General features: G+C 33.6%; 8 protein-coding genes and 1 long non-coding RNA gene across 15 annotated transcripts in view; 4 read left to right on the top strand and 5 right to left on the bottom strand.

Moving 5' to 3' along the window:
• The window catches only part of LOC108993230 (amino acid permease 6-like), a 7445-nt gene extending 1719 nt beyond the window's left edge, over positions 1-5726 (bottom strand). The window contains exons 1-6 of the mRNA XM_018968067.2: positions 5397-5726; positions 5048-5281; positions 4814-4907; positions 4515-4729; positions 4258-4400; positions 965-1192 (exon numbers count right to left, since the gene is read on the bottom strand). Coding sequence (XP_018823612.1) covers positions 965-1192; positions 4258-4400; positions 4515-4729; positions 4814-4907; positions 5048-5281; positions 5397-5514 — 1032 coding nt within the window. The 5' untranslated portion in view covers positions 5515-5726. The remainder of the gene's footprint in view (positions 1-964; positions 1193-4257; positions 4401-4514; positions 4730-4813; positions 4908-5047; positions 5282-5396) is intronic.
• A 39859-nt stretch (positions 5727-45585) lies between these two features.
• LOC108993254 (receptor protein-tyrosine kinase CEPR1-like) lies at positions 45586-49172 on the bottom strand. Its single transcript, XM_018968109.2, has 2 exons — positions 46601-49172; positions 45586-46143 (listed from the first exon to the last, which is right to left on the bottom strand). The coding sequence occupies exons 1-2, from the start codon at positions 49077-49079 to the stop codon at positions 45788-45790; spliced, it is 2835 nt and encodes a 944-aa protein (XP_018823654.1). The 5' UTR covers positions 49080-49172; the 3' UTR covers positions 45586-45787.
• Positions 49173-54937: 5765 nt separating this feature from the next.
• LOC108993071 (receptor-like protein kinase 7) lies at positions 54938-58736 on the bottom strand. Its single transcript, XM_018967836.2, has 2 exons — positions 56041-58736; positions 54938-55690 (listed from the first exon to the last, which is right to left on the bottom strand). Exons 1-2 carry the CDS (start codon positions 58616-58618, stop codon positions 55287-55289), a joined length of 2982 nt encoding a protein of 993 aa, XP_018823381.2. The 5' UTR covers positions 58619-58736; the 3' UTR covers positions 54938-55286.
• Positions 58737-60363: 1627 nt separating this feature from the next.
• LOC108993070 (protein FAR-RED IMPAIRED RESPONSE 1-like) lies at positions 60364-63501 on the top strand. Its single transcript, XM_035685821.1, has 7 exons — positions 60364-60432; positions 60544-60636; positions 60717-60806; positions 60903-61029; positions 61151-62127; positions 62287-63255; positions 63352-63501. Exons 1-7 carry the CDS (start codon positions 60364-60366, stop codon positions 63499-63501), a joined length of 2475 nt encoding a protein of 824 aa, XP_035541714.1.
• Positions 63502-77258: 13757 nt separating this feature from the next.
• Positions 77259-78558, bottom strand: LOC118344751. The gene is made up of 2 exons (XR_004798503.1): positions 77623-78558; positions 77259-77521 (listed from the first exon to the last, which is right to left on the bottom strand). It is a non-coding gene; the product is annotated as an uncharacterized LOC118344751 (long non-coding RNA).
• A 5946-nt stretch (positions 78559-84504) lies between these two features.
• Positions 84505-91919, top strand: LOC108993167 (sucrose transport protein SUC4-like). Of its 2 annotated transcripts, none has more exons than XM_018967960.2 (6): positions 84505-85117; positions 86069-86814; positions 88364-88427; positions 88509-88552; positions 90662-90821; positions 91575-91919. In XM_018967960.2, exons 1-5 carry the CDS (start codon positions 84634-84636, stop codon positions 90818-90820), a joined length of 1497 nt encoding a protein of 498 aa, XP_018823505.1. In that variant the 5' UTR covers positions 84505-84633; the 3' UTR covers position 90821; positions 91575-91919. The 2 variants fall into 2 exon arrangements, with proteins under 2 accessions (XP_018823505.1, XP_018823504.1); XM_018967959.2 differs by having other exon boundaries at positions 84506-85117; positions 91213-91919.
• Positions 91920-95459: 3540 nt separating this feature from the next.
• On the top strand, positions 95460-97653 carry LOC108993036 (protein DETOXIFICATION 48-like). The gene is made up of 2 exons (XM_018967799.2): positions 95460-95742; positions 95926-97653. Exons 1-2 carry the CDS (start codon positions 95653-95655, stop codon positions 97477-97479), a joined length of 1644 nt encoding a protein of 547 aa, XP_018823344.1. The 5' UTR covers positions 95460-95652; the 3' UTR covers positions 97480-97653.
• A 13086-nt stretch (positions 97654-110739) lies between these two features.
• On the top strand, positions 110740-114648 carry LOC108993133 (probable beta-1,4-xylosyltransferase IRX9H). Of its 4 annotated transcripts, none has more exons than XR_001996455.2 (4): positions 110740-112039; positions 113335-113584; positions 113705-114027; positions 114330-114442. XR_001996455.2 is itself a non-coding variant. In XM_018967900.2 (4 exons), the coding sequence occupies exons 1-4, from the start codon at positions 111204-111206 to the stop codon at positions 114440-114442; spliced, it is 1248 nt and encodes a 415-aa protein (XP_018823445.1). In that variant the 5' UTR covers positions 110740-111203; the 3' UTR covers positions 114443-114648. The 4 variants fall into 4 exon arrangements, 3 of the variants coding, with proteins under 3 accessions (XP_018823445.1, XP_018823444.1, XP_018823443.1); XM_018967900.2 differs by having other exon boundaries at positions 113705-113753; positions 114330-114648; XM_018967899.2 differs by having other exon boundaries at positions 113705-113918; positions 114330-114408.
• Positions 114649-115259: 611 nt separating this feature from the next.
• On the bottom strand, positions 115260-143853 carry LOC108993132. 3 transcript variants are annotated; one of them, XM_018967895.2, is made up of 27 exons: positions 143432-143835; positions 143138-143297; positions 142936-143028; positions 141686-141788; positions 141370-141535; positions 132729-132903; positions 132022-132150; positions 131367-131936; positions 130623-131240; positions 128944-129012; positions 127822-127935; positions 127464-127709; positions 126623-126670; positions 126062-126205; positions 125547-125711; positions 125390-125452; positions 121520-121630; positions 121322-121405; positions 121184-121231; positions 120815-120889; positions 120000-120095; positions 118940-119020; positions 118791-118862; positions 117953-117997; positions 117735-117818; positions 117545-117648; positions 115260-115876 (listed from the first exon to the last, which is right to left on the bottom strand). In XM_018967895.2, the coding sequence occupies exons 1-27, from the start codon at positions 143632-143634 to the stop codon at positions 115768-115770; spliced, it is 3975 nt and encodes a 1324-aa protein (XP_018823440.1). In that variant the 5' UTR covers positions 143635-143835; the 3' UTR covers positions 115260-115767. The 3 variants fall into 3 exon arrangements, with proteins under 3 accessions (XP_018823440.1, XP_018823441.1, XP_035541608.1); XM_018967896.2 differs by having other exon boundaries at positions 141370-141532; XM_035685715.1 differs by lacking the exons at positions 115260-115876; positions 117545-117648; positions 117735-117818; ... (17 more) ...; positions 132022-132150; positions 132729-132903 and adding an exon at positions 138771-139159 and having other exon boundaries at positions 141370-141532; positions 143432-143853.
• Positions 143854-144179: the final 326 nt, after the last annotated feature.

The raw sequence follows: 144179 nt of genomic DNA, 5'->3' as shown, positions 1-144179 counted from the left end.
GATTAAGAACTTATTTACAAGTATGGTAGTTGTAATTTTTTTTTTTGATATGATGTTTATTGTAACTTAAAACTTAAGACTTGTATTGAGAAGTATTGAGTCTATGACTTATTTTATTGTTATTTTAGAATTCAGTTAATGTTTGTATATATATAATTTATCCAGGTATAAACTATTCTAAAACCGGTATCGGTACCAAAATATAATTCTGGAACGGTATATGAAATGGTACAAGTACTGAAATATTTTGTTCTAATACCTTGACCAGTACGGGATTCAAAATTTTACTTCTTATAAACATGCGTTTAGAAGGTGATTCCACGAGTTTGAGAGCAGTATTACAGAACCAACTTTTATTTAATCAAACATACAAATAACATGACAAGTTTGGCACATAATTTATTTTCCTAATAAATGGGTAGAAAGCTTAGCAAAGAAAGGTATTAAAAAAAAAAAAAAGATACATATTAAGTGGCGAGTATAGCGATAGACACTCCATTTGATCAATTGTTGCGGTAATATTGATGATTATATAAGTAATTTTAATGATAGTTGTAACGTTAGAATAAAAGGCCCAAATCATATAGTATATTCTAAAAAAATTATTCAATGATATATCTGGAGTATCATTAAAATCTTATAAAGAGTAAAAAAATTTCCTTTCCAAACAGTGTGAGATCTCATTCACTACCTTCTCTTATCCTTATTATATGGAATACTACAATAATATATCCATATTTTTAAAAGCGAGAAATAATTTGTACAATTCTTAAATAGATAAATTTTGCATAATTTCTTTGTAAAAAAAAGTAGATGAAACAATGAGAAAATATAAAAGAAAAATATTATCTTTTTTAGTGGGATCCGTATTTTTATAAAAAATGAACTTGTCTATTTGAAATTTTATTCTTAATATTACTCTTTAAAAGCATTCAATAATAAAAAGAAAAGAAAAAATTGAAACCTGGTAAGCGCCAACGAGATGGACAACAATGCAAACGTTGGCGAAGTCGATGAGCCAAAAAGGTTCGTAGAAGCCAAAGCCAGTGAGGAAATTTCCGGGTGCGCGATTCCCAAATGCAGCGTAACCAACACAACCGCATAAGATGTAGAACATGGTTGTGGTTGAAACCCCCACAAGACTTGCCTTCTTCATCACCTTGTTCTCAGCTGGCCTTGATTTCAGTGTGTCCTGTACACGTATATATACATAGTTTCATTGGGTTTCAGTGCTAATTTGTTTTCAAAAACACATAAATCTTAGTCCAAATTAACTGCATTGGATGAAACTTTGTAATCATTCTTTTTCTTATAATTTAGGCAGGCTTCGTTTAGATAGTGAGATGAAATGAAATAAGATGATTTTATATGAAAATTAAATAAAATATTATTTTTTAATATTAATATTATTTTAAGATTTAAAAAATTTGAATTATTTATTATATTTTATGTAAGAATTTGAGAAAGTTGTAACGATAAGATGAAATGAAACTATTTCTATATCCAAATGGGGCCTTAGCATCACTTAACAGTTTATTCAACAACTATGGAAAAAAAGATGATCATGAGTAGATACAAGTATGAGTCGGGCTACTCTGTCACCCAGATAAGTAGCAAGCTCAATTTGACCGCCAGGCCAAATGAGTATTTTTATTTTTTTCTTTTTTTTTTCATATTTTTTTAACATATTTAAATATTTTTAAAAAATAAAAAAAAAATATACCAATACACTAAAAAGCACTTTCTTAATCATTAATTAAAAAAAATTAAATATATAAGCGGTCAAAGTGAGGAGATAAACTAACATTTTCCATGCAAATATAGAATCATGGGTGCCCAAGTATTACCATCACCTGTAGTTTAAGTACGTTCTCAATAGGTTATGTATTTTTTATCTCAATTATTATATTTTCAAACTGTTGTGTAGAGAATATTATTCACATCACTTAAATGATAAGCTGATATGATCTGTAAGATTCAAAATTTAAAATTGATATATCAAATCAAATTATATCATGTAAATATTTTATTAAATGTATTATACATATCAACTTGAGAATATAATTTTTCTTTTCATCTATGCGTAAAATGGTAAGAAAAACCTCATCACCACTAGATTATGCAAAGGACATGCATGTAGAATACATGAATGCATGCTTCAATAGTACCAATTCAAATGAAGCTTGGTGCTATTCATCAGTACGTAGTTTTTGAAAACAATTTGAGACAATATATGTAAACAGAAGTGCAGTCTGGACCATGCAATAAAGCGACAACTCTGTGTTTGAGGGAAAAAAGAACAAAGCAAAACAAAAACAGTAAGTAAAATATTCTAGCACGTAAATAATTTTATAAAAATTATGTTAATTTATTTTTATTATAAAATAGATTAAATAAATCAGATAAAATTATGTTAATTTATAAAATTATTTTTATCTAATTGATATAACCGTACTTAAACAGTAAACATGGTCTACTATCACAGAGGAGACGTGACAACCAGAAATTACTGTCTCGAATAAGAACAAATAATTAAAAGGGATGGAGGACAACTAAAGATTTCAACTGACAAAACATAAAGTTGAATTTCTCTTCTTTTTGGAGAAAGAAAAGGCCAACACATTCGGTGGCCCAAAAGTTATGAATTCTGATCCATCCATTAAGATGGTCCACTGGGAATCTTATGCTCTTTCCATTTTTTTCCTAGAAAATGCACAATTGAGTTTTCATTTTTTCTTGGTTAGGTTATTACATGGTATATAATTAAATCTTGAAAAGAAAAAATCTATTATAAAGTCGGTGTATAGAACACATTTAATAAAGTGTTTACGTGACGTCATATCGATTCTATCGTGATGAAACGACATTACTCAGTATTAAATATTATCTTAACTCTTTATTTTATAACAAATTGCATATTAATCACATAGAATATGGTTTTAGTGATTATCAAGTACTTGTAGTTTTGCCAGATAGAATTAATCAGATGGCGTCAAAAGTGGCTTTCTATTTGGTTTTTTTTTTTTTTGGGTGTAGTCAGCTTGTAGTCTGAAGTCCTTATCACTGCTCTTAAAACAAAAAACTGCACTGAAAACAAAAGAAAGTCCCTATCAATATCAGTGTAACCAGGTGGACCTAAAGCTCGATAGGAATAGGCAACTTGCCCACCGGCCTCACTACCCTTCAGTTTGAGGACCCCCCACCCTAAACAATTACAAACCCACTGGCAAAAATCATCCTCAAATGCTCACCCATATGTCACTAAAGTAATAATTGATATAATTATGTGTTGTGTAAGTTTTGTATAGTTATTTTTAAAAATGAGTGAAATATATTATTAAAAAATTAATTTTTTTTATGTAAATTATAAATCATGTTAATTTATTTAATTTTTTTTTTTAAAAATCATGTTAATTTATTTTTTTATTTTTTTTAAAAGGAGTACTTTGTGACGCTTATAGGCTCTATAATTGTAAATATCATTTTCTTCTTTGATATATATATATATATATAAATACTTAAGACAAAATATTATACAAAAGTAAATAGATAAATTAACATGATTTGATGTACGTAGTATATATGTTAGATTGAAAATTATTTTTATTGTAAAATAGATCTAATGAATCACATGAATTTACTTCAATTTATGAATTTATTTTTATATAATCTTATATATATTTACGAGTTATTCTATTATCAAGTCGAGATATAAAGTATACTATCTACGTAATATAAATGATAAGATTTGATTGATAATATTCAAATTTTAAAATTATTCTTACGAATCAGATTATCACATGGAAGCATGTTCTCCTCTCCTATTTATAAATAGTTTTTTTCTTTATTTTTTTTCTTTTATTTTTTTTTAAAGATAAAGATGATGTTCATGTGGCCAATTTGACATCTGCCAAACCAAGCTATATAAGCTTGTTAGAATGGCATGTCATGCCACCAGGCACGCATTTCAAGTACTTCCAAACATGCCTGCATCAAGTTATCATATAGTACGATTTTATTTGTTTCAGATATATATCATGCCATGCAGTACGCATACGCATGACTGTCGTGCCTAAATGTCGACCACGACATTACTAGGCTGTACGTGAGTATAGATCATGCAATTATAAATTATAACAAATATAGAAAAAAATTGACATCAATATATTTTGTATTTTATTGTTTTTAGAACTCAGTTTTTAATAAATATTTTATGAAATATTAATGTTACTCTTTTAAAACATTTAAATTACTTGCCTGTATCTCAATGAGGACGGTGGAGTAAGCATAAGCGAAAGCAATGTCACCGATAGCTTGGAAGGTCCTCCAGACTTTCTCTTCACCCGACACGTCAACCCCAACCGTCACCCCCGTCAAGCTTGTCCGGACATGTACCCCACCTATACATATACATGATATATACATATATAGTTTCATTAATATTAATCATGCATCGATCATGTTCTTACTTCAGCTTAGAGTTACCGATAATCACTAACGTAATTAATTCTTACCAGCAACTTTGGCTATGGAGAGGCCGAGGCCTATAGATGCATAGGTGAAGGACATTACGGCAGCAAGGATTGAAAGCCAGGAGAGCTTGTGAAAGTTTGGTATTTGGCTAAGCACGATTTGGACGCAGGCATACATGATCATGAATGGGTAGTTTGATGTGTGGCACTTGGCATCATGTCCATGTTTGTGGAAACAATTTGACCTCTTTACAGCCCTGCATGCAGCAGAGTATATATAATGTATATAAACCATACATGCATACATACATGTATGTGTAATGTATATTATCGAAACTTACACCATGCTAATAGATGCTGTGATAGTGTAACCGATGGTAACCCCTATGAGATTTCCATACTGAGCCAATCCGCAAAGCATAACCTTCCTACCTCCTGCAAACACAAAAAAGCCAAACCCATTCTTGGTATGTGAAACCGAGGTAGTAGCACTTCAGTTTCAGCGATGTTTTGTCTTGGAACACTCGATCGCTAAAAACATTATATATAATCAACCTTGACAGTAGTAATAGTACCTAAATTAGCTCTCACAACGTCCATGTAGGTGTAGTTTCTCTTGCCGGTGACAGGGTCCGGCGACCTGTAGCTGTCGGCGAGGAGAGTGGAAGTGAAATAGGTGATGAAAGAGAAAGCCGTGAGAACAGCTGGTCCGGCAACCCAACCCAACTGTGCTATTGCCCATGCCAAAGACAGCACTCCCGACCCAATAACGGCAGTTATGATATGGGCACTTGCGGTTATCCATGTCCCTAATTTTATCAAATTATAAAAACAGACCAAAAACCTATGTATGTCAGAAAAGGGAAAAGTAGAAAGAAAGTATAGATTCAGCAGAAAGTTGTGTGATAATTATCTAGTACGTGCCAGTTCTTTTGCTTCGGCCATCATCATCAACGTTCTTCCGAATATCTCCGACGTTGTCATATGATTCTGGGTAATTTTCTATGAACATGCTGTTGTTGATCTGCGTCTCTCTTTCCATGTCTGTCTCTGTCTTCCTCTGAATTAGTTCGTGTACGTGTGCTTGAGCTAGTTTGGTAGTGGAAATGGTTAACGACTACAGAACGCTTGAATCAAGAGTGAAAGGAGAGGATATTAGGGGGGGATATTGAAAAGGAAAGAAGTGATGGCCAGCAGATAAATGATGCTGAGTAGCAAGTCAAATGGAAGAGACAGGGTTTGTATATATTGAGTACTTACTACTGGAGTATATATATATATATATGTTGGGAAAAAGAATCCATTTTTCCTTAAATATATATATATATATATATATATATATGAATAATGTTAAAATGTGCAAATTTTACGAATTCTCTTTGAAATATAAATTAAGACTTGGTAAATTAAATAGCAAATGATTTTCATATAATTTTATTTTTTTTCAAAATTTCTGTACAAAATTTGCATATCATAGACCTAATCCTATATGGCTCGTTTGGATAGTGAAATAAGATGAAATGAAATGAGATAATTTTAGATGAGTTGAATAAAATATTTTTAGAATATTATTATTATTATTTTAGGATTTGAAAAAATTGAATTGTTTATTATATTTTATATGAAAATTTAAAAAAATTATAATAATAAGATGTGATGAAATGAGATGACTTGAGAGTGTTTCTGTATCTAAACGAGATTTAATCATTTACCGACTATTGAATGTTAGAAAATGAACAATTTGCAACTCTTTTAAAATCATGTTATAATTCATTTTACAATCGACTAACGCAATTAAACCATTAAAAATAAATTTTATTATTATAAAATTATCCTCTATTTAATATGTAGTTGTAAAATAATTAAAAGTATATATATTACTATCAATAATGTTAAATATTATTTTTTACATGGAATTTATACTCTTGGAAAAATTAACATTAAATATTATATATAATAGAGCTTAGAGGATATATTTATTCATGTTTACAAATTATAAATCATTGAATTTCATCAGAAAATTGAAAAAGAAATTAGAAAGTAATAGAGTTTTTGACTTAAGAGAATAGGTTTGTCAGGAGTGGAATTATTGACAGAAATTTGAACCATCCATGGTGGTGAAAGAGTTCTGGTTTTCTCGGCCACCAGGGTCGTCCCCACACTTGGGAGTCTAGGGTTTGGTCCGTCCACTTGGAGACTTTTAGGGCAGCCATTGATTGTCGATATTGAAAATTTTGAGACAGAAAATCGTCTTAAATTGGTGCACATGTCTTCGCTCTTTCTCATGGGCGGTCCCTTTTTGGTCGCTGGTGGGTCTCAGAAGCTCCGCCAGTCAACCTCATGATGCTCAGATGTCAGTTCATACAGTGCTCGTTTATTTTTATGGATGAAATTAGATAAGATTAAAATTAAAAGATTAAATAAAATATTATTAAAATATATATTTTAATATTATTTTTATTTTAAAATTTAAAAAAATTAAATTATTTATTTTATTTTATATTAAAATTTTAAAAATTATAATGATTAAATGAAATAAGACGAAATAAAATGAGATATTTTTTAAAAACAAATAAAACTTTAATTTCCAAAAAAAGAAAATAAAAAAATATGATAAATTATATATTTTAAGATGGTTCTACAGTCACGACGATATAAAAGTGTCGTAGATTTTGTTTTTTGTTTATATTAAAGTATTTTTTTGTGTTTTTTTAATATAAAAAAATAAAAAATACAATATCAAAATATAAACAAACGCAAATAAAAAATAAATTAAATTTCGATATAAATAATCGAATAAAAACCAATTAACAAATAACAAATAACAGGAAGGAATTAAGCACAACATGATCAGAATAAATTAAGATATTGCACATATTTTAATATGATAGATTGATCTGATTGTATCTCTATTATTTTTGGGGAGGAATAAAGCTAGTCAGCCGTCCCATTTGACGGTTCAATAAAATTATTTATTTATTTTTATTTAATAATAAAGAAAATAATTTTAAAAATATTGATATATATTTTTTATTTTTTTAAATATATTTAAATATATTAAAAAAATAAAAAAAATTACTTTTTCAATTATCGGTCAAGTAGAGCAGACTATTCTAAACGACAGAATAAGCCGACTTTTTAGAGAGATATATATAAATATGACCACCTTAGTTATTATTTGCATATTACGTGCAAGAAAATAATACACATTATTATAGAAAATAATACACATTAGTTATTATCGACAAAAATAATAATTTTTTATTAAAATGAGTTCATTCTCATAGTAAATAGTCATTTTTATCATAAACAACTAGTCACAATAATATTTTTTTAGTAGTGACATACATAATTATTAATCTATAATTTCTGACAACTCTTTAATAAAATACTTTTATTTTATTGAATTTATTTAAACAATAGTATTGACCTGTCTAAATTTTTTTAATTTTTTAGTTGAAACTGTTGCTTTGATCAATTTTGATCTCATCCATATGCTAGAGAATTGTAGCAATTAATTGAAGATAAATGATCACGAGTACAAGTCTTAAGAGATAAGTTCCGCGTAAATTTATTGTAAAAAAAATAAATAATATTTTAGTGAAATTCATATTTTTATAAAAGAGATTTATCTATATAAAGTTGTTCACGAGATTACTATTGATTGAATTTCTTGGCTAGCATGCACTAGTTGTTTATGTTGACACCATTAATTACGTTAGTCATCTTTGCTTGTAATTTATCATAAAAATTTGAATATAACGCGGCGGATGCAAAGAAAAAACAGACATATATAATTAATTAATTAACAAAGTGACAGCCTCATGGTCTATAATATTCTAGCCGCTAGATGATGACAGCTTGCTCTCTACTTCTCTTTGACTACTTTGTCATCAATCACAGCTCATGTCCAAGCTCATGTCAATTATTTTAGTTGTTGCGAATCGTAGCCGTTTGGATATGCTTGAAGATTATGGTATTAAATGGTGGCTGAATTTCCATTCTCGTCAAATTCCCCTGCTTTTTATATACATGTTTGGTGAGATGTATATATACCGCTATTAATAAAAAGAAAAAGTCTATTTACACTCAAAGGAGTATCCCTGCGTACACAGGTCTCCACGTGGATAAATGAAACACTACGTTTCAATTGCGAATTCCCTTCCCTTTGTTTCAACTGCAAATTCCCTTCCCTTCGACACAACACAAAGCACATCTTTGCTTCTATCTCTTTGCATTCATTTTTACGGGCAAAGAATGTACCCTCCCAAGTGAAGAAGCTTCGCCACCAGAACCAAAGCCAAATACCAAACCAGTACCACCATAAAAAAATCTAGAAAAAAAAAATTGCATAAACAGAGCTGCTCATACCCAGGACGAGGAGGAAAATGAAGAGGATGAAGACGAGATAGGGGTTTGATGGCACAACGGCTTCTGGCGCAGCAGCGCAGTTTCAACAACACGAAGACGAGATGGTTGATGTCCGTTGCTCAGATGGCCAAGGAATGAAGAGGATGAAGATGAGATGCAAAACAAGGATGAGTTTGGCAAATGGGAATTGGGGAAAACCTACGAGAAGTTCCAACGGGAATACTAGAACAAAGAAAAACCTGATCTTGAAGCTGACATAACCTACTTTCTGGTATTTTACAGCTTCTGTAAGAGCCAAACTGATTTAAGATTCTCTGAAAATAACATAAATTTTCGATCAAGATGGAAACTTTTGCAAGGGGCTAGAATTTGAGGTTGGTGAAAGCGTGCCTGGCAGAGAAAGTGTTGGGAAAAATATGATTTGCAGGAACAGTGGATCGAGAGAAATATATAATGGTTTTTCAAGACACGCTTTGTTTGTAGATTAGTTGTCGAGTTTTTTTTAAATTAAAATAATAATATAAAGGTGACGTGGCATTAACCACGTCACACAATTCCGCAACAGGTACCCAACGGCGGGTACCTATAGAAGAATTGTTAAAAAAAATGTATAATGTTAAATACAGTTTTAGGGTATATAAGTCATGTGCAATATTGTACTCTTTTAAAAAAAATTAAAATCACTATTAAAATGAGTTTTTATTTTATATGAATCTTAGATTTGTCTAATTTCTTAAAAATGAGTGTGCGAAACTTATGTATCTGAAAACTGTACAAATTATATAATTATCTGCTTTTTACATACATGGTTTATTTGAGATTTATAATTCTATAAAAAAATGAGTAATGATAGATCCATTTTTAAGCTATGTAAGAGCATTGGCAATGACCTAGCCATTGCCAAGTCTAAAATTTGGCTATAGTATTAACTTTTGACTAGTTGAGTCTACATTGAACTAGCTATCTTAAAGTGAAAATAATAATATAATATTATATACTTTAATAATATTTTATAATTTTTTTTTATATTTTACAAATACACTTCATATATTAATTAATAATTTATATTTTACTTAAAATTATTATTTCTCAACTATTTGTTTCCTCAACCTAATATTAATATTAACATTTCATACTAATAAAAATGGAGATAGAGACCTGAGCATAAAAATGGAGAAGTTACAACAAAGCATGGTTGAAAGTATTGAAAAACCCAAAAATAAAGTTGATTTCAAGTAAGATAAGTAAAGAAATACACTAAAAACACCAGAACACTAGAAATGGAAATTATTGTACATAATATATATTGTAAGAATTTTAGAGGAAATCAAAAGACAAAAGGAATTGAGATAAAACTCTATTCTCATTCATAAAAAGAATAAAAAATATAAATGCAGACCTACTAAAATTCAGACCTTCTGATTTGTCCACTACAGTAAAATTCAAACCTACTAAAAATACTAAGGACACTATATCAGAAATTTATTTACAAGCAACAAGCCAAAATTGAGTCCACAGTCCACAAATAAATACCAACACATTCCTTTTAGGCACCAACACGATCCACAGTCCAACATATATAAAATGAACATTAGTATTGAGCTAGACAGTACACAAATAAATACGAACACATTCCTTTTAGGCACCAACACGGTCCACAGTCTAACAAAATAATGAAGACACACAATTGTGTTTAATAAAAGATATTCTCAACAAAATAATATATATACAGATTTGGTAACAGTTCAAGCATTTAGTTAGTACCTAGACACATATTTATCTAGCCCACATGTGGCTGGGCAGCCACTAAATTCCCAAAACATTTAGTACTACCAACACTAGAAGTTAGACACCTCCATAAGGTGTCAAAGGAGATATAGATGTACCTCCGGAATGAGACTTCAAATCTTCAAAAATTGCTAGTTGAATATTACGGAAATATTCTTGTTGCATGGCATTCATACCACGTACATCTAGCATCATCATCTTTAGTTCAAAATTCTTTTTCTCTAGTTCAAAATTCGTCTCACCTAGTTCAAACTTCTTCTTCTTTAGTTTAAATACTTTCTCGCTTTTTTGGTCTGCCTTCAACATAGCATTTCTCTGCTTTTTCATAGTCGTTGCTTTATTCTCGGTCATTTTAGCTAACGCAATTTTGATCTCTACCTCTTTGTCTTCCATCGACTTCCTCTTCCTCTCCCTTTCTTTCTCAGTTTTTTTGCTTGGAGGTCTCAAAGTAAGAATCTCCAGGTCCTCCTCAGCTAAATCAACATCAACTTCACAAACATATTTTTCTTGTGGCTTTCTTTTCTTACCGAAGGTGGATATGTGTTGCTGCCATTTTGGTTGGTGTCTCAAAAGACAACAATAGTACTCCATTGTGAAATTAGACCCTACCACCTCTTTGTACAACATCTTTGTCTTCTCAATCTACAAAGGTGAAGGAATATTTGTTAGTTCATAAATAAGTCGAACATAAATTCATGATTAAAACAAAATAGTACATACCTTGGTTTGCTCGATTGCACCACTTGGGTGCAATGAAATGACTCTACCTGTGCTATATATGCACAGAACTTATTTGTCAATTTTTAAATTGTGGACTATCGATTCATCAATGAGCCCTTAGAACGGTCAACAATGTTTGATTTTTTATATTCATGACAAAATGTGGTAATTCTTTCCCACATTTGAGTGGACTTTTGATCAGTACCCCTTATCGCATCGATGCTAATGTTGAGCCAAGTTGAGACGAGGAGGTTATCCTCCTCTACAGTGAAAGATGCATATCTTTGAACTTTTTTTGTAGGATGCCTCTTTTCACCATCATTGGGGTTGCTTGGATCACAACATTAGAATGTTGCGTTGGAGTGCTATTACAACCTCCTCTTCCACTTTGTAAGTGAGTGGTGAAGAATGGGTTATCATTAAAATTTGTGTCCATCATTGAAAAAGATTAAATTTTCAAGGAGTCAGAAAAGTTACCTAATATAAGTCCATATTCACAAGCTTTCAGCACATTCACGGGATTCCAACTTCAATTGCCTTGGTTTTTAAAAGTAATTTGTTTTTAAAAGTTAAGTGAGAAGATAAATACAAAGCAAATATAAATGCATACCTGTTGCCTTGGAAACCAACAAAAACTGCAAGGACTAACTGCAACCAAATGATAGATATCACTTTTAAAGCATGACTAAATGCATGTTTAATGTGGGTTCTGCTCCTAGTTTGTGCCTTTGCAGTTTGTAAGCCAACAAATAGTTTGCATGACACTGCTTGTGGTCCTGAAACTATTTGTTCTCTTACAATATTAGAAGTTTATGGTCCTGCAGTTTGTAAGCCAACAAATAATTTGTTCTCTTACTATTTGTTCTATAAGTCCAACATAAATTTAGGAGGTTGATAGATTTTAGGAATTAGAAGAGGAGTTGAAGCTAAAGGGGTAAAATGGCATTTGGAAGGTGCATTTTTCCTGTATTTCTTTACATATCCATAGCAAATGCACATCAGAGTGAGAGAAACCCACGAAGCAAATACAATGCCATTGCATAGTTTGGGGATGGAAACATGACAATATGTTAGCATGCAAGGAATTACGAAGTTATAGATTTGGTTATTGTCTGCCTCTCTCTGTCAATGAAGTATCATCTAAAACTGTCTCAAATATAGTGTGAAGATAATAGTTACCACAATTCTAATATTCCAAGTAAACTTTTTTAACACCATGACGAGATACAATTTGAATTATAGCACGTAAACGAACCATATGTGTACCAAATAGATCTATAATCTATATCATACAGACCAGTAGTCTTGGAAAAATTTCAATGAGATTTTACAATGCTTACTAAGTTTAGTTTTGAAAACCAATGTCAACCTCTTGCCTAATTTCCTAAACCTTGCATATAAAGAACATATAATTGTGCCTAGTTTCACAAAATGCCATTGTAATTCCTCACAATGAACCAAATGCATAGTATGAGGATAATTGCAAATCAAGAAACAAATGCATAGCAAAATGCATAGCAAAAAATAGAGTTCCAACAGAGTTCCAAGTTGCGATTTTCACAATCCAAAATACCGAAATCACAAATCAATTACATGGAAATACCCAAATCGTGATTTTCAAGTTCAATTTGTGGAGGAAATGTGCAACCTTTTGGACGACGATTCACCGGCAAGGAAACCTTGTGACAGAGTGGTCCTTGCAAACCCTAACATAGAAAAATCACTTAATGAAATGAAAAAATAGAAAGAGAAGAGGGAGAGGAAATCTAAGTAGAGAAGAGGGGGAAAGGAGCGAGAAAGAGAAATTACTTTTGGGCTGGAAGATGACGGCTACGTGGACTCACGACAGAGAGAATGCGTCTTGCGGTTGAAGAAGACGCAGCAACAGTAGGTGCTTACGGTTGAAGAAGACGAAGGACTCAAGACGGGTGTTCGCACATTTTGGGATGAAGAAATGAAAAACGAGGAAAATTAGATGAAGAAAGAGAAATGAAGGAGGAAAAGTAGATGAAATAATAAAATATTGGTTGCAATGATGAATAGTAACTCGCTATGTTTGGAGATGAGTCTGATTTTGCTGTAGTTGAAGTCTTAAACTTTGGACTTTCAGCTAGTCCAATGTAGATTTTTTTTTTACATATAGTCAAATTATGGACTTGCATTGGCATTTGGCTATGCTATTACCAATGCTCTAAGTCATGCACACTTAATTTAAAAAAAAAGTAACTTTTTTTATATAAATTTTTAATTTATTCATTGTTTTAAAAAAGAAGTATGCGAAACTTCTTCACTTTAAGTCTGTATAATTTATTTTCTTAAAATTAAAGAATGTCAAAGATAAATTGATTGTTATAGTGTGAAGGTCAGATTTTATGGCATGTTTTGGTGGGGTTGGAGTTTCTGGTATCCAATTATTGGTATGTATATTCTATAAAAATAAATAAAAGTCTTTTATTCTTAGTTAATTGTTTCTGATTCATCAACTCTTATTTTTTTTAAAGGAGTCAGTGAATAAAAAAAATTAAGATAACATATGTAAAACTAAAATAAATATTTTTTATTCTTAATTATTCTAAATCTTTTCCAAATACTTCAAACAAAAAAAAATATTTCAAATCAAGAAGTTAGAATTGGTCAAATGAGATGACCAAATTACCATTGAAAAATAAAAACTTATTTTTTTTAAGATTTTATGAAACTACAAAATAAAAAAATACACACACACACTAGCACTGGTTTAATGTTCAAAGCATGTTTGCCACATTTGCCTAATTGGAAGAAAAAAATAAAATTCCTGAACATAATGTGTTCAAACAACAAATAAAGTATAAGTCCTTACATGCATCACAAACTCTTGAATAATTGAATTAGTTGTTAGTTCACAATCATCAAGATTGAAAGTGTACATAAGATTGATTAGTAAATAGCCTAATACATAGGAGCATAAAAGCTAATATAAGCAAGCATCTATGAATTTTCATCTTTCTCTAGTTTAACAAGAAGAGTTTGTTCCAACCGCAGTATCTCCAGACATTTCCATTGGGTTGATCATCTGTATGTGAAAGATCAATCATGATCACGTGTTAAAGTTTTGCATGGAAGTTTCAGCTTTACAAATTAACCATATTCAATGGTAGAGATCAATGCATGCATGTCATGTTACCTCCAACCATGCAGAAGATGTAGTGAGCTCGTATGAAGTAAATCCACCCTCCTTGTTTCTGCATTTTCAAGAATAAAAAAATATACTCAAATTATGGCAAGAGAAGATGTTTTCCAAAATTTGATCACATGAACAAAAAATTATCTCGCGATTAATAAAATTTCAACCAAACTACCCGATGACCCAGGGAGCACAGAAAAAATACAGAGTCTTTTATTCCTATGTTGCTCTCACGTTCTTTTATTATTAAAGTGAGCCTATTATATTTTTGAAACCCCAAAAATATTATAATTGTAGAAAATCATTTTATCTAAATGATTTTAGTTAATTAAGAATATTATGATATTGAAATTATGTTAAAAACTCTAATTATTTAGATGGTTTACTCTCTTAAAAATATTTAGCAAAACTTTATCATTTTTTTAATGATGAAATATTAGTATTTTATAAACTAAAATTGATTTTAAATGTGTGATATGATATTTATATGATATTTATATTATAATTAACTATTTTAATTTAGTTTATATTCAGTGTTTTAACCTTCACTATTGGATAAAATCTGGAGACTCAAGATGAAGGGTTGGGATTTAAAGCCCCAAACCCTAGCTTTTTTCCTCTCTCTCTCTCTCTCTCTCTCTCTCTCTCTCTCTCTCTCTCTCTCTCTCTCTCTCTCTCTCGCAATAGGCCAAAGCCTGTAGCCCCCTCTCTTCCTCTACCTTTGATTTCCCTCCATTGCGCCGCAGTGAGCTCCCACAAGCTTCGACGACCACCTTTTCCCCACGACGTAGCTCCCTTATTTGCCTCCCTATCTCACGAAGCCTTTCTCTAACTCACGGATTCTTGCTATCGTACATCCTAGATCTGCCGCCTATAGCCCAGGACACCACCAACAGCCCTCCACGGCACCTCCCGTGCTCCTCCATGCTCAGCCGAGTCTACCTCTCCCTTGCTCTGTTGTAACCCATGGCCCATCCCTTGGAAACCCAGAGCCGTCGTGCTCCTCCCCTTACAGCCACGACAGGCTCACCACGAGGATTTATGTGTGGTCTGAAATTCTTCAAAACCAGATGGACAAAAACGTAATGAGACCAAGCAAGACAGGGGCATAAATGGAAAGAGTGGGATAAAAAGTGTCAAACACGAATTACTATTCATTCTTGTTCATCTCATATAGACACTTTTAAGATATAAGTGATATATATATATATATATATATAAAGTGTCTATCAAACGGCAAATCTTGTTTTAATGATTTTTGTTGTTTTCTTGTTGAAGTTAATGTCTTTCTTCTAAATTCGTCTGTGTACTATGAATGTAAAGGACGTATGAAAGTTATTATGGATCGACCATCATGTTTGAATTAAACTTCATTAAATACTGCATTTTGATTGATAATGCAAGGGTGTTTTTCACAAGCTTGAACCCAAAATACTAAGGGAACGACGGAGAGAGAGTGACAAGCATGGAGGCTCAGCTATGCTCACGATTTGGGGTTAAAACAGGGCACGGGTTGGGGCCAAAAAACAGAGCATGGGATGGGGGAGAAATGGAGGTGAGGGCAAATGGTAGTTCTCACTGCGGAGCACGGGGTACGGAGGAGAAATGGTAGAGAGAGAGAAAGGCGAGCAATGAGGCTCACAGATAAGGCCTGCAATGGAGAAAAACAGAGGAAATCGAGAAAATGAAGAAGAAGGAAGGCAATGGCGAACAAGAGAAGAAGAAAAGAACAAAAAAACCCTAAGGGATGGTCAAAATGGCGTCGTTTGAGGAATAGAGGGTTGGGCTGAAAACATGCCCACGAGTTGGGCTTCACAAAGCCAAACGGGTTGGGCCCAAAACAGAGAAAACCCACTAAAACAAGCCCTATCCGAAAAATATAGGCCTAATAAAATAAAAAGACATAAAAAAGCCAAAACGGTGCCGTTTGAGTAAGAGAGGATTGGGCTGAAAACAAGCCCATGGGCTAGGCTTCACAAAGCCAAACGAGCTGGGCCCAAAATAGAGAAAATCCACTAAAAACAAGCCCTATCCGAAAAATATGGGCCCAATAAAATAAAAAGACACAAAAAAAGCCAAAATGGTGCCGTTAGAGGAAGAGAGGGTTGGGCTGAAAACAAGCCCACGGGCTGGGCCCAAAATAGAGAAAACCCACTAAAAACAAGTCATATCCAAAAAATACAAGCCCAATAAAATAAAAAGACACAAAAAAATAGAAAAAAGGCAAATAAAAACACTACAACTCAAAATTAATAAATTAAAACAATAAAACCCAACAATTAAATAAATTAAAATAGAGAACAAAAACATTACATCCTTATTAATAAAGAATTAGTTCTTAAAAAAAATTAAATATAAAATAAGTATACGTGCATTGCACGTTGCTTTCACCTAGTTTGTTTGTGTGTGTGTATATTATTGAGTCAAAATTGAAGTTTTTCTTTACAGAAATGCTTTGGGTTCCAATTTATGTCCCGAATGAATTTTTTTTTTTACTTAGTGATTAATGAAGTGTTTTTTTAATAATATTGTGAATTTTTTATTTTTTAAAAAAATATTTATGATAATTTATAAAAATACATAAAAAAAAATAAAATATACTATTCGGGACACTTCTTCAGACACAAGTTCAATGGCCGTAGCATTGCTCTTTTCTTTATGGTATGATGGCAGTTGGTACCCTTTATGCTGAGGAAAGTCAAGCACCTCAATTTTGACCTAGAACTGAGATTACCGCATTTTCAAAATACATCACTACTTATTACAGCTACCACAACATGATTGATGAAACTTGCACTTAAAATATTATACGGAAAAATATTTTAGTTATTAAGATATTTTATCAAATTAAATTCAAGAATTGATGTAATTTAAAATTGTATGTCAGATTATAAAATAATTTTTATTATAAAGTATGTTTAATGTATCACATGAAATCACGTCAGTTTATAAATTTATTTTTATGAATTCTCTTGATGGTTGTAGCATGACTCATTATGGAGTGGTTTCACCTATGTTCTGTTTACACACAACTTTCATGTGGCAGTTAGGGGTGTAATCGGTATTTTTTAGAACCTAACCAGTATACACCAATTTTGAAAATTTAAGAACTGATACCGGACTGATTCATAGCCTACCGAAATAGGAAGTTCCGGTTTTGGTTTGGTCCGGTCCCCTTTTTCCAATTTTATGGATAAGCAAAATTATACTCCAACAAAACTTTATCAAGTGATTGACCAATATCCGTCATTTAATGTTATATTAATTTTATATTATAAAATTAAAATTTATATGTTATGTCAAAATTCAAATGTTATATTAAAAATTTTAAGATCAATTTATATTATATCATAATCAAGTGTTGTTATATTAAGATTTATAAAATTAATTTTATGTTATATCCAATGTAATATTAATTTTATGTTATAAGATAAATATACATGACTAATAAGATTTTCAAATTTCATATTATATTAATTAGTAATTTAGCATATAAGATGATATAAAAAATCACATAAAAAATTAAAAATAATATATATGTACCGGTTCGGTTCGGTTTAAACCGGTGTTCTAGAAGCCAAAATTGGAGTTGGACCGGTTTTCAACCAGTTTTGCTAAATAAAACCGGTACTAGACAGGACCAGTTCACTAGTTTCCGCAGTTTTTTTTCATCCTTAGTGGGAGTTCTTTCTTCTTCATCATCTTCTTCTTCTAGTTGAATTAGTGGCTTGAAACAATTTCTTTTGTTAGATATATTGCACACAGCTACTATTTTACAAATGAACAAATTGTATTAATAAAATTAAAAAGATACAATAGTAATTAGTAAGGGCTCGAAACCCCCAACAAACATCTCAAATAAGGCATTATAGAGGAAAAAAAAAAAAAAAACAAATAGAGAAATGAAGTCTCACGATTTCAGTCTTATAATTGCTTGACTCGCTGTATATCTAAAAGGAATAATGATATATACAAATATCAAATAGAAAAGTCTCGCACATATATGTCTTTCATAAAAAATGGATACCACCATAAATGAGATGGAGGAAGTCACGCCAAGATGGGAAGCCACGTCATATTTAATGTGTCTCGGGACTCAGCACGGTACAACGTGAACCCTAAGTGTCAGATGCAGTCGCCATTAGGTCTGACTAATTTGCGGTGTAGCAGGTGAGTGGCAAGGACACCCAACTCCATACTGAACGACACACCCACTACCCCACCATGAGGGTCTGCCAGCTAGGTATAAATACCCCCCTCCCACAACTAGGGAGAGGGTTCTGATTCTTGAATACTTCTACTCTCATTTTCCTTAAAGCTATTTATTCCATTCATCTCCTACACTGAAACTAATTTGAGTGTCGGAGGTATCATGGCCCTCGAGCCCCCAATTCTCCATCTTAGTAGAAACCAGACCCGAGCCCAACAGCGTGGAGTTGCCCAGGTCACGAAACACGACATCAACAAAGATAATCCTACTATCAACTTTATCAAATCCCCAATTTTATCATACGCCTCCCCTTCCCAAGCAATTGTTCTACTTATTTTTAATATTTTAAAAATATATTCATGGTAGTGGGATCCACCACTTTATCAAATCTCTAAAAATCTAAAATCATTATATTTTATCTCATATCATCTCCTCTCTCTATCCAAATATATATTTTTTTACAAATCATCTCATCTCATCTTAATTAAAAAATTTTATTACTATTTAAAATATTTTATCTCATTTTATCTTATCTGAATTGTTTAACCAAACGAGAACTAAGTGTTAGACAATTTACACAAGTTTTTTATGGCATTGAATAATATTGCATCTCGCAAATTTATTTTAAAGTGATCGTAAAGCGCGGTATCGAAGACACAAGCCAAACATATTCTAGAGAGGGTTAAAGGGAAGTGAAGACGGTGACGCAAGGGGCCCCCCCTTTACGGCCATAGAAGGCCGGAAGGTCAAGGCTCACGTGTTCACATTGCAGCCCAAGGTGCATCATGAATTCAAATTATTAAAGCAGATATCGAGACAACTCCTTTAATTGTTTTACTTTGCACGGATTTCTGTCAACTTTTCATTTTTCCTTCTTTCAGACAACTTTTCAGTTTGTTTTTCCATTGCTTTATGTTACCTTTTCACGTAATTAAGATTGAGTAATACTATATATAATTATATAATTATTATAATAAAAATAAATAATTATAACAGATTATTTATAATAAAAATAGATTTATTTTAATAAAAAATAATTATTTTATAGTAAATAATTATTCATAAATAAATAATTTTTTTATAATGAATATGCAAACGCTGCATAATCGTTTTAAAAAATAGTAAAATTTATTATTAAAAAATTAATTTTTTTTATGTGAGTCTCGTGTTTATTCAATTTTTTTAAAGAGATTGTATAATACTTACACACTCTACAACTACAAATATCATTTCTCATTAAGATATGCATATTTAGCGTAAGATATGCATGATAATGCTTTGATGTGTTGTTTCAAAAGCTTAAGCTAGCTAGATTAAGAATCCATGAATTAACTAAATATTTCACTTAATCGCATATGTCATGCTACTAGAGCCAAACCAAGAAAATGGGCAAAAAAGAGGGCAACATATAACGGCTGATCCGTGAAGATTTTCTTGATCAATTTTGCCAAGTCATGTAAATCTCGAGAGAAATATTCTTCTTTCATCCCACGTTTTATTATCCCAAATCACTCTTATTACGTGCTACATTTTAAAATATACCATATTAACAAGTACTCTCATGTGATTAGAGATGACAATATTTAGAATCAAAATTAAGAATATTACTTAAAACTCAATTGAGAGAAACAATTACTATTTGACAGATGAATGTAAAAACCAAAGAGTGATGATAGGCTGCCGTCTAGCAGTGTCGACCGTCGGGCAGCTGTCAACCGCTGAGCGTGTTGCCTAGGCAAAATCTCTTTTTCTTTTTTTTCCTTTTTTTACATTTTTAAATATTTTTAAAAAATAAAAAAATATCAATACAATAATAATCACTTTCTTAATTAAGTAGTAAACAAATTTAAAAAAATAAATACATAAATGATCAAAATGAAGAAATAAAATGAGAGGAGATACTATCATTATTCAAAACCAAAAGATTAGAACTCACATTCTTTATTTATTTATTTTTTTTAATCTGTTTGTTTTGTTTTAGGCATCTTACATTAGGGCCTCCTTTTAGACTGAGAGGCATTTTTCTGAATGGATGTCATTATCGATCTGTGGGTTTAGCCTTTTCTTCTTCGTAAAAGGAAGAAAGTTTAGTGTCGGTTGGGGGTGAGAGTAGACCTCATGAAAAGAAATATATATTTTCTTTTCTTTTTCTTTCTTTCTCAGCAGGAGAATATAATACATTTCCTTATAAAGAAAATACAAGTCTTCCATCCTGAGTTACTCCCTAAATTTAATTCCACATATATAGCTCATGATTCCCTAAATTTATTTATTTTTAATTGATTACTCAGTTAATTCTTACCCTTAAATTGGAAGAAATTATATGAATTTTACTCCAATATCTTTTCTTTAAAGAATAGTAAATTAGGTTTAGCAAGTATCTATAAACCCGAATTACCCCATAAAATTAAGATTTAATTTTCAGGTCAAATACATAATCATGTAAACGAACCATCTATAGTAAGAAACTTAATTTGTATACGATTAGGATATGCAAATTTCGCACCAATCATTTTTTTTTTTTTTTAAAAAGTGAAATCTATATAAAATATTTTATTCTTGATGATATATGTATATATCCTATTTTTTTAGAGTTTTGCTACATATAGTCATTTTTGTTTAATCATTACGTATTCTACTGATATGATTGATCAAAACAGTTATTTTATATTTAAAAAAAATGACGTAACTAATTACATTAATAGAGTGTGCAAAAAATACATAAAAGTGACTGCACATAAAATTTTGTATTTTTCTTTAAGAATTTACGCATAATTTATGAGTTCAAAACATGTATCTAATATTATTCTTAAACCAAAAAAAAAAACTCGTAGTCTTTTCTTTGATGTAGGGCATGGGATTGGGGCTACTTTAAGATTTAAAAAGTTTTGGAAGTTCCTACTTTTTGGACTTGCATGAACATTAAAGTAATTGAAGGTCGAATAATGGCAATCCCTCTTCCTTTCCCAACTAATAATGCTTGCAACATATATATCAATAATGGCCCTCCAATCCCATATTTCATCTTTTGTCCTTTGCACCCAAGTTGGCCGTAAATAAAAATCCTGCTTCCGCACCTGCTTTCATTGTACTTCACTCGTGTCCAAAAACATTAATAATAATATGGAAGTTTTAAGAAGACCTATATATAAAGTCAACTTTATCATTTCTCCTTTTTTTTTTTCTTTTTTTTTTTAAGCAAGATTATATTGAAGTAGAAATAACATTACAAAGTAGTCTAGGTAACTAGAAATTAACAAAATACATCATTGTTAGGAGGATCATTCCCACTATGGAATTTGAGAAGTGATGGCGGAATTTAGATATGGGAAATATTGCCAAAGGCTTGCGCTGTCGCTGCCCAATGCGCTAAGTTATGCAAGCATCGATTTTGAAATCGATGAATTTTCCTTACCTTCCAATCCTTGAAAGGGTCGAGGTTGTATCTGATGTCGTTGATTATTGGACTCATAATCCATTCTTGAATTGCCGAGGCATTGGAGATTGATTGGATAGTGACTTTTGAGTCACCTTCTAAGATTATTTTGTCAAGTTTCAATTTTTTTGCTTCTTTTACAGCCATTAAAGCTGCAGATGCTTCTCCAACATTTGCGCTTACCTTGCTAATAAGATCTGTTTTTGCAAAAATTAACTCCCCGTTGTTCGCCCAACAAAGAGCTGCAAGAATAGATCCTTCTTTCCTCGTGGCTACATCGAAAGTGATGAGATAAAATCCATCAGGTTGTCTTTCCTCATATTCCTCAATTTGGTTTTCTTGTCCTACCCATGCTCTTGAGTGTTGTTTAAAGGACTTAAAAACAGTTTCAACATACATAGAAATTGAGGGAATTGCAACTTTATGTTCAAGCTTATCCCTCAGGAACCAAATATGATCCATTGCCACTGTTGCAAAAATCTGGAAGTCATGTATCTCTTCTTCAAGAATTTTTAGACTGTCAGAAGGGTTAATGATGATGTTGATCCAGTTTGATATCGGTTGACATGTAAAGAGGGAGGTATCAATCGGCCACTTTGATTGTCTCCACATTACTCTAGAGAACATGCAATTAAGAAAGAGATGAGGGAGATCTTTAGGTTCTGTTTTGCAAAGAGGACAACAGATTTGATCTTCATCAAGAGGAATTACATTATTGACCTTGGTTTTTATTGGGAGAATGTTATGACTAATTTTCCAAAGGAGCAATTTTAATCTATCCTGAATCTTCATCTTCCAGAGGGATTTCCAATTGATGGGCAAATTCCTAGTAGAAGGAGCATCATTCTGATGAATTAAGGCTGCATAGGCTGACTTAACAGAAAATTTTCCAGAAGCATGATGAATCCAATTGATTTTATCAGAAATGTACTGGAAATTGTGGTCTGCTAATGGAATTTTTTGGATTTCTCTGATGGTGTTTTCTGAGAATAGGGTATTCAGGAGAATGGTATTCCAAAGTCTTGGCTGTTCTAAGATGAGCTCCGAAACAGTCATGGAATGATTAATAAAAGTATTAGCAGGATGAGATTGAGGGATATTAGTTGAAAGAGTGGGAATCCAAGGATCAATCCAAACTCTTGCAGTAGCTCCATTGTTGATCTGATAACAAAAACTAGACTTTAAGAAATCCCTTTGCTTTAGAAGACTTCTCCAGAACCTGGAATCCGAAGACTTTGGGGCGACCTCGAGGAAATTAGATTATCAATATGTTCGAGGCTACAAGCCTTCAACTTAAAAGAAGGAAAAAAAATTACTGTTTATCTTTCCTTTTCTAAATATATATATATATATATATATATATATATAACTGTTGTTTATCATAAATTAAGAAAAAAGAGTTCATCTGATGTAATTGCAAACTGATGTGAAGGATCTAGATTGATCAGATTCTACATTGATTGTGCTGAACTACCTTAAGAATGTGAATATATGCAAATATGTCAAGAAAAGTTTAATCTTTCTTGAATTTGGACAATATTAGTTCTTTTTTTTTTAAATCTTTTCAGTTTTGCCTTTTTAAGAAATATTTCATTACAAGTTTTGGAAATAATTCTAATTTTGATTTTGGCCAATTTTTTTTGTAGGATTCTTGTTCACTTACTTATTTAATTTTCATGCAATAACTTGGATTTTTCTTTTTCAGAAAAATTCTCATAATTTTGAATTTTGAAACTATTTAAACTCGGCTTGTAGGTTTCATGAAATAATTTCGAATTTTATCATTAATCAATATTTTCCAAAGTTTTATCTTTGTTTTCCATCTTTTCTCAATTTCAATCCCTAATTTATGTGGATTAACTAGTTGTCAGAATAACTTTTATTTTGTTTTGCATCCTTTCTCAATTTCAATCTCTTAAGTGTAAGGTCCACGCATTGTTTTTTTAAATAGTAGGGTCTATTATTAAAAAAATTAATTTTTTTTATTGGGTCTCATATTTACACTTTTTTTTTCAAAAAAAAGTAAGACTTGCACACCCTAAAAAAATTATAAATATCATTTCTCATAAAAAAAAAAAAATTCCGAGTAACATCAAGTGACTCAATTCTATATTTTAGTGAAAGCCAAGAAATCAACACTATTAAGAGCATTGGCACTGCCAAATCTAAAATTTAGCTAAAATGTTAGATTTTGGCCATAACATGGACTTATAGCTAGATTAGTCCACATTGGACTAGCTATCTTAAAATCTAAATAATAATAAAATATTTTTTAATAATATATAATTTTTTTAATATTTTACAAATAAACTTCATATATTAATTAATAACTTTATTAATAAATAAAATTATTATTTTTCTACTATTTTTTCCCTCAACATAATTATTCAATAAATATATTTTACCAACCATTTACCCAACAATCACATATACAAGCATACCAACATTTCTTTTACCCAACATTTACATTTAGAATTGTGGTTGAAGCCAACAAACATGCCAACAACTTATTATACCAACCAATCACTATCTACAATTCTTGAATGAACTAATTTGTAGCCAACCCTTATTCTTTTACCAATTTTTTTAGTTGTAACTAGTAGTTGATGATCAAACCCTATAAATAGACCCATCCTCTAACTACACTCATCAAAAACCAAACTTCATTCCTCCAATTCTTCTAGTTTTTTTCCATCAATTTGCTATGGATCCCTCTTCAAATTTTGATGATGATTATTCTGATCATGAGTTAGATATGATGCAAGCAATTGCAATGATATCCGAGGGAACATCTTCTACACTTCGTCGTACTCCTCAATGTCATAGGTTCATCAGACGTTATTCAATTGAAGGTCATCAATGTCTTTGGAATGATTACTTTGCTGAAACACCACTATATCCACCATATCTTTTTAGGAGAAGGTTTCGAATGAGTCGTGATCTTTTTTTACGCATACATGATACAGTAGTTTCCCACGATGATTATTTTGTCCAAAAGAGATATGCCAGTGAGAGACTTGGATTGTCTTCCTTTCAAAAGATGATTGCGGCAATTAGGATGCTAGCATATATGGTCACCGCAGATCTAATGGACGAGTACATAAGAATCGGAGAAAGCACTGTGCACAAAACATGAAAAAATTTGTTAAGGCAATTGTCTCAATTTTTGGGGTTGAGTATTTGAGATCTCCGAACAATAGTGATATAGTGAGGTTACTAGATGCCGAACAAAGACGTGGATTCCCAGGTATGTTGGGTAGCATTAATTGTATGCATTGAAAATTGAAGAATTGTCTCACTGCATGGAAATGTATGTATTTTGGTCACGTGAATGAATCTACTATTATTTTAGAAGCTGTTGCATCTTATGATCTTTGGATATGGCATGTTTTTTTTTATTTGCCTGGTCGCATAACGATATCAACGTACTTGATCGATCTTCTGTTTTTGCTGCGTTGGCCGAAGGTCGTGCTCCTCCGTGCAATTATACAATCAATGATCATGAATATATAATGAGATATCATATTGCAGATGGTATATATGCTTCGTGGGCAACATTAGTGAAAACAATTCCATCTCCTCAAGGAAATAAGAAAAAATATTTTGCTGCTTGCTAAGAGTCTACAAGGAAAGATGTGGAGCGTGCATTCAGAGTACTCCAAGGTAGATTTGTACTTGTGCGTGGACCTGCGAGGTTTTTTCGTCCTAAAGTACTAAAATACATTATGTATGGATGCATTATCATATATAATATGATCGTTGAAGAAGAGCGACATCTATATCTCGAGGTTGAGCAATTCATTTATGAACAAACGGAAGAGACTCAAAATGAGCCAATTTCGTGCGATGATATACTTGAATTCATAGAATTCATTGCACAACATCATCGAATTAGAGATAGAGGCACTCATAGTCAACTCCAGACCGACCTTATCGATCATTTGAGATAGAGGCACTCGTTTGAGTTCCTATTTTTCTATCCCACAATTGTAAATACCAACAAAATCAAAAGTACCCCAAAACAGTCTACAAAAACAGTACACTAATTACAAAAAAAGTCCACTAATTACAAAAACAGTCCACTAACATGCAGTAGCAATTTCCTAAAAAAACCAAACCTGTATAATGATTTACAAATTCATTACACAAAAAGCAAGTGATTCCATCAAAATTTATCCTGCAAAGTACAATATATAGCAGGTGCCCAGCCATAGCATCATACTCTTCAAACTATACTTTTCTTGAAAAACATATGGTAAAGAATCTAAATTAGTCGAGGAAAAGTACCATACATTGCATCATATTTCACTATCCATGCACACACACTTTTCAAACTATTGCCTCACACACTCTTAAGACTACTGTGGGTGCTTGCTGCCTTTTATTAGACTTAACAAATTAGTGTGATTTTCTAGTTACCTTTAGTTAGTTAGAGTTAGTTAGCTCTTAATGCTATATTAATAATTTAATACACCTTCATATGTACAGACCATACGTTGCAATAATATCTTCTAACTTCAACACATTCTCATTCATTTCTCTGTTTTTCATTTGTTGAGTTACCGATTGTTTTGTGATTTGCCAAACCCCTTGCATTTGATAGCACCACAAGTGAGATCTTGGATTATATGGTAGTTAATTTCTGTGTTTTGAAGTTATATGAACAATCTTGTTTTTCATTTGGCAAAGTACCAATATATTTGAAGAGCAGGAATAGGTTGATCACAAAGTGGGATAAGACTAATCACAATCACATAGTTGCAATAACAGAATATCAATTACAGGAATTCCAATCACAGAATACCAATCAACACCTTTCAATAACCAACAACATTGCACAAACTTTGAATCCAATTAATAAAATCCTCATAAATCTCCAGCAATCATGGCTATATATGCATCCCCCAAATAAATATTGTATAAATTGCACACACTCGGCAAAATAGATTTTCCATTCCTAAACCTGGACATGGAGTTCGATTGGTTTCACGAGCGTGGCATACGTTCCAATGATGAAAATCGCCTCCAACTATGGTATTCTAAAACCCAAAAATTTCCTCATGTGAAAGCAAATAAATGAGGAAGAGAAATCTGAGTGTGTGCGCGTTTAAACAATTAGGGTTGTGAGACCCTGTGAGTAAGACGGAGAGTGACTGAGAAAACTTACTACCAGTCAACACTTCTAGTGAGGAGAAGGTGGAGAAGACCTGCTATGTTTCTGGAGAAAGAAAGAAAATGGCGAAGAAGAGAATGGAGTTTCGGGATAAAGAAAGAGAAGGGCGAAGAAAAAAGGGTTTTGGGAAGAAGACAGAGAAAAACCGAGAGAAAGAGTGAGCGGAAGGCAACGAAATGATAAAATAAGAATTTGGCCCGTGTGCAATAGCTCGCCAAGTCTGGCGAGGAGTGAAGAATTACTGTAGCATAAATGTCAAACTTAGGATGTTTAGCTAGGCCAATGTGGATTTTTTTTTTCACATTTACTTTTAATTTAGACTTATATTGGCAAATAGCTAGTCCATTGCCAATACTCTAAGGTAATATTTCTTTACAACAACCCCCAAAGATGTGACTTTTGTGTCTTCCACTACAATCACTAGAAGTCTATCTTGAAGACTGGGGTAGGAAAACTGCACATCCTATTGCAGTTTTTGGGATTCAAAAAAGTTGATTTGAGATTTGAAAAAAGTACTCTACCAAATTAGTACACCTTTAGAGTAATTTATTATTCTTTATTTGATTTGTTCTATTTGATTTATCTTCGAGATAGAAAAAATACATTATTTATTATATTTTGTATAGAAGTTTGAAAAAATTGAAATGATGAGATGAGATCAGATGATAATTTTTTGTCTCATCCCATGCCCCAAACAAAGATTGGAGAAAAGATAATTAGGTTGTTAAATTGGCACATTCAATGGCAATGCGTGTCGTTAGTGGTTACTAATTGAGAGATGGTGGAATATAAGGAGATTGGGATAAGGGAGATATCTACAGGGTGAGTCAACTGAATGCAAAATAGACTGTGTTGGTTAGTGAATTATTCACATGCAAGCCGCTTACAAACAATTTATTACTATTTACAAAATATTAACTATTTTTTTATTACAATTTATAAATAATTTAAAATTATCTCAACATTCAAACGTATGCTCTAAATTGAAATGAGAATAGAAAAACATAAAAGGTACGGACAAAGTTGAAACAATAGACCATAAAAACTCAACTTTTTTGTAGAATTATTTTACCAGACTTCTTTAAATGAAATGCATTTTTGTTAAATAAGGTTGTAGAAGTATTGTTATTTTAAAAATAATAATATTATACACAGTCTTGAGGTATATAAATTCCGTGCATTTTTTTTTTTAAAAAGTAGAATCAATTTATTATGAAAAAATTAATTTTTTTTATATGAATCTCGTATTCTTTTTATTTATTTTGAAGAAAATATACGAAATTTGTATATTCTAAAATTACATAAATCACTTTACTTCTTCAAAATGCCATTAATTTTAAAAGTAAGTTGTGAAAACATTGTATAAAAGACTTGTATCCCTACTGCTACACGTGGACGATATCTTAATAGGCTAGCGAAGCGGATATTGGCAAATAAAAAATCTCAATTCAATTCAGTTTAACTTTTTACCCAATAAGTTTTGTTTGGTGGTTGATCCAATCTCAACTCATGTGTAAAGCACTTCATTAATATTGTTGACATTATAAAACTTAATTTGTAAGAGATTTAAATTTTAAAATTTTATTACAAATCGAATATTACCATGTCAAACGCACTGATGATGTCCAGTTTAAAATAAATTTTCCTAAATTAGATTTAACATAGAGAAATGATAGATTTACTAGTGTATAAAATTTTTTTACAATTATGTAATAAAATAATATTATTTTAAATTTTATTTTTACTTTTCTTTTTGATTTGATGGGATTAAATTTAATAAAAAAATATTATTATATCTAAAGTCGTATATAAATTATAAATAAATTTACAGACTGATTAAATTTCATAAAATCAAATTATCTCATCTCATATAATCATTATAAATTTTATAAATTTTATAAATTTTAATATAAAATATAATAAATAATTTAATTTTTTTAATTTAATAATTATATTATATTAAAAAATATTTTATTTAATTTTTAATAAAATATACCATCCCATCTTATTTAAACTGTTTAATCAAACGAAACTATCATTACTCTTAACTATGTGAGTTGACCGTGGTTAAATAAGGATTTGTTTGCAGCGAGTTCACGTGGCATGCTCGTCACTGATTACCCCTGGTTAACAGCCAATCAAGTTTTGAATTTGAATTTCTGTTCTTAAAGGGGCCTGGGTTTTCATTATATTGCGAAGGTGCCATTAAGTACAGCCTTCGGGTTAGGTAGCGTTTCGTGGAGGGGTAATGACGACATTTAGATGTGGTGATGGAACCTTTGAGTTTGGCAGGTCAGACACAGATGTGGTGTGAATGACAAATGTAAATCCTACTTTTATGTCGTTTAGCCCCGCTTACAATGATTGCATCAAACGGGGAATTTTATTTATTTAAAAAATATCAAGACTACGACAATAATAAATAAGAGGAGTGCTATTCTGCCTCTCAAAATTCACTATTTTATTTTATACTAATTCATTTTTTTTAATTTTTTAATTTTTTAATTTATATTTTTTTTATCATTTTAAAATATTTTTAAAAATATATAAAAAAATATCAATACATTAATAATTATTTTCTTAATTATTAAATAAAAAAAATTAAAATATATAAAATATCAAAATGAGAAGGCAAATGAAGTGACCAAAGTAGTATTTTTATAATACGAAAATTAAAAAAAATATAATAAACAATACAACTTTGATAAATCTTAAAATAATAATAATAATATTAAAATATAATATTTTATCAATATTTTATTCAACTTTCATCTCAAATCATATTATCTCAACTCACTATTCAAATGACACCTAAATCACACCAATTTATAAATAATATTTATATTTTTTTATAAATATAATATTATTTTGTGTTTAAAGTCTGAAGAATTTAGTGTTTCTTTGGTATTACAGTAGAAGTCTTAAAAAGTGTTTAAATAGTCTTAAAAATCATTTTTAATGAAAAAATTAGGTTATTTCAGTGTTATATATTAAAACATTTTTAATCCAAATAAGCTAAAAAATACATTTGAAAAAAATCATCATTTTCTCAAATGTGTTTTTCCAGATAATGCAGAACATAATTCGAATTTTAAAAAGATTGTCAATGAACGAAAATACCCATACAACTTCAATATAATTACAATTTTAAAACTTTCAAGAATATGACCATAATCTTTAAAAACTCAAATAATCATAATCTTTACTTCATAAAGCATTTTTTTAATTTTTTTTTTTACAAATAAACGTAACATGTTTGAAAGTGTTTTAAACATATGGTTGCCAAACAGTAAATAATTTTTTAATAGTAGAACTTATTACTTAAGTTATAAATTATAAACCTTAAAGCTATAAACTATATTTTTCACCACAATTCCAAATATGCACTTATATGAAATAATCTGCCAACACTTGTTTTCATTGCTCTTTGAGCTTTAAAGATCTCGAAATAGGCTCAGGTAAAGTCCAATTGATCTTTATAAATTTAGAAAAATGATACACATATAATTCTTTATATAATTATATATTTTAAATGATGAGTATTTTTATATAATAATTTATAAAAGTAATATCGCTTTACAGAAATATCCTCAATTTAAAACATGATGGTATAAAAGATTTTATTTGTATCATTACTCATATATTTATAATTTTTTTCTACACTCATCTCATTTTTCTTTTCTTATGTTTTATTTTAATGAAAATGATATAGAGATGAGAAATTCGGATGGATATGTAAGATTTTTGTAGCAATCATGATCCTCCAATAGTTTTAATTGATGGAAGCCAGCTAAATTGCGCCCCCCCACCCACCCAAGTCAACCTGTGGAAGTTCAAGAACTGCCTTCCATGACTGTTGTTGGGTGGTTGACTTCCTAGCCATGTTGTATTTGCACTGGTTGCATAACTTCATAATCAGAGCAAGAAAATATACTCTTTCTTTCTTTGCATTTAATATTTCAGAGCAAAGATCATGAGGAAATGAGCATTCAGACTTACCAGTATTAGCCTACTGCCAAAATGAGAGGGATATATCAATCCATTTGGAACAAGCTTGGCTTATCAAAGCACAAAAATGCTAAGAATCTCAGTTTGGTTTGCCTTTTGCCAAGAAGGAGATGAGAAAGGAAAAAGAAGAGAACATGGACTAGAAGAGAGAAACCAGGTATTCTGTTTGTGCTTGCAGTACTTAATTATTGGCTTTGAAAAGACTCGCTGAAATTTGGATCGAGAGCTTCTAATTGAAACTCTACCATGAACTTTGAACAAACATGAAACACGAGATCTCATCTCAGTTCCCTGTGAAGGCCAATCAGTGTGTCACTTTTTCTTGAGAAATTCAAGCAGATCATTGGGGGAAAAAACTTATCTTGAGTTGAAGGTTCAGCTGGCTTTTATGGAGTTTTGGATACTGTGTTTATCTCTTTCCAAATTGAATTACACAATTCATGGATAGGATCTCTATTCATCCATCAAAGTTGGAACTCTAAGACAGTAGTACTATGACACAAGGACAAAATCAAATCCCAATCTCTGTGCTAATTAGACCGGGATCATACTCTGCAAATACAAGCACTGAACTGAATATTGTGAGACCATTGATCATATCAAATGATTGTAGGGCTAATATAACAAACCCTTGACTAAGATTTTACAAGATCGGAGTAAGCAACTTTAGTTGACACAATCAACTACTAAAACATTCAGACAACAAAGTAGAAGTCAAGGATATAGATATTAGACAGAACTAACTTTAGCTTGAGAGAGAATTTTTCAGAAAGACTATGAGTCGTGGAAAAGCTCATGCACAATCATCATCAAGATGCCTACAAGGAATATTCCATGATAATCGACAAGTTCAGTTAGAATGTGCATAAAGTTTAGAGCCACTATAATATAATGATATGATTTTGTATAATGCTAGATATTTTCTGTTTCCTGACATATTAAGAGAAGGATCTCACGGAAGCAAGGTCTATGAGCTCGAGGAAAATCCGAGCACCGTGAAATGGAGGCACAAATTCTAATAAAACTAAGGATCTAAAAGGCAAACAGATATAATGCAGAAAGATAAGATGAGAAAATTATTAAGAATAAATGACATTCATAGAAATTAAAGCTACCATCAAGTTGCTAGATGGAGAGCCACTGAATTAGCTGTTATACTGTCCATAAACAAAGCGCACATTCTTTCTTGGCAGACAAGATGCTAGAAGATGCTTTAAAACTGGCCACAATTGAAATAGGTGCATTTCCTCATGCCAGACAAAATGGTGGGTACAAATCCTTTCAGAATCTAAAGTTAGTTTTCCACTAACAGTGCAGAAACAAGCACCATGCAGAAAATGACCCTTTTTTTTACTAAAAAACTAGTCCGTTTTATTTGCAACTGCCAGCTGATGTTCATGAAATTAAGCAGGAATTTCTTTTGATAAGGAGAGAAAATTATAAAATTAAAAAGCCATTTAGTTTTATTTGAAACTGCCAGCTGATTTTCATGAAATCAAATAGGATCAACATGAGACTCAGTTAGAGGTAGCCAGGAAGGTATGATGTGGCCACACAAGGGGTCCATTGCAGCCGGTGGAGGATTAAAATGTGAAGTATGCCAACACAGCAAGTCCCATCCAAACATATTCCTCGGCCAAAGTTTAGTTGAAATGAGATAAGCTGAAAGGTGAAGTGAATATACAGTGTCTTCAGTTAGGGCTTTATCTCAAAATTAAAATCACTGAAAAAAAGTAATAGTCTGGTATTTATATAGATAATTTCATGCCAAAAAACAAGGCGATAAAATCATAAAAATAATTTAGTTTTATTTGGTAGAATTTAGAAGAAACAAAAGCATGTGAAATGAAACCGAACATCATCAATTAAGTACAGAAATGACCTCTACATGCAAGCATGTTTTTATACTTATTTTCAGCTAAAATCAAGGCATTGGAAGCAAAAGCACTCCAATTTGAAGCATTCCTTGGGGTGTGGCTTTTAACTCATAAATACCACAAAAGATGCACAGTATCCTAACAAAACATCAGTTTGACGGCCACAAGATTTGAACTAGTACAATTTCCATAATTAAAATTGGCTGGTGGGACTTTCTGTATAAGTAAGGAAGTTGCATTGTTCAACAAGCAGACATTAGGCAAATGGCAAGATTTTGCACAATCTGAAATGCAAGCATGTGTGGGTGAGTAACAATGGCAATTGCAATGCAAATATAATTTTGGATGAAGTGTCCAATGTCACTTGTGACCTTTTCAATAGTCAGCCAAAATCAGATTGTTGTTGCAGGAATGATTCATTTAGCACCAGGATAGGGATTAGAGATGAAGTTATTTGACCAAATATTTACACATTCATTTTTATTAAGAAATGGTGTGTAGATCTTCTTGCATAGAGAATGGTGATATTAAAATACAAGACGACAACAAAAGTAACCTTGAAGGTAATAATGATAGGCCACTGTCAAGCTTTATGATTGGAAAAGCTTTCCACCTCATGCCTAAAACATTAATTCATGTAGATTATAAGGATATTATGGCAAAAATGCTCAAGTTCCTAACTTGAAAGATACAACACAGGTAATATTATGACACTGCCCTGCTGACATTCCTTGCTGAAACTAGTAATAGAACCTCTACAACATGTCGATAGTAGACATATAGAATAGATTATACCAGAATGAAAACAGCATTGTAAAGATAGTCTAACCCCTTTTTCCAGGATCATTTATGGGACACATTAAATTAGAGAGTGACTCTTCAATCCCATCTTATTAGAGGACGATGGATAACATGTTACATATAGAATCAGCTAAAATGCTAGAACAAATGCAATACACTAATTTGAAAGGTAAAAAGGGAGTCTGCTACAAACTTTCAGAGCCAGCTATTTGCTTTGACGGATTTAAGAGCATATTCAAGAAACTTCATTTTTCACCCCAAACGTAAAAAGAAAACAGAGGTTATCTTGGAAACAAATCATGAAAGCCGCAAACCGCAAATGAACGAACTATAACATTATATCAACTAAATAAATTAAGTCAGTCTATGAAAGATTCGGAAAAACATACATCATCATCAAGAGCACTAAATATGTAAAGATTGACACAACATCCCGCGTACATTCACGTGAAAAAGACATATACTTTTAGTCTTCTTTGACATTTCGGACTATGATAATGAATACCCATGATTGATGACGAATCGTATGCTCCTCATTTCTCCTTCTTCTTCTTCTCGTCCTTCTCCTTTAAAATCCAAGGTAAAAAAAAAAACTAGACCCAAAAACAAAACAAGAAAAAAATAAAAACTAAAAAACAGGTATGAAATATTTCAAAGAAGCTATATTTATATTTATGTTTATAGAGATAATATATATTGCCTGGCTTCATCCTGTCTGCCTTTTTCCACGCAGCAAGAAGAGCTACATTGTCCAGCTCTCATCTATGAAAGCCCAGAAAGGACCTTCGATTCAGAGATGCATGGGGAGAATATACCTCTTTGAGACTGAGGGAAGCCTGGCTATAGCATGAAGGGGGAGAGAAATACAAGCCCTCCATAGCCATAGCAGAACAGAAAAAAAAAGAAACAAACAAACAAACAACAAAGAAGAGGTGGCCAAGCCCAGCACAAAGCTTAAAGCTCGCTCAGTAATGTCTGAGTTTTTTCTTTAGAGAGAGAGAGAGAGGGAGTTTCAGTGTGAGGAGAAATGGCGTGCCGTGCTCGATTGGTTGTCGAGGAAGCAAGTATTTTTTTTTTCGGAGATGCATTAAGCATTTAGGATTTGGGTCGGCCTGTGAAAAGCCATTTTCAACTTTCTCTTTGTTTCTCTTCTGCTCAGACTCTCCCGTTTTTTGTGCAGAAAATAGTATAAAAAATGCACGATTTATAGGCATCTCAATAGAATAAAACGGAAACGCTAGTGTTACGGTGCTACTTTGTGCGTCGACGACATGAAAACCTCAAAAAGTGAAAAGCCTCAACTTGCGTTTTTTTTTTCCTTCTGTCTTTCCTTTCTGTTAGGGCTCGTTTAAATATATAAATTATTTCAATTCATCTCATCTTATTATTATAATTTTTTTTAATTTTTATATAAAATATAATAAATAATTTAATTTTTTTAAATCTCAAAATAATAATATTAAAAATAATATTTTAACAATATTTTATTCAATTCACTTAAATTTATTTCATCTCACTATTCAAACTAAAAACAATTAATTTTAGATATCACAATGACAATATTTATGTAACAAAATTAACTCAGATATTTTCTTGGATACTCCGGGCAGATATCCGATCCGAATTTATATATTGGGATGGGGATTTGGATATAACCGAATACTCAAAATCTGGATTTTGGTGAACAATCTTATTAGAATGTACTAAATGTTATCGTTGATGTGGGAGTATACCATATTAATTAGTCTCTTTTAGGCATATTGTTATCTCTTTAGCGTTTATCTGTATTAATAGTAATAAAATTCAGACCAGTTCAATAGTGTACTAGTTGAATTCTAAATAATTTCCCATGTATCCGGTAATTAATAAATATTTTTCTTGATAAATGAATGAATATTGACGTTTTTTTTAAAAAATATACCATATCAATTAGTATAAAAGAATATTAGCGTTTTAGAATTTTTATAAATGTTGCCGTCCCATAATAAACAATATATTTATACGCTATCTTGCAAATAGTAGAACTTAAAAAATATATTTAACTAAAAGCTCTATTTTTTAAAAAATTATTTTAACTAATTCGCATTCATGAAAGAATAGCTACCTTTTAGCAAGAGGAGAAAGAGAGAGAGTAAAAATTGTTTAGCAAATTCTTTAGAGATGTAATTATAAATATTTCTTTTTTTTTTTTTTTTTTTTTAGGGGAGAGCATTGAGAAAATAATTGGACATATGTAAAGGACATTGCCATTAACTTGATACACTCCATTGAAGGCAAAAAGAAGTATGTGGTCCATAGGCTCTTTAAAAAAAATTGATAGGAGTTGGACTGAGAAAAAAATAAGAAAAAAGGTTTTCATTTAATGTTTGAAAATTTTCTGCAGATTGCAGCTTCAACTTTATTACCTGCATATTGGATAAAGGGAAACCATTAAAAACTCTGCCAAAATAAAAGATGAGAGCTGTGAATTGTAATGGTGCATGCATGCAGTATTCCCACCATGGCTCTTCATTGTATCCATTTGTGTGTCGGCAGATATATATATATATTATTCAAAAGAGTTAATGGAGTAGAAAAATGTTGTCTGTCGTTTCAAGTTTTGTCATTTTTGTTCGGTTTAAATTTTTGGGATAAATAATAATTTTACATAATATTATAGTAGATGTTTTAAGTTTGAACTCTAAAAAGGTATTTGGAGAAGAGTTTTGCTATGTACAAATAAGTTTACGTACCAATCTGCATATTAATGTTGTTGCCTTCATATTCTAAATTTAAATTAATATTGTTTTTAATAAAATCTACTTTCTGACCAATCATATTGATTGGGTGAGCATATTAGTGCGCAGAATCGCTTACAATTAGATTTTTCTTTTGGGAATAAATGAGATGAGAATTTTGTGGATAGTAGTGAGATAATTTGAGTTAAGTATTTTTTAGGTTTTGGAAAATGAGAGAAAAAAAAGTTGAATAAAAAATATTATAAAATTAAAATATTTTTAAAGTATAATATTTTAATATTATTTTTATTTTAGAATTCGAAACGTTAAATTATTTTTTATTTTTTATTTAAAAATTTAAAAAAGTTATAATGATTATTAGTTTGAAAAAGTTGTCTGAATATTGTTTGGGAAAAGAAATAAGATGAGATGAGATATAATGAGATGAAACATATTTCTAAACATCCTCGACTCTACACTCTAAATAATTTTAATTAAATATTTCATGTTGTCTAAGATGGAAAATAATATTAAGGGTTTATAATTAATTAAGTAATATAGATCTTTAGGAACTATAATTTATAAAACTTGTAAAAGACATTTGCATGGGTCCAAAATACCAAAGGTTGAAAGAGTACAATTAATTCAGTAACGGCTGCCTATATTTGTTTTGTCTTTTGGTCTTTTCACAGATTAGGGGAAAAAAAACATCTAATTTTTTCAGATTGAGTAATTTAATTCATTCATTTTCTTGATAAAAGCATCGTCTGGTTGTCTTTTCAGTTTTGTTAAAGTCAAACGGCTAATTCTAAAAAGAGTAATGTTAGAGCCACTGCGAGTGGCTGGTGGCCATCGCTGGCTCTAATATTTATTTTTTGATATTTTTTTGATAATTATTTTTTATAAAATAAATTTTAATATTTTAAAAAATAAAATAAATTTATAATATTATTAAAAAATATTTCTTTAACCATGAAGTAAAAAAATTATTAAAAAATACTTCTTTAATCACGAAGTAAAATAAAAAAATAATTTTTTTTTACTTTATGATTAAAGAAATATTTTTTAATAATATTATAATTTTTTATTTTTTTAAAATATTTAAAATTGTTAACAAAATCTTTATAAAAATAATTGTAAAAAAAAATACATCAAAAAACATATAATAAAGCCAACGGTGACTCCCAGAGGGAGCCACCAACAATGGCTCTATCATTTTCCTTCACTAAAAATCTTTGGAATTTTCAGTTTCTAGAAAATTGCTATATTAAACAAGTAGTACTAATTTAGTGAGTTAGTTTATTTTATTATAGTTTAAAGAAGAAAGGATTTATTTTTAATTTTATTTTTTATTCTCTCAATTATTTTTAATTTTCACTCTCCTTCACGTGTGGATCGGATTCTCTCTTATTGAGGATGCAATGTGTAGAATATCTAATTAAATAAGATAAAGTATAAAGTCAGAGTTAAAACTTAAAATCTCTATTTTGATACCAAATTAAGCTAATAAAAATATATTAATTTAATTATTTATTTTATATAGAAAAATACACTTTAATCTTGAATTACTATGATTTTTAAACATTTTCATCCAACTTAACAATAGATTAGATTTGGAAAATGGTGCACATTACAACTTTATGGTAATTTAAGGATGCAAATATAAATTTTGATAAATTATGACTGGAAATCAATTAAAAGTTACAAAATATATATTTTCCCAAATAACAAGTAATTGGGATAATTAATATTCTTTGGTTAGATCTATTTTTCATAAACTTAGTACTAAAAGTTTAAGAACATAACTTTCCTATCTCTAAAAACCCTCTCTAAACCCATATTTGATGCCAACTTTTGTGCCCATCTAAGTTGGGTAGGAGCTCAAGTTCTTCTTCCATGGCTATCCTCTCCTCTTTTCAAGGCTTATCAAAACCATATATGCTAACAAAGTTTTTATTTGTGTTATTACTCCTATGGTGGGAAATATTTAATCTATTGCCTTCTAGCCATCTTCTTGACACTCATGCATGCAAAGTCGTACCTTCATATTCATAGGTCATTGATCTACAAGCTCGACCAAAGTAGCATGTCAAAATAATCAACATGCAAGTATTATGTAGAGCCATGTTTTCAAGTGTTCTTAAATAGAGAAATGATAGTTCCAGTCGTAAGTGCGTAAGTGCAGCATAATTACTTTGAAAAAAAAATGAATAAATACAGGATCCACATAAAAAAAAAAATAATAATAGTGAATCTTATTTTTTTTAAATGATTACATAACGCTTACATATTCTACGACTACATGTAGCATTACTCTTAAGAATAATTTTAATTTATTGGGATCCTCCATCCAATTGGAAACCAAACTTATTTTCTCCCAATAAATATTCCAAAGCAAGCCCAAAATAATAATACCATGCCAAAAGTGACAAATCAATTCAAGGAATTAAAACTCATGAGCAATAATTCATCTTTTATCAACATCACATATTCATTAAATGATGATCAATATTCGCCGTCTCCTGCCTTATACTATGATGTTTTTTTTTTTAAATTCTATCCCATCAAATCTTTCTACCATTTTTTCTTGACAAAAAAGAAGAAGAAAATCCAAGACAGGCAGACCGGGTGGGGCCAGAAAAAACACAGATAACATGCCCCACAGAATTGTTTTTCCAAACATGGAGGTTCTATTGTTTGTGTTTGTCCAATATATGGACGACAATATATAGCACACCTATCCATGTATTATTATGTATTCACTTGACTATAAATATATTTTAGTTACAAAAGTTTTTTTTATAAAAATATATTCATAAATTGATATGATTTAATATGATACATTAAAATTTGATCATAAATAATGAATGAATCTTGTAGAATTCCCAATATAGATATTGTAAGAGGGACAAGTTAAAACCTACATTTTGAATTTGAGAAGGTGTTGTTTTTATTTAAAATTTACTAATGTGTGTAAAATTAAGTCATGATAATTCGAAGAGTCAGAAATTCTATATTTGATTTTATTGAAAAAAAAACCAATATTTGTTAAGAAAATATGGATGATTAAAAAAGGAAAAACTAAGTGGCAACTCTAAGAGCATTGGCAATGGCCTAGCCATTGCCAAAGCCAAGTGCAAATTTTACTTTTTTTTATCACAAAATTCCTACATTGAACTAGCTATAGCCATATATTTTAGTTTTGAGCTACAGTAACTTTCCCCACCTAGCTATATTTGGCTATACACTATTGAAGGACCAAATGAGTTTTTTATTATTTTTTCTTAATTTCCCTCCCTTTTCCTCCCTTTTTGGTAATTTTTCTTGCCAAATTACTTTTCTTTTATGATAAAGTTTCTAATTGAGGGTACATTTATTTTCTATCATTATTAGCTTAATACACAATATAAAAATATAAATAGCAAAAAAAAAGGTTAGCAAAAATTAATTTGTTGGTTTCAAGAATTGTTGTATAATTTTTTTTATCAAATATTATTAAAATATATGAAGTATATTTACAAAATATGAAAAAAAAAATTTGTCAAATATTATTAAAATATATAATATAATAATATTATTTTAATTTTAAAATAGCTAGCCCAATGTGGACTTAGATAGTCAAAAGTTAATACAATAGCCAAAATATAAGATTTTAGCCAAATTTTAGACTTGGCAATGGCTAGTCCATTGCCAATGCTCTAACTTTTGTAAAAGGTGACTCTACACTCTACAGCCACCACTCACAGTCCCGTTGGAAGCCACACATAGTGTAAAATATAGTATTTTTTATTTTATTTTTCTATACATATATTTTTTTAACACTATAAAATATTTTTAAAAAAAATAAAAAAATTATAATATCATTAAAAAACACTTCTTAATCACTAAATAAAAAAATATTAAAAATATTAAAAAAATATATAGAGGGATCGGACCGAGACCGGGAGCGGTTAGAGTAGCATTATTTTTTGTAAAATACTATAGATCATCAATAATTCAAAATCCTGCTTGTCTATAATTCATATAGACCATCTGAAGATATGACGTGACCTAATGTTTATGAAGATGCTAGCACCACATGATATATCAAAAGAAATAAAAAATATATATATTATCAAATATGTAGAACATATTTAATAAAGTGATTATATGATATAATTTAGTTTAAAAAATAAATTTTAAAATTTAAATTTTACGAATCAAATTTTAATATTTAAATCTTCCCTACCAATTTAAAAATAGATATCTCAAGAAAATATATATAATTACTGAAAACTATTATGGATTTAAAATATATTATTTTTTAAATGTTGATAATAAGCGAGAGGTATACGTGGTTTTGGAGGCTTTTAAGTTATAAAAAAAAATGGTACCGTTATGCTTTGAATATCACAGAAGTTTTGTTTCCAATAATGGACAGGCTGCCAGGCAGGTCAACATAAAAAACAGGGGAAAAAAGGGGGACATAAGAGTCTCTAGACATCTCTAGTCTAGACGCTACAACATCTTTTTCATTATTATAATTTTTTTAAATTTTTATATAAAATATAATAAATAATTTAACTTTTTCAAATCTCAAATCAATTTTTTAAAATTTTAAAATAATAATAATATTAAAAAATAATATTGTAACAATATTTTTTTTAACTTTCACTTTTCATCTAATCATCTTATCTTATTTCTGAATCCAAATCAATCTTAAGATAAAAACGAAAAAACACAATCAATCACACATGAGTTATGATATAAGGTTTATTTGATTCAACAATATACCTACGTCCACCGAATTGTAGAGAATTTTATTTCAAATGATAACAAAAATATTGTGGGTTAAAATTTTTTCTTAATATCTGGTAAGGCTTGTCCACAACTGCTCTATATTAGGCCTATCAACCCAAGCTTTTGTTGTATGGCCTAAGCCTCATTAAAAATCTACCACTAATCCGCAATGAATCACTCTCAACTCCGGTCATCAATGGGGCTACCCACAAATAAAATTAGACTCCACAAAAAAGCCCAACATTACAGAGTCCATTGATATCTGACTATGAAGATTATATTAAATTATTAATCGAGGACTGTATTCTGTCGACATTGATTGTTTAGGTACACATGCATCATAAATTGCATATCATTTTTTTTTTCTAAGCAAGTGTATAGTTCATTAGAAAAGATGATACAAGAAGAAGGGATGTGGTTCTCCAAAAAAAAACTTCAGAATAATAACAACAGTACAAAATAGTGGATAAAAAAAAAAAGAAGTGTTTTTACGATCAATTTATTGGTCATCACTCATGTCCTACAAAGAGGACGTCATCTTAAAATATGAAAATAAGCTATTCGTAAAAAATTGCGAACAATGGAACCACCATTAGTAGTGGTAGAACCTCTGTTGAAAGCGGTGAGAGTGGCGGGTGCAATGTTACTTGTTGTCTTGAGATGATTTTTGAAGAGATCTGCAATCCCTTCTTCAAGATCACGATTTAGGAAAAGCGATAACACAGTAAAAAATCGGGTGAATTGATCTGCGGCTAGTAATCATCTGCATTCTCGCACTTCTATGATGGCGTGTGGCAACCACACGCCAGTGCGATGGAGACGGGGTGGCCCAGATCTGGAATATCTCAATGAGACGAAGCTACTGGTACGACACGTGTAGCCGTCATAAGCGTTGGTCTGCAGCGGCGCGTGTTCCTCATGCGCCGAGCTTTTTAGCGCGACTCCACTCCACCCTAGTAGATCAATGGCTGTAGGATGGGGTCGTTTGGTGCGTGTAGGCGAATGGCGGCCGGAGAGCAGCAGATCTAACCAAAATCAAACCGGTGGAGGGAGGAGAGAAAAAACACTACCTTGAAAGTGTATACACAGTATGGAAATAGAAAGGAGAATGAGAGGAGGGTGAGAGGCACAGCTCCACCCTTCTCTCCAGCAGCGACTTTCACAGAAATAAAGTTTTCTAGAGAGAAGGCAAAGGTTCTCTCTAAGTTAACAAGTAGTAGGATATATTGCATTGCATATCATTTTAGGAAGTAAAAATTATTTTTTCCAAATTATTATATCATGCAATATATGGTAAGAAAAGTAATTAAACAATATAATAGCCAATTTTTTTTTTCCCCAAATTATATCATGCAAACGAGAGTTCATTAATAGCCAACTTTTTTTTTTTTCAACCCTGATCCCTGATCTACATCTGGTTAGGTTTTCATGGCCATTTATGGTAGAGTTTGGCCAATTGTTGAGAGAAAATAAAACTGTTATAATTCATTTTTGAGTAATCTAAGATACAGTCGAATGTGTAAGGCTTGTGTACTTATTTTATGAAAAAAAAAAAGCATTGTCTACTATAAAAAATATGTATATTTTTTTTTTGTAAATTCTAAATTTACTAACTTTAAAAGAAAAGAATATGCGAAAATTGCGCTCCTAAAACTGTATGTATAATTTTCTCATTTATTTTGCGGTTTCTTAGGCTTAAAATTGAAATTAATAGTTTTGAATCACGCAAGTACATTGACATGTAATAATTGTATATGTTTATTTCTTGGGATATTTTTATTTTTCTGAAATCATATTACTAAGTAATGAGGGATCAATGATAGTGAGTTTTTTATTCAACATAAACTATAAATGACATCATTATGGCTACAAAACCTAACCGGATGAACACCCAATCCATAAAAACAGGACTCATTTTGTATTTCGAACATTCCAAAAAATTGGGTGAAAAATATTTAAAAGGAAGGTTATTTTATTTTAAAAACTGAATTATGAACAATACCAAAAATATGTGTGTTAAGGCCTAATTTACTCTTAAAGGACCCAAAAGCAAAAAAAGAAAAAAGAAAAATTTCAGTAGAATCCAAAAATAATTTATAAATAAATAATCGCTTTTTCACTTTTAATTGTATAGGCTGGGCATAATAATAATAATAATAAGTTTTATGAAAAATGCTAAACTTATCACCAATTTTACTCTAATGTCTTTACAAACTCATGAGTTAATATCCCAAGCAGATATTATTAGGTTAATAACTTAAAAAACTTTCATCCCATGCTAGATTTTTTATTTAAAAATAAATAAAAATGGTCATGCATTTTGATTGGTAGGGAAAAAAACTCCATTTTTTTAAAGATTGTTGCTCAAATGAGGGATGTTTAAGCAACTTGTTTGAGGGCGAGTAGACCTAGTTTGCAATTCAACTTTTTAAATCTCAAAAAAAAAAAAAAAAATTCTAATAATACTTTATTGAACTTTTAACTTTAATCTCATCTCATCACATCTCATTTCATTTACGAAAACAAACGCGGATTGGCTGATTGTAAAAAGTCGAAAGTCTGTCTGATATCACTTGTAATGGAAATGATTTTCAAATTCTATTTCTACATGGGTAGAGCTAGTCCGTCGCTCCGAATTTATCACTGGATGTACCGCTAGTGCAAATTATTTTTTTCATTTTCTCTTAAATATTTTTTTAACATCTTTAATCATTAAGAAAAATAAAATAATATATATAATTTTACTAATAGTCACTTCCTTAATCTTTAATAAAATAAAATAAAATAAAATATTTGAATTGTAACTTTGAGAGGATCAAGTAGCATTTTCCTTTCTATATATATCTCGTTAAGATCAAGTCCATATATATATATATATATATATATATATTAATAACTGTAAATAAAAAAAATTAGTCAATTTTTAAGACTTTGATTGGGTTAAGATTAATGATCTTTTTTATACATTCATTGGTGTTTAGTTTTTAAGAAACAATATCAATGCATGTTTAAGGAACCACGACTGTGATTGCCACCAGACTACTTGAGAGATAAAAAAAAAAAAAAGAGTTCAAATCAATTAAATAGCTCAATGAAATGCATTGTAGACAAGCACCAGAGGAACTTAAAGCTTTTAATTACATGAGCTAGCTATTACAACATATATATATATATATATATATATATATAAGCCTTATTTTTTACATACACAGTATACTGCTGATGTGGAAACTTTCTACATCAACAATGCAAAAAAATGATTAGTGTTCTAGTTTTTTTAAGGTTATAGTTAATAAACCGGCTTATCTGTAGCAAAACTCATATATATATATGTATATGTATACACACAAATACATATATATAATATATATGTATACATATACATATATATTATATATAGTTGAGATGCATTAATTTGTAGAAAAATGAAAGAATCCCATGTCTCATTCAAAACACAATTTGGGGAGAAAAAGATGTTCTCCAACTTGTAAGTGGAGGCTCATTATCTATAGTACTGAAACAAAAGTGGTTTATGCCTGTGCATCGATCCATACACCTCATCTATTCCTACATATATAAAACAATCAAACCCACATTTGAAAAAGGAAGAAACAGATGCTTATGGTCAATCAGTACTGAAGTCTCCACATGCCAATGATGCTTTTATTTTAAAAGTCAGAATTCGAGCCACTTTGGTGCATGCATGCCTAAAATATACCCCTAATTCCATGCAATGCATACGAATCACACGTACACCCCCCCTCCTGACCAATATGTCATCTTCTTTTCTTCTTGTCTCTTCCCTTAGGAACACTCCCATGAAATAAAAGAACAAACAAATCAAAAACAAACAAACAAACTTAGTATATAAATGCTAGCTGGTAATGCTTTCATTAATATTGGTGTGTCTTCAAAATATAGATAGATGCTTTGCGTTGTTATAAAGCATTTAGAGCATGCAATTGATTCACCAAACATTTTTTTTTTTAAAAAAAAAAATTAAATTAAATATTAAAAATTTATCAGAAATTAGAGAGGACGATCTTAGAAGGCAAGAAGTCACAGTGTAAAAAATAAAACTGTCAAAATCTACAAACTAATGTTGTTAAAAATTACAAAGACAATATCATAGTAAGTTGCTCTTTATGATGGTGAGTCTCCCATTCACTTTGAGAGAGAGAGAGAGAGAGAGAGTTTATATATATATATATATATATATATATATATATACAGATGCCAAGTCCTCATGATGTACTCATAAATCAAAATTGTTTATTCTTTAATCTTATTTGAAGATTTGCAGCAATCGAATGCACAGGGGTCAGCGTCAATCAGCAACTGAACAACTTCCTTCATGGTTGGGCGAAGGGCTGCGGCTTTGTAGGTACAACGAATGGCAATGAGAAGAACCTTGATCATCTCGTCCTGGAACAACTCTGATAATCTCTTGTCTAAGACCTCCAAAGCTCCTTCTTTTGTGTCCACGTTTTTTGAGACCCAATAGATGATATTCTTGCTCTCTCCAAACTCTGGCTCTACTGGCTTCTTCCCAGTTATCAGTTCCATTAGAACTACTCCAAAACTGTACACATCACACTTGGTTGTTGCCTTTGATGTATATGCATATTCTGTCACAAAAATCAATTAAGTTGAAATGAAACATTAGGTGATAAATTTGTAATGAAGTTTGAATAATGATATATACTAGTCCCAAATGTACAAGTCTTGCACATGTTTTTTATTAAAAAAAAATAGACCACAATATGAAAAAGTGTTAAAAACCAGTTTTTACAAAAAAATTTGCGCAAAATTTGTGTATCTGAGACTCGTACTTAACATTACTCGTAAAGTTTTTATATTTGTAAGTTTCGTCTGTAAATATATTACTTCTTATGAGACCCAAGATGATGTTAAAAAAAAAAAAATGCTTTTTCATCATTCCTGGACCCACTCCAGTGGTTTGTTAAATGTGTCAAACAACTACAACATTGGAAGCAATAGATTTTGAGTTGCAAGTTGAAAATTTCCCTTTGAGTTCTAAATATGTGATTGAATCCCAGTTTTCCCAAGTGGCAAGAAAATTACCTGGTGCCAAGTAACCAAAAGTCCCTGCAACTACTGTAGTGAATGAATCCTTCCCTCCTCTTGCTTGTAAAACCTTGGCTATGCCAAAATCTGCGACTTTGGGCTGGTAATTAACATCTAAAAGGATATTGGTTGACTTGATGTCTCTGTGAATGATTGGATGGAGTAGATCATGGTGGAGATATGCTAAACCTTGTGCAATGCCTAATGCAATCTGATGGCGAGTAGGCCAATCCAAATGAATGCAACCTTTGTGAAGAACATCCCAAAGGTTGCCATTCGGCATATACTCATAAACAAGCATGCTGCAATCTAAACTTGAGAAGTAGCAGTACAATTTGACTATGTTTCTGTGCCTTATACTTCCCAGAGTTTCCACCTCTGTTTTTAACTCCTTGTCTATGAACAATTGACCCGCTGAAGTAGTTTGTTTTATTCTTTGATTCCATAACTTTTTCACAGCAAAAATTTCCCCATTGCTCAACTCAATTTTGTACACCGTCCCAGATCCTCCATGCGCCACGATGTTCTTGTCCACCATGGCATCGATCACCTCGCGTTGATCGAAACTTGTTCGATGGAAGCTTTTTACATCATATGAATAGAAAGATGAAGACAATGTCTCCTCATGTTCTATCACAGCTCTTTCTTTACTAAACCGGCGCTTTAAGAAAAGGAGAGCTCCCAGAAGGATGAGAACAACAGAAACTCCAATTGCCCAGATGGAATTTAGTTTCTTTCGGTTGTGAGTTTTTGAACAAATGGGAAACTTTTGATCAAAGGAATTAACATAGACCAACACACAAAGTTCTGGGTTGCCAAAGAAGTTTTCTACCAACCCTCCTTTTATTAATGAGAGAGGAATTGGACCAGAAAGCAAATTGTTTGAAAAGTTGACAGAGTTAGGCAACAATTCAGATAGGCTTTCTGGGATACTTCCGGTCAACTGGTTGTATGAGAGATCAAGAACATTGAGAGATTTTAGCATAGAAAGTGAATCAGGGATGGGAGATGTGAACTTGTTGATTTGTAGCAGCAGCAGATTTAGCTTTCTCAACTTGCCAATTTCTGAAGGTATTGGACCAGACAACAAATTATTACTAAGATCAATCTTCACCAAATTGGTAGCACCGGAGATATCAGGTGGTAAAACACCTGAAATCCTATTACTCTGTATGAACAGTTCTGATAAATTTCTAGCATTTCCAATTGTGTCAACAAGGTTTCCAGTCAAATTATTGTAGCCCAAGTCAATGATTGCGGCATGGGGAAGACTCAAAAGTCCTTTAGGTATGGGTCCCTCTAAACGATTATGACTAACTCGAAACCGTAGTAAAGTCTCACATTTTTCATATGTGTATGGTAAATTTCCAGAGAACATGTTATCAAGTACAAGAAAGTAAAGCAGTCTACCTCCCTTGCAAACCTCTGCTGGCAATGGACCCGACAGATAGTTTTCTGATAAATCTAGAACAATCAAATGTGATGAATGTCCTAGATTTCGTGGAACTCCTCCTGTCAAAAAATTGTCATAAAGTGATAAAATTGTCAAGGTCGTTGAATTTTCAATTGCACTTGGGATTTCTCCTGTAAGGCTGTTGTTGTAAAGCTGTAGGACTTGGAGCTTGGGAAGACGACAAATGGATTCTGGGATATTGCCCGTCAACCTATTGACAGACATGTCCAGGTCTATGAGCTCCGTTAGATTTCCAAGCTCCTCAGGTATGTTGCCAACAAGTTGGTTGTAGTAGAGTTCAAGCTGTTTTAAGTTCCTCAACAACCCAATCTCTGCTGGAATTCTACCAACAAGGTAATTTCCACTTAATTCAAGATCAACAAGAGATGTCATATCTCCTATTGTTGTAGGGATCGTACCCTGCACCATGCACGTTGTCAAGATCATAGACTTGAGCTTTGTCAACCTGGAAATGTTCTCTGGGAGTTCCCATATGTTGAAAGCATGGTTTTCATTGAAGTTAAGCACCTCCAGATTGGTGAGATTGATGATTGACATGGGGAAGTTGCCCACAAAGTGATTGTATGACAAATCAAGTATCCTCAGAGACTTCATAGACGAGAAATCAGGAAGAGTTCCTGATTGATACAATCGACTCATGTTCAGCTCTTCCAAGAAGCTGCAGTTGACGATACTGACAGGAAAGTTGCCACTGAAATTGTTGCGGCTAAGGCGGAGCACTCGCAATTTTGGCAGGTAAGAGCACACATTTTCGGGGAAGTCACCTGAAAGTGACCAACTGGAGACATCGATTTTAACAACATCACCTTGATCATCGCAGCTAACTCCATTGAACATGCAATAAGGCTTCCCTCCCGAGACATCCCAGCTAGACAAGGAGTTCCCCAAGGCAGTCTTTTTCATCAAGGTGAAGAACTCAGATTGGTTTTTATTGATTGCATGAGAAAGACAAGAGAGTGACAAAAGTAACCCAAAAAGGAATGTAAGAGACCTAAGAGCCATTTGCGAGAGTAAGAGGCTTTAAGATGGTTGTTGTAAGGAAGGAGAAGAGGAAGAGAAGAAGTATATAAGTGGAATGATTTGAGGGATCATTGGGTGCCGTGGCAATAGGCTTGATGATGAAAAGGAGGTACTTGTAGTAGTAGTGATGAGAGAGAGAGAGGAAAGTGCCTATCTTTGCATAAAGGGTCTTTTTGTTTATACGCCACTAATTTATTCCAAAATGCAATAGATACAATTACATTATAGAAGTTTGATATATAAATTGTATCTGATTCTAATCACCATTCATTTTCTTGATGAGGACATCGACTCAATCTGATCTATCTCTTTACAATGGATGGCCACAACCCCAAACTCAATTGATTTGACCATCAATTATCATTTCAGCTAACTTCAATATTGGAATGTTGGTCTTATCATACACTTGACTGACAGCGTTTTGTTCTTTTGGCAGGACTATGTACACAAGGTTTTTATTGCAGCTTTCTCTCCTAAAGTCTTGTAAAAACTCCCAACTCTAAGACCCATTAGTACATGAAACATAATCGATTAAAACGAAGTGAAGGCTATTAATAAAATTGTAGGAAACCGTCCTCTTAAAAAAAAAAAAATTGTAGGATACCGTCCTCTTTAGAAAAAAAATTATATAAAATGTTTAATGCAAGTTCTTGCTAGGAACATGAAGTTGGGTATCTTAAATTGCATGTTTTGGATGATTTGCTATTGTCTTGATAAATATTGCATGTGTTAGCTGGTAAAAGTAATATCATTAATAATATCATACAAAAAAGGGTGGAAATTAAACTCCCACACAACAAAGTATAGTGATAGAGTAAATACACCCCCTAGCTAGGTCATTTTTAACATATTCTAAAGTTTTATTCTATAGAACAAAATACAAAGAGTTAGATATTATAATAATATTGTAACGCTAAGAGAAGATAAAGATGAACAAGAAGTATGGTCATTAATTAATGACTACCACTTCTTAAAGTATACATATTTATTGATTAGATAACCCTTTTTTTTTTTTTAATTCTCTCACATGACACGTGTTACTCATGTAACAGGTGAAAAATGTTTTAACAATTAAAGAAATTTTATAAAAATAAACTTATAAAGAAATATTAGATTTATAAAATTAATAAAAATAATTTTATAAATTTATTTTTTTATACAATATTTAAAAGTTGCAGTGGTGTCTGTTTGGTGGATGGCCTGCACAGGGAAGTCAGGATTATATTCCTAAGGGTCCCAGAACTTGCCAGATGTCATGTTTTATGGTAGCAGCAGTAGTACTGTGAGAACATCCTTAATGTAAGCATCATGAAAAAGCCAAACAAAAGGGTTGTCAATTCAGCTTAACCCATAAAAAAGCTGTTCTGTTATTTGTCTTAATTGATCTGCTAATGGGAATCTTGCACTTGCACTTACACACGCACACTAGTTTGAAGTTTCCATCAATTTTAGGATATAATGCACTAATCTTAATGGGAATTTTGTTGGATATGAGTGAAGTGCAAAGCAAAAGATGCTGATTGATATGCACTTGCAATTTGATTTGACAATTTGAATGGGGATATGGCACTCCTCATATATCAATTTTTGCTCAATTTACAAGCAATTAGTTCATGGGGGCAATAGAATAATTCTTTTATAATTTTGGTCAAGTAATTTAAGCATGTGATATGGGCGAGGTTATGCAACTAAGTTAATTAGAAACATTACATTTTGTTAAAAGAGAAATTATATTTACAGTTATAGGTTATGCAAATTTCACGTATACACTTTTAAAAAAATGAGTAAATATGTGACTTATATAAAAAAAAAATTATTTTTATAATAATGGGTCTCACTTTTTTTAGAAAAATTGCACAGGACTTACACATTTTAAGACTGTATCTAACATTATTATTTGTTACGTGTCCTTCTAATAAAAAGGTTAAAAAAATAAATTAAATGGATTATTTCTGAAAAAGAATATTACCCATCACCTTAAAATTAAATATCCAATAATATGGGGGTGTTTGTCCAATATTTATTAATTATTTTCAGCTCCAAAAAAAGTTCTAAAGATAAACTCAAAATTGGAATTTGGGGGCATCTTAAGCTCCTTTCATGCCTGCTAGTGGCCGCGTCCCAACACATTATGACAGATTATTCTCTACATATAAAAACAAAAAACCAAAAATCAATCACATTTAGATATAGAAATGATTTTATTTTATTTTATTATTATAATTTTTTTTTAATTTTTATATAAAATATAATAAATAATTTAATTTTTTAAAATTTTAAAATAATAATAATATTAAAAAATAATATTTTATTCAACTATCTAAACGAGTCCTTAAATAGAATAAACTCCTTGTCACAGTATGGAAAAAAAGATTTTCTTATGAGATTCTACTCCAATTAATTAATCATATTTTTTTTTTTTAGATGCAATATCCAAATAATTTAGAATATTATTTTGCATTTTCTCTCTACGAATATATGTTATGCATATTTATATAATAATTTATTCAAAGGGTTGATCATGATTTCCAATTCTAACTGGGGAGAATCTCAAAAGTGGGAAACAAAGATCAATTTTGTCGGAATTAAATTATTTATAACTTGGTAATTATATATTATTGGTTCATCTATGGCATTATTACCTCCTCCATTCTGATAAACATCACAGATATGATGGTGCCGCTGCCACAATATTAGATTTTTTTGGGTTAATTCTCAACCTTAATTATCAAGAAAAAAAAGGTTATGAGTAAATAGTTTTAGATCTAAGGCTGGTTTGGATAGTAAGATGAGATGGAATGAAATGGTCTTAAATGAATAGAATAAAATATTATTAGAATATTATTTATTAATATTATTATTGTTTTAGAATTTAAAAATATTAAATTATTTATTATATTTTATGTGAGAATTTGAGAAAGTTGTAATGATGAAATCAGATCAGATCAGATAAAGGTGTAATGAAGTGGCTGATTTTTAAGTTTTTACATGTAAGATGCATATGAAATCATGGAATTGACATCCTCTCTCTCTCTATTTAGCTCAGCAAAATTAGAGAGAATTAGAACAAAAAGAGTCAATAGTTTTAGAATGGGATGAACCAAGGATTATAACTTTGGAAGGACAAAGAATTTTAGGTTGGGATAAATAGTTAAATTGGATTTTTTAAGTAGCACCACTAACAAAATGATAATAAATAAGAAATTGATTATGATAATAAATAAAAATTTGATTAAAGAGTAAGAAATAAAAAGTAATTTCAAAACCTAAAGAAATAATGTGTTTAAAAGTAAATATTAATTTTATAATAAATCTCTCTAAGAATTGAGATTGTCTCTATTAAAATATTATATGAAATAAAATTAAATGGAAAATAATATAGCTGAATGAAAAATGCTATTTATTCTTACGATTTTACTTATGTAACCTCAAGCGTTGATGTATCAGCGATTGAAAAATTATAAAAATTTTAAAATTTTAAATTTTAAATTCAAATTAGAAAAGAAAATACTAATAAAATTAGGCTTCCACTCAATACAGATAATATTGTGAGTAAAGTTGTGTGAATGTGTAGCACTACTCTAGCTGAATTATTAAAGCCTCATTTGGTTACATATACGAGATAAAATGATATAACAAATCTATAAATATTAGTGAGATATTTTGGGAATAGAAATAAAATGGTTTGAATTAAGATTTTTATGGAGTTTGAGAGAGAAAAAGTTGAAGAAAAAAATTATACAGTTATAAGTGTTAAAATATTATTTTTTAATATTATTTTTGTTTTACGATTTGAAAATATTGAATTTTTTTAAGTTTGAGAAAATTGTAATAATTAGGTAATGATTAAATAAAAAATTTGAAAATTTGAAACTGAAAAATGTTTATATTTGAATGGTATTTGAATGTTGAGATAAAATGAGATGGGATGAGATGATTTGAAGGTTGTGAAACCAAATGATGCCTAAGGTCTGGTTTGTTTTCATAAAGCATCTCATCTCATATAATCATTACAATTTTCCTAAAATCCTAAACAAAATACAAAAAAAATAATTAACTTTTTCAAATTTTTAAAAAGAAATAATATTAAAAAATTATATTCTAACAATATTTTATTCAATTTTAAACTTTTATCTCATCTCATCCGTGTAATCAAACGAGACATTTAGTTTGTTTAGAATAAAACAGTATGGTAAAAAGTTTCATGGGCAAAACCACCCGGTCAAAGCAAATTTTGTTCAGAGCCTTGTCGTTGCCGTCATCCCTACCTTGCCGGCAGGGGTTCGACCCTGCTCCCAAAATTAAAAAGCATGTTAGAGCATCCTTATTGACTTAGCCAAAGTTGAAGGATGGCTAAAATTTAGATAATCTATGTAAAAAAGACCTCACATTGGATTAGGCATCTCTAAAACAATTTGGATTTCAGTTACAGTGTTTCACCAAGTATAGATAACTACAATTGCTTCATCAAATATTAAAATATTAGTTTCTCACTCCAAGCAAACAAATTAAATTAATTAGAATATAATTAACATTTAACATTTAGAATATAATTATTATTAACATTTAATTAGTAGAACTACAAAATGTGATAAAAATAAATTTAATTAATTAATTATTAAAGTAATAATATTTTATTATTATATATAGAGTAAATGGATAATCCAATGTGGAGATTGAATTTAAATGAAATATACAAATGTAAATTTATATGATATTAGCTAAAATTTGAATATGTATTGGGCCAATCTAATGAGAATGCACTTCACAAATGCAGTCTTTTTGAATATTTGGGCTAGTGTAGGGTCCAGTGGGTCATGCCCATGTTATGAGTTCTGTAGTTCAGACCGAATGGATCAGATATTCTCCAAACTTGAGCCCTGTAAGCAGGCCCATTTGATAAGGAAAGTGACACATCTCCAAAATCAACTTGGGCCGAAAGGTACTTTTTGTGTGTGCGGTCTGGGTTTGTTCCTACTCTTTTCCTAATTCTAGATCTTTGATCCTTGCGACTAATTAAATATTTTCTTGGAAAATTATTAAATATTTAAAAGTGGAAAAATTGGTAAAAATATGCTTTACTTGAGTAATTTTCCCAGATATACTTTTTTATTGAGGATGTAAAAAAGTTGAGGCTCATTAGATATAGAGAAATACTCTAACCAGAAAATGATTACATAAACATAATTTTACAAATTTACGTGTCATTATGTGGTTTATTAGATTGTAAAGTTATTTTTATTGTAAAGTAGATCTAACGAATCACATGAACCTATATCAGTTTGTGGGATTATTTTTGTTTAATCCTTTTTTAGGAAAGAATTTTCTATTTGGTGTTTAAAATGTTTTTTCTAATTTTCTGGAATATTTTTTGGTGTTCTATTTCTAATAAATCAAACCCCAAAAAAACAAGGAAATATGGGTTTTGATCCAAAACCCAATACAAAAACTCAATATTACCATCTAAGTGACTTTGTGACCCATAATTATCCAGTCATATATGTGATTATTGAAAATTTTATGTTACTTTTCTCTTTATTAGTTTTAGGGTTATGCTAAATTTGGTAAAGGCTCAAACTTATGAATGGAAACAAAAGTTAACCTTAAACTCATTCACATAAGATAAAAAGATTTGGTCCACAAAGAGAATTGCAAAATATCACTTTAAAATGAGTCGTGTTACACCCACCGAGAGTGTAACCCGATAAATTCTCCCGAGAAGGCCGAATGCTTCTTTTTTTATATATATATATATATATTGTTAAATATTTTTTCAAAACTCACAATATCATTAAAAATATTTATTTAATTATTGAATAAAAAAAAGTAGACACTCTCGGGATCCAGTCTTGGACTCCAAGCATTTATGCTTTAAAATACGCTGGATTTGATGTGATACATGATATTATACAACTTATATTATTACAGGGATGACATAACTTTATTGAACGAAACTGTGGATTAGTTTCGTTTTCCACACATCTATGTTACATTCTCATTTTACAAATATGAAAAATACATACACGCTCTAACTACTATTTTACAAAGAGAAATGTTTGATTTTCAAACATATATATATATATGTCAGAAAAGTAAACTCATGAACTGATATAATTTGTTATAATATATATTAGATTATAAACTTAATTTTTTATTTAAAATAGTTTTAACGTATTACGTTAAGTCACATCATGTAATAAACTTTATTTTTTTTGTGTCTATCACTTCCTTTTTGTTACTCTCACCACCATCTTTGGTGATGATAATTTTTACCAATTTGCAAGGCTCAGCTTCCTCGAGCATTTGGACAACACTTCTCATTGTGGGCCGAAGAGCTGGAAGTGCTGATGTGCAAAGAATTGCAATTCTCAGTACCTTGATAACATCTTCCTCGAAAGCCTTTGGAATTTGAGAGTCCAACACACTTAGTACACTCTCTTTGTTCTTTAGATTGTCAGATACCCAATTCACTATGTCTTTGTTCTCCCCGAACTCCGGCTCCATCGGTCTTTTTCCGGTCACCAGCTCCATCAGAACTACTCCAAAACTGTACACGTCACTCTTCTCATTCACTCTGCATGTGTACCCATATTCTGCACAACCAAGAAGAGTTCATGAACATTAAGGAATGGATATATATATATATATATATATATATATATATATTCTTGGATATTCATAATTCAGCTAGCATTCTCAACTGCCAACACTGAGAGTTTAATATTAAAAAAATTAAATATAGTTTTTTAATATTATTTCTTTTTTAAAATTTGAAAAATTAGTATTATTTTTTGTGTTTTATTTGATAGTTTAGAAAAGCTGTAAAGATTAGAAAAAAAAGTTAAAGATATAGAATTGAAATATGTTGTGTTTGAATAATGTTTGAAAATGAAATATACAGAATACTTGAGATATGTTGTGTTGAATGGATATGATCACTAACCAGGAGCAATATAGCCATGTGTTCCTGCAATGACATGGGTGGAATCCTTGCCACCATTGGCCTGAACAATCTTAGCAAGTCCAAAATCAGCAATCCTTGGCTTCAAGAACTCATCCAGAAGTATATTGCTGGACTTCACATCCCTGTGAATCACGGGCCTTTCACACCCATGATGCAGATACTCCAACCCTTTGGCCGCGCCGACGGCGATCTCGTACCTCGTCTCCCAATCGAGCTGCTTCTTATGGTGGCCCATGTGCAGCATATCCCACAAACTTCCATTCGGTAAATATTCATACACCAACAAGCTCGAGTCCTCGCTCGTAATGCTGCAATACAGCTTTACCACATTCACATGCCTTATTGAGCTCAATGTCTGCACCTCGCTGTCGAATTCCTTTGACTTTCCGGCAGAGTGCTTCCCGAGCATCGGCGTGGCGCTGCTCCGAATCTTTCTCCAACGATTGGGACTTGAACCTGCATTCCATATGTGCTTGACTGCAAGCTCCTTGCCGTTGGGAAGTAGCACTCTGTATACACTCCCGGAGCCACCTTTTCCTATCACATTCTCCGGCTTGATGGCACCAAGAATCTCGCCCTCCGTGAAGCTCAACACGTGGAAGGACTTCAGGTCCCAGGATTCGTTCTTCAACGAACGGTCTTGATCTTTTTCCTCCTTCTTTGAGGAGACGAAGCATACCAAACACACAAGCAGGATGGCCAAACCTACTGCGAAGCAAATGATGAGTGTCCGGATGTCTCTGGGAATGCCGGAACTGGAGGGACAGCGTGTGAACACGGAGGTGATGCCCAGGATGCAGAGGCCTCGGTTACCAGAAAAGCTACCGTTGTACGCTTCGATTGACAGAGCTTGCGGTATGGGACCGGTCAAGCTGTTGTGTGAAAGATCGAGAAAGCTTAGCCGGAGAGAAGAAAAGCTCTCCGGAATTGTCCCGGAAAGTTGGTTGTCGGAGAGATCCAGAGAGTTAAGAGTCAGTAGACGTCCTAGAGAGGATGGGATTTGACCCGAAAGTGAATTGTTTGCCATGTTTACGTCACTGAGAGAGCCACAAGAGCCTAATGTCGCTGGCACTGAACCAGTGAACCTGTTGTTCTGCAGATGAAAAACGTTCAAATGCTCCAGTTCACCGATACCTGAAGGAATGTTTCCTGATAACTGATTGTCGTTCAGCTGAATCGACACCAGTGAGGTAGCGCCAGAGATTTCGGCAGGTATTACACCTGATAAGCTGTTGTTTCCGGCGAACAGCTGCCCAAGAGACTTGGCGTTCTCGATATCGGACGTGATCGGGCCCTGGAGATTATTGGACTCGATGTCGATTATTTTCACGTTAGGTAGTCCCCAGATTCCGGCGGGAACGGTACCCGTAAGCGCGTTCTTGCTGACCCTGAAACGAGTTAGAGTGGAACAGCTGGCGTAGGTTGCGGGAATTTCGCCGGTGAGTTTGTTGTCAAGCATGAGAAGCTCCTTCATGCTGCCCTGCTTGCACATTTCGGGTGGGATTGGACCACTCAAGAAATTCTCAGACACGTCGATGAAATCGAACTGCGCCCAAGATCCAAGCTTCTCAGGCAGAGGACCCATCAACCTGTTCGAATACAGCGAAAGATTCACCAGTTTCTTAAACTCACCGAACTCGGCCGGCACTCGCCCACTAAGGTTGTTATAGAATAGTTGCAGACTAACCAGATTGATCGAAAACCTCAGCTCCGACAAATCTCCTTCGAGATAATTCATAGAAGCGTCAAACATCTCAAGCTTCGTGAGGTTTCCTAGACCAACCGGAAGTTTTCCCGTAAAGGAATTGTTGTAGAGCTCAAGCTGCCAGAGGTTCACGAGGTTTCCTATCTCTTCGAGAATCTCTCCGGTCATGTTATTGTCTGCAAATTCCAAATTTATTAGCTCTCTGAGATTTCCAATCCCAGCTGGGATTGTTCCTTGGATGTTGCAGTTGGAGAGGTAAAGCCATTCCAGTTTAGTAAGCTTCACCACCATTGTTGGAATTGGACTAGGATCGAAGGGATTGTCCCCGAGGCTGAGCCGGACCAGACCCGTCATGTTTTGGAGCGAATTCCACGGAAAAGTGCCGGAGAATCCGCTGTTATTCAGATGAAGTTGCTGTAATTTGCTGAGAGAAGATATGTCTGGAACCGCTCCCGTGAAGAAATTGTTTCCCAAATCCAAGTACTGCAATTTCACACAATTCTTCAAGTCCTCCGTGATGGGACCGGTGAAGCGGTTGAAACCCAACGAGAGCTTTTCCAGCGAATGGAGCTCGCATATAGAATCCAAGGGAAGAATCCCAGGTAAGTTCTGTTTAGAAAGTTCTATTTCTATAACGGAGCCGTTTGAGTTGCAGGTGATTCCGGCGAAATCGCAAACAGAATTGGTGGACTTCCATGAACTGAAGACGTCGGAATTCGATCCTTGGAGCACGGATTTTACCTTCAATAGAATTTTAAGCTCGTCGGAATGGATACCGGAGAAAAGGGAGAGGAAACAGAGGAGGTAGAACGAAGAATAGAGGCATGGCCGGGAAATTTTTGCCGGCGACATTTGGTTTGGTGCTTGGAATTTGGCAAAATCTTTTTCTTTCCGATTAAGCAAAGAAGAATGGAAGTAGAAAGACGGAGAGAGGATAGGAGAGTGCCATTTTTAATCACTTGGGAAGGTGGGAAGTCACAGTAGTTTCTTTCTTTTTCCATCCTTATTTTTTTCGAAATCACACTCACTGTACAAAAATCATTGTCGTGAAACAGAAGATTGAACTCACTTCTGTTCTAGACAGTTAGTACGGCTGTAATATTAGTAACATTGAATTTAAAAATTAAATTATTTTTATTATATAATATATCTAACCGTATATAATATAAAATTATCACAGTTTATAAATTTATTTTAATGATATATTTTTACATGTATATCATTTTTCATTTTTTTTATTAAAAAATATATATAACATTAAAATTAAAAAAAATTTTGTATTTTTTTTTTTGTACAAAGCCAACACACTATTAAAGATAAAAGAAATTATTTGTATTCAAAGGTTTTTATAACTATAATGAATATCACGGCAACAGGTGCATTGACACAATAGAATATCTTTAATGGATTAATTAAAGAGTCGTTCTATACAACTACCCGTTTCCCTCATACGGCACACGAAATGTGATCTGGCATTTCCTCCTTTTTTTTTTTTATGTTAAACATTGCGTTTAGTTAAACCTAAAATTATACCCAATTTCGAATCTATTTTCCCTCTCCACCCACATGCCCACGTTCTTCCTCTTCCTCTGTTCTCCCTCCCGCCAGCAGCGCCTAGCCTGTTCTTCCTCCGACAGCGACCATTTCATCTTTGACACCGTCTGAAACTGCCGACGAGAACGTAGCACGACAGACCCACCGCCAACTTCAGCTTGCATCGACGAGTCTGCAGCTCCACATTCAACGTAAAATCTGGTTTTGGTTTTTTTTCTTCTTTTTTTTTTTTCCCTGTTTTATAATGTTTGAGCCATTTTCTCTTTCTTATGAAATCTAGTTTTTAATGTTTTTATTCTAACTCACACAGACATTCAGCTCGCCCAACAGATCAGTTGCTTGTTCCATTCTGCGTGGAGCTCTCATTTGATGGTCTACCCGTGTCAACGCAAAGAAAACAGAGCACCGAAAATCACAGTAGATAAAGTTTGGATTTTTCTTTGCTTTTGTTATTTTTTTTCTACTATTGCCCGAAAATCACAGTATATTTGTTAGGTTTCATTTCTCTTGTTAGGTTTCATTTCTCAATCTGTTTGTGAACTTGAAACTTGGGGTGGGTGTTAGTGTAGGTTAATTTTGTGTTTTATATGCCTTGTGTAAGAGTGGGAATTGCACATGAGTGTCATTGCAGGATGTTTTTATTTTTATTTTTGATGTAACAAAGTTGATGAAGTATGAGAAAATTGCATTAAAATTCAATTATTTTTTGAGCATTAGTTTTCAAATGTATGTTGTTTGTAATTTAAATGTACAAGTAATCATTTTTTTGTTGTTGCTCCAGCTACATTTATGAACAAGAAAAAAATATTATTCAAAACTATGATTCCTTTATACTTGCTTTTTTTTTAATGGGAAATTTACATGATGATTGTCTATTGATTCACTAAAGTAGAATCTATCAAGATTCATAAAAGTATTTAAATTCTAGATTTAAGTTGAAGATTTATGTTTAACCACTATGCTTTTTAGTGTACTCAATTGTGGAATGATTTATGTTTTTTTGTTTAGTAACTTTATCCTAAAAACTTAGTTGAAATAGCGGGATGGATAAAGAGAAAGATGAAACAATACCTACGCCATCTACGCCTTCTACATCGATTTTACCAACTCAGGTATGAAACATATTGATCATTTGGAAATGTTGTTGCGTCCGATATTATCATTTAGTTTAATGTATTTTTTTTTATACATAGTTAAACGTATTTTTTATTTGTGTATTATAGGAATATTATGGTTCAGGAAACCCGTACTACCTATCATTTATGTTGCCTCAAAATACATATCCAAATCCATATACATGCACTTGGGGTAGTCAGGTAACTTATTTTTAAACGTTTTTAAGTTTTTTTTTTCCTTATACGCATTTCGGATGTTCTAACACCATGCCTAACTACAGCTTTCATCGATGCCATTTTTTGGACCAATGATGCCCTACCCTCCATCGAGTAATCCGGAGGAGTCCACACGAGTTCAACATGCCTATCAGGTATACTCTTTTTAATCGTTTTTAGGTTTTTAGGTTTATTGATTTATTTTTTTTAATATATGTATTGAATTTATTTGAACACCGTGCTCATTACAGCATCCATCGATGCCACCATTGAGTAATTCGGAGGAGTCTACAAGATCTAAAAAGACTCTCCAACTAGCAAGTGAATCATCAACCGTGCCATTGTCATTGGGTGTTAAAAGTGAAAAGAATTTTGGAGGTACATCACACACGACTGATAAGAGTTGTCACCTGACAAACGGTATTAGACTCTTAACCCAATTAGTAAACATACAGTGTTATAATATAACTAGTTATATGATATACATTTTCATTTTCAGAAACTTCGTCCGACGTAAATAAAGTGGCAGAGGTCGAGGAAACTAATGAAATATCTGATGATGATGAACGAATTGAGGATCCAAAACCTGGTATGGAGTTCGCCACTGCTAAAGAGCTTCTTGCATATTATAAGCGATATGCCAAGCAACAAGGTTTTGGTGTTATCACACAGAGGACGAAAAGAGATGCGTCTGGGAAACCGAAGTATGTGACAATTGGGTGTGCACGTGGAGGCAAGTACCATCCGAGTCACAGTAATATTTCGAAGCCGCGACCAACAATTAAAACAGACTGTAAGGCAAAGTTAAACGCTCACTTGGATAAAAAGGGTGTATGGGTTTTGACCACTGCTGAGAATACTCACAATCATGGTACTGTGAGCCCACAAAAGTCTAGATTTTTTAGAAGTCACAAGTGTTTGGATGAATACAGTAAAAGAATGCTCGATCTAAATGACAGGGCAGGTATTCGAATGAACAAAAATTTTGGAGCACTTGTTGTTGATGCGGGCGGGTTCGAGAATCTTGAATTTCAAGAGAAAGATTGTCGGAATTATATTGACAAAGCCAGACACTTGAGGCTGGGTAAAGTAGGTGGCGAAGCACTTAGTGATTACTTTAAGAGGATGAGGAAGATGAATGATGAATTTATTTCTGTGATTGATGTGGATGATGAGTTGCGACTCAGAAATGTGTTCTGGGTTGATGCACGTAGTCGACCCGCTTACGAGTGTTTCGGAGATGTGATCACCTTCGATACGACGTATCTAACAAATAGATACGGTATGCCTTTTGTTCCTTTTGTTGGGGTAAACCATCATGGGCAGTCCATACTGTTAGGGGCTGGATTGATTTCAAGTGAGGATACAAGTACTTTTGTGTGGTTGTTCCGAGCATGGTTGGAATGCATGAATGGTCAGGCTCCAAAAGCAATCATAACAGACCAAGATCGGGCAATGAAGAGTGCCATTGCGATGGTATTCCCAGAAACTCGCCATAGATATTGTCTATGGCATATCATGCGGAAACTACCTGAGAAATTGGGATCCCACTCCCAATTCAATGCAGGGTTGAAGACTGACATTCAGACTGCCCTATATGATTCGCATACCTGTGAAGAATTTGATGCCAAATAGGGGGAACTTATTCAGAAATATGACCTTGGTGATAACACGTGGCTGGAGGGGTTGTATACTGAGAGATCATTTTGGGTTCCAGTTTACTTGAATGATGTATTTTGGGCTGGCATGAGCACTACACAACGGTCTGAAAGCATGAATGCATTTTTCGACGGATATGTTCATTCTGGTACAACGTTAAAGGAATTTGTGGATCAATTTGACAATGCTCTAAGGAAGAAGGTGGAAGTAGAGACGACAGCTGATTTCAATTCATGCAACCAAACCATCCCATGTGTGACTCCATTCCACTTTGAGAAGCAGTTCCAAGCGGTGTATACAAATGCAAAGTTTAAAGAAATCCAAGGGGAGGTGTGGGGGATGATTTGTTGTAATTGCATACATGTTAGCAAACAGGGTTGTATTTCCACTTTTGATGTGTTGGATGAAATTTCCACGGGTGACCATGTTAAGACCGTCCATTACATAGTTTACTATAACGATGAGGAATGTGATATGAAATGCACGTGTGCACTGTTTCAGATGAGAGGCATTATTTGTAGGCATGTGTTTAAAGTTTGTCAAATGAAAAAGATTCATGTGTTGCCAGAGAAGTACATCTTGGATTGGTGGAGGAAAGACTTAAAGAGAAGATATACACTTGTCAAAAGTAGCTACGATGATTTGCGAGATAATGCGGATGCTCGAAGGTATGAACTTGTGGTTAAAAGATGTATGAAATTAGCGACGCGTGTATCTCCAAGTGACAACCATGTCAATGCATTCATGAGGATATTGGATGAGTTTGAGCATAATTTTAAAGGATTACCACTTGAGTCTGGTTCAACCAAGGTCAATGAGAGCGACGTCGTGGATAAGGGTAAGAAAATATTAAGCCCTAACGTTGTTCGAGGGAAAGGAAGACCTCCAACGAAGAGAAAGGTTCCACCTGTAGAGAAGGTTGCAATCAAGAGAAAGAAGAAACAGGTACCCGGTTTTTTTGTTTCTATTAATTATATATTTTGGACTATTATTTTTTTTCCTTTCTAATGGATGTGTATTTTCTGGCATTTTGGAAATTAGACTTGCAGGAAAATATTTGATGACGAACAAGTTGGAGTTGGTGAGGTCCCAGCCCCCCAAGTTGGTACTAACGTTGAAGATGTTGTTGTTGGAACCCAATATAGTACTGTCACACAACAAGCACCATCGAGCAATGATGAGAATTTGTGAAACATTGTTCATGGGTTTCAGGAAGTATTTTTTGTGGAAGTATTTTTTGTGGGTGGTTATTATATAACCCAAGTTGATGGGTTATTAGAAAGATTTTGTGAAAATCTGGAGCCTTTTTGTTGGTGGTTATGGTTGTAAAGAATGTATTTGTAGTCGAATGCAGTACTTGTATAAAAATCATTATTATATAAATCATAGAAATCTTGAAGTATATAGTGCACATTCTACTTGAATTCTGGTTGTATTTGTGGATCATTATTGTGTATGGGTCTTTCTCGTATATGCCACCTTTTGGTACATAAAATAACTAGTTATTTTGTTTAAAAAAAAACAAAATAAGGTTGGTAGATGTACAGGTTGCTGCATGTATATACAATCTCTCCTTGCAGCATTAATTTGTACAGGATTCTTCGTAATTAATTTTGTACATGATTCTTCTTAATTAAGTCTATGGCATATTCTTGCCTGCAATGATATTAATTTGTTGATGCATTTTGCACTAGCAAGAGAGAGAGAGAGAGTGAGAGAGAGAGTGAAAAGGCTCATGTGTCAAAACATGTCCATAACATTCTAAAACATTGACAAAAGCCTACTCATTACATCACATGTCCATTACATTTACTAAACACGACTAATTACATCACATGTTCATTACAATCAGTTGCCCAAAACTAAAACAGCTTACATGAGTTGAAGCACTGCCCGACATACATAAATGTTTTTGGGATACATAGCGATTACAGCAAAAATCGCAATAAACAACAACCACGATGTCAACAACATTTTTAAGGTACTGTTATACTTCTTCTCCATTGCTTTATATTTGGCAGTTTCGATCGTTACATGTTCATGAAATAATCTCTCATTCCTTCGTTGAGCTAACTCTAACGTCATCTTGCAGCATGGATTTTGTTGACTTTCATGATCAATCCATTCAAAATATTCACATTGTTTATTGATCTTATAGTTTGGGCAGTTGTAAAATCTTCTGCCAAAACTATTACCCTTCCCAGATATACGAAGTTTCGATGGAATGCCACAGTAGCAAAGTGGCCTGTCCAAACTTGGTTTGTCTTTTCCTCTTGAAGTCCACGAACTTGAACCGGTATTGGTACTTGAACTTGTCATTTGCTGAAAAATAGATAAACATTGTCATTGGAAAATAGATAAACATAGGTTGATGTGTCATTGGTAAATGGATACCTTGGGTGCAATATAGATAGGAATTCAAGAATCCAAACTCTATTTACCACATAGTCTATTTACCAAACTGCAGCTCACGCATGCATGCAACTTGTGGTTATTTCACTTTATTTATGTCTGAAGTATCCTGAGTATATTATCAAATAATGGTCTACCATTATTGGAATTTGTAGTACTGAAGGCAAACACAATAATAACAGCCTATGTCATTGCCTTTGGTACTACAAATTCCTAATAATAACAGTTTATGTCATTGCCTTAATTTGGAGTCATTTAAAGCTTCTAATATTATCTACCAAATCATCTAAAAATAAACCAATTAGCTTACAATTGCAACAAACGGATGAGGTATGAGGTATGTAAATATATATATATATACACACACACATATATATATATGTATACATACATATATATACCCATAAATCGGCTATTAGATATTTAGAATGAAGGAATGTGCAGTAGGTGGGGTACTATTGTCGGTAAAATTTCTGGCTAGTGGTGTATACAACTCGCATGTGCATGATACACTTACACACAGACACTTCATGCAATTGTTTCATCACACAGTCATGCATTACAGTACAGCCAATTTCTTGGTTTCGTTGGGATACTCATACTCCAATCAAAATATACACCTGAACTTGATCATCATTCAGTTGTTACTAATCTAAAAAAATCAAAGCACAGAACTAACTCAACCAAGAAATTGGCTAGCCAAACATCATGATGGTAGAGGTAAGCGAATCATAGTAAAAGCTAATGCTCTCACCATATAAAAAACTAGCTCAAACCATTAGGAACACCAGACAAATATTTTATATCAGCATGAGAAGAATGCAATATGAATTTTAGAAACAAAAACATGCCATAAAAATAACAAAAAATTTGGATCATTTGTATGCATATAATCAAAAGGATCAATCCCACCAATCCGTAACTAACATGGCTTGATGAACATAAATGTAATTACTTACTCCAGTAAAACTTTAATCCATATAGATAAATGATAGTAAGGTAATAACTATGGATCAGAGTGGACTCCAAATCCTCACTGTACCTCCTTCCACCGTAATTTATATAATAGCTCTCTCAAGTATATAAAAAAAAATCTCATAAAACCCCCACGACATCAAAGTTCTATAATTGTTTATCCATCCAGAAAATTTTCTACATGGGGTCCAAGTCAAGCCTGATAGAGAATTTTCCCAAGGTCCAAACAAGTGTAACAGAGTTGATCAACCAAAATTGCATTAAAAGCCAATTATTTCAGTTGTTTTTACAATCTATCAACTTCATATCCCTTCCCATCTACTCACTATTTTTACAAATTACTTCAGCTGAAAGAGCTTCAATATTCCAAGCCAATATTTTCTTTGAGTCGTTTTAACAAACACTTGCTATTCATTTCTCCCAGTGGCATTATCAATCCATATCACTCCATATTTTCACAGCCCAGATTACATTATAATCACCATAACAATGAGATACAAACACAAAAATAAATTTACACGACATTTGAAACAATTACCCAACAGTAGCAGGGAGCTTATCTTGGGGTCGAGATATGTGATTTCTCTGGGGGTCACGCTGAATCCCTCGTCGCGGCTTTGGGAGTCGATCTCCTCTGTTCTCCCTTCGTGGTAGTGGTAGTCAAGGGAGGAAGAAATTGATTCGAAGAAGTTTTCAGGGAGGGAGAGGCGAGAGCGGGAGTGTCGCGGAGGGGAAGAGTTTCGGGGATTTCAAGAGAGGGAAATGAGTTTCCAACGTAGCGAGAGAGGGAAATTCGTTTCGGGGAGCTCTGTCGCGTTTCCTTGAGAGCGGAAGAAGTTGAGTTTCAGGAAGGGAGACGCGAGAGAAGTCGTCTCGGGGGGGAGGGTTTTACAGGAAGAAAATAGACCCGGAATGCGATTTCACATTGGACCATTAAACCGGATGATGTTTTGAACCGGTTTGCCAGGTGGAAGTTCGTGTGGAGTATGAGAAGCTGGACCGGACTATGAGTAGAATATTTCTTAATTAAAAGTTAAATTCATCATATATTTAGCTATTAGATAATAAAAATTGATTGCAATGGATTACCTAAAGCCAAAAAAATTAGACATTAGTTAGAGTAACTTTCAAAATAAACTCTAAATTTGATGATTACTATACATAGATTAAATTTATATTTTATTATTATTTCTCTTTCTTCTTCTCATCACAACTACCTTCAAGCAAGTACTTTCTATGAAAGATTTTGTGCATGAATGTTTTTCTTTCCTTTTTAATAATGCACGGCTTCATTTGTCTAGATAAAATTAAATATGATAAAGTTAAATAAATTAATAATTAAAAAATTAAATATTTTTTAAATTAATATTATTTTATTACTATATAATGAATAAATGGATAATCTAATGTGAAGATTTTATGTGAATAAAATAGCCAAAACTAAATTCAATTCATATTATTTTATTGTTATATAATGAAAAAAATAGTTATTCCAATGTGGGGAGTTAATGTGAATAGAATATGCAAAAGTAAATTTGTCTCACGTTAGCTAAAAATGTACATTTAGCTTTGTCTAATGTATTGAAAGTGCTCTATAGTAAAACTCTATAATTAAATGTGTGTTTTGTTGTTGAGTTTGAGAATTTTAACAATTTATAAACTCTTTTTAAAAAATAATGTGTTATAAATTTATGAAGGGTACGTTTGGAAATTCAACTCAAGTTATTCAATTCATCTCAACTCATCATTATAATTTTTTCAAAGTTCAACATAAAATATAATAAACAATTTAATTTTTTCAAATATCAAAATAATAATAATATTAAAAAATAATATTCTAACAATATTTTATCATCTCAACTCAATTCAACTCAATTTAATATCCAAATATCGTAAAAAAGTTCTTTAAATGCCTAAAAAAATGCTATTCACACTTTTTTTTTTTAAAAAAAAAAATCTCAAATTGAAACTTTTATTAAAGAGTAATGCTATATAATTGTCAAACACTCAATTAAAAAAAAAAAAAAAGATTTTATAATTTCGACTTCACCCTCGACTAGCTTGTTGTGAAGGCGTGACCCACCATGTCAGCAAATGAGTGGCCATTGTCACTGAAAAATGAGGTAAGAGCCAACAAAGGAAGACCATTGACTCGGAATGCAAATTTCCAAGAAAAACGACAACCAAGAGGATTATAAACTACAAAAAATTCAAAGTATAGAGATATTTTTGTCCCCATAAAAAAACAGAAAATGGATCATTAGCACTATTAGCATGACCAAAATTAAAGTATAAACAAAAAGCATTCAAACAAAAAGCATTCAAAAGTGGCCAATTCAATTTTGTTTGTTTGAAAAGACCCAAAGAAAGGTTACAACAGCTTACATTAACCACTTATCTAAGTGATAATAAGGTCCCCACTTGCCTTTTTTTTCTTCGCTAGAGTGTACTTACAATGACGTTGTTTTCATTGCAAAATAGAAATTCTAGCATATCCAGATATTCTAATATTCAAATATAATTATTCAATGATTTTATTTTTTTTCTATTCAAAAAGATGAGAAAATTATCATATCTAAGCTTGCATTGAGATGGGAGCAACAATTTAGTGTGAATAACACATTTCTTTTGTGATTAGAAGTGTTATAGTTACGAAAGAGAACGAATCTATAAAATTAAGATTTAAGGTAAAATTTAAGTGAGTCATTCGTAATTATAATACAATAAAATATAAATTATTATATAAAATATTTTTAAACTTTTCAATAAAATGAGATTTTATTTAAAATCTTTAAATATAATTTTTGTGAATTTATATTTACAGCATCAACTTAAAACGATGCCTCAATGAAGATTTTGTACCCTCAATTTAGCAATATCTCATTTTTATTTTTGGTGGCCTTACATAGAGTGTGGGCCTTTGGCAATGACCTAAATGACCTTATCATTGAGTTGATCCTAGAATTTATAAATTGACATGATTTTATATGATACATTAGATTTAATTTACAATAAAAGTAAGTTTACATTCTAATATACTATATCAAGACACATTAATTTATAAATTTATTTTTATAAAATCTCTTTATGGTTAAAGTATTTATCTTAAATCTTGTCATGTCAATTTTTTTTATTTTAAGTGAATTTATATGTCAAGTACTGAATTAAATTTTATTGACAAAATCTGATTATTATTATTATTTAAAAATATAATAATAGAAAATAAATATAAATTGAATCTATGCAACAATAATTGCTTGAATAAAAAATATCGATTTTTTTTTCTTTAAAAAAAAAAAAAAAAAAGAAATATTATGGTGAACATGTGGTGTGGGTGGACTGGTGGACAGTCGTCGGCTAAGGCACTAAAAAATCATCAAGCCGCCGAAGTTGACTAAATGGATCCACCCCGTGAAACCGTTCACTCTCTCCAAGGAGCACGTGATCATTCTTCCCTCGCATTTCTAAGAAGATTCGACGAAATGAGTGGAGGATGGGTTGAGCTTCTGGAAGAGGTGGAACGCCACGCGCGAGGTGGGTTTTGGGATTTGATTGGTGTGGGAAAGTGACGCATGTGTGGAAGATGTTTCTCTCCACATGTATATTGTCACCTTTTATCTCCAGAAAGAAAAAAGTGTCGAATGCCAAGACCAACCGTGTGAAACATTTTTCATTCTACACGACTCTGGTACCTTTCTAGTGGGTCACAATCCTAATATTTAAGTCATGATAAATATTCATTCTAGATTCTTTATATCTATTATTGAGATGTGTATTTTTTTTATGATATTATTATATTAGTTATGCCCATGTCACGTCCTAAATGAATAAATTTTGCATAAATTTTTTATAAAAAAATAGATGTCACTAAGTTTTTTTTAGTATTTTTTTAGAGTAAAATTAACTTTTCTATAAAAAGTCTGTACGAGATTTATATATATCATTATTCTTATTATATATTGTAAAGTTAATAATTATGTCTATTTTTTAATTATAAGAAATATCTAGAATATATAATTACGAAGATAAGTACTACAAACACAAAAATATTTTACAAAAATAAATACACATTGAAATAGCTTAATGTGATACATTAATCAATTTTACAATAAAAGTAATTTTATAATCTGACGTTTCATATCAAACTATGCTAATTTATAGGTTTACTATTATGTTTTCTTTAAAAAAAATAAATAAATACGAAATTTACATGAAAAAAAAATTAATTTTTTAATAATAAACCTCACTATTTTTTAAAGCGACTGCACGATACTTGTACACTCCACGATTGTATATAACATTACTCCTTAATTATAATTGGATTGTTGTTGATAGGTGTTTCTTTTGCATATACTTAATTATGATTGACGTATGCATTAATAAGGTAATCATTGAGTTTTGGTAATCTTATAGTCTCCACTATGTTATTCCAATTTGTAATGAGGTGTAAAGTACGAAAAATTATGCCCATCATTCTCACATCATTTACTATATATAATTTTTTAATTTTTAATTTCTTTTCTGAAGGAATTCCAGGCAGAGTGGATAAGCCAGCCACCGATTTCTCTCTCACCAAACCAATTAATTAATTAAGAGCAATATTATACCATCTCCACAATCTCTATATACTATATTTTTTTAAAAATTTTTAAATTTTTTAATATTGTTTTTAACATTTTTTTTAGTTTAATATTTTTAAACTAATTCAATTCTTCTATTCATTATTCATATATTAAATATTGTATAAAAGAAAAAAATAATAAAAATTAAAAAAAATGTAATATGTAAAAGTTGTGTGAATATTAAGAGGTTGTGTAGATTTTTCATTAATTAATGCTAGGGATAAATTCTAAGGAAAAATGCTAATTTGCCCCCGGATATCCTCTCTAGATTTGACCGCTAGTGTATTTTATTTTATTTGTTTTTTTTAAATATTTTAAAAAAAATTATCAATAGTGATTTGTATATTTTTTTTAAATGTTTGAAAAACGTTAGAAAAATGTTTGAAAAAAAAATTGATTGCACTAGGAGCATGCCCAACGACAAAAGCTAAGCGGCACAGTAACATGGTCTAATCCCATAGGAGATTATACAAAAAGTAATCTTACAAATTGACATAATTTCATGTGATCCGTTAGATCTACTTTATAATAAATGTAATTTTACAATCTGATAAATCATATAAAGTTATATCAGTTTGTGAGATTATTTTTATGTAATTTATTTGTGACTAAAGTATTTCTCATAATATCACTCACACACACATATATATATATATATATATATATAAAAGGAGGCCCTAAAATATTCAACGTGAACCCACATCAGAATTTAATGTTTTATTTTATTATTGAATAGAGATTTTAATAATAGAAAATAAATACGGTGGTTTTTTTAAATTAATAAAAAAACCGGTACCGTCCTTTTTTAAAAAAAGAAATAAATATAGATGGCAAATCATGACATAGAATTCTCATGCTACTCAACTATAATTAACTTTATGTTAAATTGTTAATGGATAACTTGTGAATATAATATGTTTATATAAAAGTTCCAAAATTAACACTAGATGTACTTTACTAGGGAAAATTGAATTACTTTTATGAGCGATGCCAAGAATCTAATTACAATAATGTTATACACAATTCTAAAATATGCAAGTCTCATTAAAAAAAAATAGCTTTTATATAGATCTTAAATTTATTTTTTTATTTTTTTAAATATGAATTACTTAAAATTATAAATATCATTTATCGTTTTATAAATATTATTTATCATCTAATAATTAATTGGAACATATATCTGGAACTAATGATCTATGTAGAACATGAATGCTACTACTACACTTTTTCCTGGACAGCTGACAGAAACCACGTCACTCGTCAGGAAATTTTCTGTTCCATGATGTTTCAGCTCGAGCAACATCAATGCATGGTTGGATGCACAAAATATATGAGCTGTAGTGTGGGAAAAATAATGTTTAAAGAATAATGTTATATATAATTATGAAATGCGTAAATATTGTATAATTATTTTGAAAAAGAGTGAATTTTATTATTAAAAAATTAATTTTTTTTTTATATGAATCTCATATTTATTCATTTTTTTTAAAATGATTGCATGACGCTTGTATACTCACGATTGTAAGTATTATTTTCTATATTTAAAAGTGGGGGGCTTTGAGTACATGAGCAAAGTGTCGGTGAAAGTGTCAGTGTGTATATAAAACACCAAATTACTACATGCATGCGTGTACCTAATTCCAGATGCTGTTCTTGTCAAATTTCATTCTTTCAGGCCTCCATGATTTGAAAAGGCCAAATCCACGAAACAGCTGAAACCATGTGCCTGACTAAAAGCACAAAAAAATGGAGTCTGATCTGTGTCTGTGTCTCAGCATCTTTATCTCTCTCTTTATCACTGCCTAATTGGAATTAAAAGGTGTTGATAGTGTATGGTACTTTATTTTTAAAAAACAGGTGATATTTTTCCATCTTTTAACCATCATGATCTTATGATATAGATCAAATGTTTGATTGATGAGTAAAAAAAAAAAAAAACAGATAATCTTTTTATCGATCGTATGATGTCGTAAGAGAAATGTTCTTCTTTAATCTAGATTTTTTTTTTTCAATTTTAGTTGTACACATTTTGTGTTGTCCATTTAAGATATGATATATTCACAAGGGTAACTAGTGATGACAAGATTTAAAATAAAAAATAATTATCGTTCTTGAAAAAGTACATGAGAAAGCGCTAAGGGAATCATTTGTTGTGAGTGAAGAATGGAGGTTATGGGCAAACGATAAAAGGGAAAAGATCCACAAGTACTTGAATCATGGCAAAGTAGATACAGAACTGTTACAAACATAAAAAGATTACATTAAATAAAATCATAAACTGATATGATTTTATAGAATCTATTAAATCTATTTTATAATAAAAGTAACTTTACAATCTGACGTACCACATCAAATCACATCAATTTGTGTGTTTACTTCTATATAATACATATGTGGCTAAAGTATTTTTCAAGTAGATAAATTGTTTCGAAAAGAACTTTCACATAGAGAGAGAGAGAGAGAGAGATCCAAGACCATGAATTTGTGTAAGGCTTTTGTGCATGCATTTATTTTGCTTATACATTTATTTTGCTTTGATAATTTGTACCCAAGTTAGGATAAATGGGGAAAGGATTGGTAAGGGCCAAGGGATTAAGTTTTTTTTTTTTTTTTAATTATTATTATTATAATTTTGTTCAAAATTAGCAATGATATATCATGTTTCTAAGAAAATAAAATATATTTCAAAAGGGAAAGTGAAATACAAGAATATCAATATATTTCAGCTGGCCCAATCTATGTGCTATAATTGGAAGGTTTGAAAACGATGCCATTTCTAGAAGCTACATATGGGGTGACCTGTCTCCAACATGTTTATGAGTCTTTCTCGAAAATTTGGTCGATATTTCAAAGCAATCAATTTTAGTGCATCATTTTCCAATATGACAAGAAACACCTAATATGACAAGCACAATTATCTTGTGTTAGGTACGTAGGAGGACTGTAACCGGTCCAATTCAATCCGATTTTATACATTTTTTAGAACCGTCGCTAGGGGATTATAATAAGAGAATTACTGTGTATTTAATGTTGATGCTCATGACATTATCCACAAGCAGCATCTAATACAATGAGATTCTCTCGCTTTAATATATTAGAAAGTGTTTGGATAAAAAGGATCTCATTTTGTTTGTTTTGCTAAGGGGAGAGTGAGAGGAAAAAAGAAGACAAAAAGTAAGAGAAGTGCATGTCTGCTTGGCATTAGATCCATCAATCTCTCATGTTTGGTACTATTTCACATAACCAAACAAAACAATGTTTTTTTTTTTTTTTTTTTTTTTTGAAAATCAAACAAAACAATGTTTGTTGGCCATTCATGCCCACTTAATTAGCCTTATAAATAATTGTTCATGAGTGTAGGTTGTGTCACAGCCCACTGTTGACCAATCTTCACCAATCAGATTGTGCCGTTTACTAACTCACTTCCTCATGAAAAGTACTGCACTCTACACACCTTATCCCTAAACACTTGCTTTTCCTCGCTTTCTAAAACCAAAAGGGGGCTTTTAAAGGCATGTTTCGAAATTACTTACTCTATAATAATTTTATAAATAGTAACAAAATAATTTGAACGAGAATATTTTATTCCAAAAGGGGGCTTTTAAAGGCATGTTTCGAAATTACTTACTCTATAATAATTTTATAAATAGTAACAAAATAATTTGAACGAGAATATTTTATTGATGCTTAGAGACTCCAAGAAAAAAAATTGAAAAAATATAATTTTGTAAATAACAGCGAAATGATTTGAATGAGAATGTTTTATTGATTTTTAAAAAATGAGAGAATAAAATGAATAAAGATATTATAAAATTAAAAAAAATGTTTGAATATAAAGTTTGAATATTATTTTTTTTAGAAATTTGTAAAATTTGTAATGATTTTTATGTTTTGCTTTGAAGTTTATAAAAAATGTATTGATTTTTGTGCTTGGATAAAGATTAGAGAATAATTAGATGAAAATTTGAAATTGAAAATTATTTTATATTTGAGTAATGTTTGAAAATGAAAATTTAAAATTGAAAAGTATTTTTTGTTTGAATAATTCTGAAAATTCTTTGCCCGTACAAACATGCCCTTAAAATTTAAACACTTTGATCAGTGTAGATCTATTCCGGTGTCTCGGTCGTCACGATACAGAATGATCAATGAAAACAGGATAAATTCCACTTATTATAGGATTGATCATTACATCGGATTGATCATTACATCGATGGAAAAATTAAAATATTGATATTTTTTATACCATCTAAGACGAAATAGTATCTATATAATGATGTGTTAGGCGTCAATAAGCGAGTTATAAATAAATATTTTCTTATAAAAAATAATAGCCTTAATGCATGTTGGATGGGAGAATTTTCGAAGTTTTTGATGAATAGTGAAGTAATGGAGATAATGAGATTAAGAGTAATGCTACATGTAGTAGTAGAGTGCACAAGTACCGTACAGTCGCTTTGAAAAAGAGTGAGGTCTACTATTAAAAAATTAATTTTTTTTCATTTAAGTCCCGTATATATATATTCACTTTTTTCAAAGTGATTACGCGATGCTTGCGCACTGACAACTACAACTATCATTTCTCTAAGATTAAAGATTATGGTAGCGTTTGGATGTTGAAGTGAGTTGAGTTGAGATGATAAAATATTGTTAGAATATTATTTTTTAATATTATTATTATTTTGAAATTTAAAAAAGTTGAATTGTTTATTATATTTTATATTGGAATTTGAAAAAGTTATAATGATGAGTTGAGATGAGTTGAGAGATGTTTAGGAACCAAACGAAGCTATAGGTTTTCGTTATGTGTAGATCCCACCTTTAAACATATTTATAAAACGAATTTGTAAGTTTTTTTTAAAAAATTCTAAATAGAAAACAATTTTTTAAAAAAAAAAAAATTTAGGTCACCATATGATCTGGACCACCCCTCAAGCAGCTAAAATCGAGAGTGGCCACCTCGTGGGTGGGTGAGCACCATCAACCACCTCATGGGTGGAGAGTGGCCACCTCGTGGGTGGGTGAGCACTGTCAACCACCTTGTGGGTGGCCACGCCATCCCGGTCTTTACCTTTTTTTTTTGAGAAAAAAAAAATCAATTTTTGTTTGTATTAAAGTAATATATTTTATGTTTGGAGAAAATATAGAAGGAAAATTTATTAGTGTAGATGAAAATTATCTGCTATATTGTAGACAAATTTAGAAGAATTTTACTTGTTGGCAAGTCCAAAGATCTTAAACAGATCTTAAAAGAGTTTGATTTGGCCCATTGATGTCTATAGGTACGATGTATATCGGTATTCGACAGTCCATCCTCGTGACTTCGAACTTGCTTATGTATCTAAACGACAGGCATATTAATTTTGTGGCCCTTAATTAGTAATTACGTAATGCTCTACCATGGTATTGCATTGGTCAAATTCATTTGAATCCCTTCACTAATCCGCTGCAAAAGAAATTTAATAAATTATGAAAAATCTATTTCATAAGGATGTTTATAACATATTTGTTGATTTCGTGTTTCGTGGGCCAGGGTAACTCTACCCCGACAGTGCTTCAATATGTGTTATTTGGAGCTCCCGACAGTGTTCCAGTAAGGCTGTATAGTGGCAGTTTGTATGTCTATGACAGTGAATAAGTGCAGGAAAGTAAAAAGAGATGGATACCAACATTTACGTGATTCGGCAATAGGCCTACGTCCACATGGGGTTTGAGGAGGAGAGTTTCCACTATAATATATATATTTACAGTCACCCATGGATCCTCATATCTCATTGTATAGAGATGGTTGTAGCTCTTTCTATTGGAGGCGTTGTCTTCCTCGAAAGGCTGCTGAATAAGAAGATCTGATTAAGGAAGCGTTCAGTCGGTGTGAGGAGTAAAAAAGATCTCTTTGATGTTGTATGGGCTCCCCTTTTTATACGTTGTTTGACCCTTTATTGCAGATGTCAGACTGTCATAATGTGGCATGTCTCTCTTGCGTGAACTCTTTACTTTTTTTTCCTGACCCTATGACATTTTATAGCCCTTATATCCCTCTTGTCTCCCTCTTATCTATTTTCTTGTCTCTCTTTTGTCTCTAGTGATAGATTGGTAGGCTGGATCCAATTTATGGGATGTAGGCATTTTACCCCTTCACAATATTACACACATCATTGATGTAGAAGTCTCACATACAAAAAAATAATATATATATATATATATATTATAACTTGTAGCACCCTCGACCCCCACGTGTGATTTGATAAGAGTTGCGATATTGGAGTGATGGCCACTTGGGTCACGCACTCCAACGCGGCTACATTTGGGTAGCGAAAATATCTCAACACTTTTCAAATATTCTCGTACGAATGAAAATACTCCACATGCCAAACATAGTGAACCATCTTCGTACTAAAGTCTCTCCAAAAATCACTATAATATTTATCACTATAATATTTATTACTATTATATATAAATAAAATCATCATTAAAAAAAATCAATCATTGATTGGACCCACACATTTTTCAATTATCTATAAAAAAGTCAATAACTTAACATACTTCATACATCTAAACAATTCAAAATATTCTCAATGGGACCCACAAACCCACTTCAATATCTACTCATAACTATTCACAAACATTCTCAAAAATAAATTCACTATAATATTTATCACTATTAAATATAAATAAAAAATAAAATCACTATAATATTTATCACTATTAAATATAAATAAAAAATAAAATTACTATAATATTTATCACTATTAAATATAAATAAAAAATAAAATCATTATAATATTTATCACTATTATAAGAACAAGTTTCTTTGTTGATTGCTTGGTCACGTACTCTCGATCTCAGGGTTTGTCTTGTTGTTTTTGTTGTATCGATTAATTCATTTAATGTTGGAAGACAACATGTAATTACTTTAGCGTGTAGTTACTTTGCTGAGAATGGAAGACCAAGAAATGGGTTCAAATTTTCATATCTTTGATGACTTGATCAAAAGGAAACTCATGGACTGGTCTTTTCATTCTTTAATGATAGAAGACAGTCATAGGTCAATCAACCACCTCTATCTCTCAAACTATTTCCTCGAGACTGCAAACATATATGGCAGAAGAAATCAAGAAAAGGTTCTGCTTCCCAGTTCCCTTTTAGTGCCAGCCAACAGTTGTAGCCCCGTAGCATAGAGAATGTGGATGCACCTTCCTAGCCTACAATAATTGGCGTACAAAAAAGAAACAACAAAACATTCAAACTAAAGGAGGAGGATGAGGAGGAAAAGAAAACCGAGTACCGGGTTGTAAACTCGAACCTAGTGTATCTAGATTTTGCAACCCGGGTTCTGGCCTTGAATTGTTCCAGGCCTGAACTCGAAACAAAAATTTGATTTTTCGGGTTCCAAACCAAGTCGGGGAAATACGCAGCCTGAATGAACAGTCCTAACTTCGTAACGAGTGATGCCCAGCTCCACGCCCAACGCGTAAGTAACCAGACATCCTTTAACCCACGCCAACAAAGGGGCCATGAAGTTGTACCAAGAATTTTATCGTCTTGGCCAAGCCTGCTATCATCCGATGACAGCTCAAGAGACGTCACTCAATTTAACACACTCTCAAGTGACTAAAGGAACTCCACCAAGATAATACTCCATCTCGACTTGGGGTTGTGATACACACGTACCCATAAAATCATTTTATTTTTTTTGTTATAACACCAAAAATCCCAATTTTTCCAATTTTATAGCATAACCACATGACATAGCACAATTAATATAATCATGACAAGCAATAACAATAAAAATCCAGATGCATGACTAGCAGTTATTGGATGGCATGACATAGTACAAATAAAACAACATACAGTTCATCACATAGACATCACAGTTGTCACAGCTCCAATAATTTCACAATTTTTCAAGCTACATGCGATTCTCAATGCTCCACTAAGCCCTTGGCCGACATTCATCACCAACTACAATAATATAACCTAACGCTCCACAAGGACCCCGACCTTTTTCCTTCACAACCAGACTGCATCAACGTTCAGTGTCATTTTTTTCAAGTTAGAAATTCAATGGTTGATTTAAAAATTTACTTACCACGCAGAACGAAAATTATATATGATCGCGCATGCCATCTAAGAGACCCCGTGAGTGTGCTTGCATAAGCATCAATGTGAGTGGGAAAAATATGCCAATAACTAATAATGCCAACTATAAAATTTAAAAAAAAAAAAAAAAAAAAAAAACACTTACGGACACACAGCTTACAAAGGTAGCGATGCGGTGGAGGTAGTGGCAGACCTTGACAAGACAGAGAGATCTACAACTGAGGAAAACTAAAGGGTGGCAAATCCGACGTAAATGTATGGTGGAGGAAGGGAAACTCGTGGCGAAAGGTGGTGGAGCACGGTGGAGTAGTGGCTAGAGTGAGCTTTAGCTCACGGGGCTTGGTGAAATCAAGGGAGGAAGAAGTCAGGAATGGGAAGGGGAAGGCCAGGGGGTGGTCAACCGACCGCTTGAACATGACTAGGAGTGGTGGCTCGTGGCGGTGCTGGAAAAAACTTCTCTTAAAGCTACATGAAGGCAGATCTAGAGTTGAGGAAGATGATGAGACAATATTTGAGAGGAGGAGAGGGTGTTTTTGGGTTGCTTTCGAAGGGGAAGAGGCTCGGCCTATAAATAGGCCGAATGACCCACTCGCGACAAACCTCACCATCGGCGGTGATTGGGCACACCAGGTGGTGCGCATGCCACAGAAGAGGGGCTCTTGGTGTCCAGACTAGATAACGACGGGGGACGATAGGCAGTGGTCTAATGGTGGCACGGAAAGCACAAACCATGTCAACACGTGGAGTCGACATGGTGGTGGATTCGGGTGGTGGCGTAGCTACTACCTACTAGAGGGAAGAGAAACGAAAAAAAAAAATTAGAAAGGGAGGCAGAGAAGGGTTGTGCGATGCTAGGGGTGGGGATGGGGGAAAGAAAGAGATGAAGACTAGGGTTAAAACCCTAGTCCCAAAATGCTGCCGTTTTGCAAGAGAGGAGGGGCTGGGTTTGCTTCCAGATCTTGGGCTCACATGCACACGGGCTGGGCCCGAATTTTGCACCCATGTCACACCAAAAATAAAAACCCACTTATAAAACCACTTAGACTTCTCAAAGGAAAACACACACACAATAGCAAACTTGGGTCCTCACATAACCTTTGTCTAATTTGTATAATATCTCCCTTAGTTTTTTATACTTTTGTTTTTGTTCTTGTCCACTAGTCAAATGCTCTTAAATGGCCAGTCTTAAGGGGTGCCATGCAAATTGTCAACAATTTATTAATAGATCTTTCTTACATCTAATCAAATTAGGATTTGGTCTCATTTAAAATTTTATGGTTACTACATTTTGTTTTTCTGTTTTATTTCAAGTAATTGAATTAGAATATAACATTCACATTAGATTATTTCTCTTTTAAAGTTTATAATTAACTGGGTGAAACATATTTAATAAAAAACCTCACGTTCACCGGAAAGTTGGCTATACAATATGTAATTGCGCTACTTAAAAACTTTAAATATTTGACGTTACTTATATACATTATTCAACAAAATAAAAAACTTAGTTCATAGTTTACATATATTACCCCTTTTTTTTTTTTATAATTCCTATATAGATCATTTCCGGTTCAACCTCTTTTCTTAATTGCAACATATGAAAAGTTTAAATGTAAAACTATTGATATTTTATGGAAGAATGCAAGTTTGAAATTTATTTTTTTCCTTATTTTTTACTTGATTTTTTTTTATCAATTTGTTAAAGGTGTTTCTAAATATTTTCAATTCAACTATTTATTCTAACCCTAAAAGTATCCGGCTTCTCCAAACTTATAATCCGGGCTTCGTCCCTAATTACATCTATAGTTTTTCCTCTAATGCCATGGCTGTCAATGTCATTAGTGCAATATTTTGGGAGTCAAATTCGAATAAGAAATACTTGATTTATTCTGAAATTTTATAAGAGTAAACTTATAAATTGACATGTCTTGATATAATACGTCAAATTATAAAGCATTATCTATTGTAAAGTAGATCAGCATATCAAACAACATCATTGTATAAATTTGTTTTTAGATGATCTTCATCTAGATCTAGTACTTCTCAATGCAAGTATGGTAAACAAGCCCTTGGGTTAAGTTGATTGGACTAGCTTCCTATTCACAAAAAAAAATGACATGGATTTTTGCGTATTGGCAAAGCCCAAACAAGTTAGTTCCTAGGCCTGTTTTATTCTGTTTTGAATGAAAGCCTGTGATGCTTTAAGTACACCAAACTTTCCACGCGTAAATCCTCATAAAAACCTCCTTCCTCTTTTAATGTGTACAGTGTGTACCTAATAGTTAAAAGTCAATATGTTTGCAAATTCAACATAAATTTAAAATATTTAACGTGTTTAATTAAAGAGGAGTGCCATTGTTTTATAATATAACATATAATATCAAATTACGTTAGTTTGAAAATTTATTTTTGTGAAATTTTTTTATAATTAAAAAATTTCTCTTAATTAAATAAATTGAATTAGTTAGGATCGATTTATTTACGAACCAAACTCGATTGGCCGCCACACTCTTAGCATGACGCATGTCCCTCACATGCCACTACAGTATCTTTATTTCTTGCATTTTGTTTTCTTTTAAGTTGAAAATTTAGATCTACAGTTGTAATTCATCATTTTCACATCTATTTTTATGTCTATTGTTATTTCTTTTTGTTTAGGTAAAAATAAAAAAGAAATAGTCACATGGACATTTTGTTCAGAGAGTGAAAGTCCTCTCCTCCTCTAGAGGTGAGATTTGAAATCTCTGTTTTAGGCAGAGTGTAATCTCTCAGACAGTTTGTCTGTAGAGAGTTATAAAAGTTAAGACCATACCAGTTACAATAAAATTTGTGTACTGGTCGAGCCCTAATTGTGAGTAGTTGCCTTGTAATCTGAGATTTTTTCTGTATGTATCAAGTCACACCTGTAACTTTGCTTTCACGAATGAATGAAGTATATATTCTATTAAAAAAAAAAAAACTTACAATTTTGTTACAATACGCAAACTTGATACAATCTCATACAAAGTTAATGAATTAGAATAGAAAAATGTAGCCCACTTATTAATCCTATCATACGTAGATGTTGTGCTCGACGTCTACTGATAATACTATTTTTATAGACTTGAATAATGCTATGAAAACTATAGATTATATGATTTATAGATATTATTTTAGGATCATATATCCTCATGTGTCGGCTAGTCAATTAATCTAATAAGAGGCAATCGGAAACAAACAATGGCCCACTAAAAAAACAAAAACAAATGATTCCAAAACATGGTTCTATCTATTTCAACTAGAATGGGAAAGGTCACCAAGATATATAGATATGTTAATAATCATTAAAAGACAACCTTTCCAATTTCCATACTTACTAACTTAATTATTATTCGGTTTGATAACCTGCTACTAATTCTTCTTCTGCTTCTGGTAAATCAAAAGGTAATCTCTCACATTCTGCTAGGGAAGAAATTAGAAAAACGATAAACTCTATAGGTTGACGCCACAAATTCCACCCCAAAAAATCATATTTTGATTGAGCCTCAACTATATCAACTGTACTTAAACTGTTAGATAATCATAGTCGGTGATAACATCACTGTTACCATCGCTATTACAGAACCGTACATGAGATTTTCACCTCATACGGCTCCCTTAGGGCATAAATAAATTTAAGGACCGAGTCGGTATTATTTATCTTGATATATTTATAGGATAGATAGGTTCCAAATTTAACAAAGGCCCTGAATTAGACCGCTTAAATTCTGTCTGTTATATAATAATAATAATAATAAAAACTACGTCTGAATTGATCTTATCCTTTATTTAATGAATAATTTTTAAGATTTTAATAAATAATTTAAAATTTTATTTGTTGAGTAATAACTTTAAGTCTTCAATAAAATACTGCTTGTAGAAATATCAATAACCCGTCATTTTTAATTATGAAAAAAAAATGAGATATTCTATTAGTTTAGTTGATAAATTATGACACTAATTCTATCTCTATGACTATCCATATACGAAAGAAAAAAAAATAGATCTTTTTTTTTTTAATTGTATTCTTTCTATTTTTTTTTTTCATTCCTATTCTTCTTTCTTTTCTGAAAAAAAAAGGGGGGAGCTTACAAAATAAAGGATTATTTCGTTTCCAATAGTCATTTATTTGAATCAGTGGATAGGAGTATACTCTGGATCGGAATCGTGGGGAGTACTGCTTAATCATTTCTACTAACTTAAAGCCCCAATTAGTATTCTTGTTATATTATGTGTAAATGTCATTTGGGATAAATTACACAATTTCTATTACTAATCCTTTGCGTACTTTGGCGTTTCTAACCGTCCACTCATTTTTGCTAAAACCCCCGCTTTAGGGTAATACATACAAACTCTAGTGAAAACTGAATAGGTTGATTTTTTGAACCCACTTCAAGCTAGGATGACATGACTAATCAACCAATCTTGGGGTAAACGGTCTCTTCTTCTGTTTATTTATGTTCAACTCTTTAATTCTTCTTATACATTGAAGACGAGACTCAAAAATTTTACTGTGAATATATATATTATATAGCTATAGCTGTTTTTTTTTTCACTCATATAACTATCTAATTTAATTCATTAATCCGAATAATGAATAAAAAATGAAGATATGCATGCAATTTTTTCCCCCTCTTTTTCTATAAAGACTAGAAAGAAAGAAATAGGAAAAAGTTTATGTTTCAACTAATCGCACGTAGAGATATTGATAATACACGTAGAGTTAATGGTATTTCATAACTAATCGATTGAGCATATCCTGACATAAGAAGTCTAATGGAAGCAATACTTGAAACCGCAATCCATAAAAAAACTTCAATATTGAGATCGGTTAAAACAAGACGATAGTCAAAAGGAATTACTAAATAATTTAGCAAAATGGATACGACGGTTGGTAACTTCGTTCCGACCAATCACGGGGATACACCTCTTCCGTGAATTTTGTAAAAGAATATTTATATATGTCTGTTCATCTGTCGTCAGACTAGAAGATGTGCCGACAACTATATGCATGGATGCATCCCCCTTGAACAAAATGTCAGCATGCTCTCTATACTTTCAGGGTGGATAAGAGACACAAGTCCCAGGTTTTGTGTCATGGGACTGGGTTAGATGATGACATCTTTGTATGCTGCAGCCATTTGGATCAGCTATTATGCTCCTCTTCTTCTTCTTCGACAACTCGCCCCAATTTAGAATATTTTAGTGTATCTATAAAAAAAAAATTATACTTATAATCGTAAATGTGTAAATATTATACAATCGTTTTAAAAAAAAATAATAAATATGAGATCCACATGAAAAGAAATTAATTTTTTAATAATAGACCTCACTCTTTTTCAAAACGACTGTGTAATATTTACGTATTCAACAACTATATGTAGCATTACTTATTTATAAATAATAATATAATAATTAAAATTAAAATATTTTTATTATATTATGAAAAATAAAAGAGAAAAAATATTAAATAAAAATATTCTAAAATTAAAAAAATATTAAAATTTTTTAAAAAGAGTGTGTGAGACTTCACATTCTAACTGCAAAGTTACAAATTTCATTTTTTTTTAAATTAAAATTATTTTTATTCACAATTATAGTTTTATAAATTAAAATTATTTCATACTATATTTGGTAAATAAATTATTTTAATATTATTCATAAATAGTTAATTATTATTTATTATTTTTTTATTAATATTTACAAATTATCTAGCTGCAATATGCAATCATAATTTAAAAGCTACGATTGAGTAGTGAGATATTTTCAGGTATTATGTTAATAATAATAAAAAATTAATAATAAAATATTAAATAATAATAAAAAGTATGTACTTATAAAAAAAATAGTAAAAATATGTAAAAAATAATAATAAAATAATAAATAATAATAAATTATTCTGAAAATATTCTCCGTGTCTAAACAAGACATAAATATCTCTAATTTAAATTGAATCATAAAAAGGTTAATATAGACAAAATATCTAAATTATTTTTTGGGGAATCACATTTGACAAAAGAAATTAAAAAAAAAAAATCAGAGGATGATGACGACTTGGACGAAATGTAATCGGACACGCAAAACCGCCAACTCAAGCTCCCGCTCTTCTACCAGAAACTGTTACAGACCGAAAAGAGCAAAGAAAAGTGAAAATTAAAAAATAAAATAAAACGAAAAAGCTGAAGAGAACAAAACCAAAATGGCGAACCCTGAAGCGGAGCGCCATCGGGGAAGAGCTACACTGGCGGTCGTAGCTAGGATTCGCTTGAGGCGGTTGCTGCGCGTGGCTTCTGTGGCGTGTGGGATTCAGTTCGGTTGGGCGTTGCAGCTATCTCTGCTTACTCCCTACGTGCAGGAGCTGGGGATCCCTCACGCCTGGGCCAGCGTAATATGGCTCTGCGGCCCGCTCTCTGGCCTCCTAGTCCAGCCCCTGGTCGGCCACATGAGTGACCGCTGCACCAGCCGCTTTGGTCGCCGCAGGCCCTTCATCCTCGCCGGAGCAATTATGATCGCCTTCGCCGTCCTCATAATCGGACACTCGGCAGACATCGGCTGGTTGCTCGGCGACCGAGGCAACGTCAGGCCCAGAGCCGTGGCTGTTTTCGTATTCGGATTTTGGATTCTGGATGTGGCCAATAATATGACTCAGGGTCCTTGTAGAGCTCTGCTCGCCGATCTTACCGGTAAATCACCATGGATTTTTTTTCCTATTATCTATCCGTTTAATTTAATCGTTGCAAACATGCAACTGAGAGTCTTCAGTGGCAAATCAATAACTGTGCCCTTCAAAGCTCTGCTTGATCGAAGATTTTCCTGAGTTCTTTGTTGGATGCTACTTTATCAGTGCTCCTTGAAACTGATGTGTGCCGAACAAAAATAAATTATTAAAAAAAAGAAATAAGTTGTTCGATGGATATATAAAATATTAATTTTGCTCATTAATTTGTTGGTTCCGTACAGTTACAAGCTTACAGTGGACTTGGTAGGCATCGTAGGGTGGATTTGGATGCTTATTAATTATTGATACTCTGTCTTAGATCGATATGGATTAGGATTTACCACTTAATGGATCTCTTTTACGGAAATCGAAGTACCAAAATCTTCTCGGACTAGACTTTGATTGTATTAATATACTCGCAAGGTGGTAGAAACTCTCAGAATGTTTCCAATTGCTTGTTGTCGGCTGAGGATGGTAAACATTTATCAAGGAGAGGAAAAAAAAAAAAAAAAAGGAAAGGAAAGGAAAGGAGAATCTTTCGCCTGTTTATGTTGAGCATGCAAATAAAATTGATCTGTATTCCTTCGGTCAAAGTTGTATCTGATTGTATTGGAATGCCACATAGTGTAAAGGTTGTGGATGGTTTCAGTTATACTCATTACTCAGGTTGACGGTTGAGTTCTGCAGCACATCCAGATCACGTGTTTCTTGTGAGACATTTTTCTTGCAATCTACATGGCAGACAGTAGAATACCACTATTAATGGTGCATCCATATGGTTCATTCTTTCAGAAACACCACTTAGCAGTTACACCTACAAAATGTATGAAAAAGATTAAGTGCATCAAAAGATAAAAACTTCTACAAAGAAACAACAAATTGACATTTGTCTTCTGCTTAATGCCTGTCATGCTAGGAAACGATTATCGAAGGACTCGAGTGGCGAATGCGTATTTCTCTCTGTTTATGGCTGTTGGTAATGTTCTTGGCTTTGCCACTGGAGCATACAGTGGATGGTACAAAATTTTTCCATTTACTTTCAACTCTGCATGCAATGCTAATTGCGCAAATCTCAAGTCTGCTTTTTTTATTGACATCGCCTGCATTGCAATTACCACATACATAAGCATATCATCTGCTCAGGAAGTGCCTCTAGGTCCAAGTGACAGATCCACACCATTTCTTGAAGATGCTCCAGGAACTTCGGGTCAAGCTCAAGAAGCTTTTCTCTTGGAACTGTTTGGGACTTTTAGATATTTTTCAGGGCCTATATGGGTAATTTTGCTTGTTACTGCTTTGACCTGGATTGGATGGTTTCCATTTCTTCTTTTTGATACTGATTGGATGGGTCGGGAGATTTATGGCGGCAAGCCTAATGAGGGGCAGAATTATAGTACCGGAGTTAGAATGGGTGCGCTCGGTCTTATGTTGAATTCAGTTGTTCTAGGAATAACGTCGTTGCTCATGGAGAAGCTGTGCAGGAAGTGGGGCACCGGTTTTGTATGGGGAATTTCAAATATCTTCATGGCTCTCTGCTTTCTTGCAATATTGGTACTTACCTTTGTGGCAAATAGTCATCACTCTGAAGGCCATGCTTTGCCTCCCACTGGCATTGTAATTGCTGCACTTCTGATTTTTGCAATTCTTGGTGTTCCTTTGGCGGTATGTCATGCAGTTCTCTCCACTAAAAGGAATACAATTTTTCCTATTTTTATTTCCTAGCCATTCATACTCTAGAATAAAGCAATATATGGCCCATGCACACTGGTGGGGCTAGGTGGAGATAAATTATATAGCACCCAAAATTCTGGAAAACCCCCTTGGTCTTCCAAAAAAGTGTGAAGATATCATCTTGGTGTCTTCTTACAGAAGAAAACTTTCACTGGCTCCCTTTAAACCTTTTTTTTTTTTTTGGGTTTTTGAACCCGTTGGATCCCTACACAATCTGGAAAAACCCAGGTTAAAAAACCAAAAAATGTATATTTTTTTTTCTGAGGAAAATCGTCAGCTTGCAACTCCTCTAAAACTGTTTTACAACTCTATATGAAATGGAGGGTAGTTTTGTAAAACTATAATTTATTTTTAATGAAGTGGCATAATCGTGTTGATTGATTGTAAAATGAGTTGAGAAATAGTTGTAAAAAATTTGTTGATGTACCATTACTCTTTTTCTAAAACCCAAAAGCCACCATAGAAACAAAAAATCTGAGGCTTTTTTATGGCTTTGTATATTTTAATGAGAGAGTAAAATTTGGTAAAGTCCATGGAAGGCTACTATCTTGAACTATTGTCCATGATTTAAGATTTTAGAATGTGTATATTTTCCTTGCCTTTTGTTGTTGACCAAACATGTAGTTGTGGTTCAGTATAGTAATTTTTGGTTCCATGTTAATAGAAAGTTAATATATTTGAAACTTTCAAAACCTATTTTATTTCATGCACATAATTTTTTTTCTTTGTTTACATTATGATTATTAAATTAATTTTTTCCTTTTAGGTTCAATTTATCTAGTCCATCAAGTTTTGTTTTCTTTGAAAAAATAGTAAATAAATCTTCAATAATCTGTTTTGTTACCTTTGTGTTTATTGTGGGCATTAATCCCCTCCCCCCAACAAAAAGAAAAAGGAAAGATGTTGGCTTCGCCATTCCTATGCATGCAGGCCTTAATCACCAGTTGGTTTTGCTCTTCAGCTAAAACATGACCATTAGGTTATATGATATCTCCAGTGTATCCTAGTGTGGGAAAATAAAAAATTTTCTGTAGGGTCTCTAGAGTGAAATTGTATGTTTTTTTTTTTATAGGTAAGTTGAGGTTTTATTGATAGTGAGAGAGTGTGTTATACCCAGACACGCAAAGTATACATGAATCCTCTTAACAAACAAAAGGAACAAGTGCTAGAAATCCTGAAAAGTTGAAATAGAAAGAGCAACATCATGGTAAGTCGTTATCCAATGATACAAGGTGTCAACAAAGAATGACCTTAACTCTGGTACAGTTTTTCCACATCCTCAAAAGTACACTGATTTCTTTCTCTCCATGGACACCATTATACACATGGTGGGAGTAAAAGGGATCATCTTGCACGGTGGTTTCTTTATCTTTTGCCCATATGATCATATGTTAGAACTGCCTCATAAATAGTTAATATAAGAATTATGCATTATGTAAGATCTCAGGTTGTGCATTGATTGTTAGAATATTTATTGCAGATCACTTACAGTGTTCCATATGCATTGATATCCACACGTATTGAGTCTTTGGGACTTGGCCAAGGTGGGCTTGTCTTGAGGTTTCACTAAAATTTCTTGAAATGCTGGGTGCTGTGCTGCTTATCTAAATGGTTGGTTCTTGCAGGATTATCCATGGGTGTCCTCAATCTGGCAATAGTGATCCCACAGGTATGGATGCTCTTCTATTCTTTCTATGTGTTTATCTGGCCCTACTTGTTACATAAATAATCTACTTGTATCTTCATCATAGTGGCCCTGTCAAAGCAGCATGATCTGATGGCAACTCAATTATGTTTGTAGTTAGCTAGATAACCAAAGAAAGTTGTTCCTTTCCTCTGATTGTCTCACTTGCGTAAAACACAAAATGATGAGTTTTCTCTTCTTCATTTTTTTCCTTTTTCAGATCATTATTTGTTGTTGTATAAATGAGAAAACTGATATGCAATTTGATAATGTGGAAGCTTGTTTTTCCGTGTATTTACTAACTTATGAATCAAGTTCTAGTGTTCTACATTTGGCCATTTAACAATTAATACAATTTTGTTGAGCTCACTAATTTCAGTCCATCTTTTCATTGTTCTGGTCTTTAATTATACATTATGGTAAAAAGAAAACTTCGAAATGGATGAATTTTAGATTTGGGGTTAATTACATATTTTCCCTTGAAAATACAACCAATTTATCACTTTCTTCCATAAATGGTGACCCAGGTCAATGCAGCCTCCATTTTGAAGTTTCAGTTTTAATTTTCCCTCGATAAAAGCATATTACTTAGAATCACCCCCTTCACCACCCTTCACCATGCAAAAAGAAGAAAGAAAAGATTTTTTTTTTTTTTTTTTTAACGTCGGGGAACCTCTCCAAGGCCTTTCGGACCCACCCCTGCAGAGTAAAACCCAGTCCCATGCACCGCAGCCTCGGAAGTTTCCCTACATGGAACTGGTTAAATCATTAGCTTTTTACCGGGGGATATGGTCCCAAAGGATTGTTTGCACCTATGAGGTATTTAACCTTGGACCTTGAAGGGAGTGATACCCCAAGACCAAGGTCTTCACCACTTGGGTCAACCCGTTGGGGTTAAGAAAGAAAAGAAAACTGACAGGCTGGATTTAATCATACTGTAGATGCTAAAAGTTAAACTTAGAACTTACGGCAGTCATTCATGGTGGCCTAGTGGTTGTGCATCTGGAGCAGAGGATTATGAAAAGTGAGTTTTTTGGTGGCAGGTGGCTTTGTTGGGATCTTATAATGGAATGTGTTCCAGGGTTGGTGGAGCATTTTAGTGGCTGTGTGGAGGTTTTGAAGTTTGGTTTCTCATACAGGATGCATGCACATTTTGCTTTTATACATATGATTAATGATAGGCACAGGCCTAAGGTGTGCAAGCCCCACAAATGCCCTTTGAAAAAAATCGGAACCCATATGAAAAAACTCATGTTATTTTAAATAATTTCTCTGAACATTCATTTCCTAAAATATTTATATCATTTTTGGCTTCTTATATATGTGTGTGTTCCATTTTTTAATGTTCAATTTTCTAACATATTGTCTCGCTTTCCTGCACGTACAAGTGAGTTTCAGATGATAATATGCATGCTAATAGAACTCTGGTATTCTTTTTCTGAGTTTCTAGTTGAAAATTTTTGCTGCAGTCACCAAATAGATTGTCTCCAGAAAGCAGCTATCATTTACTATGAAGTTGAAAATGTGAATGCCAGAGTAGTTTAACCAGACTAGTTCTTATAGTAATTTCCATGTGGAACTAGCATCATATCATGTCATAAAAAAATTGTGTGAATGGAAGGAAATGTTGGGAACTTGCAGATATTGCTTCTCGTTTATTTTCATTTAATCAGACACCCCTTTTATTGCAAAGGCAATGTTGTCCTTTCTGAAGCCTGATCTGTTTCACATCCAATGAAGAACCTCACATATATTGAGAGCTTCCGTAGTTATCAGGGGAATGCTCTCCATTAAAGTCTATTGAAGGCAGAGTCCACACATATTTTGACACTCTAATTTTGCCGCCAAAATTGCCCCATGGTGAGATAGTAACATCTATAATTTATGAGAAAAATCATGTGGCTAACCACCCTATCTGGTTATGTGGTTTGATCTCTTATTTACCTGTTGTTTATCCCTGCTGCGTACTCTTAATCTATATCCTGGTCTATGAGTGAAATCCTGTAATTCTAGGAATAAAAATGTGGCAAAATGCCTCTGGCAGCCTTTTCCTTTAGTCATTTAAATTGTGGAATCTTTTATTGGTGAGAGCAGGTGGTGGTATCCCTGGGAGCTGGACCATGGGATCAGCTATTTGGTGGTGGAAATTCTCCAGCCTTCGCCGTGGCAGCACTTGCAGTATTTGCTAGTGGACTTATAGCCATCTTAGCTATTCCACGATCTGGTCCTCAGAAGCCCAGAGGCTTCACATGAGGTATCATGTTGTATCCGCCTTTTTCCACAACTTATTTATCAAGCTAACTGGTACCCATAGCCATTGTTACTTCTCTTCCTATTAAAAATACAAATAATCGGTTCATTTTATCCATAAATCTCTTTGCCTTTCTCTCTTACTTTTTTCTTTTTCTCAATATTTGATCTCATATTTTTTAAGATATTCTGAATCGCCTAAAGTTTCGTCTCACTGGTTGTTGACATGTTAATTAAGAGTTAGACTATAATTCGAGTTTCAGTGATCTTTTTTTTTTTAAGGAAATGATTGGAAGCTGTGTAAACTGTTTGTCGTTTATAGCTTAATGACTAATGAGAACCCATGACTGAGTCATGAATTTTTTTTTTTTTTTTTTCCAATAATGGCAAGTAAGGTCTGGGCTGGAGGCATGGGTCGGTCCCCATTTACAATGGGCATCAGTGGACATTCTAAATACATAAATTAAAGATGGAAAACAAGTCATTTTTTGAAGCAGTAGTTTTTCATACATACATGCTTGAAAGCTCCCACCAAATGCATGCTGTGCGAGACAAAGTTATCTACAATCAGTGGAGAATTTCTTCAACAAATATCAATCCCACCTTGGAGAAATGTTGCTTTCTGGCTAATTGCCATGGCGCTGGATTCCAAAATTACTCTGTACACTAATTCGTTACCAACCAAGATAAGTTGTCCCTTAATTGGGAATTATTCCTCATGAAAAATTATTTTTCTTTCTTTCTTTCTTTCTTTCAGGGAAAGGGTGATTATTCTTCTGTGGTTCAGTGACGTTCTTTTGGAATCTCATGCATTCTGTGCATGAATTTGTTGTATGGATATGGTGAAGTGTGCTTGGTGGCCAACAATGAATATATGAATTATGCTCTGATTGAAACCTTGATGGACATATACGCTTTTATGCTCTGATTCTTGTTTCTTTTTTCAGTGGAAAGCTGGTGTGATTTTTCTACGGCAGGTTTCCTTCAAGTTCATGAGTGTTCTTTGTTATTATTTGGTTGCATCAGAACCTTGGAAGAAATTCTTGTGTTTATTGCCCTTTATCAGTATCAATTTGTTTTCAGCTTTGAATGCTCCCATTAATGCTTGCTACGAATGCCTGTGACGCTTTTGAAAACACGACTCACTTGAGTTCCAACTGTTCAGATGTGACTTTAAAAATATTGAATTCTGTTCTCTTGGGTACCTTTTGTTCATTTCTGACTAAAGATTTTGAACCACGACATGGCAAACGTGTTATAAGCAATTCTAATGCCATATTAGCACATCATCCATCATTGTTCTTTTTTCTTTTCTCTAGAAAAGGAGAAAAGAGGATAAGCAAAAGTTGGTATTCTTTTAATCTATCGTGATCATAGTAGCATCTTCATACCGATCGAGTATCGGGTGTTAATGTCATATTTTGTCATAAACATGACAAATGATATTCTTTAATTGAAAGCGTAATAAATTACATCACAATTCTAGTTTCTAATATCTTTTTAATGAAAAATGTTTGGTTGGTCTACACAAAATTTTACTAAAACATATTTATAAACTAATATGACTTTATATAATACGTCAGTTTATAAATCAATTTTTATTGTAAGGTAAATATAATGTATTACGTTAAATCACGTTTTTTTTTTTTTTAAAGATAGATAAATGTGTAGATTTAACATTTCTGTCGACGATATTCTTGAACAGTATAATATGCATGCTTTGATGCTCGAAAGTTGAAACCCTTATGCATGCAAAGATATGTATGTGTACAGAGGACTCACTATTGTGTTATGCTTGCTGTGTGAAGATGAAGCATAAACTTAGAACAATATGCGGCTTCTAGTAATGTGGCTTAGCATCTTAATGTGTGTGGGAGAGAGACTGAGAGAGCATCTTAGGGCTTTAAGATTAAGCATCGTCCTTTATCGGGAAAAGGGAGAGGAGTCCTGGTGAGAGGGATGGCATCCGTGGAATTTGTTCGAGTTTCAAGGGGAAGTATAATCTTTTATATTACAGGAAATTCTAACATCTCCTGTCACTGTTGCAAAAATCCTTTTCCCCAAACTTGCATTGGTATTGTGTTTTTTAGACAGTTCCGATGCCAAAATGATATCTGAGCTCCACTAACAACTTGGTGTAATAATAATATTGTGTATCTTTTTGCCTGATTGACGTTGGTACAAGTGAATGGCATCCCCACGTGAACAGAACTTTGTCAATTTCTGGGTTGCTACAACAACACTCTCTGGTGGGATCTACCAATTTGGTCAGCCCCACCTCCCCCCCCCCTTCTCCAAACTGAAGTCTTTCATTTTCTCTCCCCCCACCAAATCAATTGGTGTTTTAGTCACCTTTCAATGTGCTAGGGATTTTCCTCTTGAATAATGGGAATCGGGCTAGTTCCCGAAAACACTCGATCCTTTATTGCGGTGTTAAAAATGGCTCTATTTGGATTCAGAGATAGTTTCATCTTATCTTATCTAATCATTACAATTTTTTTAAATTTTTACACAAAATATAATAATATTAAAAAAATAATATTTTATTCAACTCATATAAAATCATCTTATCTCTCTTACTATCTAAACAAGGGAAATTTCTAGGAACTCAATAAGGGAAATTTTTTTTTTTCTTTTTTAATTAATTGATTGTCCTTTGGATATTGGGGCTATCTTGCTTGACACATAGCTTTCATTTCCAGAAACTTAAATGATCTAGAGACACATGGAGTCTGACATTGTGGAGGGGTTATGGATTTCAGGGGGGAAAGTAAATTCTTTATACTATGAAACAAAAGAAGGTACTGACTCTTCGAAGTTGCTCAAGAGTGAGAGAAAGAAAAGGAGGGGGGGAATCGACTGCACTTGTTGTTTGGGGGTTGATGAATCATGATGAGGGTAAGGCAGGGGAGGGGCAGGCTTTTTTGTTGTCACGCAGACAGACACAGCCAAAGCTCTCTCCCAAAGAGAGACAGACACAGAGTCTCAGCTCTGTTGTAATTGGCGCACGTAATTTGTCTGTCTCTGAGTGTGTTGTGTTCCCTTTCTCCCATCTGCCTCTTCTTCTACTTACATCCATCTCCTGTCATCTCCCATTACCTCATTAGTGGTCCAATTCATGAGATAAACTTAAATAAAAAAAAAATAACACAAATGTATGAAAAGTTGCAGGAAAAGATCTAAAAACTAGATTCTGCACTTTAGGTTCCAACCCTCCCCAAACCCCACCTGTTTTTACTTCCTTTCCTCGGCTTAAGCTCAAAGTCATCTTCAAAAACCAGACAGCTTAAGCCCATATATATGTTAAGCACAAACCAAGGCATGGTTAAATCGGCTGGCTCGAGTTTAAATAAAAAACCAGCTTTTCCCCTTTACCTGGGCGAATCAAAAGTGTTTTAAGGAACATCAAAAGAGCAAGCAGAAACTGAAAAGTTTTTGGCTTTTTTCAAATTTGAATGATTTTATTATGTGGTTAGGATCTTAGCAGATCTCTATTCATGGATCTCAAAAGGAAAATAAGATCTCTATTCATGGATCTCAAGAGGAAAATACTTTAGCCACAGAAAGAAATTACATAAAAGTAAACTCACAAACTAACGTGACTTGATGTGGTAGATCAAATTGTAAAATTATTTTTATTATAAAGTAGATCTAACGGATTCCATAAAACCACATCAATTATTTGTAGATTTACTTTATATAATCTCTTTTTGTCTTGTAGCACTTCTCATCTCAAAAATCCCTGCTATCTCCAGGTAACAAATATTGTATTGGCCACCCCCATTAATAACATGCTCGAGTACCCTTCTCCTCGGTGCTTTTCACTCATTTGTCCAAGACAAGTAAAACAAAAGAAGCTTAAACAGATGGGGCCAGGAAACAGAAACTTGCACTAAAGTTTGTCACCTAAAACAGAGCAAAGTACGTAATTTGAGCTATGTTTTTGGGGAGTGTTGAAATGAGTCATTCTCGATCGCTCACATGGGTTTGAGCAAGAAAAGGATGATCATGCTCATGCATGCTTAGCTTAGAAGATGCAGACATGCAATTTCAAAATATTAGCAGCCAGCCATTGTTTTCAAAGGAAATATATGCTTATATTGAGATGCCCTGCCCTTGTCACTTCACAAGTAGGGGAAGAAAGCAAAGTGCTCTTCGATCCCTTCCACTTGAAGTCCCATGATAAACTTCTTTATTTTTTTACAGACATCAGAACCCAAAGATAGGGTTTGAAAAGATTATCCACTTGACCTAAAAGGTTTCATTAAGAAGAAGAAAAAAAAAAACAGAGTACAAAACCAACCTCAATGAAATGCTATAAAGGACTGGCCACCACTAACTATCATTTAAATAAATTTTTAAGTAAAACACCTGATTTAGCAATAGATATTAGAAACTAATATCACTACAAATTAAAGTATTATTTTCATAATTCTAGAATTAAGAATAAGATCAGAGCTCCCATTACACTTGAGTGTTATTACTTTGTCTTTTACCTAAATTGCTTTCAATATGATTGAATAGTAGAGAGAGAGAGAGAGAGAGAGAGAGTCTTCTGTTTACCCTTTATGCAGAAGCTTGCTTTATCAGCATTCTCTTTGCTAAATCAACAGTAGGGCTTAATCCCTACATGTATATAAACCCTATCTTCCATTCACCCGTTCCCATCTTCAAAGCGTCCAAGCCTCTCTCCAACAGACCAAAATAACTGCACGCTAGCACAAGCAAAGCAACACAAAAGCCTTGTTATTTTTCCAACCTCATTAACATCTGATCACTTCTAAGTTTCTTTTCCCAGAAGGCTTGCTATTTGTAACCCAAATCCATCTTCTCCCATGAAAACCCATACCATAAATCTCAACAAATCTGCGGATGATCTTCAGCTTGATGATGAAGAACTTCATAGGTGGCCAACTTATTCTGAGGTAAAAACGAAAAAAAGGATATATCCATGCACAAGGCCTACAATTTTCACGAGCATATATATATATATATATATATAAACAAACATGCATGTATATATAAGTAGACACTTAGGAACAGTAATGAAAAAGATACATGTATGTCAAAACACACTCATTTTGTCAAGCACTTTTGTTTGCATTCAGGCCTTGGCAGAAATCAAAGCCATAGGGAAGATCTCAGGCCCAACAACCATCACCGGTCTACTTCTATATTCAAGAGCGATGATCTCCATGCTTTTTCTGGGGTATCTTGGAGAGCTTGAGCTCGCCGGAGGATCTCTCTCTATCGGCTTCGCCAACATCACCGGCTACTCTGTGATCTCCGGTTTGGCCATGGGAATGGAACCCATCTGTGGACAAGCTTATGGTGCCAAACAATGGAAGCTTCTTGGATTAACTGTGCAAAGGACAATCCTTCTCCTTCTCTCGACCTCCGTTCCCATCTCTTTCATGTGGCTAAACATGAAAAGAATCCTCTTGTGGTGTGGCCAAGACGAAGAAATATCATCCGTTGCCCATACTTTCATTCTCTTCTCCATTCCAGACCTCTTCTTCCTTTCGCTTCTTCACCCTCTTCGAATCTATCTGAGAACCCAAAGCATCACATTACCTTTAACTTACTGTTCAGCCATCTCTGTTCTCCTTCACGTTCCAATAAATTTCCTTCTCGTCTTCCATTTCAAGATGGGTATTGCTGGGGTTGCCATAGCAATGGTCTGGACTAATCTCAATCTCTTCCTCTTGATTTCTTCGTTCGTTTATTTCTCCGGCGTGTACAGAGATTCGTGGGTGTCTCCAAGCATGGATTGCCTCCGGGGCTGGACCTCTCTGCTCGCGCTGGCGATTCCAACTTGCATCTCCGTGTGCCTTGAATGGTGGTGGTACGAGTTCATGATAATGCTGTGTGGACTTCTAGCCAATCCGAAAGCAACCATTGCATCCATGGGAATCCTAATCCAAACGACTTCTCTTGTCTACGTCTTTCCTTCATCTCTCAGTCTTGGAGTTTCCACAAGAGTTGGGAACGAACTAGGCGCAAACCGCCCAGCAAAAGCCCGAATTTCCATGATTGTCTCTCTAGTTTGTGCAGTCGGTTTAGGCATTGCAGCCATGTTTTTCACAACCTTAATGAGGCATCAATGGGGTCGGTTCTTCACAAGCGATGCTGAAATCCTAGAGCTCACTTCAATTGCATTGCCACTCGCGGGGCTATGCGAGCTTGGAAATTGCCCACAAACCACTGGCTGTGGAGTTTTGAGAGGCAGCGCAAGGCCAACCATTGGAGCAAACATCAATCTGGGGTCATTTTATGCAGTGGGAATGCCTGTGGCAATCTTTTTGGGATTTGTAGCCAAAATGGGGTTTCCGGGTCTCTGGTTTGGTTTGCTTGCAGCGCAGGTCTCCTGCGCCCTGCTCATGCTGCATGTCCTCCGCAAAACAGATTGGATGGTTCAGGTAGAAAGAGCAAAAGAACTCACACAAACTTGTGCCATGTCTTCAGCAGCTTCTTCTTTGCCAATATCATCAGCAACAGTACCGGAATCAAACTGTCCTAAGAAATCAAAGATCGAAGCTGCTAATCTTGAAGAGATATTATGGGTTAACAGTGATGAGCTTGGGAAGTCAACCTCACTTGAAACAGACCCTCTCATCATATCATCTACTACTACTACTACTACACATACAGTACTGCATTGACGTGATTTTTGTCTCCCCATTTTTACCCCCACATCCCCCCATTGAGGAGCTGACATGAAAAACACTAATTATTAGGGTTCCAATGCCTCCTGTACTTAAGAAAGATTGGAACTCTTTCTTTAATTTGATTTTCTTTTCCAAAGTTGTTGTGGATCTTAATAAATTAATATTAATGCAGAATAGACTCAAAATACTTGTATAAGTTCTCCATACTCATTACTCTGGCATTGTGAATATCGAGAGAGAGAGAGAGGAAGCCAGGCTAAGCTGTCGGTTGTTTTTGAGGCGTGGGAAAAAGAATCTCTGCCTGCCTTTCCTGTTGTTTCTTTCCAAATTAGGCAAGCATCTTGACTGCCAAATAGGGAAAAACAGCATAATCCTCTGCAAACTTTCAGCTAAAACCACAAATATATCTTAAAACTAGCTAGCTTGTTGCCATTATGGATTAAATAGTCGTACCAGATAATACAAGTTTTAGTAATTGTGTTAAAGAAAAGAGCCAAAACAATTAGATTCTCATGGAGTTGGCTCTTGAACTTTCACATGTACACGTGGGGTTATTTCTGCAAAGAAATTAAGCAGTAAAGAAGGATATATCATTATTGATGCTACAAGTACCAACTATTTGTCTCAAAAGCTTAAGCTGATAGGAAGAGATAGATTTTATTATTTATTTTATTCTTAACACTCCACATCACGTGTGGGCCAGACTCCTCCTTAATGGGTGGCCTAATACGTGAGATATTTAATTAAATAGAATAGATCGTAGAGTCAGGATTTGAATTCAAAACCTCTGCTCTAATACTATATAAAATTATCATTTGTCTCAAAAATTTAAGCTAATAAAAAAAGATAAATTTTATTATTTATTTTATACCTTAATAGAAATATGTTGAAAAAGGAATTGATGATGATGAGTGGGATTTGGAGGAGCACCTGCTTTGAGCTGAAGAAACAAATAATGCTATCATTACCTGTGTCTACATCTCAGATGACAGAAAACACATACAACATATATAGCCCTGTTGATCTGTATTAATTAGCAGTTCGATCTCCACCGCAACACCCCACCAGGCCACCACCTCACAAGTTAATCCACATTAATATAACACCAGAAAATAAATATATATAATATATTATTGAAAAAATAAGCATGCATATTCGTATACAGCTGCATGCATGTTCACCAAAGGTGATAACAAAAATACATGGAGGGGTCCATCTCATTTGCTGAACTGAGTGGTACACGTATGACCATCTTCTGCTTTAATTAAGACATATTATATAAATATATATATATCTATATCGCCTCAACTTTCCTCAATAATTATATGGTTTCCTCAGTTTATACACATAGTATCAACTTCTATATATATATTCTACTATTATTCCATTACATAATATAACCGTACTGCATTTTCAGCAAAGAATTCTCTCTACAGTGGGTGCATCATACTGCTAACATGAATTATGATTCCTAGACTTTGTATTTAGGTTAGGTTTAGATAGTGAGTTGAGATGAGATGAGTTAAGATGAAAGTTGAATTGTTTATTATATTTTATGTGAGAATTTATAAAAGTTGTAACGGTGAGATGAGATAGATTGAATGAAAATAAATTAACTCCATGCGTATATATATAATAATATTATTTGGCCATCTGAAACTTACTTCTCAAATGACCTTCTTCATGTGACACCACCATATTGTGCCATGTGCTTTATTAAGAACTAAAAAAAATACAAACACAAAAGTGGTAGAGAGAATCTAAGATTTCAATTGAAATTTTCGCCTTTTTTGTGTTTTCGGACAGAGGCCCTTCTGTTCTAAACTACGTGTGCAGTACTACTCAAGAGGATCATCTTAGCAGTATGTATATATATATATATACACACACAGAAATACTGAAAATACATTAATTTGCATCCTTGAATCACCAATATTCTGTAATTAATGTGCACTACCCAAAATCACAATAGGAGTTAAGATGATGTAAACGTTAAGATAAATGAAAGATGAACCAGTACTTTGGCACACGAAAAAGTGCACAGAGGCATTTGTGTGAAATTGTGGGTGGAGAGACTGCTGGTAAGCGCAAAGTAAGAGAAAATAAGTGGTTGGGTAATTGAAATAACAAAGGATTATTTTGTTGACTTTTTCAGCTCCCATCCATGAAAAGGATGGTGTGGTTATACTATATGCTTGATACATGACTTTATTGTATTATATAACCAAATAAAGGTGCCATTAATATTAATTTATAGGCAAAAACTTAAATGACTATTGAAAATTTCCAAAACTTTTGTTTAGAAATTGTAAAATTGCTTGCTCAATTTACTAGTAATATGTTTATATAAACTTACAAATTCATGTAGAAGTATTTTTTATGGTGAGAGCTAGGCCGGTGACAATGGACCACCCCACAAGGGTGGTCAATCGGGTGGACCACCACATGAGGGCTGGGGATCAGGGTGTCCCTCCGGGTAGCCAAGTCTGATCATGTGGTGGCTCAAATCTGGCCACCTTGGAAATGGGTGGCTCGATGTGCTACCATGGCCCTCAATCATTAATTCATTGGAGAGGTTAGGGTTTTTCCAAAAAAAAAGAATTTTTAGTATTAATTATTCTATATATATATATATATATTTGGTTTTTATAAGTTGTTTCTTCTTTTTTGGGTTCTTAATTAAGAAATAAATTTACATTTAATCCAAAATACAATCTTAAAAGAAAACAAAAAAACAAAAGTGTACAGGAGAGGATCCCGGGCCTCGTTTGTTTATACAGATGAGATGTGTTGAGATTAACGTTAAAAGTTAAATAAAATATTATTATAAAATATTTTTTTAATATATATATTTTTTTTTAGATTTGAAAAAGATGAATTGTTTATTTTATTTTATATGAAAATTTGAAAAAATTATAATAATTAAATGAGATGAGATGTAATAAATTAAAAGAAGCTGTAAAAACAAACGAGACTTTAATTCCCTCGGCGTGAGAATGGAGGCCGGAGTGGGGATGTGAAGGTGATGTGATCCCGCAAGACCAAGCTTTGTTGATTATATAACTAATTTGTGCCAAAGATACATGCATGGCAGGCGGGATAGGGGTTCTAGAGATGACCCAAATTACAAAAGACCTATCTATATATATTAATATATATGTACATAATCATGCATATAAATATGGGTGTCATGTGCTTGCGCACTAAAAAAATATGGTTGTTTTTTCAGAAATTCTGCTCTTCTAATATCATGTCAAATCATTACTTATAAGTTTAAGTTGATAAAAAAAAATTTAATTATATGTATTATATTTTTAACAAAGACTTATGTCTATGTAAGTAATTTTAACGTATAATATATATATAAGAGTAATTCTATATACAGTTATGGAGTGCGCAAGTGTCGAGCAGTTATTTTAAAAAAAAAGTGATATTCACTATTAAAAAATTTATTTATTTTCATGTGGATCTTATATTTATTGATTTTTTTCAAAATAATTATACGAGATGCTTATACACTCACGATTGTAACTATTATTTATATATAACATCGTATAATAATAGAAAAAAAGTATTGTCTCGTCTATATTTATTTATTTTAAAACTATGTAATAATTAGCTAGAAGTACAACATGTACATCTCTAGCCACATGACATTTTTAAAATAAAATAAAATTGCATGATGGACACAAGAAGGGCTGGTTCGTTGCTCATGCAAATAATTCAAGTTGGGGCAGGCAAGGAGGGGTACCCGGCCGGACTGAAGTACCTCAGATTGAGGGCTTTCTGTATATCAAAAGGCTGATTTGGACCTTTCTTTCAACTTCCAATATACCAATATAATTGAGGACTCCTAGCTGGCTGTATTATTGATGCAACTACAGTAACTCAGCCTAGAAAAAATAATTATTTTATTATAAAGTTGATGCGTAAAATATATTATCCACAATACTTTAATTGAAGATTTAATTTGTAAAATTTAAAATTTATCTTTAAAATAAAATTATGCAATGTAAGCACTTTATTTGGTGTGTTCTATATACTGGTTTAAAAATATTTAAAAAAAAAATAATCAAGGATGATGATGAAAATCTTCCTAAAAGTAGATTTTTTTTTTTTTTTTGTATTTTGATTTTTTTTTATCATTATGGAATAAGTCATATAATTTATGTTAACCTCACTATATATAGAGAGAGGTAATTAATTATATATAATATATTTTTCCAATACATTATATTTAATTAATTGCATGGTTTCAAGTCCAATGATCTTCTTTGCATGCATGGATCGGAAATGGGTTTTTCTTTTATATTACATTAATGGACATGACACATTGTATAAGTTGAATATTATACAGGTTTGTGGGTACGTAACAAATAGTAATTGATTTGATTACCCTTCATAAAAAAATAAAAAATAAAATTCGTCCAACTATATATATATATATATGATAAATGATATTTATAATTTTAGGATGTGTAAATCTTGACACAATTCTTTTAAAAAAATTTAGTAAATGATTTAAGATTCATTTCAAAAAATTATTTTTTAATAATAAATTTTACTTTTCTTTAAAAGGAAGTGAGTGAGAGTTGCATATATATCTTAAAAATGTATTTAGTATATAAATATATATATATATATATAAAGAAAAATTGTTAAAAGGGGAATCTTTTCAGAGTGGCTTATAATAAGCTTCTGTCATGGGATTATATATATATGAGATATATATACCAATCGAAACCATCAATGTTCAGCACCTCATTTTTAGCTTTGAATCGAATAAAAGCAGGCCACGTGTCTATGTACAAGTATTTCTAATCGCTTATTCACTAAGTGCCCGTTGAGAAGGTGACACGTATCTCGCATCTCAAGCCACTTTCCCGCAACATGTTAGTCCACCGATGGCACATCATGAATAATTAATTCCCATGGATTAGAAAAAAAGGAAAAAGAACAATCACAACAATCTAAACCGCCCCACTGCGATTCTAAGATATTTGTGAGCCATCTTCTCCCGAGTGCTCGATGTTTTGGATATCAAAAAATTTTTATCATCAGTTATTATTTTACACTTAATATCTTATAAAATAAAAAATTATAGAAATAAAATATGAAAATAAATAGTAACTGATGTATAGAATTTCTCGTTAGAGAGTAGTACTAATGATTTTGAGTTTTGAGAACCATATTCTCTAGGTAAAATAACGCCCCCCACCCTCTTCCTTTTCCATGATTTCCTCCCCTTCCACCATTTGCCAAAAGGTCACACTATAAATGACCTGGAATGGTGAGGCATTGCAATTTACAACACATGCACACAGCATGGCCAGGCCACCTTTTCTCCTATATTATATATATGAGACAGACCAGTGAGTGTACCCTGCCAATTAGTGGCAAAAGTCTCAAAAGGTCCAGAATTCTTGTCAATCTTTTCCATTGTACTGCAGTAGTAGTAGTGCAGATAGCTGGAGCCATTTCGAAGCTGTACATAGTAGATACATGCAGATGCATGCACATATACATATACAATCATTGATCTGTTGAACTGCATGATGCATGGAACTTTTTGAATAAGGGAATGCAGTACTGCATATCATTCATAATAACCATAGAATGATGAGTAAGGCAGTACTGTTGAAAGAATAACTACAGAAAAAACAAATAAAAAAAAATTAATATACAAATTCTGTATTTTTATAAAGAAATGTTGCAACTATAAAGACTTGTTCTCACAAAATATAAATTTACAGGAAAGTCCTATATTTCTATTCAAAATTATAGTTTGGACAAGAACAAGAAAGATGTTGAAGAGAACAACAGATAATAAGCGTTATGGATCTTTGTATTGATGAAAGTTTTGATAATTTTTTCATCTTATAACATTTCTATTTTATAATCTTTTTATCTCAATATGCATAAAAATACACCATATACAAAAAAGAAATTATTATAATTTAAAAAGAAATGTTTTAATTATAAATTTTTTTTATAAAAATAAAATTATAAACTGACACGACATAATATAATACGTTAAATTATAAAATAAATTTAACATATTATATAAAATTATATTAATTTATAAATTTATATTTATAAGATATTTTTATAGCCGCAACACTATAAATGAGGCCATCATTTTGGACTTAGTCACAGCTGAATAGAACAAAAAATAAGAAAGAAAGAGGGGAAAAAAAAAAAAAAAGGCAAGCATGCAGCTTAATTGCCGTGCTGATCGAAAGGACTCTTAGAATTCAAAGATGCCAATTTTGTGGGCATTAATTAGCATACTCAAGCACAAAACGACAGCAATGCCGTAGTGGCAATTTCTTTGGGGTCCCGCCCTATATGTTCTTCCATCTCAGGCATGGATGCAATCTTTGGACCATTTTGTTTTGCCTTCTCGAAGGCTATGATCTTTCTTAGCTAGATCAGTTGTCCTTATTGATTAGGGGCATTATAGTGGCACTTGAGGGAACCAAATTAAATGTTATGATGATGACATGAGAATATAGAAATGATCTATATAGACTTTAAAGAGATAAATCTCATATAAATTTTTGTAAAAAAATGAATTTTATTAAAAAAAATTGTAAAAAAAACTATTTTTTTTATTAATGTAACTCATTTTTTTATAAAATATTTATATACGACTTGTCTATTTGAGGCTTGCATCTAGTATTTATATATAATATATATATATATATATATATATATGGATGTTTGAGAAATCAAGGGTAATTTCTTGCCTCTTATGATGGAAGATATTATATACTTGTGCTTGCTTTCGGCTAGTTTTTGTGGATTAGTACTCAGCTTTCAATGCTAGAATTTCTCAGCAACTAGATCTGTCCACACTTTTCGATTTGCTTTCAGTCTCACTCACAACTTGATCACAAGCTGCTCGGACAATTATAAGTGTTGTTAACATCAATTTTACGTGTGTATTTCGTTTCTACTTTTAGGCTCTAGAGTTTGGATAGAAACTTCAAGATATCTTGCCTATGTTAATCTTTATATGTTGCTTAGCACGAATCAATGACGGAACTTTAATTAGTTGGATTAATTAAGAGTAATGCTCCATGCAGTATTTGTGAAGTACGCAAGTGTAATGCAGTTGTTTTGAAAAAGAGTATAGCCTATAATTAAAAAATTATTATTATTTTATATGAATCTCGTATTTATTCAATTTTTTCAAAATGATTGTACAGTACTTACGCATTCATGACTACAACTATCATTTTTCATTAATTAGAGCGTCATGCAAATAACGCAAATGTTTTGATGTTCCTTTAATAAATTACGGGGTACGTATGACATTCGATCTCTTTGCGAAAAAAAACGATGCATTAGTTAAGAGATTAGCATATATATATGTTCTTTCATTTCAAAACGATGAAGTAGTACTTAAAAAACATGCAACAATATTGTCAAGCAATTTATCATGCAGATGTTCAACACACGTGGAGGATAGAATTAAACTAATTAAGGGGTCGGAGAGGTAGCTAGCTAAGTTTTAATCATGCATAAATAGATCGTTGCTTTGAAGTGAGAAAGAAGCAAATCAAAGATGCTTTGCTTGAGCCAGCTAGCCCTCCAAATTACTTAAGTGCGTTTTGACATCTCTGGTTGTTTTTATATATATTCAGAGCACTACTGTTTGAACTTTGACCCCATTTCCATTTGCTTTTGTTGATTGACTTTATGGTACTGTTTTTGTAAGCTTTCAATCCCTGCATACGTGGGCTCTATTTGGATGTTAAGAGTATTTAAGATTATATGTGAATAATAGTGAAATAATAGTTGTCAACAGTAGTCATGATGAAGTAGTCTGAAAAGGACTGAAAAACAGTTGCGTTCCCAAACGCAGCCTTAATTGAACAACCATGAAACTAATGAGCTGATTGAGAACTACTACTGCTGCTGAGAGAGAGAGAATTAAAGTTGGGAAAGAAAGTCCAAGAAGTTATGAGCACCATTCATTCATATACATGATATGGATCACCAGCAGAAAGGAAAGGCAAAGATAGTTATAAAAAGATCTTGCTTCCACTGCATTCATTCCTTTCTATGGTGGGGTTTCGGAAAGGTCAAAATCCAAGAGCAATATATGGATATTGCATCCACAGTTTTCACCTGCTTGATAATCATCTTGATGACCCAAATGGCAGCTAGCTAGTTCATGCATGCCTGCAGATCAGCCAGCTAGTCAAAGACAAATGTCATGGTCAGATGTTCAAAAACGCTAAACAACAACAAGCACAAAGACGCACGGATTTGCAATTTCTGATATATGGAAAGCATGCATGCCCCCATTGTCAGGTTCTTTACTATGTTTATAGCATGGTTGCGTTTCCGAGACAAAATGCATAAAAATCTCTTTCAACATGATGATGGGGGTGAAAGAAAATCGATCACCTTTTCTGTTTCTTTCAAGTAGTGATCTTTGGCACTGATATTGGAGCTGAGAAGGTTTTCCAAGGCCACGCACCCACCTAACCACATTTCCCACAGAAGGAAACATGCAATTGCATATCCGTGGCAAGCTTGCATGAGTTCATGTGCCATTTTAAGTCAAAAGGCATATATATATATATAATAATATTGCACCCCTTATGCATGCATGGCAACACTTTCCTTTATGAAACATGCACTGCAGCAGTACTTGTAAAGATCATGAATTTATAAATATGATCATGATCTGTATACAATCCAAAAATATATGCACAGGTAGAGAGTTTTAAATGCAATTTCTCTGATTAGCTGTGTCTTTATGGAAGCATATATGCAATCCGGCCTAGCTAGTGTGATTGTTACTGCGCATGCACCACTTTTGAGCACGATGTAACAGATCCTAATACTTAATTTGCATCTAATTAAAAGTAGGCATCGATCTACTTAATTTGCATATAATTAAAAGTAGGCATCGATCTATATAAACTATTATAATTATGTGATAAGAAGTGATTGAACATTACCTTAAAATATTTTTTTTTGGGGGGGGGGGGGGAGGGAATTAGATTTAATTATATGTTAAATATTTTAACATGAGACATTAATATTAGGATCAATCTTCGATTTCTACGATCCACTATATTGAATACAATAATACTAGTTAGAAAATGAACCTCTCTTCTGGTAATTTGACGAAGAGCTGATATGATCACGAGAGAATGATCACCCTAGTTAGCAACTTTCTTCTAAGTATTTTCTGATAGATAGAAGTACAATTATGTATACGTAAGAACCCTTGACTCTCTTAATACTTTAAATAGATTTCCTGGCCATCATGGAAATCCTAAAAGAATATGTGTCCCATTATAAACTCATTAGAAGTACGGAGTGTGTAGGGCTGTAATCGAGCCGCGCTAGTTTTTGGTTTGTCGAGCTTGACTCGACTCAAAAAACTTGAGCTCGAGGTAAAATATTTGTTCGAGCTTGACTCGGTAAGCTAAACTTCCAACTCAAGCTTATCCAAAAAACGAGCTAGAGTTGAGCCGAGCTTGAGTTCAGCTCGAGTTGTTTATTTTTTTTTATTTTTTGCATAATATTTAATAATTAGTAAATTAGATAAATAAAATAAAAATATTATTTTGAATTTGTACAACTAACAAGTAAAACCTCTATTGAATTATAAGATTTTAAAAACTTATAAATAATTAATATCTATCTAGTTGATATTTATCCATAATAACAATATATTTATGCCTACATAAATTATTAATACATACGCATAGGTGAGATTTGGATAGTGAGTTGAGATGAAAGTTGAATAAAGTATTGTTAGAATATTATTTTTTAATATTATTATTGTTTTGAAATTTGAAAATGTTGAATTGTTATTATATTTTGTGTGAAAATTTGAAAAAATTGTAATGATTAGATAAGATGAGTTGAGATCAACTCTGAATCCAAATGGAGCCTATAATATAATAACATATATCTATTTCATATACGGTTCTCACATACTAGTCTATAAAATTATTAAATCTTATCAACTAATTAATGTACAAATTATAAAATATAGTTATGAAGTATATTCAATATATAGGCATAAGTAATTTGGTTACATATTATATATTTAATTATAAAAGTGTTATAATATATATATGTATGTATGTATACATAGGTGTGTATATATATATTTATCAATATATAAATGAGTTTTAATCGAGTCGAGCTAACGAGTTGACTCAGGCATAAACGAGCCTTAGTTGAGTCGAGTCGAATTTTATCGGATATGTATCATTTACTAATCAAGTGGATATCTGCTTTTATTGGCAAGTTTTTTTTTTTTTTTTTTTACAAGTCGAGTTCGATTCGAGTTTAAGTGGGTAAATACCAACCGAGGTATCAAACAAACTAGCTAGTCTATGTATAGCCCTAGGAGTGTGTGGGATACCATATAGAATTAAAGTTCCTACATTATAATTTTCTTTGAAATTAAAGCCTAGAGTACTATTACCAAATTAATTAGTGTAAAACATCTTTGATGCAGAATCAACATAAGTTTATTAGAGTTGGGTGGGCCGGCCTGAGCTCTGGCCATGGACTTTCTCTTCAAGTTGTTCCATGTACATGGGCTAGCCTAATTGAAACAATATCCAATGTCACTTTTATGGCAAGGGCAAAAGAAGAAGAAGAAAAGATTGTATTCTCCCATAAAAATGCTTTGATAATAGGGAAATTAATATTCCATAAGGTCTCGTTTGAATACAGAAATACTTTTAACTCATTTTATCTTATCATTATAATTTTTTTAAATTCTTATACAAAATATAATAAACAATTTAATTTTTTTAAAATTCCAAAATAATAATAATATTAAAAAATAATATTCTAATAATATTTTATTCAACTCATCTCATTATCCAAACAAGCTCTAAATGTTATAGTATGCAACATGAATTCTTCAATTACCATATGATCATTAAATTGAAAGAAAAATAGATAATCATGTGGCATAATCTTACTAATCATATATTAATTAAAACTTGTTTTACATATAAAATTGGAATTTTATATGTACATATTACAGAATTCGTAGTAGTTTTGGAGGTATAAAGTTTAATTTTTTGGCCAAGTGCAATTACTTTTTTTTTATTACATATTTATGAAGATGTGAATTTTTAACTTGTAACTCTTTCTACTCGTATATAGATTGAACTTATTCTTAATAAGTGAGTCCGACACGTAGAATATTATAATAAACCTTTTTATTTTTGTGGGGTTTGAGCACATGAAATAGCAGCAATTGAAAAAACAAATGGGCCAAATGGGTTGGGCTTTAGTGAAATTTGAGTTTGCTAGAATTAAAAAATCTACAACGTTTTGCTCTAAATATTCAAAGCTACCATAAGAGCTAATATTGTTTGTTAGATTCGACCTTTTTAGGCATCAAAATCTCCATATTAACTTTTATTTTTATTATCTTTATTGTGGATAAAAAAAAATAAAAGTAATATTTATTCATCATCGCTTGATATCATATTAAATTATTGAAATATTATTGTTATTTATCTGTTAATCATTTGATGTCACGTGATAGTATAATGATATATTAATAATTAAAAAAAATAAGTAAAAATAAACTAATTAAGGATCATTTCTTAAGAATATGTAAACGTGTGGATTATTTATAATCGTTCACTGTTTTTTTTTTTTTTTCTCTCCGGCCTGGCGATTGCATATGCACAACATCTTATGAAATTCTATGAAAGTTTCATCATCATCAAGTATGAAATATTATAGGCACAATAAAAATAATCACATGAGCCGTGGTTTGATGTAATTTATCATATTATAAAATTATTATTATAAAATAGATCTAACAAATCATATAAAATCACGTCAAATTGCTTTTAACACTCTTTTTTAAAAAATCGAAAGCATTGGATAGCATCTTATAAATGATCAGCATCTAATTGGTTAAAATGTGCCCAAATGGAGAAAAAGTTTCAGTTTATTTCCCTGTTATGAATGATTTACTTTATTGATTAGAAATGAAGAACTGACATGATACATGCTGTACAAAAAGGGTAGCAGCAATGGATCATAAAACAAGCTATGTACTAACTCCAACAGTGAAGCAAGACATGAAGACGTGCGAACTAACATGAACATGGCTCTTTAGATGGTGAATGTTGATCTTTTCTCCCATATCTCATACTGATATAATTTCCATCTTGGTTGAAAAACAAGATCCGATCTATGCATTCACTTAACTAATTGACACGGTTCACGTGACAAGATTGGAATAGAAGTTCACGATAGGGGTGCTACCTGCATGGTGCGGGGCGGGGAGGGCCCCCCCCTGTTGCGGGTGTTTTCCCGCCCCAGGGCAGGGCTCCTCCCTCAGGAAAACCGCCCCGCCCCCCGCCATTATGTTAAAAAAAAAAAAAATTTGGTCTAAAAATATTTTTTTAGATCAAAATTATAATATAATTTAAATAATAAATTAAAATTTATAAATATAAAAAAAATTTAAACTCATTAGAGTTAGATTTTGGATTGTAAGTCCCACATTGCTTAAAGATGACTATTGTATTGCCTTGGCCTCCTATATAAAGATAATATATTTATTTAATATATATATATATATAAATAAAAAAAAATTTTTAATGTGGGGCGGGGGCGGGGCCTCGCTGGGGTCATCCCGCCCCCCGCCCCCGCTATGCCCTCTCTATGAGGGGCGGGGCGGAAGCCGGGCAGGGCAGCGGGGGCGGGGCCCCGCTACCCACCCCTAGTTCCCGGAGCTTATTGCTATTAGGCCGCACTAATCAACCTATCACATTAGGCCTATTTAGGCTCTATTTTGATTGTTAAATTAATATGTATTAGACTCAATTCAATCTAATTTTAAATTAAATATAATATTTAAACACTTAATTTTTAATTTATTAAATTTATTTTAACTCAAAATATCTTACATTAAGACTCGTAACTTTTTTCAATTTGACACTTCTTTACACGTGAGATTCATAATCTTTTTTAATTTCTTATAAATATATTTATACGTATCTTAACATCTAAATATATTTAAATTTATTTTAAATAAATTTCACAAAATTTATTCTACAATTTTAAATTGTTATTATTTATAAAAAAATTCAACTCATCGTTCAAATCAAATTTTATTACTTTTTAGTGCTTTCTTACAATTTTTTTACGGAACCCGACGAACTGTCTCTTAAACAATTGTGGCACTTTCGAGTTTTCCTTCATATATTATGTTAATAAAGTTGACTCCTTTTTTGTTCGAGGAAAAGAGGTGTAGATCCAGAGTTTAGTTGAAAGTAGAGTATAGTCATAACCCATTTCTGGGGAACTATTGGTAGTCAAAGTAATTAGGGAGTGATGATTATTTGATCGATGAGTGGAGAAAGAAGGAGCAGGTAGAGTTCCGCCGTTTTCAACAACTGTTCATGCCGTGACTCGAAGACGACGCCCTCTCTCCCGCCTCGCACTCGACGTGTTTGTAACTTTGTAGTAGCTTTTTATTTACCAAGCTCTCGTCTTGCTGCAAGCGCAAACCCACCAGTTCTGCACTTTCTTCTCACTGCAACACCTTCATTATCTCTCTCTGCCGCTTCTTCATTTCTTTCTTTTCCTAAAACCTGAAACTCACAACAAATCAATCGTTCTCTCAGGCTACAAGTGGGAATTTCTTTGTGGGTTTTAATAGATATGTGGATATGTATGCTTTGTGAAGTGGAATAATGGCGTCGATCCGACGGGCTTTATCGCCGTACGACGATCAGCCGTACCATAACGGCGAGAGTCCGTACTCGCCGAAGCTCTTCCCCAGCTCCAGGTACTCGTCGCCGCTGAATGAGTTTGCGGCTCGATTCTGGCGATTCCTCGGGTATCCGCCGCGGAAAGGTCAGCACAGCTGGCGACGGGCGTTCTACAGGTGCTTGTTCTTCTTCTTCTTGGGTTTCTTGCTAGGATTGACGACCTTCGGTCACGTCGACGACGACGGTAGTAGCAGGCCCGACTTCTTCGAGATCACGCCCCCTCTCGTCAACGTTCACCGAAGCGACGTCGTTGACCGCGAAGCCTCCGAGGCCAATCGTCTCTCTGTTGGCTTGCGCGAAGCCTCGGAGTCCAATAGTCTCTTTGTTGGCGAGCGCGAAGCCTCGGAATCCAATAGTCTTTCTGTTGGCGAGGTGAGCTTCGAGGGGAGGATGAAGTCCGATTTGGTGCCGATGAAGCAGCTGATTGTGGTGACGCCAACGCACGGCCGGGCGCTCCAGGCCTACTTCTTGAGCCGGCTGGGCCAAGTCCTACGGCTAGTGCCGCCGCCGCTCCTGTGGATTGTGGTGGAGACGAACTCGGCGTCGATGGAGACGGCGGAAATACTGAGGAAAACCGGAGTGATGTACAGGCACTTGGTGTGCGCTAACAACTCCACTAACGTGAAGGACAGGGGTGTGCATCAGAGGAACGCTGGGTTGGAGCACATTGAGCGCCATAGACTCGACGGCATCGTTTACTTTGCCGACGACGATAACATATATTCCCTACAGCTGTTCCATAGCTTGAGAGAAATTGGGTTGGTAACCCCAAAAAAAATAAAAAACTTTAAGCTTTGAATTTCGTTATCTATATTTGGATACTTAAAATTCCATCTTGAAATCCTGAGAGGTTGCTCAGCTGGTCCGGCCTTGATTTGCTTCCCAAGGGTCACTAGTTCAAGTCCCTTAGGGCCACTGGAGGTTTACTTCATCGTTAATTCAGGGCCCTATGAGATTAGTCGGCAAGCTGGCCGAACACCCACGGTTATTAAAAAAACAAAAAAAAAATCCATCTTGATGCTATAAATACATTCTGTATTCGTAATATGACTGATTTTGTTGGAGTATCTCATCTTCTAGTTTAGAACTGCTTTGGAAATTGGAATATATATTTGTGTGTGTGCGCGCGCATAATATATATGAATGCCTGTACGTATGTATTATTTTTGCTTGTGGCTGCCTATTATGTATTACCTCTAAAACCATATCTTTGAGTTTGCTTGATATGTTTGTGATCATAGTACCTATAAAAAAGAGGTTTGTGATAAGAGTAGTAGAATTTTGTTTTGTAAACTGGTTGCTCTGAAGAAAAATAATTTTGCAAAGTAATCTTTTCAGGGAAATATAATTATTGGTCTCATCTTTGATTTTTCTTTCCATTTACTCGAACAGTCATGAAGTCTCCCTCCGCACACTAAGGTCACAATGTTTGTTTAGACGCTTGCAAACACCGGATCAAGTGGTTTAGACTCCTGCGCTCTTCTATTTTTATGTAGTATGTGTAGCTTGAGATTTGATCAATTCATATCAAATTTGGAGTTGGTTTTTCACATTATCCCTATCTATTATGACATTAAATCCTTCGCCCTTAAAAGTTTTGAATTGTGGATTACTTGATATTGTAATCCTCTAATGGTCTTAACAGTTGAGGTTCAATGTTTTCAGTTTCACTCCTCTTATTTTGTTTCAATTCTCTGTTTTTTTCTACAGAAATGCTCCCTTTTTCTGTCCTTTGTCTCCTGTTCTTTTGTTCCAGTAGATGAGATGGCATTCCCCCCAACCCCTCCAAAGGGAGACTGATAATTAAAGAGATAAGAATAAGGATTGAGGTCGTAGTTTTTTAAGCACTTTTTCTGAATGAAAATGAGGATAACATACTTATTGAGTTAATTCTCTCTTTGAGAAACTGTTGGTATGGGTTTGTTAAGCATGTATTCATTTCATCTACAGTGTCAAAATCATTTATAATTGTTGAAACTTTGTCATTAAGAATGAATTGCATTATACCCTACCCACCTTCGAAGATCCTAATATTGCTCTACTTGAGATGCAGCCGGTTTGGCACTTGGCCTGTTGCTATGCTTGAACAAAGCAAAAACAAGACCATTTTGGAAGGTCCAGTGTGCAACGGAAGTCAAGTAATCGGATGGCACACAAACGTGAAAAGTAAGAGACTTCGGAGGTTTCATGTTGATATGTCAGGATTTGCTTTCAACAGTACAATCTTGTGGGATCCAAAGAGATGGAGATGCCACACCTCAGTTCCAATTCGACAGTTGGAGACAGTCAAGGAGGGTTTACAGGTATACATGATAGAGTTGCTTCTTCCATTCATTCTTTCTTCTTTGCAATATCATTTTCAAGTTGCCACCTACTGAAAAATAATTGTGCAATGTCATACTCTGACTTCATGTATTTCACAGGAGACCACATTTATACAGCAAGTGGTGGAAGATGAAAGTCAAATGGAAGGTAAACCAGCTGGTTGTTCAAGGATAATAAACTGGCATCTTCATCTTCATTTGGAAGCTCATCATTTTGTTTATCCTAGAGGCTGGCTACTTCAGAAAAACCTCAATGTTGTGCTCCCAATTAACTGAATTAGACTTAAATACTGCAATTTTGATGCCTTGAGAGGTGAGAATTTAATTTATTTTTTCAAATTCTTGGAGGAATGACAAGTTTCATTCAACGGAGAAAGTACAAGCAAACCTACTTATGCAGGACAAAAGACAATCAGCTTAATGTACGTGACATTCCTTACTTATGGGAAGGGGTGTGTCTAATACAGAGATGAATTCCAAATACCACAAAACACTGTTTTTGATAGAGTTTCAATTGCTTTGCAACTTGCACCTTGAACTTTTTACATTTGTACTATTTGATGTGTCCCAGAAGTTGTGGAAGAGAAAGCTAAAAACAAGAGCCTTTTCATTTACTTTAATTCTTACTTTCTTTCATGACTAGTGTTACCATATTTTCATTTTGGTGGTTCATTTGTCCCCGGATTGATCTTTGCGTCAATTTGCTGCCATTATCATTGTGCAGGTATTACTTGTGCTCTGCCGGGAACATCAAAGAAAATAGTCGGGGTTCTTATGGAACTTGCTCTGTATATGATGTTGGCATTGCATGAAAAAATCAAGCAATGGCCATCTTAGTTCTCAATTACTTCTAAGATTGTCTGATATATGAATTCTTCTTGCAAAACTAAGTCTTTCCGTAAGTGATGGTAACCAATGTGATTTGGAAGCCATGTTTGTTGTCCGAGGTCGATGGAGTAGTCAGCTCAGACGACACTATCTTTAAAAAATATGATTAATTTAGAGAGTTATTAAAGGCTTGTATGAATACAGTAATCATCTAATCATTACAATTTTCTTAAATTTTTACATAAAATATAATATACAATTCAATTTTTTTAAAATTTAAACTAATAATAATATTAAAAAATATATTTTAATAATATTTTATTTAACTCAACTAAAATCATATCATTATCCAAACGAATCTTAAATCTTGAATAATTATATTTCAAGAATAAAAATACCAATAATTACATGGTTATTCCTTTGGATAACTTAACTGTGGCTACTTTTCTTAAAAAAAATTAATAATAATAATGATAATAATCCCTCCATATGAATTTTTCTCGATTCATTGACGTCTCCATCCTGAAATGTATAACTTAATTTTTTTTAGCCATAAAAATGTAGCTAGAATTTTTATATTTCATATGGATATTTATATAATAATAAATATATTATTGATTCTTAAAGTATGCAAATTCTAAAGTTTGAATCTTGAGAAATAGGAGCTGCTCTTATGCAGACTAATTTTTTATTTTTTATTTTAACTTCAGTACATTTCATTATAAAGTTAATGACAGTCCCTACATAATACATTATAGCCTTCCTGAAACTCACCTCATCCCAGGATCCCCCCCAAGATTATTCGGCAGAAGATAAAAGTCGAGAATTGAAATATCGTATACAAGATATGGAAGGTGATAACCGGAGAAAATGACAACTTATTTTACACATGGATGGAGGCCGATATCGGCTCCAACGGCGGCTACTCAACATTGAACATCTACTCAAACCACCCAAATCAGGCAGAATTGTAAAAAAAAAAAACAAAAAACAAAATTTGAAAGAATGAAGCTACAAAAGAAAATGGAAATATAATTCCTAAAACACAAAGCATGTTACATTCAGCAGGGTAGCTGCAGGAGGAAGGATTCTTTTGGTAATAGAATCAGAATCCCACACCGACGGTTAAGATTCATCTTGGTTCCACAGGTCAGCAGTCATATCCAAGTGATCGGCCACTCTTTGAACTTCAGATTGGGACCAATGTCTTGACACTTTTAATTTTGCCCTAACAAATTTGGGACCAATATCCGGAACCTTGGGATTGGGACTAAGGCCCTGACCATCCATACATTGCTCGTCAGTTTGCTTAACTTCAGATTCTCTTATCATGTTCAAGTTGCTCCCTGAACTGAAGAACTCGTTTCAGTAGAATGCAATGATGACACACGAGGTTGTTGCATGTGTGTATCATTTGCGAGACCAAGAACCGCTAGTGTCGATCTGCCAAAATGCAAAACCCGGTGAGTTAACCACCCTTATTTTTTATTAGTAGGTTAACCAAACTACAACAATGTCAACCATTTCTGACAGATAAGCCTATTTCTAATATTAGCCTTCAGATATTTCAATATATCTCCATCAGGAGAACGTTTTCAGATGTAATAAACTACTAGAAACACCATGCACAAACAGAAAGAGTAATATTCTTGAATAATTTGAATCCAGAAAAACAAATGTTCTAATACAAGAGTTCAAACAATTTGTACCATTTCATTCTGGCCTTCACAAGCTTATAAGGCTTATAGGGCCAAATCTCAACCCTATGTTAGGAATTCTAGATTTTAAGCTTTTGCACTTAATTTGAGTTCACTTAACCAAATACTCTCGATCGCTCACTGGGGGGGGCTGCATGCCAAACTTTAAAGAGAAATGCTTCAGCCACAAAAAATCCCACAAAAGCAAATCTACAAACAGATTAGATGAGTTAAAATTCGTAGATCCAGAAAGATGCATACCCACAGTGAAGGTAAAGATACCTTATGACACTTCAAATAAAATATGTTAAATTTCCACAATCTGTTATTGAACAGCCTAGTGAAAAAAATTAAAAGTTTTGCTGAGGCGTGGGAAGGACTCCAAAATTTTCAAAAACACCAGTTAAATATTAAATTTCCACATTCATTTATGGCATGTTACTTGGTGTGGGGATACGGCTCTTAAGAATACTTTTCTTTCCCTCTTTAGGATTGCAAGGGCTCAAGAAGCTGCTGTGGCTGATTCTTTTATTTTTTTTGGTACAACACTCTTCAATGGAATGTAAATTTTATAAGAGATGTGCATGATTGGGAAGTAAATGTTGTTTCTGATTTTTTTGGAAGGCTATATGATATGAACATTGTTCAAGGAAGAGAGGATGGTTTGCTGTGGGTCAAAGCAGGAAATTCCAGATTCTCGGTTAGCTCCTTCTTTAAGCGTTGACTTATCATTGTGTTAATAAATTTCCTTGGAAGTGCATTTGGAGATCTAAGGTGCCTAGTAAGGTTGCATTTTTCTGCTGGTTGCATCCCTTGGAAAGATTTTGACCACGGATATTTTGACCACTTATTTCTTCATTGCGAGGTGGCTAAGAATTTTTGGATTTTCGATGGGAGAACTTAGAGCTTGTTCGGGGAGTGAGATGATATGAAAATTTTATGAATAGTAGTATAATAGTTTGTGAATAGTAGTGAGATAGTTTAAGTTGAGTATTTTATGGGTTTTGTAAAAGTAGAGAGAAAAGGTTGAATAAAAAATATTATAAAATTAAAATATTGTAATAATATAGTTTTATAATATTATTTTTGTTTGGGGATTTGAAAAAATTGTAATGATTAGTTTGAAAATTTTGTATTTAAATAATGTTTGGGAATAAGATGAGATCAGATGAAAAGAGATCAGACGAGAATTTTGTGTCTCATCTAAGGCCCAAACCTGCTAGAGAGTTTTTCTATAGTACTTTGTGTATTTGGGCGAAGGCTTTTGTATTAAATGGAGACAATTTTCATGATTTGCTTAGCCTATTCTAGTTCCTAACTTGTATCTAGGTGTTTTAAAATATTTGCCTGGCTTGCATAAGCCATATTCATTTGATACAAGGTGGAAAGTTAATCAAATCGAAGAAAAATGTACCTAGGTATTGAAGTTCTAATACTCGGCTGGGTTGCATAATCAGCAAGGGCACCCCTAAGGTTAGAGTGTTTGTTCAGAGTGCTTTCAAGTTGTGGTGGCGGTAACTGCAAAGAACAATTGGGAAAAAGTTAAATGGAGAGAACAAAAATTCAAGGCAAGGAGCACTACTCGAATTTAGATTATATGATACCTGTAGCAGCACGTCAAAAGAATGTGGCTGCGTTTGCGACACACATTTCAAAAAGCCAACCCAAAGCTTAGGCATTCTCCACACCTGCACCCAAATCGTACACACCATTTTGTACCATAATTATGCTAATCATGAGGATGAGCTTGAAAAACATAGAGCACAGGGAATCTTTTAATGTATACTTCGGGAAAACCCAACTCCATGTTAGGCAAGTTTACCTGTCTAGTCACAAGTTTGGAAAGAATCTCCATAACAAAATCAACCTGAACAGAGCAAACATGACAGTTAGAAATTATTCTTCATTCATAATTTGTATCTACCACAGACAAATAACGCATTCAAATTGAACGAGTCATGTCATTAAAAGTGACAAATACCACAAATTCCAGGTAAAACGAGGAGAGAAAATCCTATAAAACAGTGATGACACCTGCAATTTTATTGTTCTGTTCATGAACAGTGAAAAAGTTGCAATTCCCTGCACTTTCAGTAAGAACGTCTATGTGCACCAATCACTTCCCAAAAAATTGCACCCAGAAGATTTATAACATGCACAAAGGTCAATAAAGAATAATGCGGTAACGTGAAGAGGCTGAAAATATTTCCTCATCAAAATTTCAAAAACTAAGCATCATCATTGCAACAAGGCAGAAATTTCACAGCCATTTTATCGCATTACCAACCTGGTAGATGTCAAAATTATTATCATTTTTTTTATGATGCAGAATCCCGGAGACCATGCAAACGCAACATATCTTTTACCCAGACCTGTGTAACACGTCCTCGTCACACAAATCAGATAAATCATCTGTGCTCTTCACCGATGGGATATGGCCCCTAGAAATTGTTTGCACCCAAGAGTTGGAACCTTAGACCTAGAGGGAGCATACCACCAAGACCAAAGCTCTTACCGCTTGAGCCAGCCCCTCGGGGTTATCAAAATTAAAAGTCTAAAAAGAAGCAGCCATTCTGAATGCATTCTATGACACAAACTCAACATGGACATTACTATAGAGAAAATGGTATGAATGTAGCATATATGTAAATAAATCTTACCAGTGTAGGAAAAGCATCAATTGCCTGAATCACTGTTCTCATGAAGAGTAGAGGTAGAGGAGTTTGATCGACCTGAAAAATACAACAATTACAACTAACAAAGAACTGAAGATAATGTACATCATCCAGATAACATGGCATTCACATACCATCTGGCTCAATGCCTTGGCCAAGACCTGTTGCGTGAAAACTGTGCGTTGCTCAAAACAGGCTGAGCAAGCATCTGTTATCTGATAACATGAAATGGAACCACAAAAATGTAAAAATTGATGCATTTCACGCAACATATATGCGACAACCACTTCAATACCTGTAATAACCATCTACACGTGACATGACCACCAGACACACAACAACATATAATGATTAACATCAATCAGAAATCCTACAAGCTAATTTGAAAGCATTTTGCAGAGATACACTCCAGAATATTAAACCAGAGATCCAGGATTTGAGCTAAATTTTGAGCAGTGCAAGAAAGCAGCTGACCCACAGATTTCCCAACCAACAGATGAGCCTGGCCCAGAGTTCACTTTTCAGTCAAAAACTACGCTGGTCTTTGGGCTTTCTTACTAATCTCAATGATGTTGGGCACTCAAAAGCAAAGCTGACTGTCAAGATAATATATGATTGTCAAACATCGTTCTGCAGGGTTTTTTTACTTTTTTTTTTGGGGGGGGGGGGGGGGGTTGTTGTGGTTCACCGTTAAAAAACTAAATGGAAAAATAGTAAAGTGATAGGAATCAAGGAAGAGTACATTACAGTATAGTGAATTTAAGTTTGTAAATTTAACTCTCATCTTCAGAAAATTATGTGACATTCCTAATTAAGTATTTTTCAACCTGTCTTATGACCTAGACAAACCCCAAATTATCCTGAATTTGGGTTGAGCTATCGTTAATAAGGTAGTGAAGTGGAAGGTGAGCAACCCACATAAACCACGAGATCATGCTAGGTGCTATATTCTTCCCATTATTTCCAACTTCATCCCAAGCCCATATTGGTTTCACATTTATGTACGAGCACAAACACTTCAATAACACCAAAGATTACAACTATTCTATTTGGTGAAATTTAGGTATATAACTCCTATTAAAACATGGGAGAGGTAAAAAGCATGCAGATGGTAGCTCAATGTCTTCCCTATAAAAAAAGAACTGATTGTCGCTTGATGAATAAAAGCAGTTACTCAAAATATATATGACATGCCTTTTTAAGTGGAAGGCCATCTTTCTCTGGAGCTATGTGATGGATAGCAACCAATACTTCCGCAGGTGTCAAAGCTGGACCCATATGAGCTGAACCCTGCCACAGACAAAAATGAACTCAACAAGTTTTGTTAACTTAGGGTGGGAAGGTGAAAATAATTTTTTGTTATTACTGTAAATCTATGTTTTTGCTCAAAGCAAATTTAGTATACTGCCAAAAAGATTGAATGCAAGCTTTCCGTTTCTTCTTTTTTTTCTTTGTTTTTTTATCAGTAGTGATGAGAATCATGAGATGAAAGAAACGAAGCACAATCTTATAAAATCAACTCAGAACTGGAGGGGCACACCACCAAGACCAAGGCCTTTTACCACTTGAGCCAACCACTAGAGGTTAACATCTAGACAGACAATGGTTGTTCTACAAGACAGGCTAAAGTTAAGGAGCCTCTAAATTAGCCCAGCCACAACTAGAAACAACAGAAGTCTCCCTCTCTATCTAAAAATTATAAAATAACATAGGAATGTGGAATCAATTGTTTTCCTTCTAACAGAAATATAACAGACGTCTTGTTTTCCCTCCCTTCCTCTCTATCAGAATGAAAAAAAAATAACATAGGACCTGGAAGGATAAAAGATTTCAGATGTGTAATGGACCCTATTTCTATGAATAATACAATTTTGTATTTTTTACAAGTAATAATACAATTATGTAGTATGCTTAAGATCTTATCTTTATTTGAAAAATAAATTAAGATAAAAGAAAAAAAATGATATGGTATCGTTTGTGAAAATCATATATAAATCCTTCACATTTACCTGCAGTATGTGAGCAAGTGCCATCTGGAACTTTTCTAGCGGAAGGTCAACAAGCCGAGGAAAAATAGGTAAAACCTGCATGCATACAATGATCAAAATCCACACCCAAACCAGCATCTATCTCCAGTTGCCAACACATTAACGTTCACTAAGCAGCTATTTTTTTTCCCAATTAGTTGAGTACTACTTTTAAGGAGTGGATGCAAACATAAAAAATTACCTTACCATGGCATATTCTCATGAATGAACATTACCTTGAAGATGTTTTGTTTTACCATTCATCCAAATTACTAATTTATTGAATGTGAAAATCAACATATACAATCACAGATAGTAGAAATAGTACAAGGAAGAAAATTTGAAACAAACCTCATTTTTGGAAAGTGAAGACAGCATTGGAATAAGAATTGTGACATCCTGAAAAGGAAAATAGTCCACATAAGGACGAAGATGGCAAAAGCTGTATTTTGCTAAGAAACAGAAGAACTTTTTAGTTATAAGAATAACCTTTAGTTTAGTTTCATATAAATGTTTAACAGTCGCTATCAGATCAGAAGAAGGTGTTGTATCTTGAGTCAATATTTCCAACACCTAGCAAGAAAACAAAACCACTATCAGGATCATTCGTGTAAAATAAATCTCAGAGTAAAAGCAAAAGTTTCAAGGTTCAAACAGAGAAATGTTACAAAAACTAGAGGAACCTACCAGTGTCAAAAGATTTTCACTTCCTTGTGGCGGATCAGATATGATATGGAGCAATTCAGAACAAGATGACCCTAGGGACCTTATAAGAATCGGTATATGACGATGAAAAGCCTGATCATCCAAATAGGTTACAGAGAAAAAATTAGACAGTCAACATATCACATTTATATCATCAAACTTTTCAAACATTGCTCAGTTTAATGGTAATAACAAAAGATTTTCGTTACAATAGGGAGCATGCAGCCAATTGGGAAGGACTACTCAAGATGTTCACTGCATTAAGGGATCAAGTATAAACATCTCCATAACAATATTATTCCCCAATCTGTCCCCAAAAGAAACAAAATTACAATTGACAGAAAGAACCAATTTGCGGGATGCTATTCTTTTTTTTATTGGCACCAGGTGTCTAGAAGAAAGTCCCAACTAGTCCCAGGGTGCACAGGCCTTCGGCAAGGAGTTTCCCATAAGTGCTCCTAGGATAATTCAAGAGGAAATCCCCCGTCCAATGGCCCACAGAAATTGTTTGCACACAAGAGGATTCAAACCTTAGACAAGGAGGGAGTATCCACCAAGACCAAGGCCCTTACCACTTGAGCCAACCCCTAGGGGTTCAAGGATACTAGTCAGTTTTTTTTTTTTTTTTTTTATCAGTAAATTTTTATTGATTAAAAGAGTATGCAAGAGCCTAAGTATATGGGATATATACAAGAGCAATGCCTAAGCGTTCTAGTTTAGTGATACAAGGAATTCATGAAAAGTCGTGCCACGAAAATCAATTACAATCAACCAATGGAGTAAAGTATTCAAAATAAATTTCTAAGCTCATCCATTGACTGCTCTTGATCTTCAAAACTTCTTTCATTCCTCTCCCTCCAAATGCACCACCATAGGCATATTGGGACATCTTCCATATTGATGCAATTTGAGAGTTGCCCCGAATGTCTTTCCAAGAAGCGAGGAGGTCACTTACCCTTCTCAACATCACCCAAGCTAGCCCAACCAAGCAAAGACTTCATTCCATAGAGTCGTGCAATCTCACAATGAAATAGTAGATGGTCAATGGACTCTCCGCTTTTCTTGCACATACAACAAGACTATGATTCAACGTTTCCTCAAGTTGTCAAGAGTGAGGATCTTCTCCAAAGAAGCCGTCCATACAAAAAATGCTGTTTTTAGAGGTGCCTTTGTCTTCCAAATGCTCTTCCATGGGAATGGATTTGTGTTGCGCATGGTTATGACTTGGTATAAAGAGCGGACTGTGAATAACCCTTTCTTAGAAGGGCACCAAAAAATATTTTCTTCCACTCCCCTGACAAACGGTGGAATACACAATGTCAAAGAACGCCAAAAAAACATTCCATTGGGGAATACCACTGTAGATGATTAGTATATCCGCAATCGAGGCTTTTTTCATTCTTGCTAGACCATAAACTTGTGAATAAGTTTCCCCAAGTGCCCTATCGCCTCGCCACACCATACATCATGCCAAAACTTGACCTTGGATCCATTACCCGTAGTAAAGCGAATATTTCTTGCATGTGTATCCCAGCCTCTTCTTATATGCTTCCACAGCCCCACTCCATAAGGCCCACTCACCTCTTTAGAACACCATCCTCCCCATGCTTCTCCATGTTTCAATTCGATGACGGTTCTCCACAAGCCCACAAAAGCTCCGGCTCTCCCGCCTTGAGTCTACTTTTTTTTTATAAGTAAAAGATATTTGTATTAATATGAATAGGCACACCCCAAGTACACAGGAGATATACAAGAGATTACAACTAGCTAAGAGGAAGAGATAGAAACAAGAAAATCATAAAAATTTAAGCCATCACAATCTACAACACTCGCCCATATGAACAAAGTTTTAACAAAGACTCTAATCTCCTCCAATGGTCGCTCCTTATCTTCAAAAGTCCGATCATTTCGTTCCTTCCATAGGCACCAAAGAATACGTATAGGAATCATCGTCCACGCTGCTAGATTTGTGGAATCCCATCCAAATTCTTCCAACTGGCCAGGAGCTCAACCAATGTAGCAGGCATAACCTAGGCTAACTCCAATCTTCTAAAAACATCATCCCATAGTGATCTAGCGGCTCACTATGCAGTAGAAGATGATCCACAGTCTCACCATTCTTTTTGTGCATACAACACCAGTCCACAACAATCACCCGACGTTTCCATAGATTATCTGAAGTCAAGATCTTGCCAAGTGAACCTGTCCAAGTGAAAAATTTCGCCTTAAAGGGTGCCTTGTTTCTCCAAATATTTCTCCATAGAAAGCTATCATGTTGTGGATTGGCATGGGTGTTATCAAAGGAGCAAGCAGAAAAAGCACATTTTCTAGCAGGTGTCCACCACAACTTATCGGTGCCTTGATTTCTCAGTCTCGTGGCATACAAGGTTCTGCAAAAATCAACAAAATTGTCAACTTCCCAATTATGAGCCGCCCTCATAAAATTCACATTCCATTGGGTTGAGCCACTGGACATCTCCATGAGATCAGCAACTGATGCTCATGCAATCCTGAAAACTGTAGGAAATGTATCCTTAAGAGCTCGATCTCCACACCATAGATCATGCCAGAATTTTATTGTAGATCCATCACCCATCACAATTCTAGTGTGTCGAGCAAATACCCCCCACCCTCCTCGTATGTGCTTCCAAGCTCCCACTCCACCCCCCCCCGGACACCCATACTTAAGGTCAATCTTGTTTTTCCATGTTATATTGCCACAACCATTTCCCAAGAAGCACCCAGTTGAATAGCCTCAAATTTCTAATTCCCAACCCACCCGACGCATACACCCATACTTAAGGTCAATCTTGTTTTTCCATATTATATCGCCACAACCATTTCCCAAGAAGCACACAGTTGAATACCCTCAAATTTCTAATTCCCAACCCACCAGTAGAAATTGGAGAGCAAACCTTATTCCATTTGACCAGGTGAAACTTAAACTCATCCCCCAACCCACTCCAAAGGAAATCACGCTAGGGTTTCTCTATTGAGTCTACTATTCAAACATTCGTTGGCAATAAGCACCGAGACGAGGATTTGCCTACCTTTGACAATGGCATTTTGAGGCTTCGATATTAAACTACACAAGGGCAATGCCAATAGCACCCAATATTTACAAAAACAAAAGGATGGACTCCATATTCTCTTTGGGAAGCCACAGTAACATCAAAGTCTAGCAAATGGTTCCTTTGCGCCTAATATGGTGGATTAGGCAAGAGCGTAATGCTATAACCTTTGAGGATGGTGAGAGGATAGTGTTTGAGTTGAAAGTCAGTATGCTCAAATCTCTTCATACTGGGATGGTTGCCCACAACAATCTCTTTGGAGTCGGTTACTTGAAGAGCCAATCAGACCAACATGATTGGAAATGTAGCCCAAAATGACTAGTCGGCAGTTCTTTACAATTGGCTACTTTTACTAGGTCATAATTTGAACCAACTCAAATTGCACCCTAAATATCTTCAAGATAGTTTCTCTTAATTATTTTTTGATTGGCACCGGATGTCTAAAAACAAAGTCCCGACTAATCCCAGGGTGCACAGGCCCTCAACAAGGAGTTTTCCGCAAGTGCACCTCACGTAATTCTAGGGGAATCTCTCTTTTTTCCCTATTTCCTATTTCCGTCTCTTGATTTCCTCTCAAAATTTCTGAGATGGTGGAGGCTTTTACTGCAGAACTTTCCATGCATAAGATGTGAGATTGCAACACATAATGAAGCCATGTCAGCTTTCATGCATTAGACAGGTGGCTAATACAGAATGGCCTACTATAATTACAAAGAGCTTGCTTAACCTAATCTGTCAACTACTAGATGATGAAACACACTGCAACCAACAAAAAAAATACCTGCTTGACAGCTTTCGGGGCTTGGCAGTAATTATTAAATACAAGTTGCAGAAGACTTGGTTTCTGCATGGAAGGAAATTCCTTAAAAACATTACCAAGAGATCAAGGGTACAAAGCTATTATTACATCACCAGTGGTAAAGCAAACAGAGGCAAACCTTTGTACATAAAGCAAAAAACAAAGAAATGAGTCTTTGAGCTTCAGACAATGACATAGTTGAAGTGTTGCGCAGTAATGATTGCATGCCCCTTGAGAAGTTATTGTCAGAAGGCCCAGGCTCTGAAACCTGAGAACCACTGGTAGATGTTTCTTGGCTTTCAACCTAAAAAGAAATCCACATGATAAAAAAAAAAAAAAAAATCAGTAAGTAAACAAAATGATAGAATGTCCCTTTTACCCGGCTACCCTGGAGGTTCATTTTTTGTTGAAACCCAAAAGACAAACTGATTTGGGATGAAGGTCAAATTGCTTTGCAGTGATCAAACCAGCTCTTGTTAAAATTATATTAACTCACACTCCACTCATCAGAGCCCAAAGTGCTTTACAGGATTGATAATGAAAATGTTCACATCAATAAACCCTTCAGAGTTTCAACATACTGCATACGAGGTATAAAAAAAAGTAGAAAAGGCAATATGAAGGAAAAGTAATTTAAATAATAATGACCGATACCTCCCCTTTGACTCTTTGCTCAGTTCCAGACTCTGAAAGTTCTATATCTGAAATATGCTGATCTACAGCAGCCAACAACATATTTTTTGCAAATTGCTCAATACTTTCTGATATGTAGCTTAGCTGATAAAGCTTGTTCGCCACCTGTCCAGATTTAATTATAAAAACAGATGCATTTTTTAGCATGAAAAATTATACAAATACAACTACTTCACAACTTTTTTTTTTATCGGTACTTCACAACTTTTACACAACTCCTTAATAAATTATATATATTTTCTAATTCAAACACATCAAAGTCAAATAAACTTAAATGAATTTAAAGAATTTAAAGAATTTTTTTTAATCAGTAAAAACAGCATTTGGGTAAAATTTAGAAGAAAATTAATATTACATAGCTAGTTGTGCAAAGGATGCGGAATGGTAGACTTGGTAGTGTCTATATCATTTTTGTTTTAGCATATAGAACACGCCAGATTGGACTTTTTACATCCCCCCAATGAAGATATACGTTTTCATTTCAACAGAATCAAGGAGGTTATAAGGTGCAAGTTAAAATACCAGCCGGATTGCTCTGGCTCGGATCTCATCTTGAGAATGAACAGCACACTGCCATTAAAAGATAATATCAGTAGAAATACAATAAATTATCAATCAATATACATATAAATACTTTTTTTATAGGTAATCGAGAAGTTTTATTCATAAGAGAAGGCAAAGCCCAAGTACACAGGAAGAAAATGAAACATCAAATATACATATAAACACACATGAATATATACATATGCACATCCTAACGACACACACACACCAGCAACTGGACTTCAATAATCATTACATTGACCCCCAATCTCGATGGAAGCAGAAATCAATCCATGCCTTTCATACAAACCCTCTGAAGACCTCACCAGCAGGCAAAGAACAGTTCTCCGAACAATAGATTTAGATTAATTCTTTATTGATGCTCGAAAGTAAATTCACAATATCCAAGAGTATAAGCTGTACATAGAATCTTAGATCGTTTGCCTCAATGAAGATCTCTTTATATGAATTAAAAATTAGTTCAATATGATGTACAAGGCTTGATAAGTCATCATCTCTAAGGCAAAAATACAGCATTTAAGAACACTAATTACTTCACAATATCATAGAACCTCTACAAAAAGAGTTAGATCCACTGGATAGTGTTACATCATCCCAAAAACTGCTTTTGAAACTCAATAATTTCTTCTCTATATTAAAATTAAAAAAAAAAAAGTCTTTTCCTCAAAGTCTCAGCATCCAAATAATGTCCTATATGTCAGATACGAGCACTCCGAACTGCAGACAAACATCATACACAATAAACTAAAGTAACAGATAACGGCCACAGAAATGCAATTAGATTCATATGCCAAGTCACCTTCAAAACTATATCCAGGCAGGAATGCCGATTAACCGGTCGCCCCAAAATCAAAATCCAGACAGCACCAAGGCCCTGAGTAACACGCTCAATATCACGTACATCTTTCCCGAGATGATCAGTGACATCAGCATAGCAGAGATCATCTAGTAGTTTCAAGGCAGAGTTAGGCAAAAGTGGGACTTCACCAAAAAGTCTACTAAAGGACTTGTCTGAAGCTGGAAAAGAGTCCAGCAAAGATTTGGCCTACATTGCAAGAGAGTAAATACATCTCATTTTCACACACACGTTGAAAGAACAACAGGATATTGAGAAAAAGGTGATGAAATAAGGTTGAACTAACTCAAAAGGTGCCTACCACAGCCAAGAGCAGCTTTTCATACACAACAGCAGCGACTGAAGAGGTTTCCGCAGAATCCAAGATCATGAGGGTATGCAGATGGTACAACACGTGCAAAACAAGCTCATGCCCCTGGAAACCATTTTCTACTATTAAATCTAATTAAGAAATTAACCACTCAGACAAATATAACGCTCAATGCATTAAAAATCTATTCCGGATTTCCACTCAACCATTAAATTGACACTAAAGGAGCCTTGAATAGACAATCAAACTTGAAAAGATACAGTCTGCATAAATTTTAGTTGAGCAAACAAATATTTATCTATTTCCCCACTTTCATGAAATTGATATAAGGACTTGTAAGGCACCTTCCTAGTGTTGCATGGTTATCTATTTCCCCACTTTCATGAAATCGATTCACAATTTCACACGATTCCTTCTAAAAATACAGTCCACAAAATCACCTGGTGAAGATCAAACAAATACTTAAAAAATTTTAAGTCCTCTAAACAAAGGGAACGCATAGCACACAAGACAATTACAAAAGTCCCCTCAGCCATTACAATCCTAAATTCCCAAAAAAATCTAAAAAAAGAATGGAAACTGCCTAAGGCTGTTAAATGCAGAACTTGACAAAAGCTAAAGCGTCACAATTAGTATTCTGACTTGTTAGAAGTTCCAGAATAATAATTAAAAAACATCTGCATGATCTTTTAAGATATTTTTCAGGTACAATCCACCACTGTCATAAGGGACGTTCAGCTTGAAGAGCAGTGCCATAATGTTTGATGCAATGCATTGACTAAGCATGACAATAGCAGCTTCAAGGAGTTGGTATAGTAAGGCATCACTCTTCTCCTGGTAATCCTTCAATCCAAGATTTGAGCCTTCATTTTCTGTTCTCAAGTTCATTGGTCTTTATCATTCTTCCCTTCTCTTTTTTCCCAAATACATCTTCATTGAAGTATGCTAGTAAACTTAGATGTTTAAACAAAATTCATTGCATGGATAACATATTTCTGGCCCATAAACAGCTACAATCATGCTAAACAACAATTACTAATGGACAAACTTCGGGACAGTCATCCAGACAAAAACGAACAAAAAGATAACCTACAAGTTTAAAACTTAAGATACCTTTTGGCGTTGGTACTCAATGACAACATGTTCTTTCAGCATCATAACAACGTCATCATCAGTGCCAATCTGTGAAGGAAAAATAATTATCAGTAACGTAAATACAATTAGATGTAGACATCATATGAAACATCAGGTGGAAGTCAAGCATTATAAAGGAATAAGACAGGTTCAAAAACCCATGTCCAGAACCAGTTTTATCTTGATAGTACTTATAATCCACACCCACAAATTTTACATGCTCACTAAGCTAGTTGCATCTACTGGCATTTTCACCTTGATTAAAATTTGGCATCCTGGAGTTGAATGTTGCTGTAGCTTAAGTTTCAATTCAATAATCCCAATTCTTACTCAACATATGAAAAGGTTGTTTACAACTTAATTTTGAGAAGGTTCTGTGTATGTGCAGTCAGACGAGTGAGAGAAGTGAATAAAAATATGCCAAAGACAATGCACGTATGCCACTGCTTGTTTTTGTGCGTTTCTGTTTATAGAATCGCTCGACTTATGCCGGAGACTGGTGAAATCTTTGGAGTGCTAGACTTCTATTCCAGGCAGGCAACAGATCAAAGCGGTGTGGAAGATGATCCCTACCTATATTATGTGGTGCTTGTGGCAGGAACGCAACGAGTGGACGTTTGAAGAAAAGGGGAGAACACTGGAGGAGCTTATAAAGTTTTCTTTTTTAGAACTCTTTGTACTTGGGCTAGGGCTGTACAGGAACCGCCGGAACCGACCGTGAACCGATCAGACCGACCGCCGGAGCACGGAACCGGCCGGAACCGGCAAAGAACCGGTCGGCGGTCGAGAGAAATTGAAGGAAAACCGATATCGGCGGTTCGGCGTCGGTTTGAACCCCTGGAAAACCGCTGAACCGGCCGATCCGGTCTATTTATATATATTTTTAATATATGTATATAAAACGGCGCCGTTTCACTTATTATAAGTGAAACGGCGCCGTTTTAAAGCTTGAAAGTTAAAAAAAAATTAAAATAGAACGGCACCGTTTGGCTTAAAAGCCAAACGGCGCCGTTTTAAGATGAATTAATAACCCCCCCAGGCCCCTCTTCTTCTTCCCCGCGTCATCTTCTTCCTCTCTACCCTCTGCAACTCTCTTCTTCTTCCATGGCAGCGACGGCGAGACAGTTCTTCACTCTTCCTCAGTTCCTCCTCCTTCACAGAAGACGCTGACGGTGGACCGAAGACCGCGCCGACGCACGTCGAGACCGATATGATCGGTTTTTTATCCCCAAACCATCGGTTTCGGCCGGTTCAACCGACCCATAGCAGACGTCGGTGGTGTCTCGGTTTTGCACCGAAACCGACACCGAACCCATCGGTGTACAGCCCTAACTTGGGCCATTGTTGTGGATTTTAATGGCATGGACCTTCATGATTTCCTTGTTGCTAATGCGCCTACTTAGATAGGGCCTAAGATTCTTGTGACTGGCATTTATGTCCATTCTTTGATTAATAATACTTGTCTACTTATTAAAAAAAAAAAAAAAGAAACTTATGACATGAGAAAATATTTTTTTGGGTGCACTTGGCTACTGATGATGAGCATGTAAGCTTTGGCATCAACTACTCAAGAGAGTAATCTTACTGTCTACTTGATTTTACAAATTTGGGACACAAAAGTTACCTCTTTACATAAGAACAATCAGAATATAACCTACCTGAGCAACCAATCGAGCAAGTAACGCCATACGCGTCTGGCTGCACTCAGTCCCACATGGCTGCTCATATGATTCAATTATTTGTTCAACTGCCAATTTTCTCACACGTCTTTCCTGTTCTTCGGTCAGTTCCACATATGATGGGAGCAGAGGTAAATCCTGACAGGTGTCTTCAGATGCAGATGCATTTGAAACAGTAGGAGAATGCTGATCAGATTCTAGAAAAGACAATGTATCAACCCCATTTGCCACTACAACATCCGACAACTTCATTTCAATTGAGTCCTCATCAACTTTGTTAACTGGAGAAGGTGTTGGATCTGAAGAGGGATTAACCTCTGGGATTAGATCAATTTCCTCGGTTTTATCAAGAGCAGGAGTTAATTGACTAGCACCAGAAACCAATGGACTTTCCAAAATCTTATCTTCACTTTTGATCATGGACATGAGAGATGTAGAAGGGCTTTCAAGACTGGTAGTAACAGAAAGTGAAATGGGTTTACTCAAAGAAATACTAATGTCAAACTCAGATTGCACAGCTCCAATGTCCTCTGCAATTGGATTGGAAGGGACCCCAACAGGGACTACTACACGTCTTGGATCCAGCCGACGAGGATCCTGGAAAAGCCACTAGGAATTCATTTAAAGGTTTCTAAAAATTATAACATGTGAAGAACTAAAACACATTCAATAGCTGCAAGAGACCCACAACATTAATAGCAACTAAAAGCTCATGAAGTTTACCCTTCGCAGATCACGTTTTGAATCAGCAGAGAGATTATTGACCAGAGGTGTATCAGACAATGAAGAACTAGTTGCAGTAGCTGAAGAAAGAGGTGCTCGTGCACTGACATCTGGAGGTTCTTCAGAATTTGTAGGAGCAGTATTTAGAGAGCCCAATTGTTGAGTTACTGGCAAGTTCCCAAGCCTTGTTAAAGGTGGAGGTGTCTTAGGCAAGTGCTTCATATTTGTTATGACAATATCAGCCAGCAGATCAGGATGTACTTTTGAAATAAGGATTTCAAGTGATTCAGCACCTCTTTCGCCTTCCGCAAGCAAAGCACCAATCATGGCAATCATCTGTTCCACAGGGCTCAGTTGGCGATGCAATACGGGAGATAGTCCATTAGCAGTAACCGAATCATGCACAGAATCAATTACTTGAACTGGCAAAGCCGACTGGATGTCAGGACCATACCGGAACCGCTTGGAAGCCACCTCATGACCATTAGCTGGCTCTTCATTATCCAGAGGAAACGACCTTTTCGTCGATAGATCACCTGATATGGGCAATTGGCTTGATAATTGATCATCCTAAGCAGAAATTTAAAAACCAATGAGTGGATTTCAAAAAAATAAGAAATTGCTAAAATGTAAAACAAGGTAATTCTGTAACTACCTTGCCCAGCCGAACATCTCGTGAAGCACGCTCAGTGTTTTTCATTATTTTATCAACTTGCCGGATAACCTGATCAGCAGCATCCCCAGCGTTCATAGCTCGGAGAGCCCCAAGCAATCTATCTCTTGACTGAAAATACAACAGAAGACCCAACTTGTCAGGCAAGAGATAGGTGAACGAACAGCAAGTTTTTGGGGCTTTTGTATTTATTTTTTGATAAGTTTTTTTTGGGGCTTTTGTATATTTATCATATAAGATATAATGGGTCTCTCAATTTGTTTCCTTTACTAGCATGCCATGTCTACAATGAGCCTATAAACATAACCCAGTGTCTTTGTTTTTGCCATTTTGGAGCTTCTTGCCAGCACAATGATCCAATCACTAAATAGAAGTCCAGACACACAAAAACAGTAGCAAAATAGTCAATTTTCTTTGTGCAATAATCTGCTCAACTGACAGCATGTTGATAGAAAATGCTCTACTGATAGAAACACAATGGAAAACATAGAATTTTTGTATCAGTATTTGATACACTGTAAGTGTTGCAGTAGCAAAGAAAGCAATGAACGGTTCACATTTGAAGATCACATTATTGCTTCATGCAGCTCATTTATAGTTCAACTGCTGAAGGTGAATAGGAAGAGAAAATCTATTATGGTCAGGGAACAAGAAGAAAATAATGAAAAGAAAAGGCAAAATTGCTTTACCTCTATGATGGTTGGATGAGTACACCTTAGGAATCCCAAAAAAGCAGTTCTTAAGGAATACTGGATACTGGCAGCATGACATCCTTTGACCGACTCAAGGTTTAGATCAAAATCAAGAAGAGCAGAAAGAACAGAACTATAGTGGAGTGGCCTCTTCCTAGCTATGGCTGCAAGACTGAGGAAAAAACAGAGTTTTAGATTTATAGAATAATAATAATAACTGAAAAACATCCAAACTAATAATAGATAAACTAATTCTTCAAAATTTGGACACCAGATATCTGGCAAACTCTGGGAATATGTGTTGTCACAACAGCCAAAAGTTTGAGGGTTTACAACGTCTTCAAGAATACATCTGAGAGTACATTCAACTATGTATACTAATGAGCAGCGCAATATGGATAGGAGTATCCAACGAGGCAACCACAAGACAAGATGAACAGCCACATGAGCTGCAGTATAAAGCATAGTATCCAATACAGGAAACTATGAAATTAAGAGCTCCCTAAACAGAACACCCAATACTGTTTATTCTTATTTTTTCAGAAATCCCAACTACTATAATAGCCGTTGATGCTTTTCGCAATTAGATGCCTGAAAACTATGAAAAGGTATCGATGGGAAAACCATCTACGCAAAAAGAGATAATGCACTGATGTCCATGAGTGGGAGAGTGAAATGGAGAGATAAAAAGATGGGGAGATTCAAAATGGCTTGTTGAACCTTGAAGAAACACAATAGTTTTCAAAACACAAAATTGCACGAAAGCTATACACAATAGCAGAAAAGATGCAACTGAATGGATGTGATATACATCAAAAGGGAAAACTCTCGACAGCAACGAGGCTGTTCTAGTGACATCCAAAAGTTGGCATAATCAAGTTCTACCAGATTAAAGCCTAGTTTGCGTACTAAGGCATTCTCATAATACCTCACTACTATTCATTATTTTATTATTACTTTTCACCTACTTTTCACTACTACTCAATATTCTATCATTATTTTTTTACTACTATTCACAAAATACCTGAGAATACCCCACTACCCAAATGCAACCGGCTTGGTAGTGAACTAGAAACCAAGAAACAAGAGAAGCACCTGCAGTGCACCTTTTTGCCTTTTACACTTCCAATCAGGAGTCATACACTCCAAACCGCCAATCAAAAAAAATTTGTGCATTCCAAACCAACTATCTTACTCTTTCTTTATCAAACTTTTTTTATCAGTAAATCAGAATTTTATTAAAAATAGGCGAAGCCAAGTACACGGGACATATACCATCCAACTTACATGCATAAAAGAACATACACAGACAAAACAACCATGGAGACCCAAGAAAATTTATTCTATTGATTGATTATCTTGCCATTTTGCTAGTTAGTGATGAATTTTCTCTGTACAGCCAAGGAGTATAACTCCTCAAATGTCTATAAAACTGTTATATTTTGTTTATCTTGTTCTCTTCTTGATTATCTTTGTTATAAACCAAAGGGTCAAGTCTCATGACATGAGGCCCATGTGTCGCCTTGCATGAGTAAAATGCCTTAATCTAAAATCATACTGGCAATACACATAAAAAATGGGTCAAAACAATTGTGAATCAGATTCCCAAACCAAAACAGACGAGAACTAAATAGAAGAAAAGAAAGAAAGGTGGTTAAAGTGAAAGTTGCAATAGGACTTTAAACAGGGTGCAAATGAAAACAAAAAATTCCAAGCAGACCAAAACAAACGATTATTTCAATGGACAAGGACACTTCGTAACTTCATGAACAAAGATGAACCAAAAGAGTGACAACCCCACCACACAATCCTGAACAACCAAATTTTTGGTTCATGACCAATCATAAGGAAAAAAATCATGGTTCTGTAGATAAATTCCGTCACAAAATTTGCCATCCCATCCACCATCCTAAAACCAGACTACCCACCTCAACCATGGTCTCAAATCGAGATTTGAGTTATGTAAATGACCATTCATGATGCTTATTTGAAGTTCAAAATGCATTATAAAAAACAGGAAAGCATCTAAGTGGCAAGTATCCCCTTAAACACAATAAGAAAACAATATGAAATTAAAGCAATACATTGCAAATACAGACCATTTATTTCATTCTTACTTTAGGGGAAAAAATTAAGAGTCATATTGACTCTAAACACAATGCTTCATCAATACTTACAACATAAGGGAACAACACAAAAGGTAAGGATTACTTCTAAAAAGCTTGAAATGATCATCATGTTTATTACATAAAAAATTGCTGTTCTACCAACAAAATGAGTTTATTAGGGCCATAATCATTATTGTGATAACTCCCGCCACTACCACTTGTCACTATCACTGACACTACCATAGCTGCCGCCGCCACCAAAAGATGGTAACTTTCCATTCCCAGCACCACCCACTTTCCAACAAAACTTCAAATTCAATATCAAAAACTCAAAGGTCCATGATGCAGCCATTCCAAACATTCTACGCTAAAAGAAAGTATTGGAACCAAACAAAACCAAAAACAAAAAATACACATTGAACAGTGTACTGCAACCATATTACATTCAGAATGTCCTCTTTTCTATAAATTTAAAAAATAATAATAATAATCAAATAAGTTACTGTTCACAAACGAGACTATCTCCCAGCAAGGTTCCATTACCCCATGCAACATAGTCACCATTATATAAATGAGAAATACTATTCGTTAAGTCTTTTAATCATCATCCTTGATATAGCATCAAATGATTGAAAAATTATTGATTTGAGGCCACATCAGGGAATCATGAAATGATGATGGTTAGAAAGCATGTAATCATCATATGATGTTAGAAAGCATATTGATCCTCCCGCCCGTGGGTAGCCCAAGTGGTAAGGGCGAACTTGTGTGCATGAACCCCATGTCACAAGTTTGATTCCCCCTGGGATCAAACTGCGATTTAAGTGAGAGGCCATGGTAGTGGGTTGTTGTGCTGGTCTCCCCGGGGGTTTACGTTCCAAGGGCGAGTCCTAAGGGCTATGCCACCGTAATAAAAAAAAAATTAAAAATTAAAAATTAAAAAATAATAATAATAAATATCATTTCTACATAAACATACAAGATGTAAAAGGACAGCTAAGAGGCAAGCTACAAGTACATTTCCAGTCCCAGCATATCATTTCAATTGAGAATTCTAATGACCAATCTATGTTTTTTTTTTTTTTTTTTTTTTTAATAACCGGGGGTGTCCAGGCCAGCTTGTGCGCACCTCGACTAATCCCACGGGACCCTGAAGTTAACGACCAGGTAAACCTCCAGTGGCCCTAAGGGGACTCAAACTGGTGACCACTGGGGAGCAAACCCAAGGCCGGACCAGCTGAGGTACCCGGTTCAATGACCAATCTATGTTCAAAGAAAAAATTAACAATATTAACTCCAACCAAAAAAGGCAACACCAAAAAGAGTACTAGCAGTCACTTTCACACTCACCACAGCTTTATCGTACTTCTAATAATCTACCACACCAAAAAAAAAAACAAAACAAAACACTTTCATAACATCATAATTGCACAGAGTGTTATGTCCATAATACTTTGTAAGTTATATCCACAAAAGTTTAAGCAAATAGTGCATGCATAGAAACATATAATGAATACCTAAGTAGCACAAAATCTTATAACTTCTATATACTGTTCTCTAGCAAAATGGAGTAAGAGTAAGACAATAATACCAAAATTTAAAAAAAAAAAATGACTAACAATGGGAAATATTACAAGTCTCAAATCTCAATCACATTTATTATCATTTTAAACATCCACATAAAAAAGGCATTGATATTGCTAATTAAGCAACTTTTATTTATTCAACATTTACAAGAACTTGAAATTTGTATGTTTGAAATGTTCTCATAGTCCTCAGTTGTTCATGATTTCTTTCGTTAGTGATAACAATACATCCCACCATTCCAAAATCACAACTTCGATCTTGAGAGCACAATCATTCCGGCTTGATCATCTCCATTGTATGTTAAATTGATCAAGCACAAGCTCATGTATCCCACAAAACAAATATATTTATATTTCCAGCCATATAAACTAAATAAAAAAATCAATAGCTACAGAATATCAAATTACACGAAATATATCACAAGCCATTTCATCTCACAAATTGTAGTGCATGATCGAAAAACAAGCTTCCAAGTGCAAAATCTGTGTAACAGATTCTCTTGCTATTTTTCAGTTTCTATCTCTTTTATTTTTTTTATTTTTTTATTTTTTGATAAGTAATAATTTATTCAAGAAATAGGCATAAGCCCAAGTACACAGGACGTATACAAAGGAAACACCTACAACTTCCACAAACGAAAAGAAACTACACGCCAGAAAACTAAAACAAGTGCAGAAAATTATCCTCCATTACAAACACTTTAACCCAAGAACTCAAAGTACTCAAGAAAAAATCTCTAAGCTCTCCCAATGAGCGTTCTTTATCTTCAAAGCATCTCCCATTTCTTTCAATCCAAATGCACCACATAAGACAAAGTGGTATCATCTTCCAAACTCTCACCGCCTTCTTACAGCCCTTCAAACCCTTCCACCCTTCCAATAAATCCACCACTTCTCTAGGCATTACCCAATGTAAACCTGTCCAACTCAAAACCTCAGTCCACAAGAATCTTGACACTTCGCAGTGAAGAAAAAGATGATTTACAGATTCTCCTGCCCTTTTACACATGACACACCAATCAGCTATATACAGACCTCTCCTTCTAAGATTATCAATAGTCAATACTTTACCCAAAGAAGCCCCAACAGCAAAAAGCAACCTTACTGGGAACTTTCCCTTTCCATATACTTTTCCAAGGAAAAACACAACTACTATGACTTGACAAAAATCTGTAATATGATGAGACTGAAAACTTAGCCTTTCCAGCAGAGATCCATACCACACTATCCTCTCTTTCAAGCACCAACTTTGAGCTGTAGAGTTTAACCAGCAGAGCCTTAACTTCATCCACCTCCCAATCATTGACATCCCTTTTAAAAATGATATTTCATTCAACCTGGTTATTATTACTGCAGTAAGAATCATAAATAGATGCATTCTGATCCCTGGCACTTCTGAAAATTGAAGGAAAAACCAGCTTAAGAGCTGTATCCCCACACCACAAATCATGCCAAAAGAGAATCCTCTTACCATCTCCCACCTTCAATCTGAAATTATTGGAGAAGGAATCCCAACCTTTTCTAATAAGTTTCCACAAACTAACACCATAAGCACCACTGGCAGCTTTAGAACACCACCCTCCCCACAAACTTCCATATTTCACTTCTATCACATTTTTCCACAGGGCTTTACTCTCCAAATGATATCTCCAAAGCCATTTTCCAAATAAAGCTCTATCTCTTTTATATGACAAAATATCAGTTGCTTCCATTCTATTAAAAGATTTATTGATGTGAAACAAAACTCGGGATCAAAATAATTTACAAAGACCAAGTCCAGATTGATAATGAGATACCATTGAGAAATGGCAACGATATGAAAAGAGAAAACAGTACAATTTTAGTTTTTTCCTTTAATCCAGGATAAATGATGATTTTGGCAGATAACAAGATTGATTGCCTTCACACAATTTTGCAGGCATTGACTGATTGCATAAACAAGTCATATTGTTACTTAAATGAATTCCATTCTGCAGTCATCAACTGCAAATATATGGCTAAAACACCTGTGCTAGTTAAAACTGTTTCAAAGATAATAATAGGCTTCACACCAAGGCCAAGTTTATGGCCTACATGATGCAATCTAATTCAATCACCTATCTGGCAAGAAACGGAACAGGAGACAATAACTCATTTTATTTTATTGGTAAGTTATGCACACATTAAGTGGCTCTTGAAAGTAAACCCTCAATCTCCCCCTTATTAGAGCCAGAGCTCATCGCTAAAACAGGTGTAAGGTCATTACGGCTGATTGTTTAAAAAATGCATGTGTACTTCATATAATGAATCAAGTGCTGTGATGAAATAAAATGTGAGATGGAAATGTTGGCAAACATAACAGAGTAGAGATAAAACAGCAGGGTAATCCTCAGTTAAAAAGAAATTTGATTATTAGAGGTATTAAATAATGTGCATCAACTGTAAAGATAATACATTTTCACATAGCTTGCACATCATCAGCTGTACGCAAATACAGCATAAAAACTCAAACAAAGTTAAAATAAATGGTCTTTCTAACAGTTTACAAAGCATAAACTGCGTCGCTTGACCACCATGTTTCCCTCAGCACACGAGATGAACATTTTAATCCATCAGTTATCCGTTCCTATCACTTCCCGGTGCTCCACTGTACCCAAAAAATGTGCAGTTTACATTGTCTAGACCTGTTCCCATGACCCACCAATGCAGCAGTATCCAATGCCATTAACTCCTCATAAGAGAACTGGTCAGCACGCTGCAATAATATCACAAACAAGCAGTTGAACTTGTCCTACAACCTGTTTCCAAGCTTTAGTTATCTCTCCATAGTTTCCAAGATAGCAAAAATGAGGGCAAAATGATGTCTACAACCATGTTAAAGTTTTAAGTACTTCATTATGCTGAAGATATTTAATGACATAAGTAATAAAGAAGACATGACATCATTGCGTAAAAAAATAATTATTCATGTTGCAAAGTATTAGTCAGCTAGAAATATATCCAACCATATTCAGGGTGCAACCATCCCAGAGTTTAAAGAAAATAAAGGGAGAAAACACACAATGAAGCTCCAAATAAGCTTCCGAAAATCGTTGCAAGGAAAAGCGCGGGATATGCAACCATATTCAGGTTGGATTTAAGAAATATCATCATGATAAGCAATTGGCATGTATTGCTAGGCAAGGCAATACTATTTTGGTCATAAGCAAGTAAAATTTTATTAATGAATAGATAGTTATTGCTCAAACACCTAATAAGAGAACTTTCCGGGCAAGGCAATACTTCCATTTTAGATGCATATTTGGCATATGCAAGTGTATAGATGCTCTGTGTGCACCTGTGTGAAGCACTGAAATGTTTTTTTCTAAGTAAATAAAAAGTGCAGTACTGAAATGTAATAATGGTATGTATGCATATATGCATATCACCAACAAACCTACCTTTAGGCATACCAACATATGCTTATGCAGTTATTTATAATATTAACACGTGGTTTAATAACTTGCTTTTACCTATCAAAAAAATATTAACACATGGTTACATATACAGACACATATAACCACAAATGCATGAGAGGCCCAATATCCAGAACAAAGATCTTCATATTGGCATCTCATTAAATGTCTCGTATGATTTTACTACGTTTGGAATTTATTATGTAGAAGAGCCATTTGGAATTTTCAAAACTCTATGCACTTGCACATGTGACAGTGAGTACAAGTGCGAGAGTACATCCCAGAGTGTGTGTGCACACGTGTGTGTGAGAGAGAGAGAGAGCATATATGCTTCATCATCATGTGACACCCTCATCTTTTTTATTGTTTTATACTCATTCCTCTTCATCATTGTAACTTAAGCTACAAACGAAAACTTTGATGGTAAAAACAGATGTTTGGACACAGTTTTGGCTCGTTTGTTTACACAAATGGGATGAGATGAGATGAAAGTTGAATAAAATATTATTTTTTAATATTATTTTTGTTTTGGGATTTGAAAAAAGTGAATTGTTTATTGTATTTTGTGTGGGAATTTGGGAAAGTTGTAATGATTTGATTAGATAAGATGAGATGAGATGATTTGTGAAAACAAATGAGGCCTTAGTGTCCCTCACTCTCAAGAATTTATAAGTCTACATGGAATGCTTTTTTTTTATCGGTAAACAAGATTTTATTGATCATGAGAATAGGCAAGAGCCCAAGTATACAAGACATATAAAAATAAGTCTGCATGGAATGCTATACTAATCCCAACAGACTGAGCATCTTCCCCATGGACTATAAGGATCCATTCATCCTAAAAACATGCCACTCAAACAAACAAAGAAGATAGGAATGAGCCATTCACTAATTACCTACACAGGAGCCATTTAGGTACAAGCAAACAAAACAATCAACACAAAACCCAAGATTTCCACATGCTACCACCAATAGTGAGGATAGCTAACGGTGAAAACAGGAGCTCAATCAAATTAATCCAAAGGAAAAAGTTAGCTATGAAACCTAGGAATTCCAAGTGCCCACAACCACGCTAAAGATAACTCCTGGTTACCTTCCCCAAAACAAAATAAAGAAATCCACTCATAAGTTGTAGATGGTAGGAAAGATTAACAATTTATATATCAAAATGATCAGAATACTTTAAATTTTATAATCTATTTCTAATATATTGTAAACTGAATTGTTAGTTAAAACATATGGCACCACACAATAGATTCTCTGGGAACAGCGAGTTTAATATTAATGAAACTTATCCAGTATGCAAGATATCATTTATAACGATGGTTCATTTGAATGGAATCTGCCTTTCACAATCTGCTTAATTGTCAATATCTTTTTCTTTTACAAGACACACCATGAAAATAGAGAATTTTTTACGACTCACTAGTCATGAAAAGATGAGAGATTGCACAAAAATGCAAAAATCGAAAATGAGTTATACATTTTGATAATGCTACATGAAGCTCACCAGTTAATAACAGTTATCGTCACCGAACCAGGAAGGCTACTGGCTGACAGCAACAAATTTAAGAGAATGCCAAGTGTTCTGTTTGCTTCTGACATAAGCACAACCGGGTCCAAAATAGGGTGACCACCAACCAACCAAGATAGGTTGAAAGCCCGCCTACTTGCTGCTGTTAAGAAACAAGTTAATATCCAAACAAATAATGGCTGAACAAGTCAAAACTCAAATTACCGGAAAAAGGCAAACTGGCAAAGGAATCACAGGAGAAAGAAAAGTGCAGTAGAATGAACGTTAAACCCTCAAAAATAAAATGCATTACCTTCTGTGACAGGCTTTTCAAAATCATTGGTATCAGATGTAAAGTATAAAACATATGTTTCCAACAATTTCAAAGCCAGCAACTTTCTCCCAACAGAACCAGGCTACAAAATTAAGTTGAAACAACTTTCAGGTTAGCCAAATATTGCAAACATTGTAACAACTACAAAATACACAGTTATTTAAAATATAACACCCAGTTATTTGGAATAATCAAAATTGAAAGATCTCACCAACCAGTTTCATAAATAATTTGATAATTGTTCTAAAAATCATCAAACTTCAAAGACAACAAAACCAGTCAAAACTTCACATCTCTGGTAAAAGACAACTAAATCTCATAACAGATTGTGATGATCGTATAGAAAGCACATTGTAAGTTCTTTTTTTATCGGTAAATAAGATTGTATTGATCATAGGAATAGGCAAAAGCCCAAGTACACGGGTCATATCCAAGAGCAACGCCTAGAAGTGATGTTCAGAAAGCACATTGTAACTCCTACTGAAACAGGAAATTTCTTGAAGTTAATTTGGTAATACTGCTTGTCAGAATGAGTAATTTCAAATATGTACGAAAAGAAGAGACGTTAAAAAATAGACACATGTTTTTTTTATAATTAATAAGAGAAATTTTATTCCGAGTAAATAGGCATAGCCCAAGTACACAGAAAAAAAATAGACACATGTATGACCCCACTTTCTTTAGTACCCCTACACAAGCGCACACAATTACCCGACAAACAAGTCCAAGGCCTCAGTCTCAATAAACAATAGTCCAACTTACCGCACCACTTCATCAAAGTGTGAACTCTCACTGGGGTATATGAACTTCTTTTTACTAAAAAGAAAAGGACAACAAAAAATGGCAGTTCTCTTCATGCACCCACTGCCAACACACAACAAAAAATGAATCGACAGTGTAAATACGACAGCAAACAAATACACCCAAAACCTGCCAAAATCTTGAAGAAGCTACAATTCTCCTCTTTTATAAGCTTTATTCTAACACAGAAAAATTCAAAGCTTTTTAATCTATGGCCTCCCCTCTTTCAGAAGATGTCGTTTGTCCAACCTTGTATTGTAGTTTAACTAATTTATAATCGACATAATTACCTTTTTATTGGCAAGTATCGCATCATCAACGTGGCATAACCACGATGAATACAAGTAAACAAAAGAGCAAAGATAATCTTTAAAAGTTATAGGCATTAAGTGGAAGTTTAGAGGAACGAGTCAATGACATTTACACACCTCCAATGCAATGGAAATGACAACATCCTTGAACTTAGTCATCCACATCCAAAGCTCTTCAAGCCACCTCTCAATTTTACCCCGACGGTGATACTATAAATTTTGGGAATGAGCATAAGCAGTTTAATTGTGACAAGAAAGAAAAAGAGAACGGGAGTTCAAGGAGGAAATGTATTCGCGTGAGAGACAGAGAGAGAGAGACCTGCAGTGCCAATTCTTCGAGAACCCTAGAAAATAAATTTGTGCCACTAATAATACATTGCCTCGCAACAATAGACTCGCCATCACTTAAAAGCGCCAATAACACCGGCATAAGCACAGAGGAAAGCTCCATTGCTTTCGAACCAATCTCTTCAATCACCCTATCCACCATATACAAAAGGATCAAAACAGAAAGCATAAAATAGAGAGAGAGAGAGAGAGAGAGGGTCATAGAATGGAGGGAAGAGAGAGGGAGCACAGGAAATCGATAGAATCTAGGGTTTTTCGAACTCACTCTATGAGCAATTTGCGGACGAGGCTTTCGGGGGAGGACTGGAGATCGGCCAAGTAGGGGAAAAGCTCGGTGGCCAAAGAAGGGTCCACGGAAATGAGAATGTCCTTGGCCTGCTTCAGAGAAGACATCTTCACCGCCAGATCCCCGTGGTTGTTGGCGGCGGCGAGAAGGGAGAGCGCCTGGTCTCTGGGAGCTCCAGCCATGGCCGACCAACACGAGAATCAACGGTGATAATCCAGTAAGGACTTTTCAATTCTGGTTGAATTAGGGTTTTGAAAGGGGAGATAGAGGATTGAGAGGCGGGGGAGAACGAAACACGAGCGGCAACGGTGGGGGTGTGCTTCTGAATTTAGGAACGGACTCATACGGGTGCGAGAAAGAAACCTTAATTTATATAATAATATATAAAAATTATCATATGTCACGTAGATTTTCTCTCTCTTATTCTGGTTCATAAATACTTTGACACTTTTGCCTCTCAAATTCAATGCTTCTTATATGCACTCTCCGTCTCCGAGTCGGGATCGAAGTTCGAGTGTGATGAGAATATTCTCTCTTTAAATTTTTTTATAATTTTTTTTTAAAAAAATTATTTTAATAAAAATATTTTTTAATATTAAATTATCATGCCGAAAATCACACAACAGACCGGAAGGAGAGGAACAGTCATTCCCAACCCACTATAACGATTTGGACCTTGATCAGTATGATTTAAAGCGTCATGCAGCAGTCTGGTGTGACTGTACAG

The sequence above is a fragment of the Juglans regia genome, chromosome 15 (genome assembly GCF_001411555.2).
Source record: "Juglans regia cultivar Chandler chromosome 15, Walnut 2.0, whole genome shotgun sequence".
Classification (NCBI taxonomy): Eukaryota; Viridiplantae; Streptophyta; class Magnoliopsida; order Fagales; family Juglandaceae; genus Juglans; species Juglans regia.
Note: the sequence above shows the minus strand (reverse complement) of the source record. Positions and strands in the feature narration are given on the sequence as shown.

What these genes read in the sequence shown, in the direction of transcription:
- LOC108993132 (XM_018967895.2), bottom strand. Translation starts at nt 143,634, where the DNA reads ATGGCTGGAGCTCCCAGAGACCAGGCGCTCTCCCTTCTCGCCGCCGCC. An exon ending in TTGAGTACCAACGCCAAAAG is followed by an intron (nt 127,936 to 128,943) that starts GTATCTTAAGTT and finishes AATGGTTTCCAG; the next exon opens with GGGCATGAGCTTGTTTTGCA. An exon ending in AGCAAAGAGTCAAAGGGGAG is followed by an intron (nt 125,712 to 126,061) that starts GTATCGGTCATT and finishes ATTTCTTTTTAG; the next exon opens with GTTGAAAGCCAAGAAACATC.
- LOC108993071 (XM_018967836.2), bottom strand. Translation starts at nt 58,618, where the DNA reads ATGTCGCCGGCAAAAATTTCCCGGCCATGCCTCTATTCTTCGTTCTAC. An exon ending in ACATGGCTATATTGCTCCTG is followed by an intron (nt 55,691 to 56,040) that starts GTTAGTGATCAT and finishes TTGGTTGTGCAG; the next exon opens with AATATGGGTACACATGCAGA.
- LOC108993133 (XM_018967899.2), top strand. Translation starts at nt 111,204, where the DNA reads ATGGCGTCGATCCGACGGGCTTTATCGCCGTACGACGATCAGCCGTAC. An exon ending in CATAGCTTGAGAGAAATTGG is followed by an intron (nt 112,040 to 113,334) that starts GTTGGTAACCCC and finishes CTTGAGATGCAG; the next exon opens with CCGGTTTGGCACTTGGCCTG. An exon ending in CAGTCAAGGAGGGTTTACAG is followed by an intron (nt 113,585 to 113,704) that starts GTATACATGATA and finishes TGTATTTCACAG; the next exon opens with GAGACCACATTTATACAGCA.
- LOC108993254 (XM_018968109.2), bottom strand. Translation starts at nt 49,079, where the DNA reads ATGGCTCTTAGGTCTCTTACATTCCTTTTTGGGTTACTTTTGTCACTC. An exon ending in TTTTGGTTACTTGGCACCAG is followed by an intron (nt 46,144 to 46,600) that starts GTAATTTTCTTG and finishes TTTTTGTGACAG; the next exon opens with AATATGCATATACATCAAAG.
- LOC108993036 (XM_018967799.2), top strand. Translation starts at nt 95,653, where the DNA reads ATGAAAACCCATACCATAAATCTCAACAAATCTGCGGATGATCTTCAG. An exon ending in GGTGGCCAACTTATTCTGAG is followed by an intron (nt 95,743 to 95,925) that starts GTAAAAACGAAA and finishes GTTTGCATTCAG; the next exon opens with GCCTTGGCAGAAATCAAAGC.
- LOC108993167 (XM_018967960.2), top strand. Translation starts at nt 84,634, where the DNA reads ATGGCGAACCCTGAAGCGGAGCGCCATCGGGGAAGAGCTACACTGGCG. An exon ending in TTCTTGGTGTTCCTTTGGCG is followed by an intron (nt 86,815 to 88,363) that starts GTATGTCATGCA and finishes TATTTATTGCAG; the next exon opens with ATCACTTACAGTGTTCCATA. An exon ending in GTCTTTGGGACTTGGCCAAG is followed by an intron (nt 88,428 to 88,508) that starts GTGGGCTTGTCT and finishes TGGTTCTTGCAG; the next exon opens with GATTATCCATGGGTGTCCTC.
- LOC108993070 (XM_035685821.1), top strand. Translation starts at nt 60,364, where the DNA reads ATGGATAAAGAGAAAGATGAAACAATACCTACGCCATCTACGCCTTCT. An exon ending in GAGTTCAACATGCCTATCAG is followed by an intron (nt 60,807 to 60,902) that starts GTATACTCTTTT and finishes TGCTCATTACAG; the next exon opens with CATCCATCGATGCCACCATT. An exon ending in TCAAGAGAAAGAAGAAACAG is followed by an intron (nt 63,256 to 63,351) that starts GTACCCGGTTTT and finishes TTTGGAAATTAG; the next exon opens with ACTTGCAGGAAAATATTTGA.